This window comes from Xiphophorus hellerii, chromosome 24 (assembly GCF_003331165.1).
Source record: "Xiphophorus hellerii strain 12219 chromosome 24, Xiphophorus_hellerii-4.1, whole genome shotgun sequence".
Classification (NCBI taxonomy): domain Eukaryota; kingdom Metazoa; phylum Chordata; class Actinopteri; order Cyprinodontiformes; family Poeciliidae; genus Xiphophorus; species Xiphophorus hellerii.
In genome coordinates this window covers 9,297,620-9,441,798 of record NC_045695.1, presented here as the reverse complement: position 1 = coordinate 9,441,798, position 144,179 = coordinate 9,297,620, and the positions used below count along the sequence as shown (strand labels likewise).

The window sequence follows — 144,179 nt, the reverse complement described above, 5'->3', positions numbered from 1 at the left end:
CATATCTTCTCATAACTCAAGTCAATTTTTTTTAAAAGTAAAAATGCATACGTTTTGCATAATAATGCATTGAAAATGGCCATTGATAGTAAGATCATGTAACTACCGTTATTCTATTAATAAATGATTAAAATCTATTTTTAACAGTATCTTAAGAAAAGGCTAAAAAAAGAGATCCATCAACCACAGAAAAAGCTTCTCAAAATACAGTGACTACCGTGTCTTCCACTTATCCCCGTCACCTTTCATCTACTTCAGGCCCGCCCTGGTTCAATACATCCTGAGTCTACGGAGGGATGTAATTGAATGGTACCTGTACCTTTCATTACTAACAGTGTCCTAGGAAGACTGAGACTCTATCAAATCCCACAGCCATAAACATACTCCTAAAGAGATCAATCAAATGAGAGACTTCTAGCTATAACTTTCACTTTCTCTGTGGTAGAAAATGAAATGCAGTGGCAAATAGATATATTTGATGTTGAAAAAAGACTGAATTACAAAACAGATGAAGGATGAAGTTTTATTTTTACCATTTTCTCTGTTTGAGTCAGCTTTAGGAAGAAATTTTAAAACAGTTTTCTCTCTTGAATAATGATTACTTCCTAAGTGCATTGGCTTTTATGTGGCAATTGAAATTTTAGTTGCTGGATTTACTAACTTACTAAAACATAACTTTTCAATAAGTTATATTGGTCTCAAGTGCAGGATTTTCCTGCAAGGAAACTTAGGTGCATGAGGAGTGACTCAAATTATATGTATTTTACTTTTGTGTAGTCCGCCTGAGCATCTGTCTCGATTCATTTTTCTGTTGTCCAGAGGATGACTTGGGGTGTTGCAGAAACTCATTGTGTCCTTCTATAGATTTTTAAACAGTTTTTAAAATTGTACTTTTTTGTCTTAATTTTGTTTTTGTATGTCCATAAATTTTGATCTCAGAAACACAATCTTCAGTTTGACCCCTTATCTCTTTGATGAAAAACTAAATCTTGTTTTTGAATTAAAGATGCTAAGAGAGTCCTCAACTGCAGAGAAGACGATCACTATTTCTAACCTCAAAAGAATTTGTTTTGGTAGACTGTGTTGCCTAGCATAGCTTTAGCTATTCTCAGAATAGTCACCATTTTGCTTGTAATGTAGTTTTTGATAACTATTTGTAGCCACTGATGCCGTAGATAGTGCATGATTTATTGGAATCCATAGATATTTTTTTTCCAGAAGCAGAGGAGAGAAATATTTGTTTAGAAAAAATGTCTTGAGCAGTGTACCTGGGATTTAAGTGTCACTGGAATTTGCCCCAAATTGTTCCTGTTTTAAGCTTGTCAGCTGTTACCAAATGGAACTGAGCCGAGGCACAGATGATGGATCTGAAGGGCATATGTGTTTGCTGGTGATGTGTATACACACAGTCTATGGTGTTTGTATAATAAACAGCTCTGACATAGTGGAATTACTTCTGTGTGAGTCAGGAAGATGAGAGAGACAACATATCCCCGTGGATCTGCGAACGCCCTCACACAAAGATAACCAGCATGCGCGGGAGGCTGCAGACACACACGGGGCAAAAAAAGAAAAAACAAAAACAAAATCAAACTCTCGCTCAGACCGGATATTAACACGATTCAAGGAGTCACCTGGGTGTGTCATTTCTAAGTGTCTGCAGTGGGACTCGCCTCAGGTAATCCATAAGCAATTATTCTGTGGAGACAACAGACAGGCCCGTCATATCCGCTCCCCTGTCCACGAACGCACTCAGGCAAGAACAAACAATGGCATAAGCATGCACACACCCACACAACTACAACCTTGCAAACATTTCCACATTCATATACAAATGGGCCTGTTTCTCTCACCATTTCTCCCTCCCCAACTCTCTCCTTCAAAAACAAACACATTGAATATCACACATTGTCTCTTTGCTGTTTGTCTTGCTCGCACAAAACCACTCTCCTTTTCTCTCTTCTTACATTTTGGCAGTCGACTTTTTTTCTTGGAATCTCTCCCATGGAAATTATTCTCAGTCTGAAGGGGGTCTTCACAGCACCTTTAGAAAAACAACCTACTATAATAGAGGAATAGCAATGTCGTAGAATGAATGTTTATTTCAATAAGAAACATGCTTTAAAAAAAAGTTCACACAGTGTCTTAGATAAATAATTGGCATCCCAGGTAGAGATGTGTAAAACGCCCTCAAATGTTATTTATTTATTTGCTTGCTTACTTAAAATATTGCTAACACACAGTGAGAATGATGGTGAGGGAAGGGAGCTCCTTGTGTTACAGCAACAAATAACTCTGTTGCCACTCCATTTAAACAAAAGATGGATATGTGGGGGGCACTGCATGCCAACTGTTAAGTTTGTTGATGGATTTGTGATGCTATGGTCTTGTTTCATCCAAGAGCCAATGGGAGCCTTCAGTGCAAACCTTAATCTAGGTGAGTGGAAGCAAATGTAAACTTATGACATTCTCTCTGTTGTCAGTAAGAGTAACTTGGTGCTTTTAGCTAAACTTAATCAAGAAATCTGGAAAAATTACATGTTCTTGTGGATGTTCATATCATGGAAGTAGTCATGAAGACAAAATTGTTGGTTACAGGCGTGTTGCTCACATTGAACTGGTTTGGTGTAGCTTCTGGAGCAACTGGAAAGAGTTCCAACATCCAGAAGACTCCTGAAGGGAGACTGTTGTATTGAAGCCAAAAGGCAAATCTTAATTTACTACTTAGTCTGCTTTCTAGTCTCCATCTTTGGCTACGTATTGTCACTGCTGGGTGCTTACAGGGTGGCTTGTGTACCCTTATGGACCATTTGAAGAAGTTTGATATTTTTTTGAAGCCCAGAGAGGAGTCATCACTTCCCCTGATGTAAAAGCCAGTTGAGGAAGTACTGGTATTGGGTAGGAATGACTTCTGTATCCTGCCTAGGAAGATGTAAGACATGCATCACTGAGCCATGCCACTTGGCAGACTTTGTACTTGCTTAGGGTGGGGTACCTCTTACAACTGACTTGCCAACACCTCGGAGACTCACCACCAGACACACTAGAGGTTGTGTTCCAGGGACTGGATGTCTATACAATCTGCTTGTCCCACAATTTGGTTTTTGCTCCCATTTTTTGCTTTGCATGGTTTAATACATAGACAGATTTTGCGTTGTAAAACATCAGACAAAAAATTGTGATCAAAACGTGGACAATTGTCACCAATCTTGTCCAGCATAAAGGACAAAAAAACACATCCTTGTCCTCAGAGTGTTTTCAGTCTAACTGCCTGATACTTTGTGAAACAACTGACTTCTAAAAGGAAATGACATTTTTTTCTCAGTCAAGGTTCTAACACCTCCCTAACACCCAGCCAGTATACCTTTATTTCATACCTTTATCTTTTCTTGTTGCTTGGTTGCTCTTGCTCTCTTCTCTCCCCTTTTACATTCTCTTCCAATTAGCTGAGAGCACAAAAGCCCTTCCCCATTTGCAGTGCAATGAATTATTGTCTCTTAATTAGCAAGGCGCTAAAGGCCTGTCTGTCCAACTTTGCTGCATCCTGGCTGATGTTATGATTGAGAACTGCAGACTAATTGGTTTCTTGACTGTCTGGATGAAACTGCAAGGCTGTTGAAGAGGGATGGAATGAGTGATTGGGAGGAAAGGAAAGTTTAAAAATTAAAGATTAAGAAAGAAGAAATTCAGAAGAGAGATTGCTTGTGGCCACAGGATAGTCGGAAAAAGGATGAAAACAGAATAAAAATGGAAGCAAATTAAATGCAAATTTGTTTTAGTCATAAATAGTTAGAATGGCTTTCATCATTCAAAAAATTAACTTTCAAGTTGCATAATTAATATGTTGCAAATTGGTCATTTTAACTTGAATTTTGCCCCTGGCTTTGCCAGGTCAATGGATTCACTTTGTGCCAAGGCAATTGGCACCTTGGCAGACAAAGATAAGAGTTCAAGATTGAAGCACACAGCAGCTTTTTGATTAAACACATTAGTACAGAAGTGATGGAAACTATTTCACAAAAAAGCACAAGTCAACACAAGATTTGGCAAGAAAGATTTGAATTTCATTTGAAAAGTAGCAGCTGGCAAGTGTACTCTGCTGAGCTATGCGTCATATTCATTAATGCCCTCCTGTCTGCTGTCCTTTCAGTGGGAGATGTATTTATTTATTTTCTTAAATGAGACCAAAGCTTATAGGTGAGTTTTAATATATGTTTGCCAGAGTAAAATTATCATTCTTTTATATGTATATCCTGGCTTAACCTTGCATAACAAGTGAGTGATAGAAGTGTTTCACCCTGTAGAGCAGGAACAAACCTCCAGCAGAAAAGTGTGAGCAATCATCTGCCATCATCGACTACAGTTTTGAAAAGACAGAAATTCTCACCAAAACCCAAAGCACTGACCTAGTAGTGCTTTATACGTTGAAGTTAATTATATTTTTCACAAAATATATTTGTTTTAAAAAATGTTTTCCTTCACTTGGGTCTGTTATTAAATTAGCTGGATTTTTCTGGGTGTGACAAAAGCAAGAAACAGAACAGCATAATAGAAAAAATCTGAGTAGTGTCGGCCGAAAACCTCCCAAACCCATGCAGCATCATTAAAGGCAAAAGGCATAAATCATTCTTTATCTTTGGCTTGGAATGTGTCAGACGTCTAGGAGTCAGCATCAGATTGTAAAAATCTGATTGCTCCAGCAGTGCTTGCAATAAAATATACAGAACAGACATTACTTTTTATCCATGGGTGAAGTGAATAACCCTGTGAGACTCTGTCATCAATGGGATGTGTTGTGCAGCCATAAACATTTTGTTCCCAAAGTTGATTTGTAAGAAGCAGGAAAAATTGGCTAGCTAATGGATTTAAGAGAGTCTTGACAAATAACGACGACTAGACTTCTGGGTCAGAACATCTCCAGATCTGTTGCTACCTTTGAGTGTCCCCGGTCAGCAGTTGTCAGTATCCATCAAAAGCAGCTCAAGTAAGGAACAGAGATAAATCTGCAACAGGGTCACAGGACACCAAGGTTCACTGATGCTGGTCATAACACACAATATTTGGGGCTGCAGGCCAGTCATGGTGTCCATGCCGACCTATTGTCCACAGATGAATGCTCCAACATTGCGCTCTTGAACTGGACTACGGGGCAATAGATGGTGGCATGAAAATGTACCTGAAATCAAAGGAAAAAAAAGGATCAGAAGTAGCACTGGTTATTGACCAATAGACATCTTGACCTTTAAAGATAACAGATTATTTCAATATGACTTGTTTTTATCCAACCTAAGCTTTTTTCCCCTTCCCCTTGTCAGAAACTTTCCAAAAACGTGGAAATAATTCCTCAGTTGGACTAAAAAAACTTAATCTGCTCGATATGGTCATCTGCTGTAAGTTCGGCGTGTTTTGCTCTAAGCTTCCAGCAAAACCTAAAATGGATAATGTAAACCGATTGAGCCAAGTAACTGGGATCCCTTTAGGAATAAAGAAATTGATGGACAAATTCCTAATTGCATATAGATTGCATTCTCAAAACCTGCCGGATACATTGAGTGTGGCTCATGTTCTTACTCCTGTCTTGGGATATGACAAGATGAATTTTGTGATTATCAAAAGTAAGAAATTTGGAAAATAATAACTTAAAAGGAGTGATGGAGAAGAAATGTATCTAAAGATTCATCTTATTTTCAAACGATGAAGATCAAATCAGAGCATATCAAAGATATAGAAGTCAAATGAATTGAAATGATCTATTTTAGTTCTTGCTACTGAAATATTTAAATGTAAATAAAAGTTCTTATGGAATATCAGTTGATGCATTACAGTTCTCTGCAACACACTCATTCATAGATCCATATCCCAACACTTCACATAAAATGGTGTGTATTAATTTCCAAAACCTACCTGCTATTATATTCAGGCCATGGTGAAAAGAATCTAAACATTCTGATGGGAATTATTGTGAATTATTCAGCAACATGTCCATATTTTCCTGAATCCTAATAGTGACATCTGCTGGATACTCAGAGGAAGGACTTCTTTTTTCTTAAAAACTGCCCAGCAGGAAATGAGGATGAGAATGAAGATTTAAAGTTTTAATAACTTGGTTTTGTAATTAAAAATTATACTTCACTATCCCTTAATTAGGTTGTGTAGAAGTCTGATGTATTGCATTTTTGCCATAGATGGATCTTTGGTAGAACATTTGATAATCAGTTGGCGTGCTAATTTTTGCTATTTTTCTTGTAATTTCTTTTCAAACACTGACAATTTTTTTTCACTTATTTTGAATCATTTTCATTAGCTTGAAATGCAATCTGCAGGACCTTGAGAATGTATTCAGAACCGTTAACTTTTAAGCATGTTGCATTACAGCCATAAACTTCAATGTGTTGTTGAGATTTTGTGTGAACTGAAAATAGGGAAAAGTAACTGGCAATAGTTGTGCAAGCTTTTCAATATTTCATCAAATGACCTACTGAAAAGTGTGGCTAGCATTTAGGTTTTTTTTCCAGCTGAAGGGCTAACCTTCCTTCCAGTCTTAATTTATCCAGTGCTTTTAATAAATTTGCTTCCAGGATTGTCCTGTATTTATCACGACTTCCTATTAACTCTGATCAGCTCCTTATTTATTGCTGAAGAAAATAATTCCTCCTAGCAGGCTACCATAGGGATGATGTCGACAATCGTTTTTTTGCCCCACACATAGCTTTTTGAATTTAAACCAATTTTTTTTTTATTGTACTTCCATCTCACTGGGGCACCTTCTTCCACATTTGCAGAACGGGACTTCTAAGACCTTTCTTTAAACAATTGTTTTCTACTTACCGCTCTTTCATGTCGTTTTAGTTCCCCTTCATAATTATGTTTTACTTTGCATTGGTCTGTCGCATAAAATCACACTAAAGTATGTTGCTGTTTGTGGTAAAGGTAAAAAGATTCATACAGTAAAAAGCATTTTGTAGCACATAGTATAAAGCACAGACCTCGAATTATTGACACATATGACAATGTGTAGAAGCTTCCAGAGTTTGTCTTCTGGGGTCTCCGTCGGTGGTGGCCTTGCTATAAAAAAAAAAAAAAAAAATTATAATCTTGAGGGACTTGACAGATTGCCTGGACGAGTGCAGCTGCGTTTGTACAAGCACAGAACAGCGACACACTAAACCAGCTCTGGTTTAATTTTTGCACAAAAGTGGGACAGTGTTTGCCTAAAGGAGGGTGAAGCGGTCCTTTTGAAGGACGGTCAACGGTTTAAATTCCCATGAGGAGAAACTGAGTCACTTTATCTGTGTCTTGTTAAACCACACTGAAAGTGCCCTTAGGGAGCTCTGGCTGCTTGAGTAGCTGGATGCTTACATTAGTTGTCATGTGGATGCACACAAGAGCCAAGGTTGTGCAGAGGAACAACACGAGCTCAGCAAATCCTCCCCAATAAAGAAAAGGTTAATAAAACGGTAGGTCTTCAACCTCTGCGGGATGATTCAGCTGAGCAGCGAAATTCCAAGATGCATTATGTTAGTATATCGATTATTTCAAAATGTCACACAGAGATATTGTATGAGGATACAGGCAGGTCAGCAGGCAAAATAATAATGTTGAGCTGGAAGAAAAAGTTAGAATTTAGAGATTAAGTATTATAATATGCATCAAAAGTCAAAGGTGAAACTTGACAGCAATGAATAATTATCCTGTGTCCTGTCTGGCACAGGGTTACCTTCCAAAGCAGCAGGATTCGTTGAATCTTTAAGATCAGTGTCACAGGGAAATTCATCTTGCAAGGTCCAAGCTTTTCTTTGGGGACCAATACACAGAAATTAGTACCAGTTGACATAGAGTACTATCAGGTGTCTCGTACGCCAGTGGTCAACACTGGTAACACCTGGTCACTCACTGACTTTAAGAAATGCTTTGTTTAAAAGAAGCTTCATCCAATCACATGCTAACTAAATTCTCTACAAGTCTCCAAGTAATTTCAACGGAGCTTTTACACCTGATAGTTCTGATTACACACAGCTGCATTCTAAGCTAATTTTGAGAGGATTATGCTCTGATGACATAGTTTACATGCCAAGAGCATTTACAGGTGTCACGTTTGTAGCATTCTCTTTACTGTTTTCTTGCTTCTGCTGATTAGGTTAGTTTCTGGTTTCAGTATATAGTACTGTCTTTGAAAAGAAATCAAAATTGCTTTCTTTTTAGAAAGTGCCAGAGTGAACAGAGTCTTCTCAGGCTGTAAGCAACATAGAGTAACTCAGATCTGGCCCTCTCTCATCCTTTGCTGCCAGTTTGTTGACTGAAAGACTGGTAATTTTCCATGAGCAAGAATTATTTGAATCTTTGGAAATATTTCAAGTCACAAAAACACACACAATCCAGACATTGAAATAAAATCAGCATCATTCACCACAGAGGAGCAGATAGACCCCCCAAAAAACAAACGGGTAATATCAGCTTCTTATCCTGTAACTACATGCAATCCAATGTGGCCATAAAGGTATATTTTGTGCAAAAAGCACTTAAATTGCTAGTTGTGTCTTTTTGCTTAAGTCAATTTAAAACTAAAATCTCATAACAACCCATGTCTATAAGTAATAGTTTAATGAGTTTTTCAAGAAGCACCAATTGAGGTTTGCCAAATATTCTTTTGGGCAATCCTTACTGAGAGAACACACTGAGCTGTGTGAATGACAAACAAAGCTGTAGTTAACACCAGAGCATATCCGTTTAGGGATGAACCCCTGCTGTCTGACAACAATCACTCCTTGAAAGCCAGGAAGAGGCCTTGATTGGGTGCAGGAAGTTCACAATAAACTTGACGACTTCCTCTTGTGCAGGAAATTCCCAAACTAGGTGAACTCTGCATTTTGATGTCAACCAAAGTGCAGACTAGATTACTCAGACAAAATGTTGGGTGTATAAATGAGGACATGATGCTAATCAGTGCCGCTGTTTAACTCAGATCAAAAATGGTCAAATTTAATTTTGTCGACATTTTGACAGTCACATTGACAGATGACAAAAATTAGTAGATGGCTTGATGGACAAAGCCTAGCCTCCAGCATAGCTCTATATTGAAGGTTCTTAAATCCTGCTGGTGCCCCTCAGTTTTTCCATAAAATGTTTGAAATTGCTTGAATTTTTGTTTTGTGATTTTCTCAAGCTAACAACACATGAGAAATGTAAAATTTGATGTTTTTCCATACATTACCAGATTTTGAAGGATCCTCTGTAATGTTTTTGTTAATGATTTATCCGTCCCAAAGCTGCTCAAATACACAAATGAAACGACAAACCTGAAGTGAAAACAAAAACAAGTTTATTTCCTGTTGTCTATTATCCCAGGAAACAGTGTTGCACCTGATTTTCACAAGTGTTCACATAGACTGAACATAGATCACCATTTTTAAAAAGTTTGAAAGGACACATTAAACGAAGCACTAATCTTTGATTAGATGATGGGATGATTTGGTAATCTACAGTATCTGCTCAATGGATTACCAAAGAGATGGTCCAAAAACCTCAGTTGTTCTTCATATGGTTAATGGTAAATTGTTTTGTGTACAAAACCTGATCTAATTGAGAAATGCAGAACTTTTTTTTACATTTGCATTGAGAGGGAATTCTTTAGCATTATTATTAAGGGTAAAATTCATGTGGAAAATGTCACAAATTTGTTTCAGTTACTAGAAATCGATACGGCAATGTGCATTTTTACCTTTGTATTTAATAATATCCTGGGAATACAACTGTTCGACAACTTGCCTATTATACATCACATAAACTCAGGATCACAAAACAAAATGAACACATTAGGTCAGACAGAACACATCTCACCAGTATGAATGCATATAAATTGCACAAAAAGATGAGCATTTTAGGCTACAAACCATGAATAAAGTGTAAACAATGTGCAAAAAAAGTCTATATTGGGAATACAGCAATCAATATTTTCCATTCATCTCTTATTTTTTTAAAAATATCTCAAACTTTATCATAGAATAAAATTCATCTGAACAGCCATGGCTACTTTGGTTCCTTGTTGAATGAACTGAGAAAAAATAAAAAGGGCTTCGTGGGGCACAACAAATGTACAAAATATACATGTTCTGGATTTCACAGCAACCAAGACGGATTAAAAAGTAAATGTACTCGTATATGCTTTGCGTACTTTATGGCAATTTCAAAGTGCTATTTTCATTGAGATGAGCTATAAAAATAATAAACAACAAAAAAACCCTAAAAAATTAAGTTGTGGCTTTTTTTCCTTTTTGCAATAGTTCAAATATCTCTGTCAAAACACAAAGAATATGAAATCCATCCTCTGCTTTTTGCAGAGCTGAAAGGATTCAGGAAAACAAGCGTCCTCATATTAGTAGCATATTGAAACATATTCTAGGAAAGCTTGAAACTAACACCTCTATGCAGTGCCTTGCTAAAGTTTCTACATCCCTCTAACCTTTTCATGTTTACACCCCCAATCTTTAGTGTGTTTCGAAGTATAAATGATGGACCGATACAACATAGCACATGACTGCACTGTGCAATAAAGAAGATGCAGAATTTTAGAAATATTTAAGAAAATGTGAATCTAAAAAGTGTGGCATGCAGTTGTATTCGTCTCATTAGCACTAACGCAACTAAATAAAATCAAGTACAACCAATTGCTTTCAGAAGTTACCGAACTAGTAAATGGTGAACAGTGTTTATTTTAAGATGATCTTTTAAAAAATCACTATAGCTGTCTCGTTATTAAAGAAATTAAGGAGTGTATGTACTTTTTCAAGGCACTGTTGCTGCACTGGGTAACTGTGAACATGTGCTGACTAGTTTTAGTGGCATACCAGGAAACAAACATTCTGTGACGATCCAGATAAGCTTGAAATTATATGAAGAATAGATCAAACACAGACATGCTTACTTGTTCTTTTCTTTTTTTCAAGCATGTTTTATGGTTGAGGTCAGAAAAGACAGTTTATATTTTTCTGTTTTGTCCCTACTTCTGGACACATAATCGTCCATGACCAGAATTTAATGTGGCTAACTGTAGCAGAAGAGGATGACTCACTCTTTGGCTCTCTACCCAGAAAGCATAGTTTGAATAAGTGTTGCCCAGTGCAGCTAGAAGGTAGTGACTTTCTGTGAGTTTCATTGTGTTTTTGTACCATTTAGTTACCAGGTTCTAGTCCCTCTAGATGGTCGGGTATAGGGAGACCAGTGAGTATCGTCAGACACTTATTCCATACATTAAACACGGGACACACAGGCTGGATGAAGGAGACGTGAAAGGTGTGTAAGTGTTGGGAACCGACGGCATCATAAAAAGCCACATATCCGGCATCGTAATCCAGCAAGACCCCGACCCGCCGCAGTTGGGGTGAGGGTTCGATGGCCAGCTCCTTGCTGTTGTGACGAACCACCCAGGAGTTGTTGCAGCGGCAGAGCACCCAAGAAGCTGAGTTCTTGCCAATCCACTCGTGCTTGGGGGCGGACTTGTAGGCAATGCCTATAGCGTACCTTTTTAGCAGAAAAAGTAAGTTAAGATTCAAACAAAGAACATTTACTTAGGTGCTGTAGAAATGTTTCCTACCATGTACTCCCTCCAATCAGAGCCTCCCAATAGTGACGCCCGCTGTCGATGTAGACATTTCCCACCACGCCGTAGCTGCTCTGGCTGGTGAACCGATCCTGACTGTGGCCTTTCTTGGACGTGGTTTCATCCCGCTCCACTGTGAGGTTATCATGGGAAACCTTGAGCTTCTTGTGAGCAGATTTTGGATCCAGTTTGAATGGCTGGCCTGGTTATGAAAGATATTTTAACTATTTTAAGAGTTGAACTTTATTGTTGCATACAGAGGAAAATGTTTGATTTCTTACTGTTGGTTTTTAGAGTCCCCGGCTCACTGCTTCTGCTTCCTGCTTGATTAATGGCCTTGACAACAAAAATGTACTTGGTGCCGCTCTGCAAACCATGCACTGTGTAGTGGTTTTGCTTGATGTTTGGAACAATCATCCAACTTTCTAATGAGTTACATAGACCTAGGTGGAAGAGGGAAAGCAGTTATAAAGTAACAAGAAACTTTCCTAACACTTACTACTGAAGGCATACTTTTAGTCCACAAAACAATTTCCTTTAAAAAAAAAGCCAGCAGAAGATCAATGTACTGCTATGTGACAGCATAGTGTGCTAAATTGAAAAGGATGTGCAAGCCCTTGGCTGTGGGAGCAGGTAAGAGGGTAAGAAAAGGCACAAGAGGAAACAATTCACACCTCGTTGGCTTCATACCAGCACAATACTTTCTGCTGCGAGTGTTTTCAGTGTGGGTTTATTTAATGGTACCTCTGCTTTTCCACAGTGCCTCCAAGGCCAAAGTGTTTTTGTGAGCGTACATATACTCCTCATGTCATTTTTCTTCTTTTCCTGAGAGATTGACATGGTTGTTTTTTTTCTTTTTCACTTCCTTGCTAGGCACTTGGAAGTGAAAATAGTCAAAACATGCTCTTCATGGTTCGTATAATGTGTTCAAAGACCACAAGAGCAAACTTCCTGTCACATTTACAATGTGATTTATAAAATTGAATAGAAAATTCAACTAAAATGAGAATGCTTATGCTGGCCTTGCGATTAAGCTTAAATTGTGTGCTAAATGAATTGTTTGACAGCATTCCTGTTATTAAAAAGCCATAACAAATTTTAACACAAAGTCTGAATTGGGTGAAAAACTAAAGTATATTATGTAAACTATATAATTTTTTACACTGTTTACACCAGGGTAAAGATGTTTCACTGTTTGACAAGCCTGGTAATAAGATATTTTCTGACTTGAGGTAAAATGCTTGACCAGTCCCAGCGCAACTGCACCATTGTAAGATGGACACCATCTTCCAATCACAACAAATAAAAAGCTAAGGTTAAGCTAGCTGCTTTGACAAGTTCAAGTTAAAATTAACAAATGTAGTTTTTTTTGTTTTTTTTTTATCTTTACTGAACATATGAACAGTTGAAGAGAACAGCAAACTTCAAGACCATTAATTTTGTCTTGAGTTGGTTTGAAAAACTACAGATTGGCTACAATCTCATCTATTAGTTGACTAATAAATCAACATATGCATTTGATTAAAAGGATATCATTAGCTAGAATAAACTGGAATGTAATGCAAAACTATTTATATTTCGGCACATTTGCATGAAAATCGAGCCGATGACCTCCTTGAAGTAAAACCTGATTTGTTTGACTGCGGATTGCAGCTACCTTCAAATGTGGGTAAACACATCAGTTTAAAAATTCTCAAACTGTAATAAAGAAGCAAATAGTTTATATTTACAAGACTTCAACTTCCTGCTTGGTGGGTCCAGGGAGAATTATATATATACAATTATAATTATATATTATAATTATTATATTATCTGCCACTTGACCCCGACTTTGAAAGCAACACCTCTGTCATTAGTGAATGTGATAAGAGTGAGTGCGGTAAACATAACATATTATTGAAGAAAAAGAGACTGGGATGCGACAGCAATAAGGAAATGAAGAGTCACATTACTGTGATAAATGTTGCTTCTTAATATTCTTTAAGCCTTAAAATAATGAGGATTGTAATGGAAAAAGAGACCACCTTATAAAGGAATGCTTTATTGGATAACTGTCAAGAATATAAAACAAGAAAATGAAGCACTAAAGAAATGGAAACTTTTCCTGAGAAGTCTTTGAATCTTTAAAATACTTCAAATCTGGAGCAGATGAAAGACAAAGATGAGGCTGTTTGATTGAAAGGCAGCAGGAGAGCTTGTCTTCAGGTGCCTTGACCCCATTTTCCTCCATGTAGTTGTTGCTCACTCAGCCGTACTCAAGATTTCTAAGGTCTTGTGGGTGTTTGACTGATGTGTATGTAAGTATACACTACAAGGTAATTGTTCCATAAAATGTTCTCTGTTTTAAGTGACTGATACTAGATTATTTTTTTCTCTTAGCTGTCATCGTGACAAAAATGCCTCCATCCTCTTGGTTTCGTCTGTTCTTGCACAGGAAAATAAAACAAAACTGCTTTTCATATCCAGGTAGCAGAATGTTTTTCTAAAGGAAACAGTCTTTCTTTATACATGTGAGATGTGATTTGTAATCCTTTACCTGCACAGATGGCGCACCTACAATCTGTCAGCTCAAAGTAATTCGACATTTGATTTTGAAGATGATGGAAAATGATCCATGACTTTCAAATGTTTTCAGTGTATATTTTTTTTGAGTAAAGGTGAATACATACGTTTGCCCCACACTTGAGGTTTTTATTTAAAAGACATTGCAAGCCATGTTTCTGCTGCCTTGGGTTGGTTTGTTACATAGAATCTGAATAAAACCTAAATAAAATACATTGTGCTTGTAAAATGTGAAAAAAAATCATGTAGGGTAAATATTTGTAAAAATATTTTTTGTTAGCTATTGCTTTAACTCGTCAGATAATCTGAAGAGTTGCAGCGAGACGAACAGAAGTTGGATGTCTGCTGTTGTGCATGTGAAAACGAGGCCTGAGTGCTCAAGCCTCATTGTTTCCAAATATTTTCCATCTATGTTTACACAGACATGATTCATATTACATTTCTAAAAACGTCTCCCTATGGAGGCCATTGTCAAACATTTGCGGTTTTGTCCAGCCAAAAACCGTGTAAACAAGTGGCCAAAATGTTGACGATTTACTGCCCTGATGTCATGTAAATAGGGCCTTAGATTCTCATAGTAAAAAGGCATTTTTCTTGGACATGAATTCTGGCAATATGGAAATAAAATACTTACAGTTGTACTACAGTTAGAATTAACATAATGTGGACCTGATGTCCATAATGCACTTACTGGCGATGTTGGACTGTCCGGTGAAGATGGCGTACTGCAGCTCATAGGACACAACTGTGAATTCATCATCTGATGTCCAGTGGACACTGATTGTGTCATAGGAAGCTGTGCACAACTCTTCCCTTATGCATGGAGCGCTTGGAGCTGTAGAGAACCGAAAGCAGGAACATTATCTTTGCACCCCCAGATGCAAGAGATTGCATTAGAGAAGTCCCAAGCTGGTGATTCACCAGTTTTTAGTAGTTCCAATAAAATTCAGCCTAATAAACCTTCCTTATGTGCACAAGAATCTAATTTAGGACTTTTATGGGGGGGGTTGAAACTCATTTTGAGATGCAAGCGCTACAGGTTCAATAATAATGGCAATAGAAATAAATCTCCAAATCACATTAACACAGCGGGAACAGAATATAGCACAACCTCATTAGAAACACAAAATCTTAGTCACTTAGTGTATAATCACAGAAACTGCTGGCTCTATTTCACTGACGCATTGATTCGTGGGGAAAACAAATGTTATGGGAATTTAGTTGGAAATGACTCCTTTTGTGTTAAGTCCATTGAGCTTCTTGCAGGAGGAGAACAGAGCGAGGTAGAAAAACAAAGATACAAAAGCCCAGCTTGAAATGATTGTAAAGTCACTTCTTATCTCTTTTTGTGCCTGTCACTTGCTCCCCACTCCCAAGCATTCTGTCATGAGTGGCTGCACATAGTGGAGTGATTCAGGCTGATTCACTGAGTGAAATACCCTCCAGCGAAGCCCTCATGCGTCGCAGAGAATAAATATGAGCCAACCATTTTCACCAGGCTTCAAATCCACAACAAACCCCATCGTTCTTTTTTTTTTTTCTTCTGTCCCTGGTGTGCCGATCAATTAACAGTGACATTTTGATAGTTCCAAGCAAATGAAAGATGGGGAAGGTAATGTTTGACATTAATTTAGGAGTTAATTGGATGAAGTATAACTACTAAAGCAATACTTAAAGACAGACTTGAAAGAAATTAAATTAAGGAAAATTAAACTAAAACTTGAAAGAAACTTTATTAGTTCTCTGTAAAGTAAGTTTCACAAGGGTTAATGAATTCAGAATAAAATCAGATTTTCCTTTTGGCTGTGAATACATTCTTGATGTAAAATGTCTCTAACCTGTGAGGTAATCCAGATTCTCCAGCAACTTCTTCTCTCTGGTGAAATCCAGAGCAAACGTGTCAAACGTGTCTGTCAGGTGGATCTCTGGAATCAGCACCTGGGTTGATGCTGTTGCCATGGAAACCCTAGATTATTATAAATAGAAATGGAAAAGGATTTTACACCTTATGTTTCATCCGTGCTAATATTCACTCTTTGGTCAGAATGTAAAGCATGGACCACGTGTTGTGAATAGACTTCAGATATGAAAATCAGATTCACAAGAGTTCCTGAATTTAGCAGTAGGAAAATTAATTTAGCACACAAGCCCAACTTGTTGAAATCGGTCCACAAAACGCCCAATTGGGACTCAATACTTTGTAGCTGGTGAGGCTCGAGTTGAAATCTCTGCCAGGCAGCCTGACCTTTCATTGATGCTCTTGGCCGTCTGCAGGAAGCGAGCGTGATCCGTTTCCTTCAGTGTCTGATCGGCCTGTGTGATGAGGGCCGAGGATCTCTCGATGCACTGCTTGCAGTTGGAAATCTGCTGGGCCAGCTTCCGAAGCCTTTGAGCCTGAAATCATTGAAATGGAGAACTTTCAGCAGATTGGCTTTTAAGACGAATGGAAAATGGTAAGACTGCAGCTCTTTATGTGGCTACATGGAGACTAATGTTGACATTTGCACAAAAGGTCAAGACTAGGACATTCTGTGTTTCTTGATGTTTTCTCATTTATATCAGTATAAGAGCAGGTAGAAAATGGTACAAGTTCAAGAACATCAATCTTTTTTTTAGCTAAATTTACACTGACTTGGAGTAGATTGGTTTTAACCTTCTTGTCTCTAGAGTTGTGAACCTGTAAAGTACTCTGTAAACACACAGTGTACAAGCACCTGCTGACTGCCAAATTTTGTCATGTAAACAATGAGACCAAGGCATTTCAAATCTTCTTTTTTTCCAAATGTGATATCCATAATACAAAATTCTACTGGTTAGAAACAAATCCTATCAGTATCTCATATGTTGACAGAACTGTTTGGCTACTCTACCATGTGTAGAGAAGCCAAACATACCCTGCAGCCTGAAACTATTTATAGTGATTCAGTTTTTCCACAGTTTGTTACGTTTTATTCCAAATTATATTAATTTAATCTCTGCTCTCAAAATTCTACACACAATTACCTCATTATGACAAGATGGAAATATTTTTTTGTATTGTATCAAAACCAAGAAATCACATTTATTGAAGTTTGTCAGTGAAGTCAATTATTATACAAATAATTTGGTTTCTTTAGTTTACATTGTGTTATCAACCAAAGTTTTAGGGGATTATAAGAGCAAAATGTATGAGGGAAACATACAAATAAACTGGTGCAAAATGTAATGAAGCAATCATTTAATGGTGAAATCCCAACTTTCTTTTATTAACATTTTTTAAATCAGCCATGTTGGTGATTTTTGTTGCATGCAAATCTGAGATTTCAGCTTCTCTCGTTTGCCGTCCAGTTTCATTCTCTTTGCTTTTTAAGAGGCAGATTTAGCTCACTGGTTAGATTGAGGTCAAACGACATTTCATCAGCAGTTTGGCTTGTACCAAAATAAACACAGAACAGAAACTGTATCCCAGGAAAGATTACACCATAGCCATAACCTCTGGATCCAGTTCATGACAAAAATGCCAAGCGTCTATGCACATTCTTTCTCATTCAGTGCTAAATGTTGAGATTGTTGAAGTTAGATGGTTGGGGAAAAAAAAATAACTCTGAAGCACACCAAGTCTCATTACATGGAGCTTTAATTATCATTTGGGTTGAGAGTACAAGCAAACATCTTCTCCATATGCTGTGGGATGTTTCTTTGGCCAATCTGCCACCTCCCGTCTGTTCAGAAGGGTTTGAATCTCAGGCATCTGAGTAGTTTGCCATCTGCTGGCAGTTAAAGGATCGTGTAAACATACATCGCTGTGAAAGAGTTTGCCCCCTTAATGATTTCTTTTGGGGGGGGTTTCATACTGTAATATTTGAAGTGAAACAACAAATGTTTATGCTTTCAAAAGATAACCTGAGTAAAAATAAAAAGCCACTTGCAAGTGGTGATTTTTTTCTTTGAGGAACAAAAGTTATCAAAACCAGTCTGAGCCTTAAAAGAAAAACTAAGTATTTAGTACCATTATCTCTACCAGAACATTGTGCGGTAGTGTGCTAGGCCATCATTACAGGATCTTAAACCCAATCACACTCTGGTTAATCTGTAAGGCGATAATCCACAGGTCTTTCAAAACCTTCCATGTATTCCAGGGTTTTTTTGTATTCTTTTTTTCAGCTTTTGTTAGTATTGCTCACAAATTCTGCTTGTTTAAATACAAGCAGAATTCATACAAGCCCTTCTTAACAAGGGCTTTTCAATAATTTAAGATTTTCATGTTTTTTTTGTTATGCTTTTGAAATTTTAAACAGTTGGAGGACAGAATAAAAACACTGTGTGCTATTTGAGGTCACACCGTTCTACTTTTTCACTTCACCTTCCCCTCTTTAATCTTGCTGCCAATGATCTGCCTCCTCTGCTGGATGATGTCAATCAGGACGTCGCACTCCTCCAGGAGCTTGCCCTCCTGGCGCGATGCATTTACCTGAAAATCAATTCACAGATGGCATCAAATTGACAAAGACGAGACGGGGAAACATGGAAAGTTTACAGAGTGTGTACATTTATATTGTGGTGTGATATGTTGTACCAAGAAAACATTTTTCTTCATCCATCTTATACTAAAGCAAGAACTTGGTGAATAATTAGGCTTTTTTTGTATTTTGCTTCTGCCTTGAGTGATAAAACAAAACTACCCGTGTTATCTTAACAGCACAAATATGTGTGGGCGTCTGCATGTGTGTGGATTTCGCCGTTCTAGGACTTACATGGGACCTTGTGCTAAGATTGAGCTGTTTTAGCAATAAATAATTCCAGTGTTTCTCCTGGTTGAAAATGGGAGTATCTCAGACAATTGGAATATTAGGGGAAAAGATTCAGATTTTTGGCACTTATTTTGTATTATAAAATTTAATTACGCTAAGATTAATATATTTAAATCCTGTTACTTGTAATATTCATGATTTTGCCATTTACCGGCTAAAACTTGGTATCATTCATGTTCTAGTTCAGTTTGGTTCGTACCAGCAGTGTTTAATTTCTTCTTTAGTAACTGATGACTTAGTGATTTTCTATACTTTCTATGTAAAAAATTAGCTTAAAGGAAATTTGATCAACTTCAAAGAATGACATATGCAACAGGAGGAGTTATTTGTTGTCCAGATGTTATTTTGTTGTATTTTATAAGTCAACAGACTGAAACGGGGATTCGGATTCCTTTCTGTACATAAATATTTGAGATTTGACAAAGATTGAGGAGTGAATATTTTAAGAAGGAGAACTGTCTGTGGGATTTGTATTCTTCTTTATGAATCCAGATCCCAATGATAGAAATTAGAGGAGAGAAATCACTTAATTTAGTTGGAGGTATTTTGCAAATTCAGATAATTACCATTCAGAGCAATTGTGTGTCGTTTCCGCCAAAGAAAACAAGCATTTGGCATTCTTCTCTCCAGCATTTGATTCCCTTCACAGGTAGCTTGACACACTGAGCAGGCTGTGAAACCTGTTTGTCCATTTATAAGGTTGCTTGTTTTGGCATAACTCACAGTTTCCTATTGTAGTAATTTCCTAGTGGTCCTTTAAGCACCTTGTAAAGTTTTCTTGCTGCAACCAAGTTGATGGCGCAGGGAGCTATAAAAGGGAAGTCTGTTGCGAGAGTTACCAAGTGATTATTAAAGTGCAGTTATTCATTCAAACTTAGTCTCTCTGTGTGCTGACAAAAGTTTTAATAATTACATCATGGGAAGTCATTTTATTTCCTACACTGAGCCAAACGCGCTTGTAAAGGACTTTGACTGAATACTCAAAGTATTCAGTCCTTCTTTACTGCGTTTATATAATTTTTTCCTGGTTTGTGTTGCCAAAAGCAACAATTTGCCACCTGGAGTACATCTGTGTTAATGTGAAACATGCTGAGCAAATACCACGGTTCCTTTGCCCAGCGAGGAAGCCTCGGCAGCTGCTGCTACAACTTTGCTAATTGGTTTCTTTGACACCAATGTAAAGCTTTGCACTTTGTGAAATGCTTGCACCTTGGATTTGGTACTCAAAATCATGTGTGTGTGTTTATTTATTTATATATATATATATATATTGTCAAGAAAACTGGCATAAGGGTATGAGATCTTTCCAGGTACACGCAGAAAAAGGTGCCTAGAGGCCTGAGAGAAAATAAGTAATCCTGTAGTTTGATTAAAAGCTAAATTAAATTGAATATGAATAAAGAGTAAAATGAATACAAGTAATCACATAATAACCTTCTGAAATGCATTGTCTGAAATGTGATCTGTAATGATTTCTGTAATGATTTAACTGTGGAAAAATGATGGTAGATGATTTATGATTAATGATTGATAATAAGAGAAAGATGTGATTTATTGTCAAGGATTATGAAGTTGTAATCATTTGAAACCAATTCACTGAGTTGTAATAGAGAAAAGTGAGTTATAGAAAGACGAATGTGCAGCACAGCGCTGATAACAGGAAATGTCGCAAGCAGTTCTGAACAGATGGCCAAGGCGCACAGGAGGGATGGTGCGGTGAGTTTGGCTGAAGCAACAGGTTTAGGGAAGTACGGACAGATTGGGTAACTTGGGACTTTTTCATGAGACACAGCAGGTGTGCAGAAAGTCACGTAGGCCAGACCTCCCCATACACACACATGGTAGAGAAATGAATAAAAAGGGGTCGAAAAGAGGAACCAGTCGTTCCCAGTCCGGCGGCGCAGAAGGAGAGACAACTTGCAGAATCAGCTACGGACCGCACTTCAGAACCACGGGGAAGCTCGGACTTCACACCGCTAAGACAGGACTGGGTCCCATCGCCCCATCTCTGGTTCTTGATTCGACCGTTGGTCTCGTCTCAACCCAGCAACAATTTCAAACTCTGCAACAAGACTTGGAGGAAGGACAAAGGTCCCTCAGGGATGAGGAACTGGGGTTTGCAAAAGGATTCGGACCCGTTCTGCTTTGTTTCCTTTCTAAGGAGGATTTTTCCACACAAGGCAAAGACCTCAACCAAGGCTGCTAGGAATTTCTGTTGCCAAAAGATCCATCATCTTCTGGGTATGAGTTGAATCTGCTCCTTGAAATTCTATTTCAGAACGTGCGACTTATCTCTTAGGGAAAGAAGGCAGGGTAGTATGATTGTACATGTAAATTTTATTACACTGGTTTTGATCTATATACGATTGATTATTGATTTGTATGTCGCATATCCCTGCTTAAGCTTGCTTAATAAATTTATACTATAAAATTCTAATGAGGTTGGTGGACATTGGAATTAATAGAGTCATTTAATCTTTGTCCAGTTCTTTTAATTAAGGTAAAACTAATGTACATGATTCCAGTAAATAGGAGGCTTCATAATTTCCTTTGGTGAGAGTAAATAATGACCCTGGGACTTACATCTAAGTCACTAAACATAATCTAGCCGGTTCCAAGTGCAAGTTATGATTTAGAAAGTGGGCTACCGTTAACAGAAGTGGTTATTGGAATTATGCAGCTGTGAGGGCTACTCAGCTGATTGTTTCTTAACTGTAAAGGGTCATAACTTCTGGATTGGAGGTAGTTAGAGCTAGACGAATCACTTTCGCCACCAGTTTAAATAGATTATCTCTTATAGAGTACTTTTAGGGTAATACCCAGGTCTCAGAGATTTTCCGGACCCGTTAGACGGAGAACTGGTCAGTAGGCAGCTCTGTGAAGTAGTGAGGAGTGGGCGGAGCTGACTATTGTAGGATAACCTTCATGGCGCCCAACGTGGGGCGGCGCACAACTGAGTAGGCGGGCCCCAAAGACACCAAGTCAGTGAAAACAGATGTGAGACTCTGAATAGCTCACTTGGGTCACTAACTCTTAGGGAAGAGAGTTAGTAGTGACTGATAAGGCCATCAGTCACAACCCTCGCAGTAACTGTATAGCATGCAGGTGAGGGAAAGCTTCTACTGAGGATGGAATGACCAGATCCAGACAGTGAAGCCAGTAGCCAACACAGCCTGGACCCATCCCTACTCGAAAGCGCAAAGGGAGGCTTTGGGGGATAGGCGACTCGAAAGACAAAGACAACTATGAGTGAAGACGAAGAAAGAGGGGAACTGGATCCCCTACAGAAGCCAGCGATGGGACAAGGGGCAAGTCGCGTCAGCCAAGACGGGGAAAATCATCAATCCCGTCTTTCCCAATCTATTCTAATACGAATTCCTGTACAGCTGATATTACTCGGTGATGGATTGGAATCCTGGACTGAGATAAATAAAAGAATGTTCTTTGACTCTCACTACAACACCAGTAAGGTCAGGGTTCAGGACTTACTGGAGATCCTAGTGCGGCATCACGTATACTACTGCACCCAACTTAAACAGGGTCACCGTCTGGGAGTCGTCAAATGCCCAGTGAAGGTTACCAAGAAGACAGAGGCTGCAGAATGGCTGAAATGGTTCGCCAAGCTCCTTGAAGAATGGACGGAGGGTACGCTGCGGACTATCTACAGCCCCTCCGAAAAATATGATCGTGTGGTGAAAACCGCTACAATAGCAGCGGGCATCGACGGAATCCTGGTGAACCCCCAGGCACAGGGGGTGCGCCATTACAAAGAGTGCTCTGAGGCCCTGGAGAAACTGCATGCCTACAGAAGAGACAAAGAAGGCAAGGAAAGGGAGCAAGCCCTTGAAGAGGCAAGGTCGGAGGTGGCTGAGCCTCCGTCCCGACTGCCCAGCAGAGCCCCGACACCGACTCGCCAGCAGAAGCAACCTTCGAGGGATCTGATAGACCTGACGGTTGGCAGCGACGACAACGACGGCGGCGGCAGCAACAACGACGACGACGGAGGCATCCCTGCTCAACCGGGTCCATCGCGGAACAAGGAGACCCCCCCCGAACAGTCGGATGAGGACGACCCCGAGGGAGCGCTCGTCGGCGGACTCACGGAGGAGCAGTGGAAGGATGCAGCCAGGGAGTGGTCCCCTCAACGGGACCCGGAGCTCGGGTTTCATCCCCGAGTCCACAGCACGGAGAGGAGGCATCCACTGCCACCTACAGAGACCCCAGCGGCCAGCAGTTCCGACGAGGACGAGGAGGAATCGGACGAGGAGCAGCGGGGCCCCGGCCGCCCCAAGAAGAAGACTCAGAAATCGGACACCTGGAGGATGGCCCGAGAATTAGCCGAAATACCACCGGGGGCCAGCAACTTTAGACTGCAGACAGGCCTCCAGATTTATCAGGTTATTGGAAGAATATGGGATCTTGAGGGTGACGGACTGATTGTGTTCACCAATAACAGATACAAGATCCACAATCGAAAGTTCAGACGCAGCCTTGAGGACCAAGCAGGGCAAAGTTATACAGCAGATTTAAGATTGCTGGCAGCTACCTGTAGCCCAAAAACGAGGGGAGAAGTAGTCTTGATGAACGGCTATAGTCTCCCTTATGGTGCTGTAATCCTGGTCCCGATTGACGTCTACCGAGAAGGAGAGAGTCTGGAGGAATATCGGAAGAAGATGTGGCACGGACTCGAGCGGGGCCTGGTGGCAGCCAGCAACGAGGGCATGAGAAGAGCGGTAGTGAGTGTACAAGGACTGAGATCGCCGGATCTGCCAAGGGACACCGCCAGATCAATTGCGGAGAACGGAGTGGTGAATATAGCCAGGACCAACAGTCATTTCTTTGTGTTCAAAGAAGTGGTGGTGGTGGTTGACCCCCGTCTGCATCGACTCCGCACTGAACAAGGGGTGAAATTGGCAGCTGCGATGGAGGAGCAATGCCGCACTAGCCATCCATCACGAGAAATCAAGAAATATCCCTTAAAGATTCCCCAGAGTGAGGTTTCAAACACCACCCAGATAGGCAAAGCCAGGGCCGTGCAGCCACCCAGGATAAAAATAAAGGAGGCACCTGTCGAACCAGGGTTCCCCGCAGCAAGGTATGTTAAGGAGTTCTCGTTTGAAGAGAGCCGCAGTGAACTGAAAAAACCCAGTGCGGGAAGAGTCAAGAATGAGCAGCCGACGGTCCCGAAAGAAGAAGGACCGATGAAACCAGCTAAGATTCGACCGCTGAACTCCCCCCAGAGAGAACCTTTTCGACAACAACAGTATGAGGACATCAGCGACTCGGAGGACGAAGAGGAGCCACCAGAGATCGAACATCCTGGAGAAGAAAAAGAGGAAAGCGATCACGGCAGCGTCTTCTCCGACCCGAAGCAACCACCGACAGAGCATAAGACACTCCGAACAGGACAGCACCGGGGTAAGAAGAAAGAAATGGAAACCTTTGACATCGAGAGATCTTCTGAAAGACTGGCGAGAGACGTGACCTGGGGTCCAGTGCAGGCTAAGGACGGACGGCGTACGTATGTACCAGAGGTCGGCCAAACCGAGTACCAGATCCCGGCAGGATGGGCCAGCAGGTTGGGAGACCGGGTGCAGCTCGAGGTGGAAGCGACAATCGGAGAATGGGCTAACATCCTGATGACACCATCCTGCTCCACCCTGACAGCACACTATTCCCTGACCACCAACTTCAGGAATGCATACATTGGACATTGGATATATATATATAAATGCCACACATTAACCAGAAACTGCAACTATGGAAGGTTAGGTGTAACTTATGGTTGAACTCTTGCTAACTCTTTCTTTGAGAAGAATTAAACATTCCACATTCTATTAAGACAACGTCCGTTAATATTCAGGAGGCCATGTTGCAGCCTAAAATATGTCAGTGCTCCAGTTGTGACCAAATTCATCATGTCTTGTATAGATGTAAAGTATCTACTGCAAGCCAAAGCCCCATGGAGGATATATTCAGTGTGACAGATTGTCGGCTATAAGAAACATTAAGTGTTTCATTTAAACACAAAGCGTCTTAAATTATCTTAGCCTGGAGCATGTGGAAGAACTCTTCTACAAAGAGACACCATTACTTTACTGTTGGATTAATTCTGCTGCTGCAGTGCTTGGCAAAGTATTTCACAGTGTAACAGATATTTCTAATATTTGCCCTGTGTTAGTTCATTCCATGTTGACAGGTTTGTGAGAAACTCTTTCTGTGTTCAGAAGATCAGACGAACAAAGTTCCATAAGAAGTACAAAGTTTGGAATAGTTGTTTTATAGCCTAACCTGTGCTAAATGAGGACCCAAACACAGGCAGGATGCAAGCAATATCCTGAGAAAAGTGTAGCTTAGACAAAGTCCAAAAAACATACACGCTGGAAAACTAAGGTGCCAAAATAACACAGTCAGCCAAATGGCACTGAACCACAAAGGAAATATGATGAACTGGAGAGTTGAATCCAGCAAGTAGTAAAAACTGGAGGAACATGTATACCAGGAGGTGTGATTAGTGGGGGGGGAAAACAAGTGAGTTTAATCAATTACATGAGCTGTAGTTGTGAACTGTGGCACTGAGGGAGAACGACTCAAAATGACAGACTATGTAAACACAACAGAGGAACAACAGGGAAAATAACTGAAGATAAGTACACGGATGAATAAATGAATGAATAATCATTAAGCATAATATTAGAGAACCAAAAGAATCAAGTGAGATGTGAAATAAACCCCAAAGAAGAATTCAAAACTATACTGACAAAGCAGAGCAGAAGTCCCTCAATTGATGACACTTCTGTGATTCTCTCTTTTTTATTATTATTATTATTATTATTATTATTATTATTATTATATTCTCTAACAAACCTGAGGCCTTCACAGAACAGCTGCTTTTGTACTGAAATTATAACACACAATGGTGGACTCTTTTCTTGTAGGGTGACTTATGAAGGCAATAGGCTAGACTAAATTTTTAATTAAGGATTTGAGGACCAGATCTCAATTTAAAAAAAATAAATTTTCACCAGTACGTGCTAATTTGTGTTGGCCTAATCCCAATAAAATCTAATGTTTGTTATCAATAAGAGAAAATCTGAGAAATCAAAACTTTAGAAAGGCCTTGTTATTTTAATGCATCATGGTATGACAAAATACACATTTTCTGTTGAGTTTATTCAAAAACATATTAGCTACAGTTAGAATATGTGCAAACAAAGTTTCAAACTGAGTATCTTTACATTTGCTAAAATGCACATATTTGTGTCAAGTCTGTTTCATCTGCCTGTGTAGATTAGGATTAGCACATCTCTTGACGTTTACCCATCTGTGATTCAGTCCTAAAAGGGGGTCTTCATCAGTCTAGTAACTCAAGCCTCACTAATGTAACGTAAATAGTGTATGAGGATTAATAACGTATGTTGTTGTGGGGGGGGAAAAAAAATCTATTCAACTGTGAATTTTGACATAATTATTATGAATTGTGACTTAATGCACTTAAGGATTTTGTGTAAAATCCTTTATTGTACTGTATTTAAAAAAGAAAACTAAAATGACCCTTGTGAGTCTATGCATATTTATTAAACAGTGTTAAATTAATTCACTCCACTCTCCCAGAGCAACCCCTAGACAGTGTCCCCATTTTTCAACATGTGATAAGTGCCTGAGCGTGCTTGGAGTGTGGGTTGGTGTTGGTTCTAACATGGAAAAGCTATAAACAAGATGCCAGCTGAAAAGGCAGACGCATCTAGTGTGCAGCAGGATTGCAAAATTATGGGTGCAGCTGAGCTGGTGAGTCAGAGGAACAGGATTCGAGTTGGCAATCTTTTTCAAGACATGTCTTTGCAGCTGTTTTGGGATAATCTGATGTGAAATATTCAGAAAGCTCATTAGTGGCATGCAAGCAGAGTCTCCTTGAGCTTCATAACTACAATTTATTTTTGTATTTTTCTATGTCTGACTTATGTTCCTTCCTGTATTTATGTTGCACACCATCGCTGAACATTATCCCATCTCATTTTTCTCTCATTTTGAGGGATATGCTCAATATTAATATGCTTTCATCTAATGCATATTAAATGAAAGAAAATTTTAAAAAAGAAATAGTGGTTTATAAATTAGGTGTAACTTGTACTTTCTACAAATTATCCACTTATGGAGCAAATATACAATAATTATATATATATATATATATATATATATATATATATATATATATATACGTATATATAATTATTGTAGCTGTATTTTCATTACAGCTTTCTCTAAGTTGTCCTTTTGTGATCACAGAACCGCCATTTCTTTCTATCCTTTATTCATTAAAATTCCCTTTATCTTGTATAAACTGCACTTTGATATGCATGCAAAACAAGCACACAACTGTAATTTAATCTTCTGAAAATATTAAACTGCCTAATCCTTTACATTCCTCTACTTTGCAAAAGGTCTTGGCAGGCTGTGAAGCTGCCCTCCATATTTTCTAAAACCCTGTGGCATTGCTTTATTTAAAGCGTCTTAGTGGTGCAATGTGATGCGAATGGGCAGGCTTGGCACAGAACTGCCTTCAAAGGAGACTGCATGCATGCAAACATGAACACAAATCTGTTAATGCAGGAATAAATATGGTAAACCAAACCAAATGACAGAAAAATGTGAAAATCTGCTTAAGCATTGTTTTTAAAAAACGGTATGAGAATGTAAATGCGATTATTGTACATTTATTGCAAAATTTCCATGCAGAATTTGAGTAGATGCAGATAATCACTGTGCAATGAATTATAGATTAGACGTAAACCAGGGAAATAAAGGAATGTCAAGCTACAAACATAGATGTTCGCATTATTTATACAGAAAGTGACAATTTCATACAGCTTGTGGTTTTTCTTAAAATAATTTAGAAATTACAAAGTTGCTCATAATATGAAGCATTAGAGTAAACCAGTTATTTTTGAGTCCAGAATGTCTTCACAGTCCTTATATCAGATATTGAGCTTAATCTTTAATGACAACTGCAATCGCAAGATGTGGCCTGATTTTTAGAGAATTGTCTAGTTTCTAAATTTGTCGCCTTCACATTTTTACTCTTGGGCAAAAATAACCAAACATCAGCAGTTTCTTTCACACAGAACGACACCACTTGAATTGCTAGACAAATTAGGTCATTGGTGACCCCGGCAGGGCCATTGAGACTCACCTCGACATGTTGACAAGTCTGGATCAGCTTCCCCATAAGCGACTCTAGCTCATTGTTCCTCTTGATCAAGTTGCTCAGGTTGGAGTCAAGAGCTTGCTGTTGGAAACAAGAGTGAGAGATGCTAAAAAAATAGAAATGTCACACAGATGCAAGACGATAGAAATGGATACAAAGCTTAAGCCGACGCATCAAATCAACTAAGAAGGAACCTTCTAAAATAAAACGACATGAAAATTGTGCCGTTCTTTAACCTGATCAATTTCTAAATTTGTAAAGTTTTGGAGGTGGCGTACCTCTGACCGTGGGTAGTACCCCTCATCCCTGCACTGCCTCCTCATCCTGCCCCGTCCGAAGCCTCAGACAGCAGATCCTAGTTCTAGCCGTGGATGTGACTGGGACAGTCACTCCACTGAGCACCAAGCCATGCGCAAACCCAGCCAAGCGATAAATCAGGGCTTCAAAAAGCTTTCCCTATGAGAGCAGCGCTCCCGGCAAACGAAGCGGCAAACAGGTGACAAACGCGTCAGTGCCGCCCCTCGATGCTCCTCCCTTCACTTTTTCCCCTCCTTTCTATTCATCCTTCTGTATTTTTTACATAGCTTTTTTTTTTTTTTTTTAAATGCCAGAGCCAGGCTGTTTTGTTTGCTGCCATGTTTCACATAATTGCCAAATCAGGCATGATTAAGCTGTTCTGATGCATCGTTGTCACTTTTCCTCTTTTCAAAGTTTTAAGATGTTCTTCATGGTTTCAAAGCTGAAAGTGAAAATGACCGAAGTATGAAGTTATAGAATATGCTTTGTACCTCTTCAGCCACGTTTTAAATATCAACAGTTTTTTTGTGGTGTCAGAAAAGCTCTGACTCGTCCACAGAGGTGGACATGGTGCCTCTTTTTTTTTTTCTTTTTTTTTTTTTTCCTTTGCAAGTGTGATGTAGTGCCACGGGGGGCTTAATGGATGACCTTAATACGCAGATGGCACACAGAAGTGACATAAGGGTCTGCTGTAACAGGAATATGACCCTGTTAGTAACAGAGGGGGAAAAGATGATCTCTCAAAGGAGGACAAGAATTGCAACAATAAGCCATCCTCTGTGTATTGAACTTCAATGCAATATGCCACGACATAAACATAAAGAAAAGGGATTTAAGCCTATTATATGTCCTTGTTGCCAGCTTGTATCTATTTGTTGGAGCTGGAGCGCCTTCTAGCCCCCATCAGTTTGATCACTTGTCAATCATCCTGCAGCGTAATCTGTCTCTTTTTATCAACCCACCCCCCTTTTTTTCTGCCTCCACTCTGAGCTAGATTTTGGGAGAAAAAAGTCTGTGTTGTACTGCACAGTTAATCTCTGCTTAGTTAAATGAATTTTCAAAGTGCCGTGAGGCAGTGGACTGGGATTATTCTAATAGAAAACCCAAGGATGCAAAATGACAGGAGTTAACTAGTTAGAAAAAAGATGTCGCGTTTGTTTCATTTAATGTTTATGTATTTCTGTATTTCAAGCCATGAGAAGATTTTAAAACATTTCAGCTAGCCTACTCTACTCTAAAGAGAGAATTTCTGACGGGTTGAAGATGGGCATCTTGATTTAGAGTTGGCTGCATACCAAGAGAGGGTGGTATGTAAAAATGCTAAATCAGCAATTCTTGAAATACTCAGTCAAGCTCTTCTGGCACCAACAACCAGACCACATTCAAGGCCACTTAAATCACCTTTCTTCCCCAATTTGATGCCCTGTTTGAACTCAAGCAAGTTGTCTTTACTGCATCTAGATTTCTGCAATCCTGAGTGAGAGATGGGAATGCTTCTGGGCCTGTTTTGTTGTTTATTGAATAGGTTTTACCTTAAATCAGAAGGAGTTTTTATGCTCTTTACAGAATTTAATAGAACCAAAAGATCCATCACATTATTACTTGGTCAAAGGTTCCGCCGCTCATAAATGGTGTACAGAGATTTGAACTTTCTTCCCCAGGTAGTCAGCAATTCACTTTCTATGGATTAAATAACAGCAGAAGTAACTTAATGTTCTTGCTCAGAAGCATGCTGAAAATGTTACACCTTTTATCCCTGTAAAAGCACACTACAGCAGGGGTCTCAAACTCAATTTACCCGGGGGCCGCTGGAGGTAGAGTCTGGGTGAGGCTGGGCCTCATTCACACACACGGTCTCCTCAGCCGAACCTTTCTGATTGCCTATTACCATATTTGGCCGTAGTCAGGCGCTGTAACAGCCGTAATTGTGTAGTGTCTCTTTAAGATACTCTAGTATTGCTAATGATGTCAGAAGTATGCGCCACGACTTCTCTGTAGAGAGCGTGGGAGAAACGTGCTAGACGGACATGTTAGCTCCCTAACTTTTTAGTAATGTTACGGGTTGTTTGGACGCTGCTCAATTTTCATGTCTGATAATATAGCAGCCGTTCAACCGGGCTTTGTAAGGTTGGTGAAGAGCGTATTTATTAAAGGACAACACTGTGGAATTCCCAGTACCAGTGTGGTTGTGAGTTTTTGACCATCCTGACGAATCTGCCGCCTCCTCTCCTCCCTTAAACACAACCCAAGCGTTACAGCGCCTAACCTTAATTACGTTACACTGATCAGCAACTTCCGGGTCTAGACTGGATGCTGAAGCACGTGAAGCGGGAGCGGCCACGGAAATTGTGCATGTACCGCATGCAAATAATGACAAATAGAAAATGCAAATAGGCCCGGCCGATGTCCCGCCCCCGAGAGCAATATACTCCACCGTGATTGGTAAGTTTGTTCAACTCCGCACACAACACTTGAAAGTGCCAATTATATCAAACTCGCGGGCCGCACTAACATTAAACTTTCATATTAAGGCGGGGGCCACAAACTATCGTCCTGAGGGCCGCAGTTGGCCCGCGGGCCGCGAGTTTGAGACCCCTGCACTACAGTAAATGTTGGCTCAAAAGCAAAAAGCATTAAAAAGGGGTTCATTCATTTTCTCCTTCAACCTAAAGTAAAACACATTTTAGATACGCCAGCACAAGTACGATGAGAAAAAGCTTAAAGTATTTCAGTCAAAACACACACACACACACACACACAAAACACAAACTTAGCATCTTACAAATAAGAAAGAGGAGCATCACAAAAACAGCAGTAAAGTGTTGGTGTTCCATTCACGCTTTTCAACATTTTCCACAGTCATTAAATAGAATCAAATAAACTATGGGAAGTTAAAACCACCTTTTGTAATAATAATGGAGCTGATGTGCACAAACTTGGCATTTAACACCTCCTGAAAATCTTGTTTTTTCACCTTGGACTACACCCACTGGGATGGAGTGTGAGGACCCACCATCAACAATTACTATGGAGTACACTTTTCACCCTTTCAAGAGTAACAGACTTCACAGCTAGTCCAGTTTATAATTCTGTGACCATCTATCAGGGAAAGGAATTCTAATAAATAGATGATTTGTGAAATGTAATATGTTTATGTATGCGTAGTCTAAAAAATCCCCCAAATTGTTTTATATTAAACTGCTCTTAAGAATACCAAACTGTTCCAACTTAAACAGAGAAAGGGGAACACCAAACCAGTGATTTAGTACCAAGGCTGACACATACAAACAGCTGCTCCTATCTTTTATCCTGAAGGGTTTTACTCGGAAGACCCTGAGCTAAAGATTTTAAAAGCCATTTCCAGCACCCTCCTCTGTCAATTTCCTGTGACAGGGGTAATTTTATCTCTGAAAAAAGGATGGGTGTTCCCACAATAACCTCCATGGTTCTTATCAGAAGCACACCAACAGACTCAGAGAAAAAAAGAAACTATTCCAATAATCTACTACTTTTTTTGTCCCATTTTGTGAAGAGTGGAAGTATCTTGTATTCAGCAGATTGGCAAAAAGTGAAAATAATGAAATGTCCCTGGAAAATATGGCAGAAGAACAGCTAAAGCATGTCAAAATCTGAGATTAGGGTGGGGGATGTGAGACTGCTAGTAAGATTTAATTAAGTTGTCACTCTTAAAAGTACCAGTACCAATACAATGGTGTATTTTGTATACTTTAAAAGATTTTAAATAGAAGTTAAAGTTAAAGTAAACTCAAAAAACTGACTTCTTAGACAAAATCCATTTTGTAGTGTTACACTGTAGCGTCAGCTAAAATTGCATTGTATCTTAAAAGTCAGGTAGTACAGGGTGTTGGTCACTACCCTTAAGGCAGGGTCACAAATCAATGACAGTGAAATGATGGAAATGTAACTCTAAACAAAAGAGTAAAGATGATGAACGTTGCAGTGTTTGCTATTACAAAATCCATCATACTTGGGATGCACAACGCAAAAAAAAAACTGCCCCTGTGGCCATTAGCACTATGACGCACAAGTCAGTTCTCAGTTAAGCCAACCTGCACCCAGCTTGTTAACCTGCAACCTTGCAAAATCACCATGCCTTGTTGTTAAAGACATACCCCTAATTCACTGCCTCTGAATACCTCCCTGGCTTCCTGGTGTGGCGCAGTCATTATGCTAATTGCTTAATTATTCAGGAGAGATTATAAATCAGCATGAAATGATGAAATCTCTCTTGATAATCAAATTAGATACCTGACTGAGGATATCAGGAAATTTCATACTTCAGAGGAGAATGAAATTAAAGTTTGAAATTCATTATATGTGTAAGACGATAAAGGGCATTGGAGGGTTTTTATACTTATCTATAATTAGACTAAGTAAAACACTGAAAACAGCAGAAAGTTTTTTTTTTATAGACCATATAAGCCAACAGGCACATACCTTTAATTTTTCGTAGCGGTCGCTTAGGGCTGCCACTTGATGATCCCTGTGCCTCCCAACCAGTTTGCACAGTGAGCAGATCAGCTGGTCGTCAGTGACGCAGTACATGTTCACCTTCTCCTCCTCATGCTCCAGGCACTGGAGCCCTCTGAGGTGAGAATCAGGCATTGGCTCAATGAGCCGGTGACCTGTGAATGGTTTCTTGTTCGGGTGAGTTGCCCTGAGGCACTCCTCGCAGTACGACACTTCGCATGTCACGCACGTCTTAACGGCATCCTGGGGTGGGTCCTGCTCGCAGAACTGGCATTGGACTGGTTCCGGCGGAGTTTCTGGGCTGGACATGGCGGCACTGACGGGAACCAGAGCCAGCCGGTTGCTCCCTTCCTCAATGGGAGAGTTGGGCCCACTGTGGGGACCGGCCAACGGCAGAGGGAGGCCAGCCGAGGATGAGGCCCGTTGAACTCTATCGATAATGTTCTGCAAGGTCACGTTTCTCTTGAGTCCTTCTAATCCACGCTCCGGACTCAGGGAAATTACATACCTACAAGTGGGGCACTGAAAAGCGCCAATGCTCTGGACGGACTCGTTGGTGGCGCAGTGGGAGACGAGGATGCGGTGGGCACAGCCGAAGCACAGGCTGTGGGCACAAGGGAGCAGCAGCGGGTCTTCAAAGAGCTCCAGGCAGATTGGACAGGTCAGCTCTGACTCCAGAGTGTCCATCCTGCTCAGAAGAGGCCAGGCGGGACTGGGTGCAGCGTCATCAAAATCCAGAAGAGCCGCTCAGATGTCTGGAGGCCAGAGACAAAGAGATAGCGCCAGGAGAACAGAAAGGGGAACAGAGGGAAAGAGAGCAGAGGGATTTGAGATTAAATTGTGTGAAACAGCTTATTTTCCACAGCTTTCTTGGGAGGGCTTATATCTCAATGGAGCTGACAGCTGCTAAATAATTGCAGTGTTGAGTTTTTCCTTTTCAGCCTGTAAAAAGTTAACTGTAGATTCTGCCAAACCCATCAACAAACAACAAATGAAGCAACAGACCTACAAAATAGGCAGAACTCTGGATCATCTTAGCCAGAAGCTGTGCAATGTCATTAACAATTGGAAAATGCTCACATCCTTTTTGTTCTGTTTATTCTTTAAAGATCCTTGTTGTGTTTTCCAGCACCAACACTTTAGGTTTAGCTAAACCAAAATTATCATCTGGCAGCAGACTAGAGTGTGTTACTTTCCCATTACATTAGAGCTGCAAGGAGAGTTTGTTGGGCTGGAAGGTGCTTAAAACTGCATCACAACAAACCTCAAAGCCAACCTAAGCTATGTTTAAATGATTTATGATGCAGCAAGTTATTTATTTATTTATTTTCTTTGGAGCACAAGCTGCTGCTGTTGCTCATTAGCATTCAGCGCTGGTTTATAATTCACTGCAATGTGTGGCTATAAAACGGTAATTTTTAATCTTGGAGTACACTTAAATTTGAATCTATTTTAATAAAATTGAAAAGGATTTCCTTATCAGCATTAACATGTCAGCAGGAAGGATGTTTTTCATTTGAGGTGCAGCAGTGCCAGCAGCTGCTGCTGCTACAGCTGTAGCCAGTTAGTAATTAGCGCATGTGTCGACTTTCTCCTCCTGCAGAGAAGCTGGCTCTTGATTTCAGCGTGTTGTCGCCGTCAGGTGGTTTTAGTTAATGTTTGTGCTGATATTGCGCCCCCACCTTCCCCAATAACCATGGTTTCCACTGAAACATCTCAAATATGTTTATTCACAGACAGATAGAAAACAATACAGCTAAGTGTTTAATAAAATTATGTTAGTTGGTTGGAAGTAAAGCTCTAAAATTGAAAGAATTGGTCAAATTTTTGGCATGTCTGACTGTTTCTTTGAACTCTTGACCCAGTTCGTTCAAAATGTGGTAGAAATCAGTTGTTTTTGTAAGACTCGTAAGAGTCGGTGTTGTCTTGCACAGCTAATAAAAGTGGTGACGGATGTACAGACTATGGTAGTGGTGGACAGATTTCTATACATATAGTTCTACATTCTTTTTTGAAATGATGGATTTTTGCATCTTCATTTCTCAAGGTTTTTTGTGAGGCTTTCGTTTTTAGCTTGTGGGAGAGATTTGGCCTCTTTTGTATGCTGTACAGTTTTGGCTTGGATAGACGTTTCCTGATTTAGTTGTTTTTTTATAATTCTGTATTATCTCCTCAAGCTAAGGCCGTGTGTCTTTCTCTTCAAGGATGTAGGCATACAGAAATTCAGAGAAATTATACCAATACAAAGTAAGCATATGTAGAGGAACATAATATGCAAGTTGTTTCTTATGGAAGAATTAAAGTGTTTCAACCATTTCTCGTTTTTCGTGTGTATAAAATTGAATTAGCTTTCCGGAGAACTTATTCAACACTGGTTTTAAATCGACAATGCTGTTTATTTCTAAAAGTGTATTTCAACACAAATGGATGTGTAGATAGACTTTGGTCAAATTGCATTGAGAAGCAACAGTAAACACTGATAACATCAAACCTGGAGAGTGCCAGTGTTGTGCACAGAGCAACAACAATGCTTGGACATTTGCCGAATTAAACTGTCCTCTGGCAATTTCGAAAATGTCGGATAACATCAATTTTGTGAACGTTGCTTCTATTCAGAAGTCAAACTTCCATAAAGCACGAGAGAGGTAACAGGATAAGTGCGCTTCTGTGATATAATGCATGCATTTCTGATGCAGGAAATGTGTCCAGTCTTATCTCACCAAGCAGGATTTTCAGCAGATGTCACTGTCGGCTGAGATTAAAGCATTGGTGCGTCAGACAATAGGATGCAAAGAGCTCAGAGTATCTCTCTCATTCCCATGCATGGTTTCCTCTGATCTAAAAGAAGGGGGAAAAGTGCTGCAGATAAATTGTACCCCACTTGAGAGTTTTGCAGTGCTAGCATTTTTGAGGCCATGTGAAGGCGGATAACAGTTTTGTGTTGATTAAAAAAAGGCAGAAAGGAACTAAAATATATTTCTGCAAGAAATATTTAATATTTAATGCCATAAAAGAATGTTTCCACCTTTACAGATTTTTTTCTCTTTTTTATTCTCTTGTACTTAATAGTAAAAAGTAAGATATTTACAACAAGTACATTTTCACCACAGAGCAATGAATAGCCATCAAGTTGATTTCATGTATTTAATTTTAAAGTAGCTATATGTGCACAACTGAAGCAGGTAGTGTTATGCAGAAATTGACAAAATCCAAAGTAAATAGGGCTTCAGTAATGAAGTAAATATTGGCTGAAAATGTCCCGAGACATTTTGATGCTGTCACTTTGTTCACTCAGCAGCCAGTCAAGTAATATCAACCGCCAACAGCTTTATTGAAGGAAAGAAAGCAGCAGTAAGGCTTAAAAAAAATCTTTCAAACAAAGCCTGGAATGGTAAAAATTTATAGAGCTGTGATTAGTTTGGGCTTGACACTGAGGGATCCTGAAGGCATTATTGACCAAAGAGAATAGATTGACTGAATTCAGATGAAAACACTTTAAACCAATCTGTTTGTTCTTATGCATTCGCAGACTCACACAAATTGAAACAGGCAGCCGAGAGAGGGTGAAATGCCTCTAACCATACCGTAGGTGACACTGTTGAACCGTGCAGGGAGGTGACTGAGTACAAAGCAAAAGAAGAGAGACGGGGGGGAAGGAGGAAAAAAAAACCTGGGGATGCTGGGGGGATAAATGTATATGATTTTACAAAAGTCTAAGTTGTTTACTTTTTCCATCGTCACTTTGTGCCTCTGGACTGCCAGAGCTGTCACAGTATGTAAATGACTAGTCTGTCATGCTGGCACCTCAGCAATGTCAGTACCAATAGTCTTCAGTGGGGGGCAATACAAAACTGATTAGAGGAATGCTTTAGTGTTGTTCCACCTCCTCTTCACTGCAGTTTCTGCCTATAAGCAGAAATTATCTTTATAACCAATCACAAGCTAATATTTATAGCATGTTGTTTTCATACCTATTTATACATTAATATGATATTACCCAGCATGCATCCCTTGACAGGCATAATGTAAATAATGTATGAAATATTCTTCTTAGCCCCCTACCATGCTTACTTTCCTGAGAATGAATTTGCTTCAACCTGACTACACCAGTTTAGGCAAGAGCTTAATGAAAAATTTGTTTTCACAAGCATACCTCAACGTTTCTAGCCTTTTTTGATGTCAGTGTCTCCATGCTTGTGTTTGGAACACAGCTTAAAAGTTTTGTTGCAAGCTAAATCTGGGAATAACCTCACGCCCCACTTTCTGTGCTCTAGTTGCAACAGCGGGGGGGAAAAAGATCACAAATATATGCTTGAATGTGCCCTGTGAGACTGATTTAATAAAACAAACTATGAGCAGGATGAGTAAGTGTTTTATTTCTCCCACTTCAAAAAATTCTGGATTTCAATTTACAGTGACCCAGGATTGTAATTCCTACTTCAGGGAGCACTTAACTGCATTTTTATGACCTGGGCTTAAATCCACAAGCAACTTGCTGGTAAAGGCCAAACAAAGCCACCTTAAATGGAGTAAAACTTTCTTAATGTTAGATTTGCGCCATTTGTGTTGTCAAATAAAACTGGATTGCTGCTTTATATGCAGCATGTTTTTTGAAGATATAAAAGTAACAATAAAATTTCAATTTTAAAATGTTAAGGTAGAAATAATTTTATTTCTGTGCCATAAAGCTACTGCTAGCTAAGATTTGGTGTTAGAATTTCCTGCTTACTATAGTAATACAAACCAAAACAAGGCTTTTCTCAGCATTTTCAATTATTCAAGAAACAAAAAGTGGAATATTTTCACAAATTTTGAGTATAAATGTGAAGTACTATGTGTAATACTTTGCATTTATGGAAACAATAAAAGTTCAAATGAATGGTTAATTTTTTTCCCACTGTGTGCAATATTTTACATACAAAGTAACCATATTGAATTTAAACTTGGACTAGGTTGGGGACCACCATCTTTGCAAGTGGGATTTTTGATTACAGAAATTCATGTAAAAATTGGTGAAACAACTTATTTTAGTATTTCTTTTAACATAGGTTTTTAAAAATTGAGTTCATTCAAACAGAGCATATCTGTCATAAATTATATCTGTTGGGACTTTACAATTAGGTCCAGTTTATGACTATATATAGTCCCATAGGTTAATTCAAATAAGTACAGGACAATCAGAAAGTCTGATTTAAATCCAGTTGTATCACTGGATTGATCACCTGAATTTCAACTTCAGCAAAAAAACAAAAAAAGAAAAAAGATTTTTTTCTTACACTAAAGTATCAAGTCCATTATCGTCTTTCTTAGAGATGGCAGAATAAAATGCTAAAATGTCTCAATTTCAACCACAGGGTTAAAACTGAGAAATATTAACCGGTCAGTTTCTAAGTCTGTACTTTTGTCTTTATAGAAATGGCAAAACTGTTGCTGTTTGCCACAGTTACTTTGAAAGAAATCTTCTATAAAACCAAACACAACTTTTGGTGTAATGTACTACATCACCTTCCATTTGTCATTTTGCTTGTAATCCACAAGTTACCTGACAAACAAATGTTCACTAGAACAACAGAACCACAGAGCTTTTCAGAAATTAAAACCCCTTTCAACTTTTGTTCTCACTTCCAGTTTACATCTGGGCCGTCTCCCTCCACAAAGTCTGGGCCCCACTTCTTAAATCTTTCATTAAATGTGGATCCGGGAAGGTAGCGGCTTTCCCTTCCACTCACAGTTTAGGCTGGAATAAAATTTTAATGGGTACCCTTTTATTTTCTAAAAACTGATTTGACAGAAGCACAATGTGGGCAAAAACAGAGGCGGGACTGAGCTTGTGTTTGTTAAAAGGGAATGCCTGGCATGGTTTTACAATGCACATAATAAATGCTTGCATATTGTTGATTTAATGTGACTTGCATGTTTAATTGCTATTAACTAGCGGAAAGTGGAACTTTTAGCCTTTTATGATATTTTTTCACAATTGTCAAGGTAAATTGAGTGGAAAAGCCAAATCTTGGCAGTAATTACAGTAAATACGCTAAAGCCACATAACCTTGGTATGAATTAAAAAAAAAACATGTGTGCAGGGATCCATTTTGTGATTTGATGCGAACAACTGTGGCAGTCCACGATGTAGATACAAGAAGTAGGTCATTCCCATTGACCTGGCTCACATAATCAGTGTACACTGTGTGTGTCACTTCATGATCTCGGCGTTCCAATTCTCTCTCCATCTCGCTCAGCTCGGAGGAGGCGGAAAAATATAGCAGAGCACACGGCATAACGATAGAAGAGGGCAAAGGCATCTAATTCAGAGGGTAAACATATCTGGCTGTCAACGTTCATAATGTCATGTCTCAGGACTAAAACAAACCTTGCTCAGTGAAAACCGATGGGATAGATTTAACTGTACACAAATGCATTAGCACTTCCTTGCAAAGAAAAGTAAAGATTTTAGTGTTGGGTTGTTGAATTAAGCGCACCACTTGCCCCTAAATGTAACCTACTTCCAGAATGAAGATGCACTAAAAGAACCGTCACTAAATAATTCACGTTTCTGTTCCTAAATACCAAATAATTCAGCTCTTGATGTGCATCGTTGAGTCAACTTTACTCTTCCGTCTCTTCCAACCTTTCACCCTTTCGACACCTTGTTTGCATCAATCTCTCGAAGAACTCAGTAGAGCCCACAACTGTTTACTGGATTTGTGGAGGAAATCGGAGGGGTGGGAGGGAAATAACATAATCTGCCTCCATAGAAGCAATGGGTGGCTAATGCCAGATTAACCCTTGACCCCGCTTCATGGTTGAGAACTAGTTGGCTTTACAAGAGGTCGTGCAATCCGGACCCAAGCTACAAAAAATGTGCCATACTAATTGATTTCTACAGGAAAGGATTTATTCTAAAAACACTTGTAAACACATGGAAATCCTGATGCTATGTTTTTCCCCCAAAAGCATTTCTTATAGAAAGTTGGTGGCATTTCTTGCTGTATAGGCTAGAGGAACTTGTTTCTATACAGTTTGCAGTCTTGCTTGCACATATTGTAATATAAGTCAAATTGGGACACAGGATGAGGAAATGTATTTTGGCAAGGAACATGCCCAGAGCAAAAGCTAACGAGGTCCAAACTGGAGTTTTAGATGAGGGATCAAAAGCTTTTAGCTTTAGATGTCAAACTCAGAAGAGAATTTGAGGTCTTTCATCTCTTCCACCTTTTTTCCTCTCCATCTTGGCCTCCCTTTGCTTTCCCTGTGTTGTATGATTCTTCATTTCCAGGTCTTATAACGTTACCAACACTAAAAATAGTCAAATGCTACACTAACATTTGTGTTTTCAGTTCTCAGAAACCCTGCCACGTTTTTATCCCTAATCCGCTTCCTGCCACACCGGCTGTGACCAATCCAGGCCTTTCATGGTCAGAAGTGGGCAGTCACACTTTAACAGGATTGGTTGGTCATAGTCTGGGATGCAGAGGCTATTAGTGATGATAATGGAGGGAGACGTTTGTGATTGTTTGTGCGTGGCAAGGTCTGCCTGGAATCTGGCTTGTGTGACCCAGATTGGCCTCAGTGGTACAGCTAAAAAAATCAATGCAATGTTTGTGGGGCAGGAGATTATAGGGGACATGAAACAAGTCTGGTGTTGACAGTATGTTTGATTGGGGTGTTCGATGTTCAATGGCATTAACAAAAAGACTCACGAGGCAGTAAAGTAAACATGTTGGTTTTGGAAACTTCATAAATATTAACCCATATGCTTTAGGAAAGAATATTAGGATTACTTCTGTAACAAAACTTTGGAATAACATCCACTATAAAGGTCAGCTTCCTCACAGAGGGTGTGAGAGTTCCACCTAAGATTGCCAAGTATTTGATTGAATAAATTTTGTCCTCCGCCTCCTGCAGGTTTTCAGTGCCAAAAGACTCTAAAGCTGGCCCAGAGCATCACTGAGTTGCTTTCTTTTCCCTCAGAGATGCCAGTTCACAAAGTTTCCATTCTATTTTCTTTCAGTTTTGATTAATCGCTTCACGGAACAGAACCCCAAAACCTTTTTCGTTTTTCTTATTTTGTGGTGAGCAAATTGGAACTGACAGTTCCTGTGCTTTTGGGTCTGTAGTGGTGCATTTCTTGAGTTTAAGCATTGAGCCCTTTAGCATTCAGTATTTGCCTTATGTATATTCTGCCAAAAAGTCTTTCTGGATCTTATTTGCAGTCAATTGAGGTAGCCACCTGTCTCCTCCGCAGTCTGATGACAGCAGATGATAGTTTCCTCTATGTCCCACCAGGTGGTGCAGCCACAATTCCTTAAACTGTCAATTGTGAACTATGCTTGAAATTATACCTGTAGGAACATTCAGGGTCTTGGATTTCATTGTATTCTCTTGGAATTTCTTACCTTGATAGATATCAAACATCCAATAAAATGACAGTCCAGGTATTTAGAGTGTTCTATCTCAAGTACACAAATGCAACCAATGATTTCTTGGATCACTTGTGCCTGAGAGCACAACTGATTTGCAAATGTATGCTCTTAAGGTTTATAGAGAAATTACACTCCTTAAACTAGAATTTTGAGTTGAATTTGAACTATTCTGGTGTATCTTGTTCATTGTATACACCTGAACAGTTTTTAATTTAGCCAATAAACCAAAATTTGCAGTAGGGGTTTAACCATTTTCAGTAGAGCTGTATTGTGGAAATGATGGTGTCTTGTTCTGAAAATATGTATTGAGACGTTTCTTTGCCTAACACTCTACCTGTGTCACAATCCAGCTTTGGGATTCGCTCTCTCCTGCTTGTATTTAACGTGAGATAAACTGCGTTTAGGCAATAGGAGAGAAACAAACAGAACAGAAACCTCACCGCACACTTTTAAGAGTTGGCTGAAGTTTCCTTCCATCACCACAATTACTTAGTAATGCTTTGATGAAAGTGATAATGTAGCACTCATTCCCAGAAAGTTATCTTGGCTGCTTTGATTGGCTAATAAAATGTTTTGAAAGATCTGTGTGGCATGGGTATGCAAGAGCAGCGTGCTGGAGGGGGATGAGGCCAGCGCATGTGGCTCGTGCCACGCAACATACATTTGATGTAAACTATTCAGGGTGAATGAGAGTGAAGCAGTGATCTCTGCTACTAAGTGAAATTTGTGTGGCATTACATCAAGTGAAGTTTGGTTCTTCCAGGATGTGGTAAATCTTGGTGGGGTTCTGTTTCTGATCTCGGCTAGAGTAGATTTTTAGAAGAAGGCCAAGAACAGAGTGTATTCTACCAACTTTGAAGAACTGGACTGTTCTTCAAAGTTTATAAGTTTTTTTTCTCATAATGTTCCTTATGAGAAAAAAATTGAAAAGTGTCAAATGTAACCAGACTAGTATGAAGTGAAACTAGATTAAAACCCCAAACATAAAAGTCTTTGAGACTATATTTTTTACATTGATGCAACTTAAGGTACAAATGACTCTAAAGTTGGGAATCTGACTGGTTTGAATGAATTTGGACTTATTTTGGTAATCTCTGCACAGAACAGTTTGGGTCCCAAAATGCAGTCTGAAAATAGTTAGTTGAAACAGAGTTATATTAATCTTGCAAGTTTAGCTTGTTTGTCCCAACCTGTTGAGGCTACTGCACTCTTTGCTTGTTTTCCTTAGTGCCCCTTAGCTTAGCTACCAGGTTTTGCTCCTTAGACTTAGACATAAAAGTATATTTCAAGTGAGTGACCTCTGTCAACACAACAGAGAATAACTACTTTGTATTTTATATCATACAAGTTTTAAACACAAATTGTGAGAACTGAGCTTGAAGCTAACGCTATAATTTTCGAAATCTGGGTTTGTCAACGCCATGCTACTCAGTCTCACACCTCTGAGTAGAGCAAGGTTAAATTTATACATTTTCACATTTCCTCTCTCAGCTATTGATTTTACTGCACTACAGCATCATTCCCACCTGTCAAAAACATACAGTGTGAGTTGAATGGAGGAGAATAAATGTATGTCTTGAACAAACTAACAAAAGTTTGAGTTGGGTTTATTAGCATCAGAGCAGCCCAAGTGTGCACAAACAGCTTCTTTTGGCCAAGGATTTTGATTTTTTTTGCTGCACATCAGGGTTTTTGCAGGCTTGCAGTTGTTGTTGTGTCTCTTCTTAGAGTATTTAGTGATTCATAGCAGAAAAGGCCTGAACCAACCAGTTCTTTACTACCAGTTGCAAGAAGAACAAGATGCTTTTTAAAAGCAGCTGTTTATTAATTGGAACAATTTGGTCGTAATTTTGTTCATGTTTATACTTTGAAGTTTATTTTGTTTTCTTCTGCAAATGTCTATAAACTTAATGCTCAGGAAATAGCATCTTGTCTTTCTCTCACTGAATTGTTTACTACCTTTTGTACATAGTGAAATGTTGAGCACTTTAAATTCTAAGGACTCAGTTGGGCCTAAAACAACAGATTATTGGTCTACAATTCAAAAGGTTTCCATAATTTTATGGTGATTATTCTCGTTGATCTTTGAAACATTGGCTGCTGGTAATACCACCATAATTTTGTTGCATCTCAAGGAGAATACACAACATCAAGTAAATAGCATTCAGCCTTGCCTTTCCTTCACCTGAACACTGCAGAGTGCATCATTTGATCACCACATAAGCCCCATAAAGCTGCCACAGCTTTATTTGGGTATGTAAGAAAAATTCCTTAGCACTTAGACGATTCTTATACCACACATATGCACTTAGACGGGATTTTCTGATGGATACAGTTTCTCCACCAGATCTAGTTTGTCATTAGACGTTTTTTTTAATTTTTAAAAATTCAGACTTTTAATTCTTTTATTTTCACTGTTGAATTTCTTGATCTCAAATTCAATAGCACATCTTACATTATATAAATCACCCTATAAATATGTTTAAAAACCTTACAGACCCTATTTTATTGCAATGGCACAAAAAGAAAGAAAAGTTTTAATCTCTGAATATAAACTGAATTGTGTGTGAATGAATAAACTGAATATTCATGTATTTCCAACATCTATTGGCACTCTTAGAAAATTTCTTTAAAACATTTTAAGTGCTTTTTTTTTTTTTGCTTCTACTTGCCAAGTAAATTATAAGTTGTTTCATTTGTGTATGACTGTGTTGTGAAAAACAGAAGTCCACTTCTCTTGGCCTTTATTCTAAATGGACAAACAAAAGGCCAATCTAGTAAGGCAGCCATTTGTTGTAACAAATATTATGCAGTATTGTATACACTGCTCTGCAACTTACTGTGGAGAGTTCTTCCAACTTTAGAATAAAAAGCTGAAGGACCCACTTATCCCCACCACAGGACTACTGAATAAACCAGTTGCACCCATTGTCACACTTCTGGAAGTTACCATGACAACATCACTCATTTTACTTGGTTGGTGATTAAAAAAACCCACTGGAGTGGATAAAATGAAGTGAATTGGAGAGGAATGAGACTAAAAAAAAAAATTGTATTTCCCATTTCAGGAATGTTTAGATAGCAATTAGCAGTTCTGCGTCCCTCCAGCGTGAACTAGACGTTCGACTTTGAAGATCAAAATAAGCATTTAGAGTGATAAGCATTCCATTAGTTTTACCTCCCTGTTTATCACGTTAGCCACACATTGGTGAGATAAAGAGATATTTTTGGTAGAAATGCTATCAGCAATAGGCCTTTTTTTCCTCAATATCAAAGCAGCAATGATCAAAGTTATAGCCTTGATTCTAAATAAGATAGAGTAACTTAGCCTTTAGATAAGTTTACATAAACTGCATGAAGAGTCCCGCAAGGAATAGAAGCAAGTTTAAAAGGCTGTTTGAGATAATTGTCTGCAAAGTTCCCACGGTCCATATCCAGGTGGGGCAGGGAGGGGGAAGAGACGGATCTGAGTGCTGCTCTGCTTCTTTCTGAAGGCCGCCCAGGCTGACAATGTCTCACTGAGACATGTTTGTGGAAACAGGAAAAGAAACAGGAACACTACTGTCGTTGCTATATTGGTCGACGTTCTGACCGCTTCAAACCAAATACCCCACAAAGCTTTTTTTTTTTTTTTCTTAGATTTAGTCGTTGTTCATTGAGACATTCTCAAAAGCAACAATTTTCTCGATCTCTCTGATCCGTTGCAGGTGAGACTGATGAGTGGTAGCATCGAGCTTGTGTTGCCCGGCTGTGACACACTCAACACAGAAGACACGCGTGCAGCGAGGCGTACCAAACACGCCTCAGCACAGAGCGTCCGAGTTTCTTTGAGGCTAATATAATGCACAATCAAGTGGGCTGTACTCTACATAAATGTAATAAAAATAATCACACATATACTTATTCACATGAACAAATGCACTCAGTCTAAAGTTGCATTTAAATTAGGTAAAAAAATTCAAAGACTTGCCAGGTAAAAAAAAAAAAAAAAAACCTAATTTGCAAAACCAGAGTTTAAGCACAAACAGTATACGTAACCCTTCCTTCTGCAGATGTGTGTTCTGAGTTTTGAGAGACCACACAGATGAAAGTGGGTCACAAAACCCAGAATCAAACTCCACCCCAAAATCAAAAGTATCACAAGAAATTGGATAATCGGGGTTGAATTAAGTTGTCAAGACGCCTACAGACTGCGGAGCCGTATAGAGTCGAGATAAATGACTCACACCTCCTGTGATGAAAGCAGACTTTGTGTTGTACATATGTTCAGCAACTGTTTCTGTAGAAGTTTCTCCTGGTCTACGAAGCTGAATGGTTGAGTTCTAAAGCCAGCACTCTGTTATTATCATTCTTGTAAACCTGCCACATCTCCTGGGTTCCACTGAGAATTCAGTCGGGAGGGTTATAGCATGCGGGAAACCCCCCAGGGACTCCCAAACTTCAGCAAAAGATCACAAACTGCCTATTGTGGAAAAACCCACACAACCTCTTCTGCTCTTACCTTCCACATGATTAAAATCCCATCATCCAAAAACAAAGTGAAAAAGATGGTAAGATGGAGAGCTGTAGAGGGAGACTGGCAGCTCTCTTTTGCTCTATCTCACGCTCTCTCTCTCCTCTCTCTCTTCTCTGTGGGATGCAGGAAGGTTGACGGTGGCGGCTGAAACAGCAGCGAGGAGAAATCCCAGGAGGCAGTGAGGATGTGAGTACGTCTCCGTGGCTGTGTCATCACCTCTCATGACATGTTTCCTCCTCTGCCTGTGTAAGCTTTTCCATCCAGACCCAGCAGAGAGAGAGAGAGAGACGGGACAAACTAGTGCACCGCCCCCTCACTGTTCCCCCTCCTCTCTCCCCCCTTCAGTCTGTTCATTCCTTGCTCCCTGTTTCACTGTATTCAAATGTGCCAGTGAGCTGCCCTGCCTTTAAGTAGGCCAATCACTGGCCACAGAGAGGTGGACTCTGATCTGGCGATGTGTTGCTACATAATGTGCCTGCCTGCTGATTTTATTTCATTTTTTCAATATGTCTGCTTGCATGGAAACTCGTGTGGATATGCGGCTGTAGCACATTTAGGCACTCTTGAAAGCCAGGTACAGACCAATGACATTTGTCTGACTTTGGACGAAAAGTCAATGAATAAATAGGACGCTCTAAATTAAGAACAAACTGGATTCTAGAGAGATGCTAACTTTTGCAAGCCTTCAAAATGTTTACTTGTTAGCTGTCAAATTAAAACATGACACTCAGGCCTCTTTAATTGTGAACTGGATAATATTAGAGAAACATAAACATAACATAACATAAACTCAGTCTTTATTTTTAAATCAGGATGATTATATTGATTGCATATAGCCTTCTGTCTTCTTAAACCAAGCCATTTTAATGTCATCACATTGTCCATAATACAAATCTTGGTCACTAAAACGTTTATCAGTCATGGGTATAAAATGCATCAAAAGTCCATCTGTTGGGGTAAAGAGATTGTTGAACAGATTTTAAATACATACGGCAATTGCGATATTACATTTTACTTTTACATTTTAATTTCTACATTATTTGATTTTTACATAAGTCTTGCATACATTAAGTTAAAATGACATTTGAAACATTTGACAGATGAAGACTATTTTTGGCAAAATTGGAATTTTGAGTGAAGAAAGATTTGGAGTTTCTCAAAGCTCCACACTCAGGCCTCTTTTATTCAGTATCTATGTGCCCCTTATGTCTTAGCTGTGTTAAATGTGTACATTTGTATTTTTTGTCTTTTTCTCTTGCACAACACTTAACTTACCTTGTGTATAGACTGTGTTATGCAAAAGACCTTGGTGTATTTCTTATCACCTGCCACTATAAACAGGCTGGTTTTTGTTTATGTAAGGCAACAAATTTTATTGCTCTGCATTGATAAACAGGAAGATTTAAGCACAGCCACTTCCTTTGATAGTGCATCTATAAAAAAAGAACTGACTGCTTGAATTGCTGTAAAAGATGTATCGTGAGCAGAATCCTGTTCTGTGTGTGTGCAAAGTTGCATAAAATGTGAATCCAACAGCTAAGTAAACAAAAGAAGTAAGACAAACTTGTGTAAAAATGCTAATCTAAGGCTTAATTAACTTTCCAACTTATTTTCTTTCTTTCTCCAGTTTATTCTGTTAAGCAGTGGCTGTAAATATTTAAAGTGGAAAACTGTAAATTTGTTTTTATCATGACGTCCTCATTCATAAATATTGCCGTTTAATTTTCAAACTTCCAAACACACTGTGCCCTATTAAAATTATAGTTACAACAAAACTAAAACTATCTGATAGTGTGGAACTTGTATTGCAGTAAGTCTGTTCATTAGCAGTTGAATGGCCACACAGATTGAGTTTATGGTTTATATACAAACTAAAGAGTAATTTAACATTTGAACAGCTTTTTCTTTTCATCTCAGCTTTTGATTGCAGATCAAGATAGTTATGTTCATTTACATAACTATCTAGTTATTTATATAACTATCTACAACATGTTGGTTCTTTTGTTTGAAAGAACAAAAGTGACCAAATTGGGTCTCCAGTGCACAACTCAATCAATATCATACCTGCTTTCAGGACCTTGTAAACCTAACAACCTAGAAACCTACAAAGCTCAGTGTTTAGGTCAAGCTGGATGAAATGCCGCTTGGGATCTGAACTGTATTAAAAATTAAAATTCTGGCATCATTCGAGTAATGTTCTGACACCACTGTTACTCTGATGTATGCAATCATCAACAGGCCACACATCCATTGAACAAATTCTTTAAAACATGTATTTTTTATCAAGAAAACATCTGTATACTGATAACTTAATAGGCTTCAAGATGGGACTGACACAGATGCTGTGTTCTCTGTTTGGTAGAGCTTCCTGCTTTTGGTCGGCCAGATGCTTAACTCTTTGATCTTTGTCAAACAATGCAAGGACAAATTGTGACTTGAGTGTATTAATATTTATAGGTTTGTTTGGCTTTGAAATGTGATAATAAATCCTCGCGTTCACAGCAGTCCCATTAAACTCAGATTACAACCAGCTGCAACGAGGTTTATGTTTGAGAGACTCGAAGCAAGATCAATTTATAATTTTATGCATCAAGATGGATGGTATTTTGGGAATGTGTTTTTGTTTTGTATTGAACAAATGAATAAACTGAGAGCTGACATGACTTAAGCTGTTGAAGTGAAAACAAATTGAGAAATAAAAAGACACAGGTTTGTCAAATAAAGCTGTCTTCAGACTCAAGATGAATAGAAGCCATAAAGAAGTCACTCCCTCATCAGTAAAACGAATCTCCCACTAGAGTTTTTCCCATTGTTTCCCTGACGTCACCGTGGCTCTCCCTAAACCTTAAAACCTCAGCTGTTTTGGCTGCTACTCATGAATCTTGCTCGCTATTTTTTTTTCTATGGCCTACAAGAAAAGCTGCTTAAAATAATCTCCAAGATGCAAGTCGGCAAGCTGCACACTATGACTGCAGTGTTTGGTTGAATATCCCCGACGTTAATCAGCTATATGATTGGACGTCACAGCTCTCTTCATCCTGGCCATTGCACATCACAACAAGCAAAATGAATAAAAACAATCTGCTTAAATCTTTTATTTTGAGGTTTTTCAGCTCATGTGATATAAAAGCATTTAAGCCGGTAGCACATCGGTTGTTGAATAATGAATAATCCCTGGCATTTGGCCTTGTGAAAATTGAGTTCTGTGGATAGAAGTGTGGAACATGGTTTTACTTAGCAAAGGTTTGTGGGTATATTCTGCTCTGTGTTCAGTACAGTAACTTCTTTGTACCAGAAATGTTCTGCTGGGATAAAATTGAGTTAAACATATCAGCTTGAATGTGGTAGTTACCAGACAGAAAGCTAATATAAACCTAAAACCACTAAAAAGACAGAAAAAGATTCTTTGTGCATTTAAGTTCACCCATTCTTTGATCAGTTTTAATCTGAAGGAGTGGCGATCTTAACTAATTCCTTATTACTCAGACATTCACATTGTACATTGTGTGTTTTTCTTGTGGTCGGAGTGGAATCAGTTGAGGTGAGGCGGTTGCCAAAGAATGTTCTTTTGGAAAGGGACACAAACAGTTTCCATCTCGGGTCAGTTCTCTGAAAGAGCAGTACTCGCTCTCCGACTCTCCAAACCAATCATACAATTCATCAATAAGACAAAATAAAGGACCCATAGGTTTACAAACAATGCTATCTAAAAATAGGATGCGCCACGTCACAAATCACCCTTAACTTATTGAAAGTAAATATGCTTTGGAACAAAATTCTGGTATCCTTTTAGTAGCTACAATAATTGGGGAAAAAGAGTGGAATTGGCTAAACATTAGCTGTAGTTAGCAATGTTAAGTAATTGGACCACCCTGAGTCTGCAGGACCTCAGGGACAACTAGAACATTTTTTGACCTCAAATCTGGAAAACCTGCATTTTTCCAGATTTGACTGTTTGTTGTCTCCAGTTTGTTATTTTTCTTGCTGCTTTGCCAATTATACTACAGCACTGCGTTGCTTCTACAGGTATTGCATCAGTTGATGTTTCTGAGCTGACCAATTAGCTGTACTTGGTGTTTTTGTAGCTGTGAGATGAGGCAAGAATATCTGGAAAAAGTCCATGCATGCATGCTGAAAAACAGGCAACCTCCACACAGAGAAACCCCCAGACTGGGACCGTCTTCACGCACGACAATAACGCTACCAACTTCACTGCCATCCAGGTCTTGATTTTGAACAATTTGTGAAGTTTCCCTAAAACTCTGGGGGGGGTTCTGCACCACCTGGATTAGTTTATTAGCATGTAAAATATGTTGGGATTTTCTTCAGCACAGGGAGCTTTATGCAACCCTGTTCAGTGATGTAATCTGCCTACTTTCTTGATGACTCACAGAAGACTTTCCAGTAAACCTTCGGAGACATAAGCTTCATGTTCTTTTTGTATTGTGTTATTTCATGATGTGGTCTTGTTCCAGTGTAATGAGGATCTTTTGCATTATGTTCGTCATCTCCTCTTAGACTTTGAGATCATGGTGGCCGAATTTATTTCACTCCTTTTGCATTTATTCGATTGGATTCTGGTACTTGGCCAGCTTCCCATGTCTTTTTTAAAAGTTGCACTTCTTCTCCAGGTTGGATTCATTTCAGGCAGTGCTGCACGCTGACTTCAATAGAGTGAGAAAATTTGTTTTGTTAGATTAGTGTCTTGTGCTTTATGGTCGCAGACTGATTCCATTTTGTCACTGCTACGTCTCATAGATTGAGGTGCAGGTCTAGCTTTGTCCGGTGTTCTATCATTTTTCTCTTTGGAAGGTTTCCAAAAGCTTTCTTTAGAATTAAAGGACAATGACACAAGGACTCTACATTCATCTAAGGAACACAATAGATAACCGAATGCTAGGTTTCTTTGTCCTACCTCTTTAGAAAACAGACCTTTTTTGTTGCTGACTTTGTGGGGCCATTTAATCTTCATTTATTGATTCTTAAGACAGAACAAATCAGCCAATCACATGGTGCGAGATTCCTATGCTCTTTGTCATTTCCCAAATCTGAAAGAGTCAAGAGCCTTTTGTTATTCAACGGTGTACAATTCAGATGCCAAGGCATCAAAATTGCACACGGTTTCTCCGTTTTCAGTTTTGAATAATGAAATTATTACTCATCAACTGTAATTTAAGGCTTTGTGCATTTAATCTTGGATAGTCAAGTTGAAATTAAGATAGATATTTTTTTTCTCAAGTCTTATGTGGAAAAAAAAAAAAAGTTAAAAAGCCCTGTACCACACTATAGATCTACAAAGTGGTCTTTAAAGAAAAAATATCCACTTAGTAGCCATTGTGTGAATTTTCTCGCTTTGATCAAGAGTTGGTTCTGCTGGCATCTGCCCCCAAAGTCATGTGTCCAGTAGTTTAAGGATCAGTATGTATTTTGTATGGTACTTTGAAAAGTTATTCAGGATATTTTTGATTTGACTTATGATGCAAAAAGCTATCTTTTTAATCAAATAATGAACATGCATGTAAACATCACTTTAAATATCCAAAAGATGAAAAAAGTGCTTCACAGCATAAACAAAACAGAATTGAACAAAAACATTTGAGTCTTTCATAAAGTCAGCCCTATTGCTTATTTATTTTAAGCTAACTGCCTTGGTAAAATGCATTGTGGTCTTGCACTTGCCTTTTATTGTAAACCTACCGATAACCCCGGTACACACACACACATTTCTCAATTTAGGAAAGGCAATACGCTCAGAGTTTAAAAGCAACCTTATTTTTAATGATCAGGAATGAGTGGAATGCTGCCTCTCCTCTCGCAGGGTGAGACCATCACGCAGATACAGGACGACAGGGTTACGACTTAAAACGTTTCCTGGGGCCATGTGCACAGTGGGTACTTTTGGATTTGAAGGATTCGCCTTGCACATATGTGCAGATACACCCACAGGACTTTAATGCCTTGAACGGCTCTTCGCCAGCCTCCCAGGTTGAATAAATGTAAATTGACAGATACTGGAGGCCATTGTGCGCACCAAATATGTTGACTCCATCTGCATGTGGCATCTTTACAACTAAGAGGTGCAACACTTTGTTGGCTGAAACTGGGGTAAAAATCTTCATACAGTCATGCATACTGAAATATTCTGTATCAGTGTCTGTCTAGACGACCCCTGATGGCCTTTTTTTCAAGCTGACCTCTAGTTTTCTTGAGCATGGGGTTACATTCATGACAGGAAGGGTCTGGTTTTAATAAGCTCCAGGAAGACCTACAGCTGGTCCAGGAGGGGAGCTGGAGGGGAAGTAGTTCTATTCTTTGTTTTAGAGCAATTTTTCTAGAGTAAACTATTCATCCCAGGAGAATTAAATACCCTAAAAAGGTGTAAAGAAGGCAGCAGATGGAGACGGATTATAGAAATAAAATGAGGGAGGGGCACAGGAGAAAAGAATCTTGGGTATCATTAGGAGAATCTCTTAAAATTTGCAAGAACAAAGTTCATTACTTTGTTTCTGTGTCTTACTGTTTGAATAACTAGAGCTGAAACTTGGTTGTATGAACTGATTGTAGAGAGAACGGGGAAAGCAAAGCTTAAGGTGCATCAAAAAAAGAGGCAAACAGTCATAGGAGATGATTGTGACTCACTAACTCAAACTGAGGTCAGACAATCTATGGAAATATTTTGATTTGCTCATTCCTCTGTGTCCCTAATAAGGAGCGTGAGGCAACTGAGGTCATAGTGAATCATAATGTTCTTTGAGTAAACAGTAGCTGTGGTTCTATTTAACCAATGGCTACTTTTTCTTCTAAGAGAGAGAGAGGATTATCATCATATTTTGCAACCATAACTAAAAAGAATAAAGATCTGGAGTGTAGCTGAACCTGAAAGCAAATTCTGTTTTACATCAGGCAACCATCTAAACCCACTGCCTTAATCTGAGAGCCTGAGGTCTTTCTGGAGCTCCGATTCTCTGTAACAACACACTAACCAGTGAACGTGTCCTTTTACAGTAAGACGAGCTCATCTTTTAAGCCTAAAGGCACAAATATGTATGTGCAGACATGAAAACGGGCTGTTTGTAAGAAACAAACGGGCGCATTTGCACATTTGCATATATACATGTCAGGCAGCATTATCATTAGCCGCTAGCATGCCTAACATATCCGCAAACTGTCTAGAGAAAAGTCACATCATCACCTCTTATCCTCCGCCCAAAGCGGCGCCGCGCTGCATCAGATGACAACTGCGTAAACCTTCAAAAATATTCTTTTAATTGTAGAAATCACTCACCATGTTTGGATTAGCAAAGGTTTTATATAAAGAGAAGGCAGTTAAATATAGCTACTGTTTTATTTATGTTACAGGAAATCCCTTTAATGTTTGCGTCATGTATTTAATTTTTATATACTCACATCTTGTACTGCCATGATGTTTGACTTTCATGGTTCAGTTTTTGAAACTATACAAGGAGACTCCATTGACTCCAATTTATTGTACAAATTATCAGTGACATGATTTTCTAATGCAGTTCTTCACAATCTTCAAACCTAGAATGTTTGAAAGTGGTATTTAGTTTTATTCCATGCATAAAAACACAAATGACAACACTGGGATAGTTTCCAGCCTCTTAACCCTCCAAACGTATTTTGAAATGTTATCTTTATAATGACCAACAATTTTCCACTCTGCTTTTGTTTTTAATAAACTTTTTGCTTGATGTGAAATATAACTAATGTAATAACTAATATTGCAGCGAAGCTTAGATAGATTAGATTTCTCTGTCACTGACTGGAACCCTTAATCGCATTATATAAAATCTTAATCAGATTTCAACTAACTTAGACATTTCATCAGTTACCTTCTATTGAGTCTAATGGGATATGGTGGGATGACTTAATGTTTCTGAAAACCAAATATGTCTGGTTCATATCAGAAACTACTCAGTGAATAAAAAGCTACTCTGAGAGGCAAACTTACCTTTAAGCCGATATGCTATTTCAAGCACCACAGCATAAATTTATTATATTAAAATTCTCATCCACTGGAAAGTAACATCTGGCTGCCATTTTGGATAGGGCAACATAGGGTGTAATGATGCATAAAACTGTGCTGTTTTCCTTTTTAGGTAAGATTAAAAGCCGGCTGAGTTTTAAAAACATGCTTGAAGTTTAAGGAAAGTTGTTGCAACATTTTATTTAAAAGGTGGTCACCTGCAAGAAAAATACCCACAATCCTAGTGGCATCAGAGCAAAGCAAAAATACTTTTTCTTCATAATTGTCTTTTTTTTGTGGGTGATTTTAGTAAATCACTGTCCAGTTTTTCTGAGAAGGTTGAAAAAGCATATAAGTGATTGTAAAATCAAGTTTTTCTAAAATATAGTTTTCAAAAAGGCATAGTTTTTTGTTTTTTATGATATGTCCATTGAAACATATCCAGATGATAAACAAGCGTCTATAACCACAATGTCTGAAATCTCTTGGTGTAATCACTATGCATATTTTTCCTGACAAAAATATCCCAATGTTTTGAATAAAAATGTGCCTTAATTTTACAGTCAAGGACAACTGATGTGCTACAGAGAATCTATGCAGGAATTGTGTCCAGAATGGTTGTATATAGGTAGGAAACTGGTATAATAGATGTCCAAGCTATTTTAAAAACTTCCTTCTCTTCACTTACGATTTAGTCATAGAAATCTTCACTTCATGATCTGAAATCCCAAGCAGGAGACTTTGAATAGCTTCTTTGAATAGCCATTTTTTGTGCTCTGATGCCCTGGTTCACTGTTCTAAACGTCACTCCAAAACAACTTGCAGCAATTTCCACGTTTGCCTTTTGGTAACCTTTTCTCTTTGTATATTTCTCTATTTTGGATATGGAAATTAATGTAGCTATCATGAGCTACATGCCTGAACACATCAGAAAAGGAAAAAGTTGTAAAAGTGATGATTTATGCCCTTTTAAATGACATTTCTATAATGGTGACCTTTCCAGAAGACAGTCCCCATTCGCCTGCAAATGATACAGTTAACTGAAAATGAACCCATTCGAGCTGACATGCAGATTCCCACACAGAACAAAATGTACATCCTAATTTAGGCAACCACATTTGACGATTTAAAGCCGGTATATTTATTTATAAAGCCAGATATTTTTACAGTCATGCTTCCTTAAGATTAGCTTTCCCGCTGTGGAAAAAATTGACTTTTTCCCAGGTGTGCTGAATGACGGCATGGAGCATGAATAAGTTATAAGCGAAAGTCAAGCTCCCGAGCCCCAATGGCTGTCGCCCCTGCTGTGTAGAGTGTGAATATGTGTGTGGTGGTTCATCTAATGCCATGATTAATGTCCTTTGGGCTGCCTAAAGTACAGAGAATTTTCTGATTTATGTGCGTGTCACTGCCTGTGACCGCGAGGACACACACACAAACTCGCACACATGCTTACTCCTATTTTGTTAACATCTTCTTTGACAAAATCTGCATGTGGGAAAGGAAAGAAAGTGGGAATTGCAAATGAAAGTAAAATGTACTAAAAGTGACTGGCAGGAGTTAAGCACCGGAACTTTAATCAAAGGACATGCATTTTGTATGAGGGTTTGCAGGTGGCTTTACATAGTTTCAGAGTTGGTGATTAATAATTAATTGCATAAGTGATGGACTCAGTTGGATCATTATTGGCATAAAATATTAATCAAATCTGGCTCAGGTCTGATTTGTATGAAGCTGAAATTATTGTCTAGTGATCAACCTGTTCAAGGCATACAAACTGTTAGGACCAAGAGAAAAATGCAAATTATGCCTTTAAAAGACTCCCAGTGGCGAATGATTTTTGCTTTCTCACATCATTTATAAAATAATTTTGTAAAATGTATAAAACCAGACATCAGAGTAAAGCATTTTTTATCACTTAATCTCATAATTACAGTGGAAAATGGTTCTTGCCAATTTTGAAACAAATGAAAATGAAATGAAAATGTCTTATCACTTCGACAACGTAGCTGTCTCATGTTTTTTTTTATTTTTATTTGAACTTGGAGGTGCAATCTCAATAAAACAAGTTCACATTTAAAGTTTTACACAATAATCACATAATAACTTGGAGCTATTTAAAGATATATATATATTTTAATTAAGCAACTTTTTGCTGTGCTGCTGATGGGCCTTAGCATGGATGCACAACTTGACCATTTGCAACTTTTTGTTTTATTGCAGATTCATGAGGCAAAAAGAAGTAATGACAAGACCTTTGGTTCTTCAAGGACATTTTGAAATGATGTGCAGAAAAGCAGAGTAAGGTAGGTTGTTAAGTCTTTTGAATTTTTTTTTGTTGTTGTTTTTTGTCCTGGGTTTGTTGTTGGGTAGTGTGGCCATGGCGTGCAATCTTAGGAAAACAAGTTTTCCGAAAGCTAAATGTTTTCAAAGAAAGCTTAATTGAAGAGGAAAAGATATTCTACGCTGTATAGACAAAACTCTGAGACGGTTCTCATGCAGTATTTAGATAGTGATGCCAACAGGCAGTTATGCTGTCAAACTGAGGAGCATCTCAGGAAACACAGCTTCTTAAAGTCACTGACATTTGCGTCAAACATGCTGGGGCGCTCTACGTGTCTTGCTTTCCGATCCATCCTGAACTGTCCCCTCAGGCGAAACCAACACCTTGTTTCCATTTTTCTACCATCGGTTCAGATGAATACCACCAGGAACAAACATAAAGACCCAGTTTTCCAACTCTGATATAAACAGACTCTAGATTTTCAATCTATAAAAAAATCCGCACAGCACTTCCCAAGAAAACGAGGGAATCTAAACCTGTGCAAAACACGGAATATAAATAGTTGTTCATCCTTAAGAAGTAGCACAGAAATCCATAGCAACAGCTTGCGAATATAAGACTGACGTCTAGCAACGAGGGTAATCACTTTCCCATAACTGCTTACTTAGTTAGTCCAACCAGAACACATTGACCCAATCCAGCTTGTAGGACATCTATTGAATTTTTGCTCCAGCTAATCAAAGAGCCAATTAAAGCTGTCAGTACATTGTGCACTAAGGGGAACCAATAGCTAGCACACTGAGCTTCACAGAATTTGTTCAGGCCATAGTGTGTCAGCAGGTACTTCTCTTGGAAAGACAGTATCATTATTCAAATGTGAAACTTGTGGAAAAAAGTTTTTTTTATTCCACTCAACTTCAACCTTTAATTTGTGTTTTCAAACCCTTTACATACATGTATTGCATGTTAGACTGTCTTCTGCTGTCCTCAAGAAGCACAAGTTCTATAATTGGTTGTTTAACTGCAAGTTTGGAAAAACATCCAATTTTCACAATGTTTGGTTTATTGTGTGCAGCGATGCTAATGCAAGCGAACAAAAGTCACGATTTTAACTACAATGATAAAATTCTGCAGTCATTCATATTACAACATCAGACACTCAATATAAAAGCTTTATAAAGTATCATTTAATAAACAACTTCCATCTGAAAGTCATCGCTGAAATTGATGCTTATTGGACCCGGCAATGTTTTTCCTAGTTTGTTAATGTCCAGTTTCAGTGACTGTATTGTGTTCCTAGTTAGCAGGATTGGCTAACTATCCCATTAGTGTGTTTTTCTGTTGCTGTAGCCCATCTACATCCATACTCAACACAATGTGCATTCAGATATTGCTTTGCACATGCATCGGTTGTATCGCAACTGTTTATTTAAGCTGCTTTTTGTTCCATCTTTGTGAACTGGTCTATTTTCCTTCAACCCTCACGAGACTTCCTTTTTTGTCAACACACCTGCTGCTCACTGGATGTTTTCTCTTCCTTTGGAGGCTTAGAAATTCTTGTGCATTGAAAATCAGAAGTTTCTGAAATATTCAATCTAGGTAATCTGGCACAAACAGTGCTACATTCAAAGTTTACTTGCATCCTGTTACTCAGTTTGAAATTTTGAAAGTCATCTTCACCACATCAAGAACCCTAACCGCATTCTGCTGCCACGATCAGCTGATTTGGCTAATTGTGTTAACAAGCAATTGAACGGGCGCGCATCAAGTGTTGTGTGAGTACATTTGCATTTTCGCCTCCATTGTCTGTCAGTGTCAGTGTCAGCTGCAAGCTCCTATGAATGTAGCTCCACTTGTAGAAATATTCGAACACTTTAAACTCTCGTAAGACCCTTCTAATGTTCTGTAGTGGCTTGCACAAAAGGACAATATGTTGAGAGAAGCAGATTCCCAGCACAGCTGAAGAACAGCTTTGCAAAAGCTGTGTGGTTGGCAGAGATGGAACTGAACAGAGCACTTGACTAGTTCACAGCCCATCTTATCACTGAGTGTCTTTGGCTCTCTACGGCTTTGTCATAGTACAGATTAACATTCAAGTCCCATGTTTGGTCACCCGAAGAACAAACCAGTCCATTCATATTTCCCAGCGCCCCCCGGGTGGATAAAAAGAGACCACTGCAAATACATTGCCGCAAATTCTATTTGTGCTGCCACCCACTTCTCTCCAAATTCGGCGCGACGCCTTTTTTTCTCCATTCAAACTTGCTTTCTTCAGTTTCGGTATAAGGGAAGGAAGTGGCTTGAAGCCAGTGTTCTGCTGCTGGGGAGCTGAAACATGAATGCCAAGATGGATGGGATTTTATAGCTGGAATGTTGGGGGTGGGTTGGCCGGGCATGAAAAAGATTTGACACACTGGCACTCAGTGATGCCAAGGCCCCAGCGCTCGACACCCTGCTGAGCAGCAAATATAGCTGAGAGGGTGTTATAACTGGAAGTAATTTCAGCATATCAAAGAGGGAAGAAGAATATTAAGTTTTAAAAACATCAAACATGCAATAAAAATATCTGTATTGTATTTCCAATTGCATTTTAAGCTGAAAATGATTTCTCATTTGTACAAAACGTAGTGAAGAGAGTTAAAGAGATTTACGCGCTCTACTCAATTTTCCTCCGACACCATCCTCTTAGAAGTTAATATATACTGCTGGTTTGTCACACTGCTTGTTTTTAGCTTGGCCTCCATAGCTCCAGGTATTCCCACTGTCACCTTCTGCTTCTTTCAACCAACACTTTCCCTCCCACACATGTCAGAGCTGATAAGAGAGTGAGGCTCATAGTATAGAAAATATGAACTTGGAATGCTATAAGCAACAATTTCTGAGACTCTGATGGCTGCCTGGAGCTGTTGATACAGTACAACTGAATGATGTACAGCCAGCCTAAGGAATGAGCAACCTGGGCCGCTGAATAGGTGCCTAAAATCATCAGGGGCTCCATTTATGTTAGGTTTATTTATTTATTTTTTACATGAGTTATGCATTAGCAGTAAATTTACACGTCAAAACTTGTGATTCTTGATGCGGAAAAGTTTATATGTAAATTAGTATTGGAAGACTGTAATGTATTTTTGTCTGGGTAGAATATTTTGTTGTGGAATAGATAAACATTCTATAATCTCCTCATATGCTGAAGTAAAGATAAATTGATTTGGTACATCAGCAGGTGAAACTAATATATTCAATCCAGCAGATGGCCGTTATCAGTGTGTGAATGTGTGTGTGAATGGGTGACATTTTGAAGCCTTTATTTCTCCCGAATTATTACCATCGGAATTTTCAAAAATTCAATTCTGTGGCTGAATCAAAGTAGCGTGATACAAATCTCATTTAAAATAAATAAAACATAGACTGTCAAGTTGAAAAATGAGTGAAGAAAACGCGCTGTGAACCAACAGCATAAATGCATTTAATTAATCTTGCTGTACAGACCTGCTCTGCTACTCACAGAGAAATGCAATACTTTCTGCACCACCAACTAAATGCATTCCAGTTCATTATTCAATACTTAGCTCTGTGTGTGTTTCTGTGCTGGTGAAAAATTAAACCCACACAGATTTGCTGCAGCAATGTTGCCAGATTGCAAACATGTGCATATCGATAAAGGAAAACACTTTTATTGTCTTCTAAACTTGAAACAATCTTACTGAAGATCTTAGCAAAGTTGTCCATAATTCATAGGAGCACATATACCATGTTTGTATTATTTATTTGCCATGTCAGGTGCCTTTTACTGCTTTACAGTGAAGAATGAGGTAGTATTTAAATTCTCATTGAGTTTTATGTACACCAAAAGGAGCAATTCATCATGGAGAGGGATTCACTTTTTCAAATGTTTTTGAAGGATTGATGAATAAATTCAGTTTGGAAGCAGCTGTGGAAACTGTCCATTAATCATTGCCCCTTCCTTCTGTACAAGTTTGCAAGAGTTGATCTATTGACTTAAACAGCCGTTTAATAGTCCAAAGTCTTGTTTATGTAGCTTAAAATTATTTCTGTTTTTCAGGAGACTTTCTTGTATGTATTGGAAGAGACCCAAATAATTCTGAATTCTTATCACAACTCAGAAAATTTTAAATGCAGGGAATTTTAAACTTAAAATACAGGGAATTATATATAGTGGTTTGTTTTATTGCCTCAGACTGAGAAAATGTCTATCAAAGTCAAAATATCAATAAATGTTAATTAAAAATAAATTAATTTGTTATTTAAGCAATAACAAAAGTAATAGTCTCCACTCTTGCGTGCATCATGCTGCAACTGACTTGAACATAAAAAAATGAATATACTCTAAATTTGCAGATGATGGCAACAACAAAGATTAAAAGGGAACTGTGCTGTCCAATGAAGCACTTTACCCATTTTTAGGAACATAAAACAAAACAAATAGCATTTTGAAGGAAACAGAAACTTCATTGGTTTTGTGCTTTTTTCTTTCTGAAAAATAGCTATAGAATGCATAGGGTAACAAAATATTTTGTATTATATAACAAGCTGATATCAGACTGTATTTCTATATTGAAGGTTAGTTTGAGAGGTTTTTGGGAATGTATAGTGAAGCATCAATTTAAAAAATCCATTATACAGCTAATGATGGCAAAATAGCTCAAGTTCACACCCAGAGACAAAAGCTGCTCTGGAACAATGATAGCCACACACACGCACATGCCTGCATTCGACAGCCAAGCTGAGACCACATGGAGTAATTAACCCCTGAATTTCCCATCATCCATTTGTGACCAACTCCACCCTTTAGATGTATGACATCTCATTTTAATGTGCCACAAAGGGGAAGAAAAACCTCTAAAACTACAGCCTATTGAGGATTTTATTTTTTTTCCCCCAGTAAATGTGAATTAGGCAACAAAGGAGGCACTTACATTGAAGAGCCTGACATGGTCCTCTGGGAGATAAAAGAACAGGGCAGTCACTCCACTCTCAGAAAACAATAGAAACACTGAAGAAAGAGCAGGAGAGCCGGGGAAAGTGAGGGGGCGAGAAAGACGGCAAGTTGGAGACTTTGGTAGAAAAAAAAACGAGAGCAATAGGAAACAAGTTTATCCATCCACAGACACAGCATTCAAATCAAAGCACTTTGGTTCTTTTCCTCCTCCTTCTGTTCATCTTTGTCCCCCCACCACCACGACCCGCGCCTTCAGGTTTGACTTGTCATGTGCTCCGGCTCAGGCTAGCGTGAAGCGGACTGAAGAAACCGAGGTTTGATCTCCAGGTTAGGAATGTCATACTTCCATTTGGAGAAACATGAGTTGTTGTTTTTAAACTCCTCAATTTGATCACAACTCAATACTAAATGGGGTGGGCATTTTGCATACTGTGTCACTGGCATACGATGATGCAAACTGCCTCTTCTGTGGTTAAAACTCTCCCCTCCCCAACCTGCTTTTAACTTTCAGTGGCTGTCGCAGAGGGGAGCAGCTGAACAGAACAACTAATAGTCCCCAGGTTCACTTTGAGTACTTCAGGCTGAAAATAAAAACAACTGAAGAGTAGAAAAATCTAAGGCTTATATACATTTTCATGGCATCGTATGAAATCAACTAAGCAAAGAAATTGCAACCAAACTAGACATCACCCAAGAAAACAATTAAAATTTTAAAAACTCTAGTGTTCTAGGTCATTTTCAAATATGGTTGCAAGCTCTGTGCTCAGAAGACTATATCCTTGTCACTTTTGCTGACTTGCTACACAGCTTGTATTTCTGGGTGAATGTCCCAACTTTGCGAAAAACAATGCCATACTTGACTTGTTGACATGACTGAAAATTGACTCAGTTACACATCTTGTCATGATATCATGAAATGACGAAGTCTCAAGTATTGACATAATTATTTTTAGACAGGAAATGTCTCTGCCTGTTTCATGGATGTCAGTGACGCGGTAAAAAAAAAAAAAAAAAAGGGTAGACGCGTGGGCATGTTGACTTGACTGACAGGTGTCTTAGTCTATCACACTCAGCTGTTTTATTTATACCGTGTTGAGCTTTCGAAATATTTTAGTGGCCCCAGACGCTGCAAATGGATGAGTTCTTGTAGAAGCATCAAAACATGTAAAACTAAAAAATGTCAAAATATACAATCTGCTCACAAGAGGAGGATATTTTATGGCATACTGTGCACTTTTTATAAGCTCAGAAGCTCACTCAAAACTTTTATTAATGCAATATATGATACAAAACTCAACACCAATGCACGAGTGTTTCAGACTACCATATTTTAAAGCTGCCTCATATGTCTTTAGAGATGGACTGAAGCCATATGGCTAAATAGAAGAGATTAACCCCTTTGCTAATGTTCTGAATGAGGACAGTAATTATGCCCCCTGTTGACAGGGAACATGGTTTTAAAGACGGAGGGTGGTCTAAACAACATCAGTCGCTAAGTTGAGCCCCATCAAAGAGTTTGTGTCCTGCTGATGAGTGAAGACATTCCTATTCATCAACTGATTCGGTGATGGAAGAGAAGACTGATTACACCGAATAATGAGATACGCTGTTCTCTTTAGAGAAGACCGTTTAGTGCTTCGTGAGGATTTCAGAGGACGTCTGGCTGATTTTCCATGTAGTTGCTTAATCATGAATATGGCCATAATCCTGATAGGAGAATTTGCGTCACAGAGAAATCTGTTTGGTTTTTTTTTTCCCTCTGAAACTTCTTATTCTGCATATTGCTTTGATATGTTTTTTGTACACTGTAAACAATGAGTGCATTTAAGATGAGGCAGAGCTCAAAGCTGCTTTTCATTTGAACTCCTTCGAAGCTGCAAACGACCAGCTTCATTGTTCATTGGGGGAACAATGAAGACTGGGCTGTGGCTGTCTTCATTGTTTCCCCAAGCTCTAAAATTCAGTCCTCAAGTATTCCACAGCACCCTTTGCTGAGTTTTTGACATTTTTATCCTTTCGTTGAAGAAGTCTATTGACACTTAAGCAGGGTTTTCGATGTCCTCACCTTATCAGTGTTACCAGTGTGCCTCACAAATTCAGGTTAGTCAGTCGGCGCCTTTAAGACACTTTGGACACGTTATACTGCAATGCGGCGAAACAAGTCAGATTACTGGATTCTACTGTGAAAACCTGCATTGAATTTTGAAAAGAACAAGCTTGAATAAGATCACTGGGAGCTGTGTCTCTGCTGCTGACAAACTAATCATTATGGTTGTGTTATGGAAAATAATGGAGATGTCTTACACTTTTGGCGTGTTTTATTTTTAAGTTTCTATTTCTAATTTATGTAATACCCATCAGTCACCACAAGGTGTATTGGGTTATAAACCAGCACTTTTACTTCACAATGTATAAAGATACTTAAGATTATAGATGAAGAATCCACATAGTGTGTTTTCAGTTGTTGAGTTGAAAACCTTTGGTACACTATTGTATCAGTGGGAGTTGATAATCAGCAAGTGACTTGTTTTAAGACTAAAACAACCTTTTTATTAACCCTCTATGGCATGACTTTTTATTTTTGGGGGGAAAAAATATTTTCCTGCATTCTTTGGGAGCTTGGTGGTCCCTAATTACATGTCAATCATAAAATCGGACTCTGACACCTCCTGGAACCAGATTTGGGTTTGTTGCCTCAGGGTAACATTGGTCTAGAACACCAAGATTTTCTACACTGATTATGAGAAATGAAATACAAATCAAACAAAAACTATATTCATGAAAAAACTTTGTTTTGGACAAAAATATGTCAAAAATCATGCCCCCCAAAAAATAAAATAAAGGAGCAATGTGAGGTACAGATATGTGGTTTGTTGCCTGAGGGCAACGCCATGCCATAGAGGGTTAAGGTGCCTATATCATCCTGAAAAAACAGGCTATAATTTAGAGAACAGATTCTAATGCTTGAGGGATTTTTGAAATGCCGCGAAATTAACAGTCTCTTAAGCTGTCAAGAAACACTGTCTATTGACATTATTCTGGTAATTTTGGGCATGTGGGAATAAGAATCTAAATAAGGCTAGATTAACTAGATATGAGTTTTGATGTTGAGGATAGACAGATCTGAATTTGTGCCTTTTCCATTAGAGCGGGTGGCGCAGTTTATTTCTGCTGTGGATCAGTTGAACCTTCAACATACTTCAATGATGATGATGAATGAGATGATATCTTCCAATCCATGAAGTTTATTTCTGTGTTGACAGTTTGCTCACACATCCCAGGATGTGCTCTGCACACAGCTTGAAAGAGAAACAAACGGGTCAAAGCCGCTTGAAATTTTGCATCAGCAGCTTTTTCTCTCCGCTTCATCTTCACGTGTGGGGGGTCAGCTTTATACCATTGGGTATCACTGACATATATGCAAGGCCTGTTGACCCATTTAGCCCATCTGTGCTGCAGGAAAAAATACAAGAAAGTTGTTTTTTTTTTCCTGGAGATGAATCATAGAGGTGACTGTTACATCATGATGGTGTATCTCACTTTATCAGCTGAGCCAAACTGCCTGTTGAGACTTCATCAAAAAGTTGCTCATACATCACCAGCCTTCAGTGCAAGGCAGCAGTGTTTTGGGTCAAACATCAATGGGAATCAGTGAAAAAAAAAAGAAGAAGAAATATTATGACCGTGTCAGATGGCATATATTTTTTTCACAGGTTGCCTAAATTTGCATTTGACAAGAAAACTGTCAGTGTCAGTCTAAATGTTTTCTATCATTACTTACATCAAACGAGAAAAACTATTCTGAAGAAAAAAATAGCTTATATTCACTATATTTACAGTATCTTACAATAAATCCTAAAGCATTTTTAGATATGGCATTCTTTGAATGTAAATGAACGAGGGCTTAAATATTTCGCCTTTAATAGAACTATAGTCGGTTTCTGAAGAAAAAAAATATTTGTGCTGGTGTTACTGGATGCCATTTGACACGGCTGATCGTAAGTTAGTTTGGTTTTAAAATGTTGACATCTTGGTTTTCAAATCTTTAGTGCTCCCTTTAGTGCAGAGGATAACAAAAAAAAACAATGTTACTCTGTCATATGTCAGCATTGTTCAGATTTAGGTATATTGCTTGAAAATGTGGACATTTCATGTATTTTATAAGCCATTTTCTGGGTAAATGTTCCACTACATTGGAACAACCATATGCTACAACAAAGAAAAATAATTGTTGGAGGAACAACTAGGGTATTTTACATAATGTGCTCTAAAAAGCAGATGGACCATAATGAGGAACAACTACTGACTTGGGATCTTATTTAACTTAAAGAAAGCAGCTACAAAGAAATGACATGATAGTTGCGGGTTGAGCCCAAGGGCACCAGTTACTGTATCCTTTGGGGGCCAGTCACTATCACTGTATCATTAAATTACAAGACTTGTGTGTCGAGCTGGATTTAGTTTAAGTTCTCTGTTGACGTTAACTGAAAATAGCCTATGGATGACCTACTGTACTTCCTCATGATTTTAAAACTGGTCTACATTCTTTTAATTTTTTTTTTTGCAGGACTCTTCCCCGTCTCCAAGACATAATTCAACCGTGTATCCAAGCTTTTATTCTTTCATGCTATAAAACAGGCATTTTTTTAAAACAAGAAATTGGTGAATAAGTTTATATTTATTATAGCTCATCTCTAATTATTCCTGGTTCAAAACTACAAATACAGTAGGCTAACTAATCCTTAGTTAACATATCCTTTAGCAATGTTTGCTTTGTGTCCTTGGCTTTCTGGATCTCCCCTAAGTTCCTTCAAACAACATGTGACCAAGTACTTCAATATTTTTCTCATTTGACAGTGAAGCTTTTCTCCAGAAGGCATTTGACTCGTTCTTGTGGGTGTTCAGTCTCTTAATCAAGCTTGAAGTTATCAGTTGTAGAGCAGAGAGCTTCTTTCATCGCTGGCATCCTCTCATTCCATAGCAGTGTGGTACTTACATCACTATGGAAAGTTAGACCATTTTCCAGTAGGTCTTAGTTCATGTCAGAATGGAGTCTTGGTGGTTCTTGGATTGTTCCTGATCCTCTAACTCAATTACCGTTTATGGCAACTACCGAGTGCCTACCAGCTAGTGATATAAATCTCAGAAAGAACCAATGGTTCAAACATGCAAATCTCACACTCTTCTTTCTCTTGCTGTTTGTTGCAGTTTTCTCCCCCACCACTCTAACACAGTATTACAACACATTTCAGCTCTACATCCCCTTTACCCAGTCATATGTGACTTTCATGAGCCACATTACTTAGCATGCATCTGTCTCATCCCCATGCCTTCATCACCCATGACGACGCCTCAGGGATAAGGAACATGTGTGTGCGGGGGGAGGGCCAAAAATGTCACGACCACTTACTCTTCTGCTCCTGCCCTTACTGCCTAACTCCCTCCACCCGGGGATCTCCTTTAATTACCCTATACGTGCTTTACCAACTGTAGCCAGAGATGGACTCAGCTGTGGGAAACAAACAAGTGTGCTGACCTGGAAAAAGAAAGCCTCAACTCCGAAAGGCCCTGAGGCTTTATAGGGTGCTATAAGGGATAACAGCTGGCTGGCTTTCAAGTATTTGCAACATCATTCCCATCAGACTCAGTTGAACTTGTTTGCGATGAGCTAACAAATGCTATGAGCTGCTGTTTGGCAACTCATGCAGAACAGCAGACTCTATATGTTCAGTACCTTATGAAAGTACTTAAATCTTCTGTGCTCCACATTTTTTCCTCATTATAACCACAAAATTTAAGATTTGTGGAACACCAGCACAAAGTGGCACATAATTATGTAGAAAAACAAGATTTTCACTTTATGAGCAAAAATCTGAAAAATGTCAAATGTATTTGTATTCAGGCAGAGATTTACCTTCCAGTATGATACAGATTCCAAACATACAGCAAGATCTACAATGGATCAAAGCATATTCAAAGTCGAGCTCAGAAGCATTGAATTGAAAAGTGATCTTCAGAGGCATCTGGTTGAGCTTGAAGACATTTTCTAAGACATTTCAGTGTGTAGATATGAAACATGGTTGAGGTACAATCCATGGTTGAGGGCCAGCCATCTTTATTGCCCTCGTTGTTAGATAACAGACCCTGTCTCACAATGCCTTTCCATACTGCTAACTCCACAGAGCATGAACAGTAATTTAATCAAGCCCTCTGACTTTCCTAAAGGGCAATTGTTAGAACAAACACAATTAATAAAAAGGGTGACTTTTCTGCTCTTTGTTCCCCTTTTCTCATTTGAGTGGCTGAGCAGAATCCCCTGGTGGCATCCTGACTCAATTTGCATCTAGAAATTCAAACCTGGCCTTTTTTCCACTAAATATTCATAAGTTTTACATAAACAGCAAACAGTTTCCCAAGAAGAATTAAAGAAGAGGAATTATAAGTGCTAAAGGCTAAACACTTATTGCTAAAACAGTGACACATTCATTGACTGCACAGCATTTGTGGCTCAAGCCATTGTTTAAGTAAAAAGTGTACATCAGATTATAGTCCTCAAGGAGACTATTTATCACTCTTAAATGGCAATCTTTCACTAAGGATGGTACTTGGACAAAAGTTGGACCTCTTTGGGATTTCTTTGCTAAAGCTGAGGGTTATTATCAGGCCAAATGCAGCTCCAAGATGACTGAGTTCCCATAGGATAGTTCTGATTGTAACAAGGTTAATTAACAAGAGTTGGGAACTAGAAGCAGGAATAAAATTGTGAATAATCTGTTAGTGATTGGGAATTTTAAGAAATAGTACAGAGCAGGATACATTTAATCAATTTTGGGTATCCTGCAGTTTCAAACAAGATTAATGTTTTTTTCAGAGAAGTGTGTTGTCCAGATTCCTGGATCCTCTTTTCTACAAGATTCAGGTGTAGGAGTTGAGATGGCCATCGAGAAAGGTTGATTGTGTGTCTCGTGAACCATTCCTGTGTTGGTTTGGCACTATGTTCTGAATTATTTAATTGAAAAATGCAGTGAACACTCATTTTCAGGTTTCCATCAAAAACCTCCATATTTTTATGATGCCATGGACTCTGTAAATACTAAGGCTCTTTTAAGAGAAACACGCCCACGGCATTACAGACTCCACTTCACAAGTGGGCAGAAATGCTTTCCAACATACTGATTCATTGTTTCATCCTAGATCCAAATTGAAAGTTGGCTGCTTTCTCTGGCCTCTTATTAAAAAACCTCAAATCCTATGATTTGAGGAAAGAATTATGAAAATCTCAGTTTTTAAAAGCAATGAATGATTCAGATTTCAATTAGCTTATGCTAAGAGTAAAACATTTTCAAATGGAATTATTATAGATTCCACAAATCTTTTTACACTGTCTATGTTGCCTTTACGCTAAAAAGTAAAGCTCGAATCCCCCAAGCCTCCAATATTATGCTGTTTTCCATAAATACCAGAATCTGGGTCTTTACAAAGAAAAGAAAACTGACTGGTTTGACTTAAAACTTAAGAGAAATCCTGCAACCAGTCATGAAAGTTAATCTACAAAGATTTGAAGGGACTGCACATTTCCTGCCTAAGGACCACTCACACACTGGCTAGGTCATCCAGCCACCAGTAGAAGGTCAGTGGGTGGAGGATTGTTCCCCACAGCACTAAAAGTAAAGGATTAAAGGTCAACCAAAGACCAAACCGCTCTGACACAGACAGTTGTGTGAGTGTGTGAATAGTAATGGCTGGTTGGTGTGTTCATGTATGGGGTCGGTTCTAGCTGTTCTAGCTGCATATATGATTTTCTGGTTAACTGAGTTTGTGCTCTATGTGCATCCTGCTGCTGAGCCATGTGAGAGGATTACTGTGCTGCCAGCTTTACAGTATGCCAACATCTGTCTTCTACTGGAAGTCTTCAATTATGAATCTCCTCACCTGCTTGTAAGAGTCACAAAGCTTCCCAAATGTACAGCACATGCAGTTCCACCAGAAGGTATGAAAAACACTTGGCTCTGTCCACATTTTGTAATGTTGCAGATTTTGTTTCTAAAACCTGAATCTGAACCTTTCAGATGGTTTTATGGGAGTACTTCAAACATAAAAATATGTGTTCACTTATTTTCTTTCTTGTAAGATGTAATAAAAATTTTGTAAGATTACAACATTGGGTGAATTAGATAGCAGAATTTCCTCTGACCAGAGCAAGCTATGAATAAAAAAAACAATCATATGTTTATTACACATCATATAATTTAAAATATCACTATCAAAAGGAATTTTTTAGCACAGAAAGTCGCTTGTCAGTCATTGATGACTGTGAAAAGTCCAATTAATTTAGATACATTAGTATACAACCATACTATTGTGCAGCAATTGTCATTTTAAAATGAATGTGCTCAGCCCCATATACACAAACTCAACCCAAACTATTTACACATCCTCTACACTCATCTTCATGCTTTTCAGTAGAAACTATTCTTGTCTTTAGAGAAACACAGGTGTACATCACACCTAACTAGAGTAACTGGATGGCAGTGTTCAGGCAAGTTTCTTCACATTACATGACAAGCTAAGTTTAGATTTGCTTCCTTGGTAAACTTGCAAGTACCTCTCTCTGAATGAACCGAGCCATTGGTCTGATTTTTCATCATTTGTTCTTCTTCTTCTCAGTTTCTGGCATTGTTGAGTTTACTAAATGGAAGCACGGCTAAAATCTGTTTCATGGCATTACATGAAAGAGAGTATCATGTTTCTGCTTACCAGCATATTCTGCTTCCAGTAATTTTCACAAACAAGAAGGGTGTGATGAAACAAGACACAAATAGAAAGATTATTTCATAAAACCGGCTCTAGGCTTAATTCATGTCAGTTCTGTCATTTTTATTCACTATTAAATCTCATGTATTTGTCTTGATTTAATTCAAAAAAGTCTTTTGTGGGGTGGGATTAGCTTTTTCACAATGTTCAAATATTTCTGTGATCATATTTTTTCATTCTGAGTTCATTCTTGGCCACTTTTACCTTAAAGTGATTTATCAAATAATAGTCCCTCTGCCCCCTCTATCCAGTAGCTGGTTCTGTTTCAGCTTTAAAAATCCATGATGATGTTATATTATAGGGTAAAATGGCATTTCTATTTTTTGCCATCTTGTCTGCCTCCAAAAATTCCCAATTGAGATCATGTTAAGAGCTTTTCAAATAAAAAGGCAAACCACAGCCTCCACTTCCCTTCATGCATATTTGACCTTCTCTGATTCTCGAACTGTATTTCTACATCTGTAGAAGTCTGTATTTTTACTTTTACCCAGCAGGCTTTGGAACAATGCAGCCTTTGGCTCTTAGGAGGCATTAGCCTCTGTCAGATGAATTGGAAAAGTCAGATTTTCAGGGCAAATGAAAGAGCTCTCAAAAGACCCCATGAAATCTTAAAGACTTTCCAGACCAGCACTTTTCATGCTTTTTCATTTGGCAAGTGGTTTAGGCAGTGCGCAAACCCAAAGGGTTTGTGACGAGACCACAGTTGTTCTATGTGTTGGTTTGTTTTATGTCGCCACAAGAGAAATGTGCTGTATTTGGGGCAGAACCTAAATTAGGTTGCAATTTGAAATATTTGATTTTATGTTAATTTAATCAAACTTTATACAGATTTGGTTGTTGTCCCTCAGTGGTCTCTTTTACAGCTGAAATCAAGTTACATTGTACCAGGCAACGCTCTTTCAAATTAATGAACTTTTATGATTTTCAGCCTAATTTTTTTTTACCACCATGCTGCTTGCCACAGGAGTACAAGCAACACAGGCACTCAAGTTTGCTTCATATTTGACGTAATAATATGGGGGGAAAGAAGCTAATATTGATAAATCACTGCTGCCTAGATGATGCATAATTTAATAAGTTCTTAATTTCAACAAGACTGGGTCCTTTGTTCCAATATAACCTTCTTAGAAATGATGGAGCCCAGATAAGTACACCAGTTCACCATTTCCTTTTTAACAATGACTTTTTTGGGGTTTGGATTTCTAGAATTACAAGCTGTAATGAAATGATTGAAAATTTTTCCTTAACCAAAAATCATGCTGTTGTACTTTTGTGGCTGGACTTTGGTCAGTCCACTTTAAGTAGTTTTGCATTTTGATGAATGCCAAAGCTACCTGAGGTGCATTTTGAAAGATTCTCCACCAGATACACCTTTAACTGATAACTGGTTATTAAAGGTTTGCGTCTCCTTAGATTGCTAAATAATTCGAATCCCAGACGCAGAACCCTTTGCAAATATACATTTTCCCCAGACTCTAATGACCTGGTTTGCTCTGTAAGACACTAATTAAAACACAGAGACGCTGAAACACAGAATAATGTGAAAATAAATCTAGACCTGACTTTCAAGAGGTAAAACATCTGTTTGCCTCGTTAATTATCAAAGCGCCATACTGTTGGATACACTTGAAGCCTATTGATTTTCCTCAAAGAGGGTGCGCAGTCTGTCTTCTATTTACCCTAACAGGCAACAAAGGTCTGTTCAGGCAAGGATGAGGGAAAAGAAATGGCAAGATCTTTCAGCAGACATAAGAAATCCCCAATCCATTAGAGGTCTGCGGTACTTTGGGCAACACTTATGCAGACACACATCACCTCAGTCACTTTTTCCGCTCTGGTTTGCTGGCGGTTAGCTTACATTTCTATCTGTCAAGTCAAAAGCCAAGGATTGCTTTTGTGCTCCAACTTTCCAGAAATCATCTTAAACATGTAGAATATTTAGCGCAATGTCACTCAAGTGAACATTTTTGATGTCAGTTTCTAGTAACAATTGTAGACTGTCAATGTATAATAGAGTCTCTATTTGGCCTCTATAAGTAATAAAGTCGCATCCATGTACAAACTTGCTAGCTGTTATATCAGCCTCTACTTCAGCCGTGTTGGACATTAAATAAAGGAACAATGAATGAATAGAAGGACTAGTAAGAGAGTTGCAAAACTTTATAACTGTTGGTGATTACCTAATTTGATTTTTAGCATGTTTAAGTCAGCTTTGTCCTTTACTTTGAAGTTATTTTCAGATGTTCTTCTGTATTCCTGAGAGGCTGTCTGAAAGGCCGCTTTATGGTCCTGTTTTGCATTCACAGCTATTGTGCTAAAGCTCCTGTAGATCAGCACTTTCTGAAATACTCAGATCAGCCAGTCTGGCACTAACATCCATGCCACATTCAAAGTTATTTAAGCTCCTTTCCTTCCAATTCGGATCCTCTGAACTTCGACATATCGTCTTCACCACTTCAAGTTATTATCTTTTTTTATTAATTTTGCTAACTGTTTTAACAATCAGTAAAACAGATGTACCTAATAAAGCAGCCAATGAGAGTAAGTCATAACTAAACCCACATTTTCACTTTTGCAAACAGGAGAAGCTGAGTTTTGTCAGTTAGCTTTAAATCCTTATGGAGAAAATTGCATTTCAATGGAGTTTGCTAAGGTAATTCCAGAGCCATTGTTAGTTTTAACAGAATGGGATTGACACCAAGGTCCTGGGAAGATAGATTTTGGACAAAAATTGGTAGCAGATGTGTCGGACTTGCCCTTTAGAGCTCTACCAAATAATCAGTTTGGATTTTCATCAGCGACTGACAGAACAAATGTTTGACATATCTGAAGCCTACATCATTATGGTTGTGGTCACTGAGAAAACAATAAGTCAGTTGCTCTGGGTCAGAGAAAAGGAAAGGAGTGGATGCTGATTCAGTCAGTTTTGACTAGACCACAGACGTGGACCGGCACGCCCTGCTCCAACCACATGGTAAGTGTTTCCACTCACAGAGGACATGAAGAATTTGAACCAAAATATTTCAAACAAAACAAGAGGAAGTGGTTTTCTTTAAATCCTTTAGAACTGAAGTAGAACTTTCAGAAATATTTTATGGTTTTCAAGTAATATCTGAAACAGATCAGCTTCTGTCATCCTTTACTATACGGAAAGGAGTGTTTATAAAGCTCAGGAGATTGAGCTCTACATCATCTTCAGCTGCCTTGAACAATCTCTGGTTTCTTATAAATTCACAGATGCACATGAGGCTTCTGCCCCTGCTTTCTGTTATTTTATTTCTGGTGTGTGGGGACAAAGAATGGCTTTAAAAAATGCTTTACTTCAGCTGCTGAAATACAGAAATCCACTTTCTCCGCTTGCTGCAGCACCAATTTGATCATACTTAAACAACATGCCCACATACATTTCAATCCTTGCAGTGCTGTGCAAAGCAATTTAATATATAGCCATTAATTCTGAAAATTGTAAAATTGCCCAAACACAGCTATAAGTTATATTGCTGATTTATTATACGAGTGAAATATGAGAATAAAAAGCACAAGTTCAGCTGGTTGGTTGTCTGCAGTTTCAGGCCAACATTTTTTGACCTTGTCCTGATTAATCTGCTGCCAAAGGCTTTTGTCATCCACTGGCCTTGTTTTTTTTTTTTTGCTTTTTGAGTGAAAGCATAAAGAGAGATGTCTCACTTAGTGTAGTAAACAGATCTCTTTTTTTGTCATAAAATGTTAAACTAGAGACTTTCTGACCTTTCTTGACTTCCATCGGCATCACACAGGTACATCTCAAAAAGTTTAAACTTTGTGATATTCTCACATTAATAGTAATGTAAATTTTTTTTGTTATTTTTTTAAAAGAATACAAAAGAAGCACTTTTTAGATTAGTTTTTTTTGTAAAAAAAAAAAAAGAAAAGAAAAATGCAAGACATTTTCCATCATAATGTTTGGACAGCCATTCTGTTCAGAAAAGATAACAAGCAGACATATTTGATCAGAAAAGATATGAAAAGTATTAGGAGTCATCATAAAACACCAGAAAGAATCAGAAATGTAGGAAACATCTGAAAATATAATTGCAAGGTTAGAGAAGAAGCAGGTTAGTCAACATGTCAGATGATTTTAAGCTATTCGATAGACTATATTGAAATATGTTGATAATGTCCGACTGTGTTTCCACAAACACTGATGTGGTAGGTATAAAACATGCTGTAGCATGCATAGCTTTTTTGTTTATTTTTTTACTGCCAAGTAAATAGTCTCTACTGAAAACTCACTGCTAATTCAGTTGCCAAACGCTGAATGTTAAATATCTTGAAGCAGTTAGTATTTTTAACATGACGAGCCAAAAGACGGCATGTTTAAAGTCTCAAATGACAATGAATCTAAGTCATGTGGTTAGGGGGATGAAAAAGCTCAGCAATATGGTGCTGCTCTAAATTTAGGATCAGTGATGCATCCAACCAGGATAATGAAATGTTTCTTCTTTTTTTTTAAAAAAAAAGAAGTGTAGCAAGGAAGTGCAATGGAAAATAAGTCCAACACTAAAAGTGGAGTGGAAGTGACAGCCAGGTTCCTTATATCCCATAATTACAGCTCTACCACCTCATCTCCTCTCCTAACCTCCTGTCCTGTCATTTCTCCTTTTAACACCCGGCTTCACACTTCTACTCAATCACAACACGCATTCTCCTTCCTCCAGCCCTGTCAACTGTCACTTAATAACACTCTTTCTTGTGACTTTCTCAGCTCCTCCTGGAGTCACCCAGGCCACTTGACATTTGGGCTCACCCTTGGGAATGCTTCTTCTGTTTGTTTCGCATCCAGTCTGTAAGAAGACCTCTGTTTTGTCAGTCACAAGTAACCTGGCAAGAGCCAAATTACATACAAGCTAAGTAGTGCAGCTAGCTGGATCCCTGAGCTATACTGTTTAAAAATGCTAACATCTTAAAATAATAAATATAAATTGATTTCAAAATATTTTCATTCTAATATTTATTATTCCTGCAAACATTAGTCTTTAATATTTTATGGCAATACATACCAAAGATCATATCTGAGCATGCTGTATTTAAACACTAATGCAATACAATATAGACTCCTACCTTTCTTTTTAATTTTTGCTCATTAAAAGTTGACAACCAGATCTAAATTCACCAGACTCCAGCACAGTATGGTAAAGTTTGAGTTTCAATGACCAAAGCAGATTTCCTGGCTGCATACTGCAGGACACAAGGTACAGTAGGCCACCGGTATTTAGAGATTAGAGACGCACAGCGTGTCTAAAATATCTAAAATCCCCTTTAAAACGCTTTTAGCAGCCTATTGTAGTAGTTAAAGTAATATAATACATTATAGTTGCGTAATATTTGGTGCAAATATACACCAAAATGCATTAATACGCATAGTAATATCAGGTTAATATCATCGAGTATGTATTATAATGTATTAATTTGTTAAAACTATACTAAATGCAGCACTCCAGTTTCAAATTAACATATTTTTGATCTTTTGGAGTTGCATGGTATTGATGTTAATCTGTCATTCCAATTTCTCAAGGACAAAATTGCTTTTTATCATATTTCATGTAAACGTTGGCTTAAACACTTACCTCAAACATGCTTATCTAGTCTGAAAAGCATTATGTCTTGTATGGACTTTCCACAAGAGAATTCAGTAAAAAAAAAGCCTAACCCTTCCTAAAAGTCAGACAACATCCAAACAACAACTTGTAAGTGGTGAATCAATATTTCAGTCTTCTGTGCTGCATTGTGAGCAGAGGGCCTTCACCAAACAATAGGATCCTGACCTGCATTATTCATCTCTCACTCTTTCAGTCCTCTTTGACTCAGATGCACAGGGGAATCAACTTTCCCAAAACACACTTCAGATAAGAAAACCTTTCAGAACACTTGCCTTTTCATCCTTGATTTTTTTTGTGGTACTCCGAGTTACTTTGTGCTGTCCCTCATATATTAATGCTAACCAAGTTGAATAATGCATTACTGCATTATCGTTCCTAAAATCATTGTGCCTTAAGCCATTGGGCCTGACAGAATACCAATGAGTCCTGCAAACAAACTCACTGCTATTGTGATCGTTTTCATTTTAGCTGGAAAATTTCTAGTTCACATATAAGCCCACCAAAATTTATTTGGTATCTGTGTTTATAAGTATGAGAATTGCATTAAACCACAGGACAGAACATTTCTCTGGAGCATCAGTCTCTATCTCCAAAGTCTGGCTTGTTGGACTGAATGTCTCTGTCCTCCTCGGTCTTAAGTCTGGTGAGTGGAACAACAAGAAAATTCTGTGCCTCTGAACAAAGACGGTACGCAGCAGTATATTTTGTAAGAAGATTAGATGAGTAATCTGGGGCCTGGTTGTTTAGGGCTCCATATGTTAGTGTGAGAATTTTAAAAACCAATCCTACAATCCATTGTAAAGAATATAAAATGGAGACAATGTGAGCTTCCTGGAACACCGGCATCAAATAAATAAGTTATGTTCTTTGCATAAGTGACAGCAGTCATTTACTGAGCCATCCATTAAATTTGGGTTAAGAGTACGGATCTAAAAGTTGCAGGTCAGGACAGGTGCATAAATAATAATGTTCAGACATCACTAGCATATAATAAGTCAAAGTAAATTATTCTGAAATTTTAAGTATTTATGCAAAAAAGCCAAGCCATAAAATAGTTCAGTCGCTACTGTGACTGTAATGTTAAGTATCCAATTAGCATAGTCAGGCTTCAACAGAATGGCTCAAAATCACGCAGCAGATTTTTAATGAACTTGACATTTAATGCTTCATGGCTTTTAGTAGGTTTCTCCCTAATGTCTTTTCACAGCGTGTAATTAGGCATGGACCTTAAACAATGTGTGCGTGCTAAGGTTTCTAACAGGATGAGATGAGGATCGCTCTGCTTCAATCAGTGTATCATCTGGGTCTGGACTATTACAGAGTCTGGCTACTTAATAGCCTTTGAATTAGATGTGGGGCTGATTGCTCATTGATTAGATGGGAATGAGGGCAGTGGATGTCAATCGCTTTACCCAAAGTGACTTTAAAGATCTCGTAGAGTGGACCCTGGAGGAGAATTTTACTAATGGAGATGTAAATCAGGACACATATCACACCTATAAGTCTACCATTAGAATTACCATAATAAGACTCAGAATTCTCTAAAAAAAAACAAAAAACTTTGTTTCAATCACCTCACAAATACAGATTTTTGGTGAGGTTCTGCTCTGTGCTAAAATATGATAGCAGTCTGGCAAGTGTCAAGCAATTGTTGGTTTGCAAAGTGTTTTCTGGGACTGATGCCTCCAGAAAGGTATCACAGCCAAACAAAAAGTCTGATCAAGTGTAGTTACTACAGAGAGAAAAAGAACTGAGAGCAAACATAAAAGTTAACAGTCAAAATGACAAATATTGCAAATCTGAGAGTAGTTGTAGAAGAAAATAGTGAGGAAAAGTGTGTCTTTCTGCAGGCAAAGCATAACTTTCTTATTTTTTTTCTTTATTTAACCAGGTAAACCATTGAGTTCCAGATCTCTTTTTCAAGGGGGACTACAGACACAACTCAGGAAAGCAAAACCCGTTGGAATGAGGCATGAAAGCATCAAAGCCAGGGAGAACCATCTTTCCAGAATGCATTCACCCCCACTGGAAAGTCCATCTGAGACATGTAGGACTGTAGGCCTGAGGTATGAAATTAGACACCGCTGCCCAAGGCACTTATGGTCTCCCGTCTGTTAAAGTGAAAAACAAAACATCTGTTAAAGACTGAAATAACTTTGAAAGATCACATTTCCTGAACTACAAAAGCAAGGAATAATGTGAACTGGAATAAAATAGTTCTAAGATCTGTAAAAAAAAAAAAAAAAATCAGATCACCTCAGGTTCTACTGAGTGTTTTAGTACCTTCTGTAATTTGTTTGGCATTGCTAAAGAGGCATACCTTAGTCAATATACTTTATCTGTCCTACATAGACTCTTTGTTCTTTCCTTTCCGCAGTGATGTCTTCCTTTTTCACTTCTCATGGAGCTCCTCCATTGGAGAACTAACATTCAGCTTCATAAATGTCCTAATAAAAAGTGTTGAAAACAATTAGACAAAAAAATTCAAAGTTAGTGCCACATTTTTTAAGTCTTCAGAGTTTAACTATTTTTCACATCCTAAAACGGGACTTTCAAGTCGTTTCTTGGTCATCTCTGACTTAATGATGTAATGTCAGCCGCATTCCACTCGGAAAGCGGCGACAGAGTTGAAGACATGAATTGAAACCAAATGGTCACCAGAAACCTGGCTATAAACAGGATATTCTCAATATCACGTCTCGGCATGCTGCACAGCTCTATCCACAGAGGACTCAACAAAAACCAGCTGGCCGTCTCTCTAAGAGGCTCATCTGTTAAACGTGAGGTTGGGTGATGAAAATCTGTCTCTTTAGAAGATTGCTCAAAGGTCAGCGTGAGGAATGTGTTTTTGTAGATGTTAAAGGGAAGTTAAGAAGTAAAGTCCACATGCTGAAGCCAGGCATCACAAAATTCAGTAGGTTGATGGATGGAATTACACATTCGTAGGTGTCGGACGTGGCTTAATATAAGAATTGTTAATGTGAATTCTTCACTTTCAATTTCAGCTCAAATGTTTAAATCAGCAACCATATTTTATTTAAAAAAAAAACTGTGAATGAGCAATAAACATCAGTCATACTGTCTCTCCTGGTTACTTGCCTACTGTATGAGGACCAATCAAAGCAGAGTTACAGTGTCCTTCATCTTTTACTTCTTTTCTGCTTCAGGGTCATCCTTTGTCGTCCTTTACTCCTGTACAACTTCAGCTGAAAGAATACTTAAATATGCTTATAGATACAAAACCATAGCCATGTTTCAAAATGTATATGTCTTGCAAATGTAGAAATTACTTGTTATATTTTGGTATTATTTGCTAATGGTTTCATTTAATAAAACTAAACTAATTAAGTAACTGAACTCCATTTTTGATCCTGCTTTACTATCTGCTCCTTGTCCTGGTAATAGTATGACATGTAGAATCACTTACAGAGAATCTGTTTGACAACATAAAGTTGGCTAAAAAATATCAAAGAGAAAAGATCTAAGAAAATGAAGAAGAGAGAAGAAACAAATTATTACAAAGCCATTTGTCAGGATTTAAGACAAAAGTGAGAACAGTTATTCAAAAATAGAGAAAATATTACATTTGAAAAGGGTTGAAATTTTATAGGCTCTTTAGAGTTTGCTTTTTAGTCCAGCTTCTCTTGTCTTGACCTACCTGTTTGGTCACTGCTGCAGTGCTCCCTCATTAAACCTAATTGCACTGGTTGCTCATTGATTGCAGCCAGATTTGCTCTACTATTGATTTTGGTTTAACCTTTGAACCTTGCTTCATGAATTTGTTTGCAGCCATTCAGACGAACCTCAACAAGAAAAACTAGGTTGTTGGCACAGAACAGAAGGTTATTTAAGCAAAACGCCCAATCTGAATTGAACACAATAAAAAAATAACTGATTAAAGCACTTTATATGAATGTTTTTTTTAATTGTTTTTCTAGAATATTTTTGTGCTGTCTAGCTAAAAAGAACTGCTGTAGATTTAAAAATCATACGGGTGGGATGAAAGTAAGGTCTCTCATTTGGTCTTCAAATTGCAAATATGCGTTTCGAATTTTGCCAAATTGTGTAGGAACATGTGTGCACCATCACCTCCTGGGGCAGATCAGTGTTCTGGTTGGCTGGTTACTGCTGCCTTTGTCACATGACTGCAGTTGTCACATTCATGAGTGCACGGTGCGAATAATACTGCTTCTTCATCGCCTTGTGGGTCCTGTAGCCACAAGGGGTTTTGGAATATATTCTCTTTTTAATGTTGCATTCAATTTTCACTCACTAATATGACTGTTTTGATTCTTAGATTTTTTTTTTATTTGGGCTGTTTTATTGAACAAATTGTTGCAATTGGAAGTATGACCATTTTTGTGGGGAGAGCTGGTTGTCTCCTTTGACCTCCCCTTGCAATTTAGAGCACTTGTCATTTTTACTCTTCTTAGCTAAAATGTCCAGATACTTTAAAGAAAAAAAGCTTTGGGTTTAAATTCAAAACACTGCAGTGGAAACTTGTCATCACCTCAGTCTATGCGTGTCAAACAGCCATGCAAGGCAAAGCCCAGCCATGAAGGATGACAGGTTACCTTTAACACTTTCTCTCTTTGGAGAAAAAGGTCATGAGTGATGCTGTTGGTGTTTTGACAGAATGTCTCATTTATAGGATTCTTAAAATTTTATATGTTTATAGAACTGATGATCTGTCTGAGAAGGTGATCCTGTGGGCTTTTTGTTTGGTTTTGTCTGAGTTCATACTAGTTTTGTTTTTTCTTGAGTTTTTGACATTTGGCTTTCTTTTCTTAGTGCTGCTTGTGCATAATAGTTCTGCTACTAATTTTTATCATATGTGGTGTTGGCTCACTTTTGGAAGCTATAACAGTTTCAACTTCACAAGGAAAACTTTAAAGAAGGCTTAGGAGTGTGTTTATGGGATATTTTGATTGTTCTTGAATAAGCACATTTGTGAGATCAGACATGAATCTCAGATGAGAAGGCCTGGCCTGTGCTGTTTATGCTCGAAAGACTTGACTGGTTTGCTGTGTTCATGTCACACAGCAAACCAGTATGCACACAACCTTTCTACATTGAACTCGCTCATTTGTTTTTAGGAACCTTCCTTTGTGCACTGGTGCACAGCCATGTTGGAACAGGACGGGAGCATCCCCACCTGTTGCCATAAGGTTGGGAAAATGGCATTATCCAAAATGACTATGTAGCAATAACTTAGAAAAGGCAGAGCCCAACTCCTAACTCTACACCAAACTTTACACAATTCAGTAAGTTGAGCGCCACTGCTCAGTCAACTATCAGTGACACATAAGTAATTGAAAGAACTGAATTCCATCAATGGATGAATACATACTTTTGTCAAATATTGCACCTGAGTTTTTTACCATCTTTACACGTTTGTGCCATTAACAGGTATTCTGAACTCCTTGGATTTGCTTCCCTCACATCTGCTATTCATCCTGTCTATTTGACTAACTCGATTTATTTGATCCTGGTCTCACTAACCAGGATCAAACCTTCCCTTTGGGCCCTCAACAGATTTTCCTGTTTACCAGTCTTCCTCTTGTTTTGTCTGGTCTCACCCTGTTGTCCCAGGAATTTTGCCCCTCTCCTCCCTATCCTATTTGCCTGTAGGATTTCTCCTTTTTCCAATAAAGCACCTGGAACATGATCAGATGTCCCACTGTCTGCATTTGGGCCCATTGCAACAAACCCATGACATCTGCTATTTAAAGAAGTATCCCTTTTCTAAGTAGAATAATTTAGCACTACATATGTTAGGTGCATTGGGTTAAGCAAATGCTGTGAAATTTGATTCAGTCTTTCTCTGCGTTAGCCAGAGCGGTGAAGTTTGGTGCAAACTATAAGACTAAGCGGTCTGAAAGAAAATCTTGTAGATACATGAGTCATGCAACGTCTAAGCAGGTCATGAACTGCAGCTCTTTCAACTTGTCTTCCCTCCAGTCTTGAAAAGAAAATATGAGGTACTCAAACATTTTATTTTAGCTTACTTTCAAATAAACATTTTATTTTCACTCACTGATTTCCAAACGGGCCTAAAAAGGAAGCAAACTTTTTCTGTCTCAGGATCGAGCTTTTGGTCTGCATGAAGCAAATGCATGACTAGAATAAACCAACTGTGGCCACTAATGAGGACCTTGTGGGTACACATTCCTTTCAGGATGTGTCTGCGTGGAAATGTTTCTGCAAGTATGGGCAAGAAGAAAAAATGTTTTGCACACTGTCCAGATTGTTGCACTCACAAAACATTACCTCAAACGACCCTCCTAAAATATGATCAAAGAAAATGAAATCCGCATTTTATTTAGTGGCGTGCATGAATTCTCCTTTCCCTTTGGGGCTGAGCTTTTGAACTGGCAATTTCAACTCTCTCCATGTGGGTGTGTTCATGCGTAGCTATACGATTTTCTGCCTAATATTTTTTTAATTTTTTTTTTAGCTTGGCCAACTGCAGAGCTTTACTGCAGGCCAAGTCATTAGCCGCTACAATAAAGCAGCTTTGTTTTGTTGTCATGGTCCGCAAAATTCTATTTAAAATCCGGCTCCTTTCCAATGAGCCGACAAAGAAAAACAGAAGAAGCGCACTTGCAGTACGGAGCGTGGAACAAACTGCTTCTGTGTCTACGCTGATCCCAATTAGTCAGAATGTCCTGAAGCAGACATGCTCATTTCAAACATGAGCTGCATGAGAGAAGTTTGATTGTCTTCTAAGGTAGAGTTAGTGTTCGAAAGAGTCAGTGGATAACCTGAATAACCGTAACATAAATTGATTTCTAAAGATATTTATCTAATCGGAAGCTATTATTATTCCAAAGGCCCAGGTTGAGAGTATAGTCAAAGTAAATGTTAATTGAACCGTGTCACTATCGCAGTTATCAGATTCTGCCCTTTCAGCCATTGACTTGCACAGCAAGTAAACACTCAAATCTCGATACTATATCTTGCCAGTATGCGTAAGGCTGTGCTAACTGGTACAAGACCTCTGATGGAGTCTGTAAAAAGCTAACAGCCAAAAACCATAAAATCTTACTCCTCTTTTTTATTCTCTTTGCACAAATATGTTTCTATTCACTAAACTGAGGAAGACATCTTTAGTTTAGACTTTGTCATTTCTGTGCCGTTTGTGTAACTTTATTAATCAGCTGTTATTTTGATGTCAAATAAAAAAGTTTTGAAGCTCTTGACTGACCTCTAGTGGCAGTCTTGGTCAAAGACAACAGATGGAATAGCAGCAGATGGAATCAAAGTATGACTGATATCTCAATGTTACCTTGAAAACGAGTTTATTGGTTGGTAATGAGAAATATTTTAGGAATTTTTACAAAAAACAGGAATATTTGTTCACATTCAAACCACAAAATTCTATATTTTTATATATAAATATAGAGTTGAATCCCTAAGCAAGTACTTTCTCCATTTGCTGATCACCAAACTTTTTTTTTTCCCTTTTTGTTCTTTACAGTTTGACCACAGACATGTTCTCTCAGGTGTCATGCTAGGTGAAAGCTCTGTATCTCTAGACCACTGGAAGCAGATGCAAAAACTCCCGACTCAGGCCTCGACGCCTGACATTTAGCCGTGAAGAGACTTAGTCGCTTTTCTTCTTCTCTACATTTTCAAACGAGCTGTCACAGACGAGGCGCACAAGGACGTCATCACTCTCTCTGACTTCCTGGCTGATGCTACTTTTGTTGCTTCTCTGCTGGCTTGCTTGAAAAAGCTTTCACAGCCTCTTTGTATCCTGAAGCACCTAACAAAGCACAGCCTAGAGGTCGCTTTGATCTCCCACAGCAAAAGCTGCCGAAATAATGCAACAAGGCACACAGACGGAGGCAGTAAACTCTGCAGAGAGTGCATCTTGGACTTTAATCTACAGGTTGTCTATTGGGATTTGCTGCTATATATATAGAGAGAGACTGGATAGAAATGAATGTTCATGAAATGTAGTATGGATATATTAAAGGACATCCAGGTGTAAACTTTATCATATTTAATTCAATGGTAGCATATGCTGATGAGGACACGCAGTACAAAAGCAGTAACCAAACACAACCTTTGACCCCGTAAAAGCCACCAAAACAAACAGGCTCTGGTGGTTTAATAGTTACGTCAACAAGACATGACATTAAATGAAGACCATTGCTTTCTTTTTTTCTTTCTTTTTTCAGTTCAGATTGATACATTTTATTTCATATTATAACAACAAAGAAACCCACAGAAGTATAAAATAAAATGAGCTATACATGGAGATACCAAACCTATGGCACACTCAATTCCTAGCATTTATTCCAAAAGGTGCTTTAAGTCACATGCTTTGAATCTCCGTACTGATAGGCGGGTGGGTTTCCATGGAAATTTTGCAACGTGGGAGGCAGGAACAAGCTGGAGTGCGTTTTTCCAACACTAGATGGCACCACCTGCATTATGAAAACCATTTCTTCTGTTATGGGGCTATATTTTGCTGACTAATAGAAATCAAAAAGGGCAAATATGATTTGTGTAGAGAATAAAAAAGTGAAATATTTGCCTGCAAATATTTTACTTCAGAGTCAAATCTGAGAAGAGTAGGCCAGACTGGATCAATGTCGTTAATCAGTTGGGTCTGTTTGGCATTATTCGGTTAAATGTGTGCGATGCAAAAGAATCAATTAATAGCTCTGAAAAAAACATTTTAAAGAATATTTCCAGCACCCTACATGACTATCAACACTCCTGGTAAAGATCTGTAAAAGATCTCAGAAATAAATTAATTTTTTTTATTGCAGTGCATTACCTTTAGTTGTTAAAGTTTGCCCATATCTACAGTCACAGGGATAACTGAAAACATTTTACAAGTGCTATGACAAAGGCACACATTTATCTCTATACAGTCCATAAATCTCCAAAACTAGTTTTAAAGAAAACTGCATCAAAATGTGCCAGTTTGAATTCTCCTTCTCTCCATAGCATTAGATCCTATCAACATGTTGCTGTTTGGGAGGTATTATAGGGAAAAAAACTGTTTCTGTCTGACAATTGCAAATGTAAATGATTGGGAGTTACACTGCAGAATCAATACAGAGACAAACTTAAAAAAAAATAATAATAATCTCTTCCCGTCACAATCCCAGTCCTCACAACTTTACCAGGGGTGCCAATAATTATAGAAGAGGCTGTAATTTTTTATTTTATTTAATATTTTACATTAAGTATATATATGTTTTTTCTTCTTTTACAAAAATCAATAATACCATGAAAAAATATCTTCTTTTTTTTTTTTTCCAAATTTGACATATTTTGAAATACTTGTAAATATCAATATCTATGCATGGTGTTTAAGGCTAAACTTTGTGTTTTTGCATCAGAATTTGATGAATTTTCTTTTAATGACCTGACACTTTGCTTTTAAAATCAGATGTTTTTTATGCTTGTGAAATGAAGGAAATATTTACAAAACCTGTCCAACTACCCATCTTGAACATTCGATAAAGCTCCCCTAGATGAGCTTTGGCACATTGTGTCCGCAGTCCAGCAGGCGGCAAGAGCGCACAACTTACAGCATTTAAGCCAAAAGAGAAACTTTCTACATTCAAAAGGAAATATGGTAACAAAAGAGAGACAAAAAGCATCTAGACAAACCAACAAAGCAGGTGTCTTAATTTTACGGAGATACTCTGAGGAAAACATACATATGTTACATTATCTTACATATTGTACAGTCCAATAACATTTAACATTAAAGCATAATTAAAAGTTTGATCTTTGCAGAAACGTGGCTGAATTACATCAACAGAATTCTTATTCACAAAACAAGTTAGCAGCAAATAATGATGATGCGTACATCTTAGAGTGTGTGTACAAAATAAAAGCAATAAAATGTGTTTACAAAATGGAAAATAGTTTTCCATCATGGAGGATAAGCTGACTCATAGTGGAATACTTGGGTATTTTCTCTACAGGGGTATATATACTTTGAGGTATTTTTGGTGGACTCCTATCTCACACAAAAAAAGAGAGGTCACAAAATCCATACAAAGAAGAAATACTTGTGGCTCGTAGATTAAAAAAAAGTCTGTATAAGGCAGGAGCTGCGCATGTAAACATCTTCAAGGCGGTGAGATGCAAGAGCTCAAAGAGGGTTTCTTAAGAGAAGGAAAAGATGGAGAGGGGGGGGTCAATGAAAGGTTTTGGAGTCTTAAGATCACACCAGTGTCTCCGGCAGTGTGTCGGCGTTGTCTGACGAGAGCAGCTGCCAGATCTGCCACCGTTCCCGCTGCCATTCCTGCCACTCGGAACTCTGCGGAACCATCTGGCCCAAGTTGGTCTGCGGCGTTGTCGGTCTGCCGGGCTGCGGCGGGGGCCGAGGGGGTGCGGCAAGCTGCGGCAAGCTCTGAGAGCCTGCCACACGGTGATGGGCGTTGTATGGGGGAGGGGAGCGTCCGTCGCTTGGTGACTGAAGGGGGCCCGGCATGCTGTTCAGGTGGGCTGTCACGGGGGGTTTAATGTTCAGGTGGAGGCGCGGCCGCCCCGCCTCCGAGTGGGGGGCCGTGCACAGTCGGGTTACAGGGGGGTGGGATCTGCACTCCGGTGTCGTGTGAGTCCGTTTTGCGTCGTTGTGCAGTTTGACGTCACCGTGGAGTCCGTCAAGACCTTCCTGAGAGCTGCGGGAGCTTTCCTCTGACATGTTGCCATGGGAACCTAGAAACAGCATCACATCATGAGAAAAAGTCATTATTTTTAATGAATAAGAACACAGAAATACACAATGGTTATGATTAATTTTCATAACGAACTTCCAAAATCATGAGACTAACATTCTACAGTTGTGTATTTAAAAAAATGAAGTAATTTCAATAATTCAATTAAAAATGTACGTAAACTAACACACAGATTCAAGTGTTTATCTCAGATATTAGCTTTGAGAAAACTATAGAACTTCTCTATTTTGCTGTTATATCAGTAGGTTGATGACCTCAGGAGAATCCATTGAATATATTTTATTTTGTGGTATTAGTGTGAAGTTATAATCCTCATGGTGCTCAAGGCGGTAACTTATTTCAAAGTGGTTACCGGTATGCGATTGATTCTTGAGAACTGGCTTGAGAGTGGTGTGCCATGTGCCCCAAATGTTAGCATGCTCCTCTGAAAAAGGTTAAAAAGTGTTACTTGGTACCACAGGAGAAAGAAAAGACTTAGTGAGTTGATAAGTTCTACAGAACTGACCTTTAGAAGGCTCTCGACTCCAGTCGGCCACCTGCTCCACCGCAGGGAACTGCTGGTCAGCGGCTGGACTCCCTGGATCTCCTCTTCGCTCGCTCAGCACCGGCGAATTGTTGTCGTAAGGAGAAACTTCACCACTGGACACCTTGTTGGAGTCGCTGGACGAACGTCGCTCGCTCAGAGCGAAGGGCTCCTCAGACTGAAGGAGGTCGGGACTCCTGTGGTAAAACCAAAAATTAGGGAACATGCAGACGGCTGAAGAAAAACAAGACATGGAGACAGTGAATGAATGCGACTCACTGTGAGGCTTTCCTCCTGAGAAGATAATCAACCACATCTGGATCTGTCTCCAAAAGGCTCATCAAGACTTCATTTTGCAGATCGGGGGGCACCTATAAGACCACAATCAATCACATTGAATTCTTCAATCAATGCTTTAACATTCACTAAGACCTTAAATCCATATTTGTGGGAAAAAGTTACAAAAGTAAAATAAAAAATGAGAGCTCAGTCTAAAAAGTTCAGTTCTTCTCAAGTTATTGAGGACTCTTAAAGTCAAAACAAGCAAGCAAATGTGAATTTGAGTGCATATGTGCACCAAGCAAAGCTACAAACCATGAAGAGGGTTTGGCACCCTGCGATCATCCTCTGCAGCACGGCGATGACGGCAGTGCTCTCCTCGGCCCGGGCAGAGCTCTGGACGCTGAACTCCTTATCTGAGCTCTTCTGTTTGTGGAGCAGGTTGGGCCCGAAGATGGTGGCGAGGTTTAGAGACGTCATTTTGTTCCCTGGAATCTGAAATAGAATCGATTTAGGCAACAAAATTAATATTATACTTGTTATACATTTATATACTATGCCTAGAGTTACAAAAGTACTAAGAGTATTTTTGTAGTTTTTCATAACTTCTTAGCACTTTCCCATTTTGATCATTTGGTCTCGCTTTCCATGTTGTTCCTAATGCCTTACATTCTACTCTAATTTTGAGCGCTTGGGCACATTTAACACAGTGTTTTCTTTTGTGTTGAGGCATAGTAGCTCATATTTGGTAACAAAATGTACAATCCCAGCTCAAAAATCTGAATCCAGTTAACTTTCTCTTGTCCGGTTCACTCCCTTTCCACACCCAGTCCCTGCGGAGGGATGAGAAGCACCAGCAGCCGAAAAAAGTAATGAAGAGATCTTCACAATCTGGTGTGGAACATCCGGACTTCCTGTGACAGGGTCAGGACGTGGGAGCCTTAAATCCACTTTCAGTGTTTGAGTTTATTGTCATGTAAACACATTAACACACACACACACGAAATACATTTTCATGTGCAAAAACCACGAACACTCCCTTGAAGAAAATGTACTCCTTAAGGGAAAAAGTAAGAAAAACAAATCCTTGAAACATGTGTAAAAAGGTATTGGTGTGGAAAAGTGATGACAATCACAAAAGAATGTTGCTGAAAAACAATTGGAATAGTATAAAACAGTTTCAATGTGTTTTTATTTTCTCTAATCAGTCTATTTCTGAAATGAAAACCTCATATGTGCCTATATGATTCCCCATCTTTAGGCTGTTTCTGTTGCAGCCAATGGTAGCTAAATGTCAGTTTAGTTTGCAGATCTGGGTGTAAGTGCAGCCATTCACATAATATCTGATGTCATAGCCACTCCAAGACCACTTGGTAATCTTCCATCAGTGTTTGTCCAGAGCATTTTCTCCTCCAGGGCTGCAGATAGAGCCTGGTTAAACAAGCCGCTTCCTGTTACTTGTTTTTGGTTATTTCCACCAAATGAGGTGGAAATAAACCTTACAAAAACCGCCCAGAAGATATCTAAGCGCGTTCTCTACTCAACCTGATACTTCTGTTCGGTCCTCACCTCCTGACCGTCCTTGGTGTGCTGGTCATTGGCGTGGTCCGCTACGGTGGACAGGAACTCAAGCAGGCGGTGAAGAGTGTCGCTGTTGCATGCTGGGAGAAGGTAGATCAGCAACTGCGTGACGCTCTGCTGCTCATCCAGATCCAACACTGTGCAGCACAGATCAGGAGGGAATAAGATAGAGAAAAAAATACCCGTCTGGGGAAAATGTTCACTTTCTTATAGGTTTGATTTGTTTTTGCAGTTTTTAAGTTGGAAACGGTATGGTAACCAGAAAGTAGCAGATAGTTGAGGCTCACATGTGGTGTTGATGAAGGCTGTGTAGAGCTCCCGGGTTAGAAGCGGGTCGGGCATGTCCCTGAGGAACTCCTTCAGCATAGCCGCCACGTCGTGAACGCTGTGTTCCTCGTCCAGCTGCACGTCGATACCCCGATCGAACTCCTCCCGCAGCTGAGAGCCAAGGAGAGGAAGAGCGACTTTCAGAAACATCCTCTCCACTAAACAATGGACATTATATTCTTTGAAGCGACACACCCGTACACATTCCCAACCTTTTGACCCTCTAAACGACTGTATCCAGACCACTTCTGCCAGTATGAGTTGTAATCTTGACCATCTAGCCTTTTGGAGGACATCCAGACGGCTCATTCCAGTTTTGCTTTTCTTTTTTTAGGAGACGATATAAAAAACATCACTTCCAACATATTTTGATTTGAGAAATTTGCTCTAATAACCACGAATCATCCAGAACTATCTGAAACAAACTCAAAAATAAGTTACACACTCTCAGGTATTGGGTTTACATAAATAATATGATTTATGCGCAACAAAAAGGTTGTTGATCCTCAAAAGAACGTCATCGCTTCTAAACACAACATACCACTCTGACTAAACGTTCTCCCACCTAAACGCCATCCCCTCCCTAAGCAGCCGTCCATCCATTACCTCTGAACCATTACAGCAGATAACACCAATGCAGCTGACGGTTTACAAGCTGATTATATATCAGCTCATGCTACAAAAAAAATGCAAGAAATGCAAATTTATGAAAGATTTGACCTGTTCTGGTTGACTGAGCAAGTTGTAAACCATGCGGGACAAAAACCGATTAATTTGAAGATCAAAGATAATCCTTAAACCTCTTCCTAAATAAGACCTGGCTGTTGTTTTTGAGGGAAACAATAGTCAGGCAAATATATATTAAATAACTTATGTTTACAACAGAACTTGTATACCTTCAACTTCAGTTTTGTTTTTTTACACTAAAACCTCAAAACTCAGGGTATTTTTAAGGCTCCAACAGAAAGTAATGTTGGATTGTGAAGTGAAAATAACAAATCTATAGTTTTCAATCCTTTTTTTACATCACACCTTTCAGATTTGTGTGTTAATGGATGTGTGTGTTTGTGTTAGCATCCATGAAGAGCCAGAAATGCATCAATCAGACTGGGTGGTGCTACAAAAACATGTTGCCACCATCGCAGAGCTTGTTCATCTTTGACAGCAGGTTGGTGAGTGTGCATCTGTCCAAAGAGTTTTAAAGCAATAGCATAGTGATAAGAACTTTCGTACGAGGAAAACATCAAAGACAGACTGAAATTCATTACGAAGCACAAGGATGAACAGTTGAAGATGAAACCTCCCTTAGATTGATTGGAATCGATGGAAAATAATTTCTCCAGAGCAGCAAAAGTGGTCGTGCCAACCATGAAGGACTTTGATTGAAACCATGTGAGACGTTTCCTTTCATCCAACAGAATGGTTTTATTCCCAGTTCTACCTTAGAGCAATGCCATTAATAAATGCTACTTTTTTTAAATAGTCCAGGTGTTTTTTTGTGTGTGTGAATTTTCCCATATTATATAGAGCTGTGTCACAATGTAGAAATAACAAAAAATAAGTCTGAAATTTTGGACCACAAAACTTATGAACCACCATCAGACAGGATTCGGTCTAGACGATGACCTGCATGCCAGCATGATTTTGTTAAGTCATAAATAAAGAATTTGCTAAGCCAGTGCCAATATTTCTGAAAAAGGAAAAATTTCTGGATTGAAGTGAATAACTTTGCACCAACTGAAGAAAAATCCTGTCAAATGAGAAACATTTTGGAGAACTCACTTGTCTCACTCTCTTCTTAGAGCTTCCCACTCTGAAGATTCCCACAGTCTGCAAACCTGAAAAGAAACGAAAAAAAAAACCCAACAAAAATGAGTTTGAAAACATGAAGTGCGTAATGTTTGCACCAACTGCTCAAGTTGGGCATATGCCCACCGTATTTCTCGATGTGCTGACAGCAGCTGTCGACCACCCGGGGCACCTGCCGGTAGATGGGGTTCAGGCTCAGACGTTTGTCCCTGTGCTTTTCCTTCTTGCTCTGCGTCTCGGCCGGCAGGGAGAGCTGCAGCGCCTCGAGGAGGCGGGACTGGTTGTCGTCCAGGTCTGTGATGGAATCCACAGACATGCCTCCCTGGTGGGTAATCATGCATTTGATTCAATCTAACTCCAGTGAATTAAACAAACAAAAACAAGCAGGTCCATGTTTGGGATTCGAGGAGAGGAAGGAGGACTTTTAAAGCGCTTTCTTACCCTCCGGCGGACTCGTGGTGCAGACTCGGGGGTGTTGGGTGACGTTGACTCATTGGCCGTCTCTGACGTGGAACTGAGTGAGGAGTTACTGCTGGATAACTCTTTGTTGGAGGGTCGCTTGGTGGCGAACTAAACAAAACATCCATCCAGGGTCTTAATTTGTGTTTTTCTCCACAATTGAAACCCACAATTGCTTGTTTTTGTCTTATTTTGTCCCAGTTAAATGCTTCAGATTCGACAGATATAATTTGACTAAATACAAAATGTAATTTTTAAAACATTTTCATTTTCATGCCAAAAATTGCAGGATCACAAGCCAGTGACACATTTTCTAAAGAAACATCTTGAAGTTCATCAGAACCTGTGGAAAATGTTCAGTGGATTTTGTGTTTTTGCAGCGTTTGAATTCTACAGAAAATCCTCAAAAGTCCAGATTGCATCTTTAAACTCAAGCTCATTTTGCTTTGGTTATGTGGTCCAACAAATAATGAAGATACACCAACAAGTCAAGCTCCCAATAGCTAAAAACAATCTAAATAAAAGTTTTGGAGTGACTTAATCAAAGTCCAGTTAGTCCTTCTTCAAATGACTTGTATATATTGAAATTAAAACAATTCTTAAACAAGTGGACCAAAAGTTTTCCATAAAGATGTAAATTATGTTTTGTCGATTTTGTTTGGTTTTTTTGAAAGGCCAGCTTTAGTTCCTTCATAAATGACATAATCGTTTGAAAAATCCATTTTGTATTTTTCAAGTTATATTTGTCTGGTATTAAAAGCAAAATTTAAAACATCTGTGAGGGAGCAATCACTTTTCTTTCTTTTTTTTTCACAGCATTTGTGTAAAAAATGCTGTGAATTTCCAAACAGTAAAAGTAGATGATTAAAGACCTGCAAAATGGATGACACAAGGTCGGAGGAGTCTTTGTGCTCCTCCCTTTGCGGAGGGTCCAGGCGGTAAGCATCCTGGCGCTGCCTGTGCGCTCTGTCATTAGCAATAACCTGGGACAGGGGTATGCTGAAGGCCTGGGGTACACACTCTGTGGAGAGGGGGAAGAAGCAGGTTCTTTTAAATCGAGACAATAAAACGTCTGAGGCATGAAACTACCAAAAATAGTCCTGAAGATGGTAAGCAAAGGCTCTGCGTCCCATCTGTTTCGGCTTGGCCTTTTACGCAGACGCAATAAAAAGCATCAAAAAGTATGTTTACCGTGTCAGTAAAAATCTTGCGCGGTGATTAAAGCGGAACATCTGTTTTCCAAAATAATACATCAGAGGAAACGTGACGATGCCGCCTTATTTTAGCTTTCTTGACCAAAATAACATGGATGGCTTCCTGCCAAGCCATCCCGTACTCCCCCTGCCCATCATCTACAGTTGAAGAGGATCGTTCTCATTGTATGCTTCAAACCTTTTTGAATATGTTCATAAAGACTAAATTCTGTCTGGAGAGTCCTGTAATGCAAAATCTAAAAGCGCAGGTCTACGAGCAACTAAGAGAGAGAAGAAAAAAAATCCATTCCACAGCCACAAATGCAGGCCTGCGGTTTTTAGACAACATGATGGCTTCCACTGTGACACAATGTGTTTGCTCTGGAGTCTCACTGCGTTAAAAGGCTTTACATAATTGCACATAAACACAGAAATGCATTTAGAGTCGATGTGACTCCCGATTATTGGATTTCACAGATGAGTCCACAGCCAAACCACATTTCTCATGCTGTCAGTTGTATCAAAATAGCCCTGGGGAAAAGTTGGGTATGGTTTGAATCGTGTATGCTAACATGTGAAGGTAGGTGGGGATTAACTTGCAGTTCAACAAAAGTGCTAAAAAACATATGAAGGAAGGATTATTTTGTTTACCAAGATGAGTCTGGATCAGACTTTTGTAACGCTCTGCGTAGGATAAATGGGCTATATTTGTTCATGTTGATCTCCCAAGTCTGTTCAAAAATACTTCTGCCAACCAGATTTCTGCGACCAAATTAATCTCTTCCATTTGTCCATTTGGCTGTCTTGCATAAAAGCCTCTAAGTGAAAACCAAGGTTGATATCAAGGACCATGAAGAGAAGAAGTAGTTTAACACATAGATGCATCTGAGCCATGTATGCAATGGTAGAAAAAGATGACTACACCAGATTTATGACTCTTTCAAACTGACATACATCTTGGAGGCACAAATGAATCACCTGACTTTGTTATTCTCCTCAACATGAGCTCACATGTAACCGAACTAAGTATTTGCACAGCTGGAGTGGAGAAGCCTCAGCATCATTTAGGTCTAAACCTGGACTGAAGGAAATAATGCTGTTTCTCCAGTTACAGTACAAATATAAAATCTGTACACCCCTGTTCCACTGGTTGGCTTTTGTGATGGGCTAAAAATTTAACACTTTTAGATGTTTTTCAATCTTTAATAAGATTTAAAATTTGCACAACTCAACTAAAAAAATAAACTAAAGTGGTCACATAAGTTTGGACAATCTAGAAACCCCGTTTTATATTCCTGAACTACCTCTATTTGCATTAGGAGACTATTGGTGTGGTGCATTTTAGCCCTCTTCAGATCAACCCACAGATTATAAAACCAGATTTAGTTTTATGTTCTGGCAGGGCCTTTCCTCCTTCTGGTAAAGTTGTCTTTTTTTGCTGTTACTGGTTGTTACCAAAGAATGAAGCTCCTCTTTAGAATGTTAAGTGTTATCTTTGTACCAAACATACCTCAATTTATGGCTAAAACATTTTACTTTGTTTTGTCACAACCTAACACATTTTACCAAATGATTTTGGGAGTCTAACTCCCTTTCAGACCCTTTTTTTTCTCAGAGAATTGAGCTCCTGTCGATTTTTAATGTTTAAAACACTTTACTTACCTTTATCTTTGCCCTTTTCTTTGGCTAGAGAGTCCAGCTTCCTTCTTAATGACTTTTTCCTCTTCTGTCCATCTGTCCCAGGCGGGGAAAAAAAAACAATAAACAAGTAAATAAATCATGTGAAACAAATAGTTCCCATATCTTTGCTTTCTTATCTGACTTTTATGTTTAATAAAATTATGCCAGGAATGCAGACATAAATTAACCACAGAGGAAAACCATTTCAATGAACAGTCAGGTTAGAAATAGTAGCTGCCACCACAAAAAAAATAAATAAAAATTAGTGAGACACAATTAGTGAGATTGCTTATGCAAACACTCCGCTGTATCTTTTATTAACTTTGGTTATTCATTGCCATACATGGTCATCTTGGACTGTCTTCCTCTTTTGATCTGCCTGGATCTCTTATCGACTCATAAAAATGGCAAAAAAATAAACAAACGGCAACAAAAAAGTAGCTTGGCCCAAAAGAAGAAAAAAAAAAATAAGAGCAACACACGAGAAGTTCAGCAGCAAACGGCTCAGTTACGGCTCGCAATCACATGAGGATATTTGTGTTTGGATGGAAGGAAGCCACTCTGTCAGCTCCCTGCATGATAAATGACTCTTGGATCTGCTGATTAACAGTCAGGAAACTGGAAATCGAGACACAAGCAGGTTTCAAGTCTTTCAGGGCATCTTGGAGCATGACGTCATTGTTGGAAAGCTTTTAACTCCATTGTTTGTATTGGTGCTGTCCAAAACCGACTGCTTAATGCATGAAATCCCTTTTGGTTAAATTAGGATTTCTGGCTTGAAGACTTCTGTTTGAACCTCACGAGTTCTGAATAAGAATGAATCTCATTTAAAGTGCTTTGGAAAAAGATTTATTCCCTTTGAGCTTCTTCATATTTTGTCAGAATACACTGACAAAAGTTAGTCCATTTGTCATAAAAGCAGTCAAATAAATGGCCCACAGTAACTCTGGAGGAGCTGTAGAGATTCACAGCATAGATGTAAAAATCTGAAAACGTTTACTTTCACCATTTATCTATTTCTCACTAATCTGGATAAGTTGGAGCTCTGAATGCTACCCAAGATCCCGAAATCTTGTTTATTTGTGATCTATAGAACAGCAAAGAAATTCTGGGTCTCCGTGACACGACACCAGGGAGGACGGGGTGCAAACTGTGAGGAGAAACTGCAGCAGATGTTGTGATGGAGGCCGAGGGAGAATGAGAGAAGGGAGATAGGAAATGGTTTGGATTTTTGACAGATGGCTCCCAAAGCCGTACGGAAATCCCCCAAACCTCCACACTCTCTTTCTGCTCCAGACCTGTGTTGCAGCGCCTTCTGATGAACCTCCGCTGACTTTCTGTCTCATCGCATCGTCTTCTCGTCCGTTCTTGTCTCTCTTAATTTTGTCTTTCTTTAATCTGCTTTTTCGTCTTGAAGAAACGCCAGAAATTCAGCCCTGTGGCGCTCGCACAAATATTATCTAAAAAAATCTGGGACTGGAAAACAAGCATTAGCTGAAATAGCCCTCACAGATGTGCACACTTGTCCATTTGAGATATTTCCCTCGGCTGCACATGGCAGCAGTCAGGAGCTCTGAAATTCATAAGCAACACAGACAAGTATGTATTAAATCATGGTGGGGAGAGGTTTAACCTTCAGCTGGAATGCAGAGCCCTGGATAATCCATTAGCTGCTCAACACTGCTGCTATGAAACTAACTCCAGCGCTATACAGTGCAGTGGAACAAATGCAGCCCTCAGTGTGCATGACGTGGACTGTTGCAAAAACAAGACGTAATCTCTGAAGGAAAGTACGGAAAAATGCGACACTGAGGAAATCCAGAGATCTGGAAACATGGAAAAATTATCCATTGATAAAAAATAAGTTAAAGGAGAATATAAATCGTTTGCACCACTTGAAACCAGATCAAAGGCTCATGAAAAAGTTGTGAGAAAGCCAAAAGCCAAGTCAGCATATCAAAACCACTGGGTAGGATTGCAACTTTTCTTCTGGTATTATGACTATAATCTCATGAGATTACGACTTTATTATTATTCCGACTTTATTCTAAGTTTATTTTAATAGTATTAGAACTTTTTATTGTATTATTACAACTTTATTCCTACTACTATGTTTTCTCTATTATTACGACATATGATTTTATAATTTTGACTTTGATCCTGTAACATTACTTTTTTCTCATGATTACAACTTTTTCCTCATATTAAGACTTCTCATAATATTATGACTTTTGTTGTTTGACTATATTCTTGCACAACTCTTCATATTACAACTGTATTCTTGTGGGGTTTTTTCTACTTTCACAAATTGATTTTATTCTCATACATTTTTTTCTCGCAAAGTAAATATTTTTCTGTCTTTTCTTAGCCTAGTCCTAATACTGTTGTAATACAAACAACAATTATGTGGTTAAAAAGCAAAAGAGTGGGAAGCTGTCTTCATCAAAACGTCTGTCGGCATCAAAACGAGTTTGGAAAAAATGTAAAATCTGGGAATCGCTTATTCCGTATTCCATGAGTAGCAGAGGGTTACTTGGGAAACGATTTCCATCTTGGAACTGTTGCCCCCCAAGACCTAATCTTCGCTACAGATGGATGGCACACACTTTTGCTTAAAATTGAGTGGAAATTATTACATTTTTCCCTTGTACAGTTTTTGACTCACAGTGGGACATTTAGGATGGGCGAGTCCAGTAGAAAACCACCGACTCCTTCTGTATTCTCATGTGCTAGATTTGCAACAATTGTTTAATTTTGTTATTTTCCACAAATATAGCTTTATATTTACATAAGTTAGCAGTTTTGATGAAAAAAGGAACAATCTCCCCTAACTGGACACAGAGGCATGTCTCATAAGAAACCATATCAAACAGGAAGCACCCAATCCTTATTTGAAGAGTGGTTTACATCAAAATTTAAATGTTTTCATAACTTCCTAAAACACAGACCATGAGCAATTTGTCTTAAAATACAGACGAGGAATAATGAGCTCTGATAAGACATCAATGTTCTTTTATTTTACGGGGCGGCTAGAATGTTTCTGGGTGTAGTAGGTACAGTTTTGAGCTCAAGATGCATTTTGTAATAAATGCCAAATTATCAAGACTCAAATTTTATAAATCACATCAGAAAAAAATGCATGCTTTGCTCCTACCCTTTGGGATTGTTATTTGACATCCCAGGTCATAGTCCTGGAGTAAGCGGGTGTAGGCTACTTCCTGCAGCCTGGCTCTTTCCAGCTCTGACAGGCTCTGGACGGCGACCGGAGTCAGACGTACACTCCGCCCCGACAGACTGCTCCAGGTGAAATCTCCCTGAGATGGAAACAACCGGGGGAATGTTTAGACAACATTAACAAAAGACTGAGACACAAAAGAAGGGACTAATGCACCTTCTGACAAAGAAGGACTTAAAGACCCACTCTCCTGGGTAGTTGAGTTTTCCTTTCCAACTCTGCCAGTATGCAATTTACTCACGAACAAAAGAAAACTAAGCACTCAAAAGTCCAGGTGCTAAATAAAACAGAATTGTGCATTCTTTGTCATCATTTTTCACCCCTATAAATCTTTCAACACAGATGTTAACTAAAGATATGTGGTCCTTTTGTTGCTGTTGTTTTCCATAATTGCACAAAATGATGATCTGTTTCTGGTAAAGAGGGAAAACAGAATCACGATTAAGCATTGATGAGGGGAAAAAATGTTTAAAAAAGTTTAAACACAAAAACACACAAAACTATCCTGATGTTTGGACTTCACAAAGTTAGTTCTAGTTTTTGGAACTTATCTGAATAATTCCAGTGTTAAAACACAATGGAAACAGTGGACAATTGGAAAGAAATTACATCAATCCTCAAAATAAGCATTCATTCCTTACTTGTATTTACAAAAAAATACATACAAGGGGGGAATAAAAACATGTTTCATTAAAATAAATACTTGATTCATGATTTTATGGTCTGACATCAGCAATGACTACTTCAATCAGGGGAATAAAAAGAGAGGAGAGTAACAATGAGTTGCTTGAAACCTAAAGATGGACAGTGGAGATTCTCAATCTCCGGTCATGCATTCTTGCGTCTAAGTAAAAGGGAAAGAGAAGACTTTGTAAAAGTCCATTTAATGCCTCTTTCAGACAGATGGCTTAACAATGTCCTCTAAATGTGTCTGTGTTTACATAATTTTGTAATTTTGCAAGCAGACAGCACACAGTTCACATAGAGGATATACTTTTTTTCTCCAAAAGCAGTAACTGTACATCTCCAAGCAGCAATCCTGAAAATCTGACCCGCAAATAAAAGAACGGTCACGAGTCAACAAACCACGTTGCCGCCTTGCTGCATTTCATCCAGCACAGCTGTTCTGTGTTGTTGTGAGCGCATGCCTGTGTAGGCCATTCCTTATCGCTGGCTGAGGAAAGCCTTTTGCCTCCTGAGTGACCTCACTCACGGCTCAACGGTGCACAAAGATGCACATGCCTTTGCATGACCACGAGTCTCCAGCGAAAGAAAAGACAACAGGTCGGAGAAAACTGTGATAAGCGGGCCGCCGACCGTCGAGTCGGTTCCGCCCAGCAGGATGTTTGACGGGGATGGATGAGCTTGAGTGAAACTACGGGAATGCTGGCGGTGAGTGATGTGGGAGATTAAACGCAAGCGTGACTGCTGGGTCCTGGAAGCCTGATTGACCTGTAGTGGCGTCCAAACCGAGATATTGGTTTAGCCAACAGCTAACTTTGTTTGCTACGTCATTCATGCTGCACAGCTGACGAACAATAGTACATAGATTGTCCTCTACATGCCTAGACTCTTACTCATGTGAGTTTTTTGTACAATTCACAACGGGCTGCAGCTACAGATTGATGGATCAGGGCATTTATCACATCTGTGATCGAAAACAAGTGTTGAAGTTGTTGTTCTTGAGTTACAGGTTCATCATTCTTCCAGTGCTCATCTAAAGTTAATGAGATTTTGTTTATGAGATCTCTGCAACTTCTGTTCCCAATGGGTGTCTGTCAAGGCAGGGGAGTTTGAATACCACGGTCTTGTTCAGAACTGCTCACAAGGTCTGACCAAGAGATTTTGCGATAGATCGGGCCCTTCTGATTGGTAGAAAGGATGATGTCTCTGTCTTTCATAACAAAGGAATGAAGCTAACCCATTTGTCTTCTGATGCTCACCTAATGGTAATGACTTACTGGGACTTTTAAAGAAGAACTTGGCTGGCTTATTATCACTGATGGCATGATAAATTTTAAATTTTAGCAAAAAATCTTTAAAAAAACATTCTGCTGGTCTGCGCAACAGTGAGGCCAAAGAACAGATCTATGCAAAAAAAACATTGGGTCAGGATCAGAAAACAAACACCAAGATGTTGCTCTCGATTTTACTCATTACAAATACTGTAATGTTACTTGAATTGACTGGTACACAATCTGGGCATTCAATGTTTACAATCACTGTTAGAATCTTGTTTATACTGAATTATAATCTTGAATACTATTTCTCTTTTAAAGTGGCACTTTGCATTACGAAGAAGAACCACCTTGGATTTGTTTGAACTTTCAAACCATCAACTTTCGATGTTAATGGTTATTCTTAATGATGGCTCTTCACAGCAGATAAAAATGCTGCTCAAAATGTTGCAACATATATAGCCTGCATGGTTACATAATAGACAGAAAATAAAAACACTAAGCTGATTAAGAGCTTGGTTTCTTTACTCTTCTTGTAATGACAGCCAACTACTATTATGTACATATTAAACAGAACCCATAGTAATTAGTTTCTGGCTATATCAATAGAACAAATGAGCAGTACAAAACACACACGCATGATAACATCACAGCCAATTTCCTAATACTACACTGAGACCCATTAAGGTTAATGAGATCATATATTACTGGGCCACAAATTCCATTTAAAGACAAATGTCAGGCCACTGTGCAATAATAGCTCTAATGGCATTCATTCTGAGAGATCTGTGTATGATATGAAAGCAAACTGTTTGGATAGTTTGTGTGAGGACAAATCTGACAAGCTATTATTACAAGCTTCTGATTGTATTTGATAGACATTTCAAAATATTTGTGGCGTCGTACCGCTATCTCTTTGTGTAACCCGCATGCACCTCCCACAAAGAACAAACATGCCACCAATCTGTGTTTTTTGTGACCTGAGTTGGCTGTTGTTGCAGCTTGAAAAATACAAGCAGTCATAACTTCTAATCTGCTTCTAATAAAACAAGCACCAAACTATGATAGCCAGTATTGTTTTCAATTGAACAAAATGGCCTTTGAAGCTTTGTTATCCTCTCAACCAGCAAACGCCGGCTAGTTAATAAGCTAACATGAAATTGTCAAGGTTTGTCTTGTTGCACAACATCAACTTTTCAGTCTACCTGCTTCCTTTCTTTTCTACAATAGAGCTTAATCTTGTACTTAATGAATCTTAATAAGTGATAAAGGTTTGGTATTTATTGACTAAATTTATCATTCAGTCAGAATCTAATCTCGGCCTTGGACTAGACTCAAAATGCAATGTTTAGTTTTTACTTCCTTTAAACATGCCAGAGATCCATTTAAAACAAAGCCTATTGAGTTGATTATTGTCTATCAATTTTATTACTTGGCCAGACTAATTATAGAAAGCTTTTGAAAAATGGAAATCTCTGCTCAGAATCCTGTATACAATTCTGAAAATACCAAGCCGTCGTTGCTGCAGCTATTTTGTGCTCCCATGTGACAAACGCTTTGCTGGAAAGATTAATAACTCAAACTGGATGCGTACCATGCAGTTAGATGACTAATGCCATCTGGAGATTCAGTACAGTGCTGCGCAGCATGTGGTTTTTGTTCTATTTTAGACAAAGGGACAAATGGCGCAAAAAAAATATGTCAGTTTCCATAGCAGCATATACATACAGAAAGGGAAGTGAAACAAATATTACTATGGCAACCCACTTGGAGGTCACACAAAGGCAGTGGGACGCATGTTGCTATGACGCACTGCTCAAATTATTGAACAACACGACAGAGAGATTTAAAACATTAATGGCAGCCATGTAAATGTTTTAAATATGATGTAAATCATTTCTGGCATGAAAAGTGTGCCGGAGGTACATTCACATTTGAATAAAAATAAGTGTGACGGCAAATAATTTTGTTTAGGCAATTTTAGAGATCTGTTAAAATGGAAAAATAACTCACGAGGAAAAAGTTTCAATCTCCTGTGGTATTATATCTTATCTTTTTTCAATCATGTTATTTATTTTCATAAGCCAACAGATGTGCAAGGCTTTAATGACAGCTAGCATCATATTTTGCTTTTTTTTTGTATATTTTTATTTAGTCTGTTGATAAAATGTTTCTTTTAAGCCATAATAGTTGTCTAGTTTCCTGTAGTCTTAATACAATCTCGCTTATAATGTTGATTTCATATGTATGGCAATAACCAGATAAGCTAGCAATAAACACAAAGTAAGGGTGGGCGATTTGGACTTAAAAATTTATTAGGATATTTCGTGGTACTGTTGTGATGACAGTAAAAGTTATGATAAACTTATTATTACCTCTTTAAACTTTTAAGAAGTGTGTTTTTTGAAGGTCAAGGAAGGTTACGGAGAAACTTTCTAACAGGGGACACTAAAGCACAAAAGGAGCTTTCCAAAATTTCACATTGTACTCGTGGTTTGTTTTCTTCTGCTTTACGTTTTGCAGCTGGTTTTAAATGACCCTTGAGCAGAGATTTGGAATCATAACACTGAGCTGGAGGAATGTACAAGTATGTTCCAATGCTGCTTCTTATTTCTTTCTTTCTGTATTGTTTGTTTTTTACAAGTTGGCTTCACACATGCATGAGTAACTCAATAATACATGGATTTTACTGACCTGGAACCTCCCCAGCACTCACATCTGCTTGTAATTACTGACCAACTCACCCTGCCAGTTAGTGATGATAGTGTGTGCTGCAGTGTTTGTACACTTATCTGTCCCAGATTCACAATTAATGGCGTTTTCCACCTGTTTTTAAATGGCTGAAAGGAAAACAAGCACATTTATTTTGGATCCATGTTATGCATGTTAAAAAAAAACTCCTTGCAGAAGCAATTTATCTGTTTTTTTTATTAACTCAAGAATGTTGAGGTTATTAAACCCAAGAATATGACATACCATTGCTTTGGATGACAAAAACAGTCTGACTTTCTAAATAAGAGTTATTATGGCTTCCATTTTATAATAGTGTGTGTATACTCCATTATGACAACACCATGATTAGCATTGAATGCTGATGATTAGACCTGGCCAACGTCAGAATATTTTGAACTACAGGGCTCCAGAGCCCAGCTAAGCTGATGTGACTGTTAAAAATATAAAAAACATTTTATGTTTTTTGGCATTACAACTGCCTTAGAATAAAGTTTTTATGAGGATAAAAACTTAAATGTGCAAACTGTTAGAACCTTTAGTAAATTATTGCATAGTTGTTACAGATCTTATGAAACACAGTTTGTGATTCATTAGTTTTTCTCTATTTACATAAACTAAAAACAGGAAGTCCTAGTTTTCCCCAAAATATTACAAAATTCCTTTATAATCTGGTTATTAACTGTGTTGTTTATCATTCCATCTCAAAGCTGCAGTGTCAATAAAAAGACATTTAAGCTTCATTAGTCATAGTACTGGCCAAGACCCAAGGCATTTACTAAAGAAAAATGTTGAGTGGATTAGTTTTGGATTAAAAGCATTAGAGTGGATTAAGTGTTACTAATTCATGAAATGTATATTTCCTGAAGATTTAACATTGTGAAATACTCTAACCAGCATAGAAAATGATATTAGCATTGAAAATATGTAGCTTTAAGTTGTGCTAAAATTACTGTTGTGGAGAACACTGAAAAAAAGCACTTTCTAAATCCAGAGGAGTAGAAAATGCAGGAATTTTACATTTTAAAACCAGTTCTCTTCAGTTAGTAGGGCATCATTCTCACAATATTGGGACAAAGAAAAAAATGCTATGTAGATCCTATTGCTTAACTTTCTAATCATTTTTGAAAATAACTGAACAGAATCAATTTGTCATGACACATATTGATAGTGTTACTGTTTATATGGGCATAATGTGCTTTGTTTAATAGAATTTACACACTATGAACATCTTGATTTAGCTTCAATTTAACAAGATCAGAGAGTAATTGCTTTCAAAACATACATAGTGCACTTAAAATGTATGTTTTAATGGTTGTTTAACAGACCCAGCAACCACCTTTTTATTTGATTCACTCTAAATTTCTTCTAGATGACGTAGGCCGAGGCATTAGAGTGGATTTACATGATGTCAACACTAGCTGTGAAGCAGTTAAAACGAAGGTTTCAACTTTCACCGCACATTGTTGCAATAGCTCCCTTTGCATTTAATGAGTCCTTGCTGGCTTGGTGACAAGAGTGAGCAACTTGGAGTGTGTGCTCCAGATACCCCCCACCATCACCACCCGAATCACTGGCAAGAACATCTAAAGCCTCAGGCAGGCTTCAAACATCTCTTCAGACAGAATAATACGAAGGGCCTGTGGCAATAATGAGGGCCGAGCTTCAAGAATTAAAGCCTTGCATAAATGTTACATAAGCAGCAAAGGCGAAGGAAATTGAAGCATCGCGACCCGGCCCCGAACGTGGAAGGAGAAGTTGAGGAAGTGTATGGGCTTTGTGTGTTTTGTGGTGCTGTTATCTGCACATGACAGGCCGACCACTGATAACATACGAAGATATGTCGAAGCATTCTCTTAATCTGCTGTCACTGACAGATTGGACTATGTTAGAGACATTAGACCCCATCTTGGGACACAGACCTCAATGACTCATGGGGTTAAAAGCAATTAAACGAACCAGGTATTCCCAGTAAAAAAGAAAAAAAAAAAAATTTGAATTGTAGTTTCAGTTTGCTGCTGCGGTATTAGTACTTGCCCAGAAGGCAAGTCCAAAAAATGTTCACAACAAGCTGGGAAACGTGTTCCAGCTAACAGGGCTAGAGTAGGGTTGCTGCCAGAGTAGTAGCAGAGTGTGACATAGGGCCCACCTCATGGACCACCACCACTGTTGAACCCTGCACCCAAGACTGTAATAAGCTGCTACTGCAATCTCGTCATAGAAGTTTTGTGCATGCTCAAACAAGTCAAGAAAATCTTACATCACTCATATTGGTTCACAAACTTTGTTCCTGTCGCACCTTAGAAAAACTCAAGAGCCTAAAAAAGCCAACCCAAAACCCAGTATATAAACAGGAGGTGTGACTGTTTTCAGTGATTTAAACTTGTATGTTGCAATTATTTTTGCCTGAAGCTTGTGCTATTTTTTTTTATTATTTTGTTTTGTTTTTTCGATGCATTACAATTGGAGCCATCAGTGACTTGTCCTTGAGCTGTGAGTGTGTAAAAGGGTGTTTGAGAGCCTGATGTCTGCTCTGGGATTCTGTGGTATGAAATTGAGGTCAAAACTCTGTGGAAGCCTAACCAATGCCAAACACTTCTAAACCAATTACCACTCCTGGCTTCTAGCCAACACAAGCAGTCAACAGTCATCTACAATGGATAAATGGAGAAGCAATCATCAAAGCCCTTTTTTTTTGCATTTTGAAATCATATTTGTATGAAAATGTTCCTTTGTATTTTACACATCAGCACTGAGGATATTACAGTTGCAACAGTAAGAGACCAAACACCAGTCATGTGAGTTTAAAGCAGTTTGTGTTCCCAGAGTATTTGCAAGACAATATCTCCCAAATGTGCCTCCATAGACTGAATAATCTAATGCAAACTGAATAAAGAGCATGCCTCAACATTTGAGTCGAATTAATCCGTCAATCAGTCAAAAAAGTTATGTAAGTAGACCCATGGGTATAAGGTTCCCATCAACTTTTTGCAGCCCAAATGTTATGCCATGCTAGCACCGTGAGAACTGGATCTCCCGCACACACACACATTTATATGCATGGGCAAAACAGAAAACACTCCCAGCAAAGTAGTATGACCCATCAATGCAGGAATGTTTTTAAAAATTGGATTCAAAGATTAGCCCAAAAGGCTGCAATGTGTCAGCCCCCCGATGTTAACTTGGAATCTAAATCATCCTATCTTATCTTTTGACCTGACTGTGAATGGAAATATCCAGGCAATTGAAATACTTTCAGCTCCAGTCATGCTTCCTCGGGTTTCATCTTCAGGCTCAGCAATGCGCACAATCTAAACACCTTCAAGGCTGAGAAGTTTCTGACTTTCAGCTGTCGACATATTTATGTGGCAAGCATAAAAAAAACTGTACATTTACAAAATTCACTGCTTGATCTCAAGCCCTCCAGAGCGACGACGGCAACAGAAAATGTGCCAACAACACACCTGGTGTCGTGTTTTTCAGCTGCCATTAAAAGCACAGAACAAACTGTCCAATTTGCAGAAATTAGCCTCTTAAGCTCAAACGTTACATTGATGTCGTTTTTTTGTAACAGGTCCCATCTTCTAAGCACTACTTTAGCCAAAAGCTTGACATTTCACGACAAACTCAACTGTCCACAGTCTGCATGTAGGCGTGTTTTAGGATCTGCTGGTATTTCTTGAGGAAATGGGGCTACAACTGTCATTCATGATAAGGCTAACATCTCTGAAGTGCTTCAAACGAACTCTTGTACATGGTAAATCCAGCAAGACGAACTGTATGACCTCACCCTTTCAGCAGCTGTGTTTAAACAAACTTCCATTTCCACATAGCTTGGACGCATTCAGACGAGTGATAGTTTTTCATGGATATGAGATTATGTGTTGATCCTCTTAGGGAATTATTTACTTTTCGCACCAAGAACAGAAGCTTAAAAAGTTGCAACACAATTTCGTGGTCTTGCCTCTGCTTTTTTTCCCCACCATATCCTTTAAATGCAATCAGATCAGAGGGAAGATTTCATAAGACTCTTTATGTCCCACGTGGGTTCTGGGTTAATCCTTTGAGGTAGCTGAAGAGCACGGATTATAAAACGTTAGGTCTGTTCCTCACAATCTTGATGATGCTGGTGATGAAAATGACAGAGTAAAAAATAGAGGTGGTCACTTTAAGACACACAGGCTAGTATTTAGTTGCTGTGCTTATAGTTCCACATAGAGAAAAAAAAACTATTTTCTTCTGCTTTTGCTTTGTCACAAATGTTTGAGATCACTCAACTAATCAAATATAAGACAAAGATAACCACACCAAATAAACCAAATAAAAAAAATGCAGTTTTCTAATCATTATTTCATTTCATATAAAAAAATATCCAAATCTGTTTCCTAAACCTAAGAACTGCTTGTTCACCATAAAGCATTTGACATAACTTTAAAAAAGTCTTTTACATCCCCTTGGAGGATTCTTTGCAACGTAGTATAATTAGAGGGTTTTCAAAAATGAAAACCTACCTAGTTCAGGTAATGCAACAGCATATTGATTTTCAATTAAGTCTGGACTTTGAATGGACCACTCTAAATCCTTTGTATTGCTTTTGAGCCATTCAGAGTTGAACCTGCAGGTGTGCTTTGCATTATTGTCCTGTTGCAAAACCCAAGGATGTTGGTCAGAGATTTTTATCAAAGAATTTAATGTTCAAGAGCAGAATTCATGGTTACAACAATTACAGCAAGTTGTCTAAATGCTAAAATCCAAATCTGGACTTCCAGACTGGCTACAATGAGCTTTGATTGGGTCATAATGTGTTTTTGGAATTTACTGAACATTGTCGGACACATTTTATTTTTGATTTTACAGCTCTGGCATTAGTCAGACTTGGGTGTGACTCGTGAAACTGAAGTCACATTATGTTTCAAAGAATCTGGTTGATTGGGATTGTGAGGCAGGGAATTACTTTTTTGTTTTTCAACTTAAAACATTTAGTGAGCGGCTAAATGCTTTTTCACAGCACTTAAAATGCAAGCAGGAAAAATCATTGTGACAGAAACATTTTAATATGTGCTAATGTGCTAACAATGCAACAAGCACACTGTTACCCTAAGCAATTGTGCTTTGGCTGGGTCTCAACATCTTTAAAAGTAAATGTGTAGAAGAAAAAGGCTTTTCAATTCCATGCTGTAATGACAGCTTACAGTTTCACCTTGTACCACAGCCAAGACTGAAAAAGTTTAATGTGGCAGATTATTTTTTCACAACGAATAACCAACCAACAAGTAATACATAATAATGAGGACGTAGCCCATCAATGTACAGTATTTATAAAATTACAACACTTAACCTACTTAACTGTTTAGTTGCATAAGAAGCTACCACACCAAATATTTCCTCTCAAGCCTTCAGCCAGTTATAATAGTGTTTCTTTTTTGGAGCTAGCTATGCAAGCTAGTTATTGGGCAACTGAACACTTATGTCACCCAAATGAAATGACTTTTTCTACTCAATAGGTAGTTTTTACATAAATGACGGTGGCTGGTTGAGCATGTCCTTCTACTGGCATTCATCCAACCAAAATGCAGGAAGACAACAGTGCTACTAACTGTGCGACTCCTCTGTAAAGTCTGTTAAGAGAAATAAAATTAGCAATTTAAGACCAGCAGCCTTGTTTCAGTTCAGGAAGTTTTCTCCAAGTGTGACTTCCTGAAGACCCACACCACACCCGATATGACCCGGCGGAGCTTTGTTCTCTCTGCACAGTAGCTATGACTGTGCATGTGTTTATATGCATACGGGTTTGTGCACGTGTAACAGAGGTCACTGGCAGAGCAGCTGGTTTATTATTGATTTCATGACGGAAAGAGAACAAACACAATGCTTCACTGTAGCTGTTCTTTGTAACAGAACCAGACAAACTTTAACTGATCACAATGTGTGTGTGTGTGGGTGTGTGTGTGTGAACAGAAAGCTAGTAAACAATGGCTATTAAAGAACAGTTAAAGTAGGTGCTAATAAGTGTTAATGGGCTGTTTAATGTGGTGCTTGAAGAAAACCTTCAGCTCTCAGTCAGTGGATTGGTATCAAAAGCTTGGCTTAGATTTGGTTTGATTGGGAGCCTAGACCCAAGGTATCTAGCTACAGAACATGACTGCGTTATTAATCAAAATATATTAATCTGCTCCATCATATCTGGTTTAGTGTTGATGGATGAATGTTGACATGGTAAAGTGATCAATGAAATGTTTTTTGGGTTTTTTTGTGCTTCATAAGGATAGAATCTCTGCTCTATGAAAGGAGTTTGGATCAATTCTCTGGTACAGTCCTGGTACTTGACAATGGTGACATATTTTATATGTTTTTTTGAACAAGAAGACAGGGTGGTGCACAAATAGAAATATATTTGAAATGCTTGTCTTAAAAACTTTGCTGCAGGTCAATCAAAATTTAATTAAAATGAAAAATTAGGACAAACTCACCCTGCATTTGATACATGAACCCAAAAAAAAGTCTAAATATGCAGTTGGAAAGTTAAATGTCAAACCCATACATACGAGGATTAAACTGCTAATTTAACAGGAATCACCTTGTTAGCAATTTGCTAATTTAACTGGAATAGCTTGTGTCTTTTTGCCATTTTGTTCATTTTATGCTGGTGACTAGGCTGCTAAAGTATCAAAAATATGTTCACAAAGCCAGGTAGCAGGATAAAGACATGATGGATGACTTGAATCTACTCCATGCTGTCGGATTGCTGCTGTTGTAAGAAATTCATATTCTTAATGTTATAAGTTAAGGTTAAAAAGATCAGGTAGTGTCCTTTAATGGTTCCAACCACTGATACAAAAATGTCATTTGGCCTCCATTTTGCACAGTGCTGTCCAGTTCTGTAAATATTTAGATCACCAGGTTTGTTGAAATCAATTTTCACACATTCTGGCAGTGAGAACGAAGAGGGGAAATAGCCTTTGAGAACATCCAGGGTGTATTAATAAAGAGTGATAATGTGGTTGGAAAACAGTCACTGAGCCGCGGTGAGACGAGCTTGTGAGTTTGAACGTGTACTGCCACAACAGACTTGATCCCCACATTCTACTCACTGCCTTGAGAGAAGCTAATCCAACTCTAGGAAAAGACCCTCTGAAATCCTGGGACACACACACACACACACATCCACACACACGATGCACGTGCACTGTTCCTACTACTCTAAATACGTGCGTGATTCTTGACCTAAATATCTGTGTTATTCTTGGCATCATCTGCATTGCTCTGTGTCTGGATGGTTCCCTCGGTGAGGCTCTCTGATATGCCACCCGGCTGGAAATTTGACTTCCGACTTCCTGTCTGTCAGCAAACCTGATTGATGCTATCTGGTCAGAAAGACTCCAATATGTCTGACATTTCATCTTCTCTACAACCCTGATGATTTGATTGGGCTTTCAGGGGCAATCAAATAGTCAGACATGAAAGTCACAGATATAGAAGTAATGTCAGATAATCTTTGACAGTCTTCACTCACCATCAGGCTAACTCTCTACCTTTATTAGTAACATTATAATAAATAATGGATTCTTTTGATAAATATTGTATATGAAACAGCTCGGATCATTACGGCCAGCTAGCAGTAGTTTAGTTATTAAACTCAAACTCAAAGTCTGGATTTCCAAAGGAATACACAAAAAAACAACGTCATTCACCAATTTGTATCCCCATCATGCATTGTTCCATTCTTTGCAAAGTGCCAGCACTTTTTTTTAGTAAGAAATTCATAAAACAGTTACTCGCGATTGCTGTTAAATAAGTCTTAAAAGTCTAGTTTTAGTTTACTTTTAAAAAAAAGGAGCCGACATAAAGGTTGCATTTAAATCCCCTTTACTCAACATACAAATGGCAGTTGGTGAAAATAAAAATGGCACTTCTTGCCTAATAGGAGATTATTAATTATTAATCCAAAAAAGTAATCAACAGATAAGTAAACAGTATTTATTTAGTTGCAGATGCATCATTTGTTGCAATACTTATTTTAGGTAATAAGCTGTTTATTTTCCCCATTCAAAAAGAAATTAAATCATTTGTTTCATCTTCTAATACTAAAAAAGCTTTTGTGGTTCAATGAAAATTTTTCAGAATGTACCTTTTTTTTAAAAAATCCAATTAATCATTGGAATAACTGTTAGAATTGAATAACTGAATAATGGAGTACTAAAATAATTTGCAGCCCTGTATAAAAGCAAAGCTTTACTTACTAATTGGGGTGAGTCAATGTTAATCAACATGCTAGTGATAACCCATAATCTACTGGTGGTGTCAACATGCTAGTCGCTCAACATTCTAGTGATGGTCCTCATGCTAACAATATCCTTGTAACTAAAATATGCATTACAGCCAAGTTTTAAAACATTTTTCAACAAGAGGATGGTTCTACTAATTCAGTCAACTAAGAAACTCCCAGAAAGTTGTCCAAGAGAATCACACATCTGCCTCGTTCAAGTAAAAACAATCAGACCCAGCTTGTCAAATGCTCCCTGACCTCAGGAGACGCACTGAAGCAGCACCAGATGACTTGATGCTTGATGTAGTGATTCCACAGAGACCTCCCTGCCTGACCTTTATGGCTTGTTGACTTTTTTCCAGAGAGGAAATTTTTAACCCAGTTTGAGCGTAAAAGTTTATTGTGCGGGCGGAAGATCTGTTCTCGTCTGTTATTTTGCAACTTGAGCAGGGGAAATAGCTGCATTCTGATCAGATTCAGCAGCTATTGTTTGGCATAGCTGTGCTGTTTGTCATGTATGGAGCAACAGCTGTCTTGGGGTATTTCTACATAGGACAGCACAATCTGTTCTCATTGGTTACCATCCAAGCGTGTTTTAGTGCTCATAAAGCCCAGAATAATCAGCTATGCCTTTCATCCAAGTCACTTCACAATTCTGCACCATTGAAGTCTCTGATTTAAGATATTATACAGTGACATGTCAAATGTTGCCATGTCAAACAGCTTCTGCACAGTGAGGGCAAAAGGGAATTTTTGCTCAACCAATTTTTCCCAGCTATGAGAAGGAAAAAAAACGCCTTTGGGTTAAACGAAAGCATGGCAGGAGTGTCAGGTACAAATCATCCTCCTGGCAATGCATATTTCGCTACGGTTAGGAGACAGACCCCTGCAGTTGGAAGCACATCTGGCTCTGCGCACGCTGGATCCGATCTCAACAGAACTCCCTCTCCGCCGCTCTCCCCTCAGCCTTCTCGGTCCGTCTCCATAAAAAGACAAGTCTCGAGGAAGGGCGGACTTCTCCCCGTGCTGTTGATAATAAAGCAAGTGCTTTTAGCCTGACACGGTGAAAAACGAGGTACGGGCGGCATTGTCATGACGGGCCAAAAGTGACAGCTGTGGAATGCTCAGAGCGGTGTTCATTTCTAGCCATGCCATAGCGGCTGTCCGCTTTGCAATATCAAGACTGAATCCTGTCAGATTCAAGCTAAGTGGATAACCTGTGAACTGACCTTACAGGATGCTAATGCTTTAAAATTGTCCAGTGAAGCACAAACAACAGAGGGTAGTTGCTGCCACCAGAGGAGGTACCAACAGTTTTAGATTTATTTTCAGAATTTACCAGGTTGGTTAGCATTTTCCCTTAACTAATGGCACATAAACTCTCAACAAGACAGAATTGGTGTCTGTAAAGAAAATAAAAAGGGGTTCTATTCCCAAAAGTAGAACTAAGAGGAGATTGTACTCCAAGCTAAACTTTCTTTCAGCCTACACATTCCAAATAACAGCACCCCTGTAAGCTCTCCTCCTGGGTCAGGGTGTGCTTCGGAAAACATGTAATCAATGTAAATAAACTTAGTCTGCAGATGACTAGAGACCCACATGTGCTGTTGATTCACCCAAGACCCAGGTTTTTCTTTTTTTTTTTTTTTTTTGTCTTTTACAACCTTAAATTAGACAAGATGTACTTACTCAGTTAAATCTAATTGTCGGTTTATGAGGCAACGCATTGTAGACTTTTTCGGGCCCAAGTTGTTTGTACTGGGAGTGGCACGGGAGTAAAGCAAATACTTGTAACCGCTGCTAGAAGGTCGTCACACATCATCAGGTAAGCAGAAAATGGTGTGCTGCAACATGTTTGCTCTTGGCATTACTGAGCAGGAAAAGGAACAAATTGAAATTCTTGGAAAAGTCACACTCAGACGGTAACAACGGTGGGGAGGGCTTAAAGAATACCCCACTTCCACAAATTTTCTTACGTCTCAGACATCTATAGATTTTGTAACATAGTTACAATCCAATGTAACCATGAAACCCAAAATAGTGGTAATTATGATGTGGAGTCCAAACATCATAATTTAAAAAATATTTTACAAATAAAAACCATTCTATGAATATGAATCGATCTAAACCAGTGGTTTTCAATCCCCGTCCTCAGTAACTATATTGTTCAGCAGGTTTAGATGATTCCCTGTAACCACATACCTGACTAAAATGAACGAGTGACACAAATTTATATAAGACTTCGCACTGCTCTAGAACGCAAAATTCCAATGACTATTAAAAAATAGTCATTGTGACATAGCAAAATGTCAAGGGTGCAGAAGGAAAAGATCCCGTCCTTCCAACAGTTGCTGGTCAGCTATTTGAGCCACTGAAGATGCTGTTGCTCTACGCAAAAGAACAGGCTCTCTCACAAATCCTTTGTCTAAATGACAAGTCTTTCTATAGAGCATGCAACTTGTACCAAAATGCCAGCACTCGCAAACAAAGAGCAAGGTTCCAAGACAAAGGCAGCCTTGATTTGACTATTGGCATACCATCAGTGTGGACTGGCTGCTCTGCAGGCTTGGCTTCCTTTAAACTTCCTTATTCGTTAATTTCTCTGCCACAACCTGACAGAGAGACAGCAAAGTATCCCCGGGTGCACGCGACCTCTACAGCGTCTCGTTTGAAATAACAAATTTGGAACGTAAAGCCCGCTGTTGTTTTTAGTGTTATTGGAAAATCAAATTTTACGGGACAAACAGATAGAATTGAATACACACCTTTTACTAAAACAATAAATGTGATTAACTGCTCATGTGGTTTGAATTTTCCACCGAACGCAAAGGGGTAGAATGCAAATTGCCTGATTACATTCGTTAGAGGTTATCTGCCGATGATGATGATGATCTAGAGGGGCGAGCAAACTGCTCAGCTGATCTAGATTGACTAATAAAATTTAGCTAGCTCAACTACACACACATGTGCAGACACAGAAATGTTTTGTGAGGAGCTTTTACAATGCTGTGGCAATCAGAGTTGGAAATGGAAGTATCTTAAATTGACTGAAGGCATTTTAGGTGTGGACAATATTTTCTACATCATGAAGCTTAGATGATCTAAAACTGGGATCTTGAACCTCCATGCTATTCCCAAATCTAGATCAAATGGAACATTTTTCCAAATGGAGTCATTTTAGTTTCCTATTTACTGGTGTTTAGCTTTCTAAATGATTTATATAAACATACAAATTGGTAGAGTTTTCTGAGTTGTAACTTTATGGGGCCTTTGTGGTTACATGACATGTTTAATCTAACTAATCTATATTTGATTCTTGGTTTCTGCTGTGCTAAGAGGAGATGATAACACAGGTGAATAATTAATTTTAGGCCAATAAATCGCTCTATCTTCTGCTACTAGTCTACTTTTTTATCCAGAATGCCACTCCTAAGAGAACTTATCAGGAAGCTTTCTGATAAGTTCCTTAAGTGTTTTATTGGGCTGAAAAGAGGAGGAAAGAATCTTAGTCCAACAAAGGCACATCCAAACACATCAAATATAATCTCCTAAGGATGATGACATGCAGCATAGCTGACAATTACATTGAGAAAAGGCTTGTTGGATTTTAGAAGTTATTACTGTGGGCAGTGTGGCAGAGCTTCCACACCACTCAGCCCAGCTACAAAGCCCTAATTCAAACCACAACATTGTGCCTGTAAAGCCAAAGAAAAAAAAAATATTGTTTCCCAATCAGTGCTTGATGTTTTATGGTGGACTTCCAGCCACAGAAACATTGCTCATAAAGATCCGACAGACCACTGGAGCAGTCCGTTTCAGATCCCTCACGACTGGGGAAACTAGGGAGGTGGGATGATGGGGATAAGAAAGGGAGGACAATAAAACACACTTGTTTGTTTGTGGATATATATATAAATCAGTGGCTATTCTTGGTTTTACGACATCTCACCATGTTTAATATAATATCCATGTACTGTACTGTGGAACAACCCAGATCAGGTTTTATCAGGTTAAGTATTTTAGATATTGAACCATCCATCCATTTAATAACTTGTCCCTAGTGGTTTCGGGAGGGCTGCTGGTGCCAATCTTTTCGGTCGCCAGTCTGTCGCAGGGCAACACAGAGACAGACAGGACAAACAACCATGCACACGGACAGCTAGGGAGAATTTGGAGAGGCCAATTAACCTGACAGTCATGTTTTTGGACTGTGGGAGGAAGCCGGAGTACCTGGAGAGAACCCACGCATGCACAGGGAGAACATGCAGAAAGACCCCAGGCCTCTTGCTGCAAGGCAACAGTGCTACCAACTGCGCCACTGTGCAGCCCCAATATTAAACTAGAAATCATGAAATACCATAGGTTCTTTTTAAAACATTGAAGTAAGCTTTTTTTTTCTTCTTTTTTTCATTAGTTACGCTATGTTGTAGTGGTGATTTTGTGATGTACTACAGAGGGCATTTAAGGTATGTTGCCTTTATATTTTGAAGTATCAGTTGGCTCCAAAACAATTACCAAGCCCCTGTGATTTTCTGATTTGCGTCAAAACACTCAACTGAGGTATGATATTCAATATTGATTACACAATATGCACATATAACGCTGATTCTGTGTGCAATTGACTTTCACCTCTTTAAAATCTGGCTCCTCTAACGCGCTGCCGCCCTGGGCAATGAACCACAAATCCCACATGCAAAACAGCAACTGATTAAACCAACTCCACATTTAAAATGAACCTGCTCTGAGAACCACCTGCTGTGTTTCTTTCTCACAACCTTGGCCTTTCTAATCTTTGTCACAAATATGCTAAATAGTCAACTCCAGCATCTGAGAATTGCTGTGTGTTTCAGTTTGAAGCACGGTTCTCAGTAACCCTCATGCGTCCTCAAAGCCTTGACCCATATCTGCGTGTTTTGCCTTCATCCCTGTACGCTTTGAGGGTGTAGCATGTAACACAACACCTGTTTCTCTGCACAACCTTGCACTGAGCTCGCAAGTTGCTTCATCTTTTTTGAAATGTAAAAAAAAAACAAAAAACCAGGAAACATGTGGGGTCTTGCGCCTCCTCTGAATGCATACTTGGTCACTTAAGACGTTCCATCACAGGAAGTGTTTGCATGTTGGTTTCACTGGCAGTTTAAGAGGAAGTCCGTTTTGATTCGTTTTTAAGTCATAGTCGTCAAAGTAATTGGCACACACACGCACACACAACGCTTTAAAGGATTCAAGCCACAGTGTTACTCACACACGCGCGCTGTCAGACAAGGAGATGAATGCGCTCAGGGAGGGTTGAGACGTTACAATGTATTCAGTTGACTACTTACAAGATACGAGTGCTGCCTGTCCAGGAACACAGAGTCTCCCATCATCAACAGTAAATTTCCACATAAAGCAGACACCAAAAATCTAGAGGAGAATAAATAACATCCAAAGTTCAGGAAACAGGATTGGTGCGCTTTTGGCAAAGCAAAACAAAAAGTATCCGCGAATCACTCTTCTGTTTTCAATGCAACCGGAGATCGAACTTTATGAGTTTATTTTTCAAAGCTCGGCTGTCTTAAAATGCACTAAGAAACGCGCGTAAGGAAACCGACTGTGCCAAAAAGGACACCGCGGTGCGTAATGCGTAACGGATCCATACTGCGCGCCCCGCGGATTCTGAAGGCAGATGCTTCACCCGAGCAGAGGAGAGCGACTATAGTGTTAAGGCAGCATCGTTACGAAAACAACTTCCGGTAAAACCTTTCAAAATAAAATGTAATTTGTAGGTAGGCGTCTATTTTTTCCCTCTTTTAGCAAAACATACTCATGATCTTTGGACTTTTTTATTTTAACTTGCACACTTCAAACAATAACATTGTTAAAGCAGTTTGCACCGCAAACATGCTGCTGACCAAGCTGCACTTGTTTTTTATTGATTCATTATCAGTTATGAAGTTAAAGTCCCTGCATGTGATGTTTTCATGACGAGAAACCTTAGGATCATTTCTCTAAATTGCCATTTGTTGATATGCTTTTATTTTAAAGGTGGGGATGTCTTTTTCCTGTATTTCATTATGCTCCTCCAAAAATTCCCAACGGGAGAAGAGAATGGTGGGCGGGGCACTGGAGGAGGAGGGCCAGCCATGGAAGGAGTCTCTGGATTATCAGCAGCAGGACTGCTCAAATGTTTTCATGTCACTGACCCACAAATGGGGCTCTGCACATGATAAGATTGGACTGCAGAGAACCCCATGCAGGAAGGCTGCTTATTGTGCAGGAGTTCACTCTGCAGGGAGAAGCTGCTGTATTTAGAATTAACTCAAGTGGAAAATACTTTTTTTTTTTTTGACAACCTCTTTTCTGAAGGTGTAAATAGCTTGCTGGGGCCGAATGGTTGTGGGAAATAAATGGGAGCAAATAAAGCTGAAGCAGGCACTCCGCAGAGCCGAGCTGGAGTGAGACGCTTCAGATGCAATTATCAGCCATCACTATTGTTTATTAGCTTCCCCCTCTTTTAAATACACTCTTAAATCGGCCACTTTGACTCATCCATCCTTGTGTAATAGTTAATGTTGAACCAGCGTCGGGCAATCTATTTCTAAATACTCCACTTGCATCCAGTCTCATTAAAAAAACAACAAAAAAAAAACAGAAGTTGATTTCATCGGGGATATGACTGCTGAGAAATGAGCTAGACTCACACTCACACACATAAAGTCACACACACTTGAGTTAATGAAAACCATCTGCTTTCTTCAGTCCCCCACCACCACCACCACCACCACCTCCACTTCTCTTTCCGAAGCAGGACACCAGGTTCTTATGCTTTTAATTCAATATACCAAATGTATGAATGGCCTAGCAAGCTAGAAAACCCTAGCTTGCTCCTTCCCTGCTTATCAGATTGGGTGGAAAGCCATTTGAAGAATGCAGAGTTAAAAGTTAAAAGGGATGCTTATTGTGAGATAACAGACTCCAGAGGACTGACTCTGCTGTAAAGTAGCTGCTGTGATGTATTGTTAGGGAGTGTGTGTGCATGTGGGGGGGAGGGGTGTATCTCTCACACTGGCATCATGAAAACACTTGCAGTGTTAGCAGAGAAAGAAAACCTGTTTTTCTAAAGCAGAAGCTTATCAGATCTTTCCTAAATGAGGTTTAGGAAGCTGCAAGTTTAGAACCTAAACTCAATCGCATTGAGGCAAAAACTAACTGAAAATGTGGCTAATCAAAACAAATATTTTTTTTTATTCCTGTAATAAATAACATTTACATTATGTTTTCATTTGTTTTAGTCATTCTGTTAAATTTTCTTGCCACATTACAAGCATAACTTTTAAATGGCTGTATTTGCATTGCACTTTATTTAGGGGGATTAGAGGAAAATAAGCTGAATACAAATACTAACCACACTTTTCAGATTTTTATATAATCATGTATCCTTGTTTTCCACTACACAATTAGGTACTAGTTGTGTTGGCCTAACATAAAATCCCCAAAAAAGAGACACTTATGTTTGCAATAACTTTGCAAGACACTGTATTTATAATGCTTGATTTGGACTGAGATAACATGCAAGAAATCTGCAAGGGCTGCAAACACTTTCCAGTCGACTTTGGCTCTTCAAGATAGAAGTGCAATGATTTTCCGCTTTGGTTCGGTTTTAGATATTTGATCAACAGCTGCAAGCAATTTGGCTTGTGCCTTACAACACTGACTAAACAAATTACTCACCAATCAAAACAATGTCGGATCCAAATCCCAAATAGTTTTCTTCCTGCCTCTACAATTTGTTTTGAGAAAATGACATTTTAGTTACTGCGTTAAGTATCGATGATCTCCATGGCGATTGCAAACACGGTGCCACGGCTACTTTTTTCCCTGTAAATGTCCGTAAAAGATCCCAAATGCAGGATTTTGCGGCTCTTTCCACACATTTGCACAGATTTTCACCAGGTACTCCAGATTTCTGCCACAGTTAATGGACATCAGGTTTAGTGGTGTTGGAAAAAATAAAATTTCCTAAGCATGAAAAATAATTTTGAACATATTGCACGAGGGAACTGTGTTACTGTTTGTCAGTAGTTTTTAAAATCCACATTGTGATTAAAAAAAACAAAAAACGGTCTTCCTTCCTCATAAGTACCACTGCAATGATGCTTGTTAATATTTGCCATTGCTTTTATTTTTGTAAGCATATATTTTTTCTTTATGTTCATAATTTCTTAACATTAGTCAACTTGTCATGTAGCTAATAAGGGAATTTCTTGTCTCTTATCGTGTTGATTTTTGAAATCTCAGCCTACTTCGTGCTGTGATATAGCTCCTGTTTAAATACATTATTAGAATTATTTCTTGGTTCTGTTGGCCTGATTACTTTTTCCACATAGGTGTAGTTCTGTTTGCATTGTTTTGTTTTCTTTGACTTAACAATAACTGTTATTTACTTCGATTATTTTTGTTTTAGGTTAAAGTTTGCTTGCTTATCTGAAATATTAAGGTGTGAGAAAGGAGCGAAAAACAAAACCAGAGGAAACCTGAAAGGGGTAAATACTTTTTTCCCAGCAGACTTAATATTAAACAATGACAGATGTGGTGAATTGCGTGGTGTACAGGAGTATACGTCTTGCCATGGGAATGCTAAAATTACTATTTAATATCAATTAAATGGTCTAAAGAAGAATTTAAGGCTAATAAAGAACTCAGTCAGTAGATTTCTAAACAAAATTATTTGGGTCCAACCCCTGTGGACTTACAGGGAAATTGCTTTTTACAATTTTGACTTGACTATTTGGCCAATTTTAATCTCCAGAATCTGTTGAAGTGGTTTGGAAAACAGTAGCTAGAATAATATGTACCATGTTAAAATTGTTATGTTTGACAGCTTAATTTCAAGGTTGCAGAAATTTATAAAGGTACTAATAAGGGACATACATAGGTGTCTAAAATCCCAATCAACTCTTCCCTTTGCCTGGGTCAGCCAGCATCTGAGTACTGATCTGTAGGCGAGTGGTTCAGATTTGCATCTGGCTCGGCCATCGCTGCTGAGCTGCAGCCATGAACTGAGTTTCATATGCAAACTCTCTTTGTTGTCTGCTGCACAAAGCAGCAACCATTGTTGCATAAGCCTCCGGCCTCAGAGTACATGACAAAGTGAGTAGTTAATAATGCTGCCAAAAGCAATAATTGCCAAGTCTATTTAAAGCGTGGAGGAGAAGTAATGGTGCAACAGGTTCGCACTGCCAGTGATGCTAAAATCAGCTCCTTCAAGTCCACATTTTCACTTTGCCAATAATGTTTAATGAGAATTATGAGCTCAGCCGACCGCACCAGAGAGAAATCTTATATGGCTTTATGAGACTGTTTACTTGGAAGGTGCAGCATCCTTCCAAATGCGAGATGCCTGAATTGTGAAATCACTCCATTAGGCGGAAAGTATTTTTGCTAAAGTGGTTTAAGCCAGATCAGTAAATGACAGAGAAAAATTTGTGCAGGTCTTTGATTTGTTTATTAAACACCAAACACGCTGTTGCAAGCCTAAGGATTTGCAACCATGGCTGACTTTTTGAGGACGATGGTTAAAATCTCCAAGCACAGTGTTGAACAAAAGTTGTCAGAGGAAAACGTGAAGATTTTCAAATAATCAGATTTCCAACTATGTGAATCACCTACTTGTTTCATAATGCTTCTGCAGCTCAGGAAACTGCTGGCTTGAACAGTATTTTTTTTAAATCATTTTAGTAGAGTTGTTGGCCATCAAAGATAAACCAGCAGAGGTTAATCTGGAGGGAAAGTTGTTAAAAATGCTAGCAAATGTACTTGAACTTATTTGCTGTGTTTAATCTGAGTTTGGAAAACTGTGACTTTCCATCAACATTGAAAATAGCTGCGGTTTTCCAATAAATTTTTTAGGAGTTTTTTGTCATTAGGCTGTTTTTTTTTTTTCATAATCAACTTTATAGTCCAGGATTGTGTGGCCAAACAACGTTTTTGACCTCTATTTCAAGAGCTTATATTTTGTAGCTCTTGGTTTGACCTTTTAGATCTACTGTACATTACGAAATATATGAAAACAAGCCGTTAGTTTGGTCAGTTCTTTTTTCTGCTCACTTAAAATAGTGGAAGATGAGAACTACAACATTGTTTCCCAGCTTATTAGCTTATGGTCTTTAGGGTGTTTATCTCGTTCTCTCTGATGTTGCACTTTGACCTGCATTTTTACAAGACAATCCTACAAAGTGTTTTAAAAGAAAAAGGACCAAAATTGAAGAGGACAGTGGCTGGTAAAGAGAGAGTGTATGTAAACGACTTTACAGCAGGAGCTGCACAAAGCAGCTCAGGGTGATGACCTCAGAACTGGAGAATGCGTGCTTGTGTCTGTGCGCAGAAGAAAAAGAGGAAAACGACAGACGTACGCTCGAGAGTTAACTTGGGGGGTAAACAGTGTATACAAGCATATAAAAACAAATATGACACAAAAATTTGCACTTTTCTAGGTTCTAAAACTGCAGTAAAACATGAGATAACACTTGGCTAATAGAAATAACTTTTCCCCCCCTTCTGTAGTTGATTCTCTGAGCGTCCTCCAAATCCAGGACACACAATCATGCGCGCACTAAGTGACGACGGTATGGGTCTGGATTCAATCTGGATGCTTTCATCAACAAGCCAACCCACTTGTCCTAAATTTTTATACTCAGTCCTGAAAACCAAAAGGCAGAGAAAAAGGAAAGAGGACACTCAGAGAATGTTGGACATTAGTCCTTTATTTTTATTTAGCTCTCATCTCTTTCTTATCGCCATTAAATCAGCCTTATTCAGCCCCTACCTGCAGACGACTTGTTAAATGCGGCATGACTCTTGTGTACAATAAAGCAACACTTAAGCACCTGCATATTCACCCTGAAAAAGTTTGATTGCTGCGGGCTTTGGGTTGATGGAATCATGCAATGTAATGGAAACGCAACAAGTGGATGGAGATAAAACTTGCTTGGATGCAAATAAAATTTAAAAAATCTAGCCAGCATTTTTTGAGAGACACTCGATGGTTTAGAGTTCATGCTTTAGTGTTTCGCTGCACGCACCAACATGCAAAAAAAGTCAATACCACAAATGAAAATAGTCTACAGATAGCAACCAGACAGCTTCTGCATCCTCCAGTCCAGACTAGCAATCCATTCAACTGCATCAAAAATATGTGGAAACGGGAAGAAAATGTCGTCTTTATGGATCTTCCTGACACCGTATAAACATTTTGAATGGTTGTGATGTAAGCTGTTGAAATCTTCAATGAGATCCTATTTAAAGGCTTGTTGTACTATGAGAAAAAGTCTAACTGAGTTTAGTGGCGCCAGGGGTCTTCGGGGAAAAGGCCAGGCCTATAAATTAGCCGGCTTGTGTACTGGCAACCCTGGCTAGACAAACTTGAAAGCCTTTGATTTGTTAAACAGCTTCAAGGAGTTTGACATTTTTTTTAATTTTTAGTTTATTTTTGCTTTCTAGCCTACTGTTTTTAAAATCCATCAGAGTCTGACACTCCAAACCTTACGTTTGTGGGGTTCAGGTCGGGTAAGTTTCCTGGCCAGTCAAGCCCACTAGGTGCTAACTAATGCTGGAAAATAAAATCTGCATTTCCATAAAGTTTGTCAGCAGAGAAAGCCATAAGTGCCCTAAAATTTTTAGGTAGAAAACTGAGCTGAGTTTGGACTTGATAAAACTTGTTGCACCAACACCTACAGAAGACATAATGCCCAAATCATTGCTGACTAACAGATATAAGCGCACACTTTCTTATTTTATGTTTTTTCTTGACTTCGTTTAGCATCTTGTGCTCTGCTGTCTAAGTGAACTTGCTCGGACTGCCAGACCAGGGGGTTGGCGCTAGTTTCCTGACTGCTGATGCTGTTATCTGCCCGTGTGACCTGCCACCCCTCTGTCACAGCTGACGCATACTTTCATGTCAGCTTTTTTTTTTCTTTTTCCTTGCTGGTTTGTTGACAGATTTCTTCCTGTGAATCCGCAAATAATGCTGCGCCAGTTTTCCATAAGGGGTTCGACTGACATGAGCTGTGGTGTCTGATTCCGGTCTTTGAGGAGCAGAGATGTTGCTCTGCTTCGACACACTTGATTTAAATTAGTGGGCCATTAAGAGTTCTCTACAGATGTAAATTTGTTTTTATTGATTAGGAACATGGTGAAAAAAACTTTCTGAACTTCTGAGCATCAAAAGGGCAAAGAAAGAGCATTTAAGTGACTTTAAATGTAACTAGATCTGCAGCAACTAAAAGGATGGACAGTATGGACCAAAATCTCAGAGGAATGTTTTGGACACCATGTTGAATTTATCACCTAAAATAATTAGAGCAGTTCTGAAAGCAAAAGGTGTCAGGGCCATATATATTCTTTGAGCATGTTCCTTTAAAGATTGGACAAATGAAACAACATAAATTTTACTATTGACTTCTTCTGCTACTACTATTCATAATTAGGAAATATCAATAGGTTTGGTAGTAATGCGCAACTTGCTACAAAAACATGATTAAATCCTCGCTGGCATCATTTACTGATCCAAATGCTGACACCAATCAGGTTAGGATCAAATCAACTTCAAAATTGAAAATCAGATTTGATTCTTTTATTCAAGTAACAATTAATTTTGAAGTGGTTTACAGTTTATTCCTAAGTAAAATGATGTCACAGATGTGTATTTCAGCATTATATTTATATTTATCTTGGACATTTGCCCAAACATAAGGTTACAATGTAAAAAACAAATTCAACATAAAACTATAATTCAAATGTGTAGACTATTTAAAAATGTACTGCCATTCTATTGCATGTTGTTTTTAAACATGTCTTGCAAAATAAGAAACATTTTAAAAAACACGGCTATATGTTTAGGTTTTATAAATGTGAAACAATTGACAAGCTTTTGAATTATGAGATGTTTAACTGAAACATAATTTGTTATGTTTTGTGCTTTTTAATCATAGTATTCCTTGGTTATGATCAACATGTATTGTTTCGATGGATATAATTAGAAGGTGAAGCATTCAGATGGGAGCCAGGTGCATTACTAAAACACAACCTGATTGCTCAAGTGTGACTGAATGGCATCAGTGTTTAATTCAGGCTGGGGTTTTTTTTCTAATAAACATATTTAGTCTCTCAGCTTCAGCCTCTCCACATTAACACACACACACACACACACACACGCTAGTACCCACTGTTATCAACCTCCTACGCCTCCTTACCGTCTTCTGCATCAACAGTTGCCATGGTGTCTCAGCTCGCCTGCTGCTCTGGACGCCACATTAACAATGCGTGGATTTTGATGACGCCATGCGTTATGACACATGGGATTGCTTTCTCCGTTTAGTAGTCGAGTGTGTTTTAATGCCTCATAGGGAACTAATGACGCATTTCACATTTGAGGTATCACAGTGCCTGGCCAAAGTGTTCAGTTTGTGTTGGTCAATCACAGAAAGTCCCACTTTGATACACTGAAGTCTAGTCGTTGTGGCAGGATACTGTACATGTAAAATATGGACTTATGTTCAATTTTCTTCCAAAAAAATTCAAATATTAATCATTCATCGTCTTTCCAAAGTGGTAGAAGTGTTGAGTAGAAGGGTTTTACTCTTGGTATGCCATAACTTTTTACATTGTACCCTATTCCTTTGCACTGATCATTCTGCCTGACACTGAGTGGAAGGTCTCATGAGTAAATACCCGGGTCGGGTTTGTAATAGCGTGACTCGCAGAACAAAATATTGCACCATGTGACGCAAGTTTTGCTGGCTCAGCCTGCTCGAGAAGAAGGAAAGCACTTATCCTGGAAAAAAACTGTCCTAACATTTCTTATGTCTGTAAGTGTGTGTTCCTACCTAGTGTTTTGTATTTAGGAATCTGCCATTGTGATTTGTTTGAGGTGTTTTTATGGTTGTTCGTGGCGGTTTGGAAAGTTAGAAATTCAGAATGAGTTTGAACATCTTTAGCAAACAAGACGCTTTTTTGTCGGTTCAACTCTGTCTCCTTACATTTTTTAGCAACTTTAAAGATTACTCCTAAGCATTTGTATCTTTAGATAACCTATATGACATCTATTCATTTTTTGTTGCCGTAATGTTATCTTGTTTCCGATCTTTTGTTTATTTTGTAATTAACTTTAGGAAATGAATGTGCTACAGTGAAATGCAAAGCTACCATTAACAGATCTAGCACTTGTTCACAGACATTTTGTTGAGCCCTGTTTCCTGCTTGATCATGTTTTCTTCCATCTTTTCAAATTAAATCATTCTCCATGTACGAAAGCTAGGTTACGCATATGTCAGGTAAATAAACAGATTCAACTGTCTGTATTGTTATGCTTGTTTCCTATGATAATCTAATCAGCCCTGGCTGCTCACAATTGCACTTATTCCACATGCAAATCAGCTTCTCGTGAATTTTTAGTTGTTTCTGGATGATGATGTAGAGTCAGCAGTAGGTTGCTGTCCAGCATGTCGTACTGTGGTTGGTCAATTTGAATTTGGTAGTTCTGGTGCTGAAGGATATTGGATCAAAACAATATCCTTCAAACTCTGGCCACTTGTAGCTATAATATCATATAATAAATAATGCAGTCGTTACATTCAATAAATTAGAATATATGTCTTGATGCGTCTCATTTGTCAGATTAAAAAAGACCTTTAAGCAGGTATTAGACTTTTCATTAAGCCTGCATCTCTTTAAATAGATTTTTATTGGTCTGATATGTTATTCTAATTTTAAATGCCATGTTTTTATTTTTTTTAAATCATCATAATTAACAGAAAAAAAGGCTTCCAAACAACCATATGTGTATAACCACATGTATAATGGGTTTCACTTGGTGAAAAAATTTTGAAAATCAATGGGATGTTCAATAATAATCAAATTAATTGAACATATCTTGCATAAATGAAACTCTTTGTGGGCGTGGGAGCATTTCTGTTGATGTGGACTCCACAGATTTCTGTTCATTATTGTTTTATTGCTGTATGAGCCTTCGTGCCTGTGTATACGCAGACAGTGCCAGTACACCACATGTACAGCAGAGATTGTTTGCATAACTGTATAAACATCACATGTGGGTTATGTGTGGTCTGTGCAGCATGTGGTCACCTGTCCTGCAGGGAATCAAAGCTTTACCAAAGGCAGAATGAGCCGTTCTTCTCAGCTCATATGATAAATATTTAGTCTGCAGTATAAATACAGCAGCCTTCTAGGAATGCTGCGCTTTAGTGTGAAGCTGATAAGGTTTTAAAATACAATAAGTGGTGCTTTTGTTTCATAGGTAAAAACAGATGTTGTAGAAATTCACTTCTAGCAACATCAATAAACATAAACTTCCATGAAAATAGTACAAAATGCCCCAACTTTTATTGTGCAATCTTTTTTGCTAGTTTGAAGCAACGATTAGTTAAATATTGAACATGGAAAGAAAGGAAGGAAGGAAGAAGGACCTGGAGAAGGGAGAAAGGTTGGAGATGAGAAAGGAAAGGAAGCAAGAGCCCAAGTGAGAGAGGGAGGACACAAGAAAAGAAAGGAGGACACCACGTTCAGACAAAGGGACAGTGAATAAAATTTGGAGATAAAAAAGGGTGTCATTTATCATTTCTACATACTTTTCTAGATGTAGAAAACATTGAAATCAAGTTCCAGGCTGCTTAGAAATCATGCAAAACTGTTTCCTGATGATTCAACGCTTTGAAAGGCTTTTAGCATCTTTCACAATCTGCCTAAATATAAATCCTTCAACTTTGTCTCCCCTTAATTTAAACTTGTGTTTCGTCTTATTCGTGGTTTTCCAGTGTCATAAGACGCATGTAAACACAAGTTTTGTTTTTGTTTTTTTTCTTTTCATCCAAACAAACTCACTTAAACACATAGGAAGGTTTCATGTTCCCAGAAGGGTTTTCATTTCCCAGACGGTATTGTCAGGAGCTCTAACATGAGCCCCAGTGTTTGTATTTATGTGCGACTGGTTAGAGGTGAAGAATGAAAAAGTAAGACGTAGAAGAAAAGGACGGGAGGCGGGGGTTGACAGATCCATCTCATCTCTTTTTCTATCTCTGGAATGCTGTTGGAATCCAAGCTTGCCTCCCTTGTTGGCTCCACACACTCCCAGCGCCTCGTATCAAGCTACAGTGCACACGCATTCACCCATTGCACTGGTTATTACTCTGGTTGGGTCATTTTAACCATGAAATCACTGAATAACAGCTGGAGCTTTGCAGCTGATACAGAGATGAGATCACTCCTTGTGTTTGAGAGGGAGCAATTTTCCATGTCTGGCACAAAGCTGGCTGGAACAGAGACCCTGGCCTCCACTAATCAACCTTAATGGAGTAATTAATGGTTGCTGGAATTTCTTTTTTTTATATACTTGAGCACTTAAGGCAGGGGTGTCAAACATCAGTTCTCAAGGGCCGGTGTCCTGCAACTTTTAGATGTGCCTCTGCTGCACCACCTGAATAGAATAATTAGGTCATAAAGGCTCTGGAGAACTGATCTACACAAGAAGGAGTTCATTAAATCATTTCATTCCAGAGTTTTGTACCTGTGGCACATCTAAAAACTGCAGGACACCGGCCCTCGAGGACTGGAGTTTGACACCTGTGACTTAAGGCCTCATAACAAAAGCATGTAAAATAAGATTTTTCTATTTAAATATATGGGCACAGTATGATGTTAGATTATGTGAAATTAAACTCTGCAAATCTACCTGGTCCTAGTCAAAACAAATCCATTTACAGGTTCCAGTTCTCTGATTTAGTGACTGACTCGAGAAATTGAAATATATATACTGTATATATAACAATTGTTCTGAAAATTCTGGCGCAAAGGCTTAACCACATTGAAATTCTATGAAACCCCAACTCTTTTAGGGTATGTTTTGAACCAACTTTCCATGTCTAGAAATTGCAATTCTTTTCAGCAAACTACCTAAATCTCTGTAAGGTTGGAAGAAGAGCATCTAGAAATGCTGTTTTTAAGTTTTACAAATAAAAATGTCAATTTAACTCAGCTGTAGACAAAGGTAACCTCGTGTTTAGTTCAAAGAGTTTAATTTTGGTCAAATATCAGAAGAATAAATATATTTCCTGTGTCCTCTGCATGAACTGTGATAAACTGCAAATGGATTATGTAGACCTTAAACTAGCTTCAGCTGATAACTACCCGAGGTTTCAGCATTACGTGACTTTTTATTTAACTACCTTGGATAGGACATACCCTTCTTCATGCACAAGAACATGATAAATTTTACACTCTTCATCAATAGGAATGTTTATAATGGGGATGAACCATAACAAAACCATACTTCATAGATATGAGTTTCTGTTTCACAGTTCTTTACCCTTAGAACTATCTAAGATGTGTTTTTTTTAGATAAACTAATAGCCAAGAAACAGCTTCAGCACAGAAATCACAGCTGAACTTGTGCTCCATAGTTATCAGACATGCAAATGTTCTCTGTAACTCCTACAGTGAATCACCTTCATGCATAACATTTTGCTCCTGTAATGTCAGTGAAGGCATAATGGATGTTGGAGGTGCAGTAAGTGACGTTTTGTCCTCAACTTTCTTGCTATTTTCCAATCTATTTATGCTTTGAGCCAAAGTTCCTCACGTCTTGAGTTTTTTATTTTTTTTTTCCATTGCCTAGAAGTTGTGCCGACTGCGTCAGAGCCTTTCGACATATAAACTATCTCCTGATGCTTACGTTTGAGAAAGATGCTTTCTTTGTTCTCACTCCTACTGCCGGGGTCAGGCAGTAGTGTTTACATCAGCGAGCCGTTGCCGTGGCAACAGACTGAGCCCAGCAGTCAGACGGCTCGAGGAAGCTTGCGGACTTGGATGGAGAAATCCTTGAAAAATGAAAGGAAACAGAAAGCGTGACGCATTTTTGTGTTTGGGGAACTGCTTTTTCTTCTAAGCTCTTAAAACTGAGCCGCCCTCGTTTTATCATGGTTCATTAGTGAGTGTTGCCTTTGGACAATTTGAGCACTCAAAGAGCTTTTCATTTGAAAAATTCAAATATGGTTTTTAAGCAACAACAAATGTTTCTCAAACCATCTTAAAGCCTTAGAAGAAAAACAATCGAGCATCCTTCGGTCTGGCATAGATTTCCACCTTATTCAGTTCTGTCTCCACTGTCAACAGAGAGAAAATGGAAAGATTTAATAACATATAAAGCCAACAAAAGCCCCAAAATATACACGCGTACATTCCGTCACACACTGCACGACTGCAGTAAGTCATTTCAGAACCTATTAAATCTCCATTAACACGCAGCCTCCCTCCTAGCCACAGGTAATATAATCCATGTGTGTGTTGAGAGTGTTTTCACCTTTCCCCTTCTCTGTTTTGCCTTTCTTCTTTCTTACCTTTCCAAATCTCTCTTTCCCTACTCCCCTACTTCTACTTCTGGTTTATGTCTGCTCTTCAGTTTTTGACCATGCTCTCACGTTAACCTGACAAACCTTCCTTTAGACAATCATTTTATAATTAGGTCAAATGATGGCAAACCACTGTTCCCAGAGGGGGAACCAGTTAAAGCCATCTTGCCTTCGGTTTAAAGAATAAGGCTGATGTTTTCACCTGACTACTCTATGCCACAGTTCCTATATTTTTTGACATCTTTCAGCCCTTAATTTTCATCTGAAATGTTGAAGAGCAGGACAGAAAAACAGACAGATAAGACGCAGAACTAAGGCAAAACATCTGCTTCCTATTTAGCAGCTTTCTCAATATTGAGACTGAAAGATGATGCACAGTGACAACAGGCTTATAAAAGCAAGCTATGAACTCAAAGAAAGGTGAGCCATTCCATTGTTGCCCAACTCTCTTCAGGGTACCTCGGCCCCCGTTCACCATTCCTTTCGATTCTCAAGATTTTTCACCCAGAATTTTTCACCCACTTTCCCACCAACTCAATTTCAAAACATGAATTTAGAAAGTCATATTTGATACACAGCATTTTCATATCAACTGAACTTACTTACTTGTTTATCCATTTTGCCATAATAGAAACATTGCACAGCAACATGTGAAATATTTGGGAAAATTAACTTCTTGCAGAGCTGTCTGCATTGATTAATACATTATCAAACATATGCTTGATGGAGGAATCAACTGATGGCAGTTAATGTTAAAAATCCTCGACTGAAACAAGTCTTCCTTTCCTTGCACACTCACACTCATGCCCCCTTGAACACACACCCGTGGATGTTCTGGGAATGCACACTGCAGGGGAGAATCTGATCCCTGCTTGGAACACTGTTCCCTCAAACAGTGCAAACACACACCGTTGTGTTGGTGCATGGACGTGCAATCGTGTTTATGCACATTTGTCTAAATGCGTTGCTGACAGTACAAACAACTGTGTACTCTTCAGGAGTTCACGAGAACACCAAACAAATGTGTCACCTTACAATACGGGCCTCCGTTAACAGGAAGGTGGCGTTAAAAAGTTGCAAGGGAAACTTTGCAACTTAACCAGGTTTAAATGTCTGAGGCTTGTAAAAGACCCAAACAAACCCTGATCAAATAGTTTGGTTCTGTTCTCCCATTGTGCTGCATTTGAAACAGTTTGGTTTGGCCCAGGCGCTCGGAGGTATGCTGTGGCTGCAGCTGCTATCAGCAATTTTGTTGTTTTTGGGAGATAATTATGAAGCAGAGAGGCTGAGAAGACAGACGTGTGCAGCTATGGCAAGCCACAATGCAGCCCACCCACATATTATTATTATTATTAATCATTTTGGTATATATGCATTTTAGTGTGTGGGACAGTCAAAATACATTTTAAAGGGTTTGTTTTAATAACCTGGTACATATTGGGAAAGCTCACTGCTGCCCTCTCTTGGTTAAAAAGCTCTTTACATTAACTTTATATCTTAAGGGAGAATATAATATTTGAAAGCAGTAAAACATATAAATAATACAATAAATATGCACAATTAAATCATAATTAGGGCTTTCACATTTTTTTCAAAGTTGGTGAGATTCCAAAATAACTTTTTGACTCTATTCCTCTTACAAAAATGAAGTGTGTCATGTAAAGTTGTTGTCACATGGGTCTGAAAGCACACAGACTGTTTACCTTTTAAACAGGAGGACTATGTAAAAAGAATAAAGAAAGTCCCTACATTGCAAACAATTTGAGCAATTCTTTGGTATGAAGCAATTGGAATTTTTATCTTAGGAGAAGAAAATAACAAAACCCAAAGGACAGGGACACTAGACAGCCCATGCCACAGCTGGCTTGAAGAGGAAGTAAATAGCCAGATCACAAAAGTGACCACTGCTTTCATATGTGATTGTAAAATTTCTCTGGTAAAAATGCTTCCCTTTCCAGTAGTTTTTACTTTCTTTCAAAATCAATTAATATCTTACCTGAAAAAAAATAACAATACGATGAATAATAATTACTTGTTGAATTAAATGAATAAATTTAAAAATGAAAATAATTTCACCAAAACTGCCCACTAGATGGCAGTCAAACATCCCAAAACTGATCCCTTGTCATGTTGCTTGCTGATTTCTACTGCATGGTTATTAGCACTTTGCTTTGACTTGATGTTAAACCCACACAAACTTCACCATGCAGTATGTTATATTGTATGCATGAGCCATCGTTTCCTTTAGCCTCTCACATTCAACTATAAGCTACAATATCTTTCTCCGTTTCCCTCCTGGAACCTGAGCGTGTCAATCCATTCCTCTGCTGAGCTGTCTTCTATTTATAGCTGCAGACTCTGGCCTGTCTCTCTCACTTTTGCTTCCTTACTGTATGGGGCAGTTTTGTGGGGGTGGCATAAGAGGTGAGGGAAGGTCAGTCATGTCTTCTTACATTAAAGCTGCTTCCTTTTTTAAAATTTGGACATGGATTACTTTTTATCTTTTAGTGACAAAAGTTTTGACTTCAGTCAATTTGAGAGTTTCTGAGCAATTTATTATTATTTATTTGTTACAAAAGATGTAGTCCCACCTGGCCCATAAGTCAGAAACTTAATACAAACCCTTTTTTCCCCACGTAAAAACACTTAAGAGTTTGAGTTCCCTCAAAGCTAAAAATGCACAGTTCTATTTTCCAATAAAATGCAGATTTAGCTGCTGGCAGACATAATTATCTATCAAATTAACAAAGTAAGAAAGTGAGCTTCTAATCAGAGAAAATAAAACCATGCGAAAAGGAGAGGAAGCCATCAGGGGGTCACCAGCCCTGGGGCATCGGCACAAAGCTCTAACCTGGAATTCCAAATAAATAATTCCCCAACGCAACCGCCTTCCCACTATCACACTGAAAGAGGCCCAGGCACGCTAACACACAGCACAAGGTAGTGCCAGAGCAAAATACACTGTTTAATTAGTAATTTCTGTTAATTATTATCTGATAGGATGCAAAGTAGTTTTATTCATTAAAGTGCACATATCCCAAACTTTCCCCTAGTGTTCTGTTCAGGCTTGTAATTCATAATATTTACTTCATGGACCATGAATAGTATGTAAATTTATGAGGGGAAACAGCGAGTGATAATGTTATGGTTTGAACTCTTAACTCGGGTATCACTACCAACAATCTCCGCCCAAAACAAAAGTACAGAAATTTCTGCTTGCGAAAAAAAACTGCAATTCAAACACAATTTCTATCAGAATTTCAGATTGTAATTTGCCCTTTATTTATGCTAGAGTAAAATGGCTGTCATAACTTTATACTGGGGACTCAAACAAACCTTCATTTGGCTCAGAGAAAGGAGAAACATTTGTACTTGGAGCTAATTTTCATGGCAAAAACTGAGGGAGGTAGGAGTGTTAATATTCTAGATTTTACATCATTTCAAATATAAAAGTCAAAAAACATGTAGAAATGGCATGTTTTTGTGGATTACCATTAAAATCCATATTGCTCATCATTTTTTCTAGGACCTTTGGAATAAACATGCTCATTAGATCCTTTTTTTTGTGTCGCCAATAAGAGACCAAGCAGAAATTTCAAGTTTCTAATGAAAGCTTTATAAAAAATAAAAAAATCTGGCACTCTGGTACCTTTTCTGTAAAACATAAGTGGTCATAAAATGACCTTTCTGTCTTGAAAAACAATAAACAGGCTGATTTTGACTATTGTATTTCATAAGTGGAATATTTAGAGGTTTTATATAAAAAGTATGATGTTAGTTTTTAATCAATAGACATGCAACAATCATGACCTACAGGTTAAATTGACAGGAGTGAATGCAAAGAAGCAACTAAAGCCTATACATTCATTATGGAGGTAATAAAATGGTAAATGGAGGTACCAAAGGCAAGTAAATATGTGGCATGTCTTCTACTGGACTTATTAAATCTTGCAAATCAGCTCAGAGATAATAAAGCAGTGCAGATAAAATCGAGAACAAATTTTTGATATCATTCCTTTCGGCTCATTTCTCAGCAACCGGACAGGATATGAACAGAAAGTATTTCTTTGAAATACTCACACAAACACACCCACAGCCTGCAGCCAGTAAAGCGTTGTACATTCCTTTTTTTTAAAAAACTATAATTTAGTAAATAATTAACGAGAAAGCCACTGCCCATTGTGTACTTGCATCAAATATGTGTTCACATACTGTTGGTTAAACACTTGGTATGTACAAACTCTTTGTTGTGAACTCAACGGCTGAATCTTTTTAAAGGCCACTTATGCATGTATAGTTCACTCAACCAGTGCTGTAGCATTTCAAAAAGCAATTTTCCAGATATGTGAAGACGATCTTTAATGTTCCCACAATATCTGAATCATTTCTGTTGCAAATTGCTCATGCTTTTTTAGATACTTTTTCAAATAACATACACAGTGATGACACATTTTTAGTTTATTGGTGGAGTTTAATTTAAAATCCCCACTTTATTTAAAAGAATCCATGAAACCATGCATGTGCATAACTACTTTTTTACTGAAATTTCCTGACTCCTGAAGATACTTTATTTGCCAAACTTGAATTCCACGTTTTTGGTTTCACATGTTGAAGAAAGTTTCAGTAGATCCCTGAAATGGGTCAGTATTGGTGAATCAACGCAACTCAAATTATTTTCAGATTTGCCTGCTTGTGGATTTTAGCATTTTTAAAAGATCTAATTATATCCAGTTTTTATACATTGCAAATCTCATATGAAAAATGCCAGTAATTGAAAGAAAATGAAACTCAGGAGTCTGAAATATTTAGACAGGCACAATGCTATTTGTCACTATTGATTGGAGTTTGCAAAGCAGCCAATCGTGAAGTGCCATTTATTTATTCAAGCATTTTTAGAGGGGGTATTTTCCCAGATTTGTAGATTTTAGCTATATGAGAGTGACTGTGACCTCTAATCCCTGCAAAAGGACATTAATTATTGGGAGTACCTGTGGAAAAATCCTTTACTAGCTGAAATAAAATAACCAAAGATTTGTAAGAGTGTTATTAGTTAAAAAAGAAGAAGAATTGGTATGAGGAACCATGAATGAAGTGTGATGCTAAATGTATACATTCAGAACTCTGTTCTATCGTGCGATTTAAAAAGACTTTTTCATTTTTTGACCATAAAGTAACTGTGACTTCAAAACATGCCCGGAACCACAAATTTTGTCTACAATTTTGCCCGTGCTTTTAACTCCAGAGCATTATTATTTTTAAACATACGCTTTTTCACCAGTGTAAATTCTGCTTAGTTAAAGTGACCTCAAAAAATGGCATCATTCATTTGTTTTTCTTTCTCATGAAGGCGAAAAGTTATCTTTACGACTAGCGGTTTTAAACTAAAGGGTTAATATTATTGACATATTATATTTCTTCCCAAAGAGTGAGTTTAACCTTTTTCACATTTCTCTTAATACGTTTAGATTTTTTAATCATTTATTTTTTTTAAAGATGGGGTAAAGTTCATGCCGGAGCCCCTCTGAGGATCAGATTACGTGGTGCATTAAATAACCAACTAAAACACAGTTTTTCCTAATGTGGATAGTTTCCACTGTGTGTGGCCTTTTTAATTGTGTGACCTGCATGATAAATTTATCACCCGTTTCTTCTGTGTTACAAATTGCAATACCAATAATAGTAATCATTAATAATAACAAATTACTGCATGAAGAGTTTCCAGTGTTCCAAGGTGTGCCAGACCCTTATAGTCCAACGTCAAGCTACAATGCAAAGAGCTGCATGACAAGAATTTCCAATTCAAGTATTTGTGTGGTGATTTCCTAAATCAATCATTTAGTCAGAGTTAATCTTTTCCCAGAATAGTTTAAGTGTGTTTTGAGATGTTATGAAACATTTTCACTCAGTGTGTGTGTCATATCAGCGCAGTTTATACACAGCCTCAGAAAACTGCATGATATCCCTACACCCCCTCTGAGCCATGACAAACCAGATTAGAGAGCACATTAGCGAACATTAGCATCTGTGTAATACACACACACAAAATACACATGAGGGATAGACGTCTAGCCTATAGAGAATTGGATCATCCACCCACTGGCTTTGGATTTTCTTCCAAGTCACTCATAAGTGCATTTATCGACACAAATAGTAACTGAACACTGCAGATTTCGAACCAAAGGAGAGGTTTAATCGACAACAGACAGACAGTTTCTGACTACGGAAATTAATGTTTACTTTACAGCCGTCTCTATTTCAGGCCGCTCGCTTTGCCTTCATTGTTGAGAAAACATCCCAGAGGAGATGTGAGCTCGCTCAGAACCAAAACAGTGCCAAACAAACCCTGCTGATTCATATGGTTCTCTTCAGCAGCGTATCGTGGAAACTTGTCAAAAAAACGGCCCTGAGAGGGATTCAGTTACAGAGCACAAACGAGACGAGGCGCAAAACATATTTCCACGCACATTTTATAATATATTTAGAGTCCTTTGCAGACCCACGCTGATTTCATCATCCTGTAATGGCCTCAAAATAGCAAGTTCATTCTCCAAGCTACTTAATTTATCTGATTGGCTCATTGCTCAACAGTATGAGGTTGCTGTCAAACCAACAACTTTCCAAACCTTTAAGATTTGATACCTCTCTAAACTTGGCTACCAATGATGCCACACTAATACCGGTGTACTGCATCATCATCTTTGGATAAATTTGCTGTTGGCAAAGCAGACTTTAAGGTGCCTTAGCACCACTAACCCACTCTCCTTTTAACTGTAGATTGGACACAAAAAAATCTATCAATCATTTTTTGTCTTCTGTTACTTTTTCTAATAGCTTCCCTTGGCTGTAATAGACTTACAAAGATACAAGGCTGTTGAAACTACATGAAAAAAGTGAGGCTGATTTTTGATAATAAATAGTTTGATTTAAAACATTAAGTGATGTGCAGGGATCCTAAGATCTCTTATTTAGCTGGCTTGAGTCCCACAGCTGTGAGGTCTTACTTTACCTTTAAAACAGCTCTACACTGTTCCCCAGTCCTTGTCTCAAGCCAACAAAATCAAGCTGTACTTCATCATATTTTCAGTATTCACAAAGATGGCGGCCCTTGCAACGCAGTGATGACATCCTATTCTCAACTCCTTGAACTCAGCAGAAATCTACAATCCACGACAAGAAGCAAGCGTGTCAAAATCAGTAAAGTTTTTCAAATTTTGGCTGTACTGCTTATGGTTATCTGATTTGATTGTTTTTTGGGGTGTTTTTGCTATAAGCATTCCACAGATGTCAGCTTGCGAAGGTCTTGTTCCTCCAACGCAGCCTCATCATTTTGAGGGAACGTAGGGAGGAAATAAGGGAGGAAAGGCAAAATGGACAGCAGTTGGGTTCACAAGTTCAAGCTTTAGTTTCTGAAGTCTGTCCAAGAATCAGCTGCTTGTCAATGTACCCTCGACTTACAGGTTAGTGTCCTGCTTTAGTCAACCGTTTAATTAGCATGATTGGACTAATAAAGGCTCTTAATTGAGGAAGGAATTAATTACAAGACAAGATAGATTGACTTTGGAGTGCACTTTAGAAAATCAGACTTTCTTTCCAAGTTAAATGAAGCTGAAATCGTCAATGGATGTTGAATTCTACAGGAGCATTGGTAGGATATATTTTATAGAGCTGCATTAATTAAGAATACTTAATGGCTCAACAAACTCTTATTTAGGTAAAAACTGGTTATTCATTTTGGAGAATAATGTGAAATATTTTTATTCTGTCATGATTGAATGTTTCAGGTCAGACAAAGACAACAGGAGTAAACACAAAAAGCAGTCATCGAATGATCATTTCAAATGGATTACAGAATATGTTAAATATTACCGCTCATTTTGTCAAATAAGGAATTAGAGCTGGTTAACCACAACATTGTGGTTCGGTTTCATTCAACTTACCCAGGCCTGATTACTACCAGACCTGAGGAATGAATGAATCGTTTAAATAGAACCTGTCTGAAAGCAAGTAGTAACCTAAAAGATCTCTAAAAGCAACAAATTATTGCCCGTAATTTACAGTACAAGTCTTCAGGAGAGGTCCAAAGCCAAAACCCAGCTTGAATTTGCTAAAGCACATCTTGTTTGATGGCTAACAATGTGATGGGACCATAAATTGTGTTCTACCACCTCAACCTAAAGGAGCATGCTGACCTCTGAAGAAAGAAAAACACAATAAAAGCTTTGATGTGATCTAGTCAAAGTGTTTAGATTTCAATTCAATCAATTGAAAATCCTCCAATGTGATTGAATAGTATGGCACTATCATTATTATTCCACAACTGTTTTGTGCACCTCTTGTATTTATGCATCCTTAATATTTGCTCCAACAGACACATTTTCGACCTCAAAAATGTTATTTATACTGTTTTTTTATTACTAGTAGTAAAGCAGATGGGTTAAATGTTGAAGTAGATTATGTTTGCATTTTCAGAGCTCACGTTTCACAGAATACAATTACCTTGAAGGGAGTTGTCACTCCCAAAGATATTTCAGTGAGACTGGACCATGAAGATATAACCAAGAATATACTGCAGTGCTAGCTGCTTCATAAGGCTCCACTTAAGTAGGCATCATTACAGCTGGGTGCATGACAGCTTCAGCCAATATAACATTGATTTAAAGTATGGGTAAGTTAATAAGTAAACTGAAAAACTTAGAAGGAATGAAGGCAAATGGACAGCTTAATGGAAATAGATTTACATTTTTGAAAGGTATACACTGTAAATTGAGAGTGTATAGTTTATACTCTAAATTTACTTGCAAATGAAAATGAGTGAGATCATTTTAATTGTGTTAACTTCTGAGCTTATAGTTAGAAACATCAGCTGAAATGCCTTTCTGACAATGAAGTTCTGACTGGGAATATCTGGTGAACCCAGCAAATCTCCAGTTTAGAATCCAACATGGCTGCCACCGTACAAACTTCAGTGAAGGTTGTAGTAATTAACTGTTTCTTTGACCTTTTTACACTACATAAAAAGTTCCTTCTAGTGTTTTAATGTGTATTTTATTATTAGCTTGCATGGCTAAGAGTATTTATCCTTGTACAGGCTGTACAAAATATGAAAATGATTTGTTTTAGTAATCTGTATAAGGGCAAATTATTTTTTAAAGCACTGGTCTTGAATATTTATATCTCCTCAATATTACCACCACTCAATAAGTAATGTATTCAAATTGCAGAGATCCCCTTTTTTTCTGAATAATTTTCATCATGGAGTCTCAGAAGCATTAGGGTTAGTGCTGTAGACCTAAAATTAGAAGTACAATGTCAACATTCTGGTTCTCCATAAACAGTCAGGATTTAATTAGGGAACCACTGCTTTCCCTCTGGTGTGGGGGGTTATGTGTGCATATTATTAGTGAAAAAAGTTAGCAGTAGCTTCAGGATATTCTTCACAGACTAAAGTTTGGAGTTGGCAAGCGCTCACTAGCGTCTCAAAATCACTCATTCTGTTATGTGTTAGCTATCTCAGAAGAGCATGTGTTGTCACAACCAATCACTACTAATCACTGTGAGGTGTATAAAAAAAAATAGATGGTTTCACATCACTGGTCTTCCAACATAGAAACATGTTGAGATCAATCACTGGCAGCATACCTGACAGACGTTTTCTTCTAACCATTATGCCTTCATTTGTGTTTCTTTCTCCAACTCTTTCTCTCTCTGCCGCTCTGCCCTCGCCTCTCTCCATAAAAAGGCATGAGGCGATACAAATCTGGGCAGGTTGCCTTATGAAGAGTACACTCTCAATTTACAGTGTATACCTTTCAAGAATTTACAATGGGGTCTTCATTCAACAAATGTTTGGATAGTAATTTGCTGACATAAACCGACTGCATATTAAAAATCTCTCCTGGAATTCAGATTCTGGATGTATTTGACTTCTGCTGTTCATTTTACTTAATTTATAAGGAAGAAATAAGCATTTAAGTATGTTTCAATGTCTTTAAAATAGAGATGGATGTCACTATTGGGGGGAAAATTATTTAAAAGTAAAAAACAGGTCATGCAAATGGGCTCATATCACATAGTAGTGATAAATTTCAGGGTTTTCCCTTCGACGACCACATTTAAGCCCTGTTAGAAGTTGACTAAATTTTTAAATCTGAAACAATGTACTGATGCCCAAACCACTACTCCTTTTACATTTAAAAAAAAAAAATACCGTTTATCACTTATAACTCAGCATTTCAAAAATGCTCAACTGCAAAAACATAAAATAAAATACTCCAGTAAGCATACTCTGTTATACTCTGAGTTTCACTTTCTGGCATAAAATTTAAAAAATACTTTCTCACGATAAGCTAGTTTTGTTAGCTGAACTTGTATCTTTTATCCTATGAAAAAATACATATCTGCTGCAAAAAGTGAAATAAAGCAGAAATAATGTTTTGTCATACTCAGAAACTTTCATACTTGGGTTTCGTTTTCATCAAGGCTTTTAAAATATATACGTGTTGAACTATGTAGCCATAATAGTCTTATACTGAATACTAAATTGTGTGAGTCTTTAAGTGTTCTGCTTTCAGGAGTTTGTCTGGATGTCTGTCAAAAAGTCAAATGCTCTCTTTTATAAATAAACTCTTGACTGACTAATTTAAATAGTGGTTAAATGTTTGACTATGAAATTTAAAGCTGTTTTTTTCTTTAAATTTCACTTACTTATTCTTCACTGGTTTAGATTTATACCTCTGTTCCACTTATGTTTGCGTTTCTATGCACCTGATTCTGTCTCAGGCATACACAAATTGTCTGGATATGTTAAAAAAAAATTAATTACACCAACTTTTAAACTCAGAGACATTAGGTATAGAATACAAATTAGGTAGTGCACTTTTATTCTCATGGTATACTATGCAGACCTTCTGTTTGCACTGCTGAAGATTCAACTCTTGAGCACTTGGCATAGATGAGGAACCCATTCATTTTGATCAATTTAACAGCAGAACTTAAATCCCTAGAAGGTCATGTCATTTTTGGAATCATGTGGAAAAACGGAACATGAGACCGAGATGTAAATTAATTTACTTTATCCCTAACTGGGAGCACTGTAAATTTTATACCCTTCTCTAAAGCACAGGTGCAATACACAAAACTGGAGTGCATCATAAAGAAATATGTAATTCATGTAGGTTATGAGGCATGTTTCATAACAATGCTTTGTGTTTCTTTGTGTTTGAACCCTAGAAAAACTACATTTTTACATGGGCCAGCACATAAGGCAAGAAAGAAGTAATGTACCAGCAACTCGAAACAAACTACAATCAATATCATGGATATGTCTGGGTGTGGAGGCTCTAAAAGTACTGACTTGTGATAATGCAGGCAGTACTGTGCTTATCTATGTTCCTTTTGCACATTCATCTTCAAGACATTTTCCTTCCACTAAACTTTCCATAGATATGCTTGGATACAGCATTCTGTGAACCCCTTTCTTTAGTAGTTAACTTTTGTGGTTTATCATCCGTATGAAGAGTGTCAATAACCGGCTGCTGGTAAACATGAAAAATCCTCCCCATCATTTTGCATGCCATAACATTTCTGCATTACAAATTTATGCATAACTTTCTTTTTTTTTCAACTGATTTACTGAAATTAACTAACTTTTTTCATTATATTCTTATTTTTGGAGAGGTGGTACATTGGTGCAATATGTTTTTGATGGATTTTACAATTTTATTTGTCCTAGTTCCCAGGTAAGAGTTCTGACTCTTAAGGCAGTAGTTAGTTAGTGGTTAGCAAACAACATTCCTACAGTGTGAGGTGGATGGGCAGTTAAACATCTGTTATGTTATATTTCACCTTTTGTTGGTATTTTTGGAAGTGGGAACTATACAAAAATATAGTTTGGGATTATTCAGATTCCAGAATTTCAGATTCCAGCAGAACATTTTAGAGTTCTTTTTTACTATTAATATTCTGATAAGACGATTGGTGCATGTTTCTTTCCCAGAGAGATCTAGACACTGCAGGTACGGACAAATGGTATTGGATTGGCACACTCATTCCTACGCTATCACTTGGACGTGGACCAAAGTTTTCCCGATGAGCAGACAGCATTACAACAAACAGAGCAAGCTTCCACTAGAGCTGAAAACAATGCTGGTATGCAGCTTACAGCCGTCTCTGTCTCCCCGTGTTAGTATAGCTGCAAGAAAGAATGTCCTTTCTCTTAAATAAACCCTGCATGCATATCCTAATTGGGCAAAAGCATATAAAATTTGACAATTCTCTCTATGACTGTTGTAGTTTATCCTTTATGTAATCATTTTTCTCCACAGCGAGCAAAGTGGAGCACATCCCAGCACACCAACAGCAACGTCTTAAGTCTGGATTTCTATGAAAACCCTGAGGTGCAATAACTTTACGGTCTGGATTGGACCAATGACTCCATGCTGATGGCCTCATGCTACCCTTGGTGGGCCTTAATGTGGAGGGGAGGGGGGTGTAACTACATGGAAAATACACTTATTGTGGTGGGAAATGCTCCATAGTGAGATCCAGAGAGCAGATGCATGTGTGTGTAAACAAGCAACAGAGGCACGCTGCGAGAGAAGTAGATTAGGGAATGAAGCGAACGCTGCTGGGAGAGCTGAACATGGGCCGCATGGTTTTTGACCCTGTGACCCCCTCCCAGTCGTGAGAACTTTCTTTTCAGACCCTGAAACGAGCGTTGCACACCCTCAGCACAAGGACAACAAAACTTGAGCAGAAAAGGAAAACACCTCATTTTCTAAAAAAAAAAAAAAAAAAAAGAGTAAAATCATCATACCTTTCCACCAGTGCAAGTGGACTCATGCCAAGTATGCAGCCTGTGAAGCACCCCCCTCCTAGTTCACTTAAAATAAGTCAACCAAGTATGTTTTGGTTAGGATTTCATACCTGCCTGCTCTTCATTCACTCTCAGTTTGAGGTTCTTATGAAGACAAAAGGTTCCCAAAAGTCAATGATGGCAACAGCAGGGGGCAAACTAACTGCACTTCATTGCACCTTTTGTTGGGTTGGTTTAATCCTTAAAAGCTCCTGGGTCATTTTCTTATGCTTTCCCACAGGTACAGTGGCTCGGAAAAGTGCCTCTTCACATGCTGTCCCTTCAAAAGTGCAAATTTAATGTGGTTTATTGGGATTCTGTGTGATGACCAACACAGAGTAGTACAAAAATGGTGAGGTGGAAGTACAGTGATGCGTGGCTTTCAAATTTTTTAAAGTTGTTTTTGTTTTGTTTTGTTTTAAAAACAATTCTTAGAAATGTGCAGTGCTTTTAGTAAGTAATTTTGATCTGCTTGACCCTTGTTGTCACTCTTAGAAGAAAACATCCCCACAGTCTGATGCGTTGAGGTCACAGAGAACCATCTTACCAATATGCTGAAATCAATATAATGGTTTGTCACTAGAGGTGTATGATACATTTTGATATTGATCAGAATAAATGTTTTTGTGTTTTTTCTTTTTAATGATTTTGTTAAAAGCTTGTGAGTGTCAACATAATAACATACTAACATGATAAACAGAAACAATAGCAAAAACAGCACAAATTTGTATCCATTTTCTACATAAAAATATACAAAATATTTTTCTTTCAGAACAAATCAAAGATCTTTCAGAACAAAGATCTTTTTTTAACAATAGCTGAGAGTTGGTCTGCCCACCTGCAAGAGGTTTATGGTAACTTTGGAGGAGATGCAGAGTTACAAAGCTCAGGTGTGAGAATTTCTTTTGACTGGATGACAAATAAGGGATATATATAAAAGTAGAAATAATGTTAGTTTCTACAAGTCATGCAGGGAGACATGGCAAACAAATGGGAGAGCATAGTCTCTAATCAGATTAAAAGCACTGAGAAAGAAAACAAACAATGCATATCACCCTAAACACACCATTCCAACAGTGAACCATGGTGGTGGCAGCATCACGCAGAGGGGATGCTTTTCTTTTATCATGCAAAAGATAAAGGAGAAAAATACTTTTTTTTTTTTTGCAAATTAGGACAATAATATCAACCAAGCAGGGATAAGAACCCGTGCATTTGGTTAACTAATGCCCTCTTTAAAATAATAATGAAAAAATTACAAAACTTGTAAGGCACCCTTGTTGGTTTCCTTACCTCTGATTTCCATACAACATACGCATGAGGGCAGGTCGGCTGAACTTTCCTCTGGAGCCACCTCCGCGGCGAGAAGAGCGCGCCGGTGCTCCCCGACTGCGCAGCCCCGGCTCCCCTCACCATAAACGGTAAATCCCCCGCGGTATTCCTTTTTGGGCGCTTCGCGATATCATAGTCGAAGTGGAAATTGGAGGATGGAGAAACGTCCGAAGGTATGGATGGGGAAGAGACCGACGGCGTGATGGGTTCTTTCAGCGCCGGGATCCTGACGCGCAAAGCCGGCTTCGCACCCGGCGGCGCACCTGCGTCGGCGGCCGCAAATTGCGCCCCGCTCATCCCATCTGTCCCGGTCCCGCAGTGTCGTATGATAGCCGGGTCCAGGCTGCGGGTTTGGCGCAGCCTCCTCTTGGCTATTGCTTTGGAGGCAGGAGAGGAGCAGGAAAAGACGCTGTTGAGAAGTCCCTGCGCGGCTGACATGTCGCCTCAACGTTGGATCAGCTCAGCAACTTTTCTAAAGCCTCCCCGGCGAATACAAGTCTGGAGTTCAGAAGTGCTCCATTGAACGCAGAGCCCATGGAGAGCTGCGTAAAGACTGATCAAGTGTTCCTCTCTCTTGTGCGTCTTCTGAGGAATGGGCGTGAGTGGGGGCTTGTGGGTAGAGGGGAGGTGGTCTGAAAACTGTTTTAGCCAGTGTTGAACTTTCACTTTTAAATTGAAAGAAAATAGTCCTATCCAAAACCTCATTCTCTGAAATATTTTTTTTAAAAATTAATTTGTGCAGTTTATAATTTGTAAGTATGGAGTCATCAGACAGGCAGTAGGTCACACACAGGCACATCCATGATTTAGCTGAGATGAAAATAGGAGTATTAATCCTCCTCTCCTATTAATCCATTTGTCTGGTAACACTAGACCTATCAGGGGAAGCCTTCTGTGTTCTAAAATTAGCCAAACAATAAGTGAGCAATGGGATTAATAGCTCTTCTTCTCCTCATATGCACTGCCTTGCATTCATACTTTTTTTATGTTGTGTAAGTAAAACCACAAACATCATTTTTGTGGGGGAAACTGATTGTGAGAGAGTGATGCAAAAGTCATTTAGAAAATAAGAGTTTTTTTTTTAAAGAAAGGTTGTATCCATTCCCCCATGTACGAATACACTGAATCACATTTGATAGACACTTTCCTGAAACTTTTAAGGAGTCATTAATTTGATTCAGGTGCAGGAGAAGGGATGCAATGTTGCAGGATAGCAGGGGTTTGTGACCTTTACAACCTAAAGAGTCATTTTGCTCTCAAGACGGTGAAATAAA

At 38.5% G+C, this 144,179-nt stretch overlaps 2 protein-coding genes across 3 annotated transcripts; both read right to left on the bottom strand.

The window, feature by feature from the left end:
- Nucleotides 1–9,297: 9,297 nt before the first annotated feature.
- Nucleotides 9,298–46,167, bottom strand: LOC116716158 (E3 ubiquitin-protein ligase Midline-1-like). The gene is made up of 10 exons (XM_032557034.1): nt 45,866–46,167; nt 32,909–33,696; nt 28,139–28,234; nt 18,501–18,608; nt 16,404–16,552; nt 15,997–16,124; nt 14,850–14,993; nt 11,878–12,039; nt 11,591–11,798; nt 9,298–11,517 (listed from the first exon to the last, which is right to left on the bottom strand). The coding sequence occupies exons 2-10, from the start codon at nt 33,626–33,628 to the stop codon at nt 11,169–11,171; spliced, it is 2,064 nt and encodes a 687-aa protein (XP_032412925.1). The 5' UTR covers nt 33,629–33,696; nt 45,866–46,167; the 3' UTR covers nt 9,298–11,168.
- Nucleotides 46,168–83,557: 37,390 nt separating this feature from the next.
- LOC116716098 (rho GTPase-activating protein 6) lies at nt 83,558–143,459 on the bottom strand. 2 transcript variants are annotated; one of them, XM_032556892.1, is made up of 14 exons: nt 142,867–143,459; nt 97,285–97,444; nt 94,113–94,184; nt 92,130–92,278; nt 91,240–91,368; nt 90,925–91,120; nt 90,772–90,827; nt 88,950–89,100; nt 88,651–88,799; nt 87,397–87,576; nt 87,082–87,173; nt 86,785–86,999; nt 86,632–86,703; nt 83,558–86,259 (listed from the first exon to the last, which is right to left on the bottom strand). In XM_032556892.1, the coding sequence occupies exons 1-14, from the start codon at nt 143,341–143,343 to the stop codon at nt 85,763–85,765; spliced, it is 2,595 nt and encodes an 864-aa protein (XP_032412783.1). In that variant the 5' UTR covers nt 143,344–143,459; the 3' UTR covers nt 83,558–85,762. The 2 variants fall into 2 exon arrangements, with proteins under 2 accessions (XP_032412783.1, XP_032412784.1); XM_032556893.1 differs by lacking the exon at nt 142,867–143,459 and adding an exon at nt 115,644–116,001.
- Nucleotides 143,460–144,179: the final 720 nt, after the last annotated feature.

Bases quoted from the DNA above. Each gene is read 5' to 3' on its own strand.
- LOC116716158 (XM_032557034.1), bottom strand. From the start codon at position 33,628: ATGGACACTCTGGAGTCAGAGCTGACCTGTCCAATCTGCCTGGAGCTC. The intron at 18,609-28,138 runs GTGAGTCTCAAT...ATTGATTTTCAG, and splicing joins AGACTTGTCAACATGTCGAG to GTAAATGCATCGCGCCAGGA. The intron at 12,040-14,849 runs GTAAGTGCATTA...TCTTCCACCTAG, and splicing joins CGGACAGTCCAACATCGCCA to GTCTATGTAACTCATTAGAA.
- LOC116716098 (XM_032556892.1), bottom strand. From the start codon at position 143,343: ATGTCAGCCGCGCAGGGACTTCTCAACAGCGTCTTTTCCTGCTCCTCT. The intron at 92,279-94,112 runs GTAAGTAAAGTG...CCCTCTCCACAG, and splicing joins AGAAAAGGGCAAAGATAAAG to AGTGTGTACCCCAGGCCTTC. The intron at 87,000-87,081 runs GTGAGTCGCATT...GTTTTACCACAG, and splicing joins CTCAGGAGGAAAGCCTCACA to GAGTCCCGACCTCCTTCAGT.